Here is a 138663-nt window from a genome sequence, read left to right as displayed (position 1 = left end):
AAAAGAAAATGCATTTCAAGAATGTGTGTGTGTGCACATGAGGGAAGGAGTGTTGGGGGGGGGGGGGGGATCATCTGCATCAGATGTGTCCCCATTCCTGCACGGTGCCTGTTTCCACCCTCCGCAAATCTCGGCGGCGGCGGCGGCGGTGACATTTGGGAGCACATTTTAAGTGCGCCTGCAAAGGTTGTCAAGGGATTAATCTCATCTCACGCTGGGGCGCAGAAAAAAAGAAAAAAAAACCTCTTCCTCCAAGAATTAAACACAATTTACCCATCAAGACAAGTCTTTCAGGATGGGAGACAAGCATAAATAATATCTCCTCGGTCCAGATTCGCTCATTTACAAGCTTAGCATCTCCAAATGTTATTAGTGGGAATGACGAGGTTACCAGAAGGCGCTGTAGGGAATGATTTGTTATCCGGGCGAGCAGCAGCTGCAGCAAAAAAAAAAAAAAAAAAAAAGAAGCTCTTGTTGGACTGCTAGGATAGAAAGACAAACATACCTGACACCCACTGCCCCCCCCCCCTCCCCCCACTGCCACTACAACACCAGGGACTGCACACACCTCAGGCTGGCAGATAGTGAACTTGGCATCTCTCAAGCTAATGTTCTTTTCCACTCCTCTCCTTCTCGTTTTGCTTTCAGTCTATACCCTTTCTCCCTCGCGCTTCCTGCCATTTATTTTCTGTGTTTTCCCCCGGTGTCTCTCCCTCTCCTCCCTCTGTAATCGCTCTTCTTCTCTCCCACTTGCTCTTGAGGCTCGAAACATCAAATGGAGCATTTGGGCAAGCGTTGTCATCTTTGGCAAGTGTTGAAGTCGCTCTCGTCTGCAATTTAAAGGGGGGGGAAAAAAAAGAGATAGAGAAGGAAGTTAGTTTTTTTTTTTTTTTTACATATTCAGCCGCTTCCAAGATATCAGTCAAAGCAAATACAGATGTCTCGTCCAAAAAGATCTATATCGCCATCCTTCCTCGGCCACTGTCAATCACGAGTCGCCCGAGTTTCCATGATTCACTTTGTAAATAACCAGGTGCCTCCTGAATTAGGACGCTGCACCTTTTCTAAGCTGACAAGGAGCGAACACCCTCAATCTGACGTTGGGTGATGGATCACTCGCCGCGCGCGCGCCTTTGTGCATGCGTGTAGGTGTGCATGCATGCGCGCGGTGTGTTAAAGGGAGAGCATTTTGATCTGCGCTGGCTGTTTATCTTCCTGAAACAGGAGTCTCCCGTCACTCCAGCCCCTTTCTGATCCTGACAGATGAGTTCAACCCCAGCCTGCAGCCTCCGAGGGGAAGAGAGGAGAGGAAAGGCAAAGTGTAAGTGTGAGTGTGTGTGTGGGGGGGGAGAAACAGATGGATGCAGGAAACAGAAATAGGGAGAGAAGGTGAGCAGAAGAAAGGAGCACAGAGAGGTGGAGAAAACAGAAGAAGACAGACAGGGAGAGAAGGGAGAGGACTGGAGGAGAGGAGAGAGGGTGCTTAGCTTCACCTGCCAGTCTGTGTTAGCAAGGATGAGCCAGAGTTTCTGCTTCTGGAAGCTTAGTGTCAAAGGTGGGACTGCAGGGCTCTGTCTGACGTGTGTGTGTGTGTGTGTGTTTACTGTATACACGTATGTGTGTGTCTTTCTTTGTGCCCAGTAGGGGTTCCCCTGCACGTTCCCACTTCTCGCCTCTCCTCACATCACTTCTGCCGCTTGCCATCACTTAGAGGTTGGGGGTTGAGAGATGTGTGTGGGTGTGTGTGTGTGTGTGTGTGTGTGTACATGCAGCGGTGTGATGGAAGCATCTCCTCAGACAACCCGAACAGACCCTGATCTCAGCCTGACTAATTAGATCCTACATCGATGGCTTGTTTGTGAAAATATATTATTTAATTTTTAGGCTATATATTTTTATTATATGCCAGGTCAACTTGATTTTAGAAATTATTAATAAGGATGTCCCGATCAGTTTTTTTTTTTTTTTTTCCCGAGTCCCAGTCATTTGATTTTGAACCGATACCGAGTCCCGATCCGTACCTCACTGATAAAGTACCGCAACCTTTCACATTTATTACACCTTCAATTAGCAACACACAATGCGGGCTTCGGAGGCGTTTGCTGCGTGTGTGTTGGTGTGGGGGGGGGGGGGGGGGATTCCAGCCCATCTATTGAACGGGAATAATTGGGAGCGTGAACCCATGTGTAGCGGCTGTAAGGTTGCATGTCAGACCGACTGCTTTTAGCGCCTCACACAAACATGCCCTCTTTCATCACTTACTTTACATTGCCTGTTCTCACCTCTGCGTCCACCCGTGTCTCTCTTGAATAGGACGGAAGCGCCATTCATCCTCTCCGAGATGCCTTAGAGAATGCACCTTGTCTCACCATGGGCACGACCCCTCGCCCCAGCCCAGCCCGCCCCGGAACGATGGAAAGCAGCAAGTCTTTGTGATGGTTTGTAGACGGGGGATTTGGAATCTCTCCCACTCAGAGACCTTGACCCCCCCCCCCCCCCCACACCCGACTGTTGTGGTTAGCTTGGCCTCGCAAAATGGAAGCTGTGAATGCAGAATAGTTTTTAGTGAAAGAAACACCAGACTGAGAGACGGTGAAACCATTCTGACGATCTGTTATTTTATTAGTGAGACTTTTTCTAAGAAAAGTGGTGATAATGCAACCTGTCTGTAAGATAAGACCTTTAGCTGCAGCGCCGCTTACATCTAATCCACTTAGATGCCCTGCGCTCGACTCTTATTCCATTTTTCTTCTGCCCTTCTTTCTTGTTTACCTTGAATTTCCGCTCTCGCTTGCCGCAGCCTTTATATCCTCCTCTCCCTCTGTCCTGTGTCTTTCAGCGTCTTTTCTTCTCAGATCTTGCGACAGACAGAGAAAGAGGACTATCTCGGGGGGGGGGGGGGGGGGGGCACGCAGCGCAGTCTGTGCAAATCTCACCGTACTTTTGATGACTTTTAATGAGATTCATAAAACATGCAGAAACTTACAGAGAAGGGAGAGAGAGAGAGAGAGCAACAGAGGGAGGGGCTGATAACCACCCGCCACCAAGCTGACAGCGAGCAGGCTTGACATTTGGCCTCCTGTAATTAGGAAAGTGCCAGATTCTGTCCCACTAAATCTCAGCTCTAAATCATTATTCTTGACGGTGTTGACGGTGCAATGTCCGACCCTCTTAAGTCCTCTTCTGGGCTTTTTTTTTTTTAGCCTCCCCTTCCTTTATCCCTCGTAAATATTGCAGCCAAAATTACATTACAGTTTTGCGCTTGCCTCCCCCTTAATTGCTTGCCCTCCAAACACAATCTGCTTTGGCAATACATAAGATGGTATGTGAGTTAACAGCGACAGTGAGTTGGCAGCGAGGTAGCTGAGCGGCAGTCTGCAAAAAAAAAAAAAAAAAAGGAGCTCTAAGATGAGGAGATGAAGTGTGGAAAGAGAGCTGTAGAGGAGCTGATCACACACAGACAAGCTGGGGAGCAGGAGACAGATGCCATGAGAGCACGGCTGTCATCGACAACGCCAGGATGGAGGGAGGAGAGACGGAGGGGAAGGAACGAAGAGGAGGCTACTGGAGTCAAAATAATAATAAAAAAGTTAAACGGTGTGAGGTGGGAGGAGGGGATGAAGAGAGGAAGAGAGATTAAGAAAAAGATGATGAAAACCCCTTCAGGTGCCTTATAAGTTTACCGTCTGCCTGAGGATGTGTGTTTGATAAGCTAAAACAAAGGACGCATCCACATCCTGAAAGTGCTGATGCTGGGAAGAGACTCTGGATGGACGTCTGTCCGTGCCGAGTCTGAGTTTTATTTTATTTCTGTGAGCCTTTTATGTCATGTCAAAGTATTTTAATCGTATTTTCAGCAGTACAATAAAGCACCCTGCTGTTGGAACACAAACATTTCATTTAATTGTATTATATATATTTAAATTTATGCCTCAGTATTGTAATTCTAATATTCTAGTACCAGCATTGTTCCCTTTGCATATTTATATTATATCCTTAGAAAAAGAGTATATTGGTTTATAATGGTAAGAATGTGAGGATACATGAAAAAAAAAAAAGCTGTAGAAGGCAAGAAATAAACTGTACCTATAAAAGATTCTATCAATTATTTTATATTGGATCAATAAAAAAAAAAACGTAGGTACCTTCCTGTCAGATTTGGCATCAATAAACACCCAATTTATTGAAATACACACTCCCATTATTTTCTGGATAATCACAGTGTTCCTAAGGAGATCACAGTAACACAATATATTAATTAGACACAGTCCAGCTGCTGTGATGAAAAATCTACAAATTGTCTCCTGTACCTTTGATTTTATTTTCACACAGAGATTCCAGAAATATTATTTTTTGTAATTATAATTTGCAAAAAAAAAAAGAAAACCAGGAAGTTATCAGAGTGATGGGGTGAGAAAAAATAAAAGTATGCAGCCATGAACCTTGCTTTCCCTGGAGCTGCTACTGACACCAACTTTTATTTTGAAATGCCACATGTGAAAAGTATAGTGGACGAGGTTTTCCACACTTGATCCGTCATAGTTCGAATCACTATTTATTAAATCCAGAGCTTCCGGCAGCAGAGTGTCACTCTTTTTAGAAAATAGAAGAAGAAGGAAATAACACCATGATTTGTTTTAAGCCTTTGATATAAATATTAAGATGTGCTGCAACCCATGATCCCCTCACAGACAAAAAAGCAGTGCTGCGAGCTCCTTTTTCACCACTTCAAGAGAAGTTTAGACAAAGTTCCCTCCTTTCCCTTCCACTCGGAGCCCATCACAAAGCGTCAGCTAATCTGGGAGATGGCAAAGAGGGGACATTGGTTTGACAGGGGGGGGCTAGCTTTCTCCCTAAACCTGCCATTAACGCTAATCCCTGTGGGTGACGAGCAGAGGAGGGCCAGGGGCAAGCAGGGGGGCGGGGGGGGGACAAGGCAGCCTGTAAATATCAATAACAAATACGTCCACCGCCACCAAGGCATCATCCCAGCCCAGCATGTCTCTAGTCTCTATCTAGCAGGGATTGGGCTGGAGTTAATCTCTGCAGCTGCAATGACAGTCAATTAACAGAGAACAATGTAGTATGACTGTTTTGGGGGGGGGGGGGGGGGTCATGGGTTGCATTTGTGTGGGTATGCGTCGGTGAGTTTTGTATTGATGGGTGTGTGTGTGTGTGTGTGTGTGTGTAGAGAGATGTTCCACAATGACAACCATCTCTCTGTCCGCCCCCCTGGAGAGCAGATGGGATATGATCCTGCCAATGAGACAAGAAGAAAGGCTGTCTGTGTGTGTGTGTCAATCATGCATATGCACACACACAAGCATAAGGGTGTGTGTGTGTGTGTGTGTGTGCGTGGCTGGGTTTTCTGTGCAACAGTGTCACCGTACTCTTCTACAGAGCACAGAGTTTCCTGCCTATGGCGATGAGTCACCGAGCAAAAAGACATCACAGACTTTAATCACAGACTTTAATCATCACATTTTTCCCTTCGGCTGGATTTTGGTTGTTTTTTTTTACTCATGGAGTTGCTTTTTTTTACATGTTTTAAAAGTTTCGGTCATTGATTGGATCGGAAGATCCATCTATCCATTTTCTTGTCGATGAGATGATGAGGTGGGCGAAACAATCTGTATCTCAGAGATATTTTGTTCACCAGTCTGACTGCTGAAGATGATTTGTGGTTATATTCCATCCATCCATCCATCCTGGATGAAGGAATCCACCCACGGGAAAGAGGAACTTCATTCTCATTGAAAACACGAAGCTGTGAAGTTCACATTAGCTGCACTTTAACTTCAGAGCTGCTGTCATTTCTTCTTTTCCCACGCGTTGCGGTTCTGATCAATAACAGCCGGGTGAATGATCTAACAGCAACAGGTGGGCGGTTTCGATGTCTGTGTTCTTGATATTTAAGGGGCTGTTAATTAATCCTTGTCACTCAACGCCGTCAAGTTCCGTCATATTAATATAACAGTCTGTCCCATAGCGGCGCCTCAGTGAAGAAGAAAAACTTCAAAGAACACGTGAATATTTTTGTTAAATAATTGCATTGTTGGCCAGCAATGCACATAAAAAATGTGCTACCTTGTAAAGTCTTTGTCAGCTAAAACAATTTGTTTCCATGGAAACAAAGATGTTAAAGGGACTACGGTACTACATTTTAGCACAGCTCATTTGTGTGGTTTGGTTATGCAGGACAAAAAAAAACTAAAACAGATAAGTGATAAACGACTGCAGAGAAGAGAGTAATAATTATCTACTAAATTATCAATCGTCATTACCATATAAATAAAACCGGTTCAGAGCGTCTTTGTGAACTTGATGACCTTCTAGGATGCTGGTGAAGCAAAACATTCCACAGTGGAAGCTTGGCTTGGCTCTGGGGGAGGTCAGGGCAGCCGCCCAGGTGCCCTGACCCAGAATGAGAGGCTAAAACTGGGGCGCAGGATGCCCCCAGTCCCTTGAACGCCTCTCCCGGGGGGGCGGAGAGGATCCGGAGTCCATTCCAGCTATTCCAAAACTGAGCCTGTGTCCACCCAGGGGACCAGGACAATGTCCAAGAATGTGTTCATATGGTAGTCCAATCAACATCAAATCTAAGTAGAGCACATTTGGGCTTTTCCGTTTATTTATGATGCTTGTTTTTTTTTTGTTTTTTTTTAAGTTATGAAGGCACACACACACACACACACATAAGCAGACTAACAGCAGCAGCAGCAGCTGCAGAAGTCTTTGGCTGCGAGCACATCTGTTTGACGGGCTTAGAGCGCTCAGGCTGGCTGCTGACAGCAGACGGTTCTCACTGCAGCCCACCCTGAGTTATGGTGCGAGGTGGCTGCTGCTGCTGCGGCGGCGGCGGCGGCGGCGGCGGCGGCGCAGGCAAAAGGACAAGTTCATTTACGCTCCTGTCGCTCTCTGTCATTCTTCTGTCTCTCACGACGACTCTTTCAGCCTCCCTCTGGGTTTCATTTCATCTGCTACAAACTGGTCGCCGACTTAAATCAATTATACTCCTATAGCAGCTGAAATATGTTGTGGCCATTCGAAATAAATGCTTCGCCCAGATATCTCTTTAAAGCCCCCCCCCCCCCCACACACACACACACACACACACACAGGGGGTCAGGCAGCAGGTCGAGGCCACAGCGCCGTTGTTATCTCGGAGCGATAGAAAGTTGTTCTTTGATGTGGCTCAACTATGGAAGGTGTAATTGTATGATTGATTGTGTCGGCAGCGAATGAAAAATACCAGCAAGCAGTGACTGGAATGAAACAATCTGACCCCCCCCCCCCCCCCCTTCTATCTTTAGAAGCAGGTTTTCTTTTCAGAGGCATCTCTCAATGCGCTGTGGTACGTTTACTCCCACGCGGCGTGGTGCGTTCAAGTGCGTGTGGGTGTCGATGGGTAGGTGTGTGTGTGTTCTAATCACCTGTGGGCTGCTGGATGGGGGGCTGTTTGCATCGAGCCCCCCCCCCCCCCCCCCCTCCCCCGAACAGGCCTTTAGAGCGAGGTTGAGTGAGCAGCACTGACACACACACACTTAGAGGAACGCACGCCCACGTGGCAGCCGAGTCCAAGCCAGCGCCGAGCCAAGACTGTGTTTAGAACAAGACAAACACTTTGTTGACGCTTTAGGGCCCTTCACTGCTCCACCAGCAAAAGAGGGAAATCAACTCATCCCTGGTCGCCTCGCCTCGCCGCCGCGGCGTCAACAGATGAAGTCAGCGTCTCACGCGCAACAGACGGGGCGCAGGGAACAGCAGCCTCCTCTCCCTGCCTCCCAACCGATGTTCGCCACGTGCAAGATGGCGCTCCGAGGTTAAGAAGTGTGATTATTTGAGGTGTGCGTCGGAGATGAGGGCGAGAAAAGAAATGAAAGAGCATTTGTTGCTCAAAAGTCGTGTTTTTTTATTTATTGATAATCCCGCAGGAAGCTCATCTGTGACGGGAGGCGTTTAATATCAGATGCTTTTTATTTGAAACGGTCTGGCCTTGGCGAGATCAGAGGACACGCCCACCTAAACGCCCTCCATCAGATGAACAAACGACTCTGGCTCCAGATGGGGGCGGGGGGGGGGGGCGACGACGACGACGACACAATCTATTTATTTATTTTGTGTCATTTATCCTTTAAGTCGTCTGGCGCTTTGTCCGCATAATTCCTTTTATTCTTCGCAGCCAAAATCGAGCGCCTCTGCGCGCCGCAGATAAATAGGAATTCCAAACTCCAACGGTTCATTTGTCATGGTGTGAATTCCAAGAGTGGGAATCTCGAAATAGCTCGAGTGTTCAAGCGCGCTCGTTGCCTGGGGCTCGGTGGCATGTAGGAGGCTTTGGTGATATTTGCTTTTTGCATATTTTCTACTAGAGGGCTTTTTTTGGGGGAAGGAAGATATGCACTTTTCCCATTGCAAACATTGCAAAAATATATATATATAAAAATGTTGCGTGTGTGTTCTGAGCGCCACATTGTAGGAGGCTTTGCCCATTATTTCGGTATGACATTACAGTTTTAATTGAATTGAATGCAATTTATTCTTAAGAAAAACTTTTAATTAAGTGCCATATGGACAGATTGTGGAGTAGTGGCCTCCGTGAGATTCCCTTGGGGACATTTGCTGCATAATTAAGAATATGAACTGTAATGACACAGTGAGTCTTAATGGAAACTTGCAGTCTAAATAGGCAACATTGGAAAAGCCATTATTATCCAGTCAGAGAGGACTTAATAGGGTTCTCAAGGGACTGCGGGCTTCCCAGAGTGGTACCCTGGGAATAGAAAAACCCCAGAGAACAGGACGGGTAGGCGAAAAGGAAGGACGGGAGCAAGTCTTCTCTTCTCCACAGAACGACGAGCTGGAAATTCAGAATTTGATTTTATATCGCAAACAGGTTTATTGGGTAGTTCCAGGATTTCCAAATCCTTGTTTTGGCATGACTTGTGTAGAACTTGGACGAAACTAAGTCATCATATAGTTACTGTTGGAATATTAACTTCCGTTGAGGAGGTTGTGTTTTTTGACGCCGTTTGTTTGTCTGTTTTTCAGCAGGATTACGGAAAAAACTGCTGGCTGGATCTTGATGAAGAAAAATCTGGAGATGGGTCTTGGTCTAACTTAGATACCGTTAAAATGTCGAGAGCAATCCGGGTACCCAGAAACTCACCAACGTGTTTCAGGAGGGGATTACAGACCTGCCCAAACTACAAAGGATTGACTGGATGGTTTATTTTGCTGTTTTGGGGTTGATAAGGACCAAAAATCACCATATTTGTGTAGAAACATGGGAAAAGTGAGTTTTTCCATAATATGTCCCCTTTAATATCACACTTTGACTCCTCAAAGACTAACAAACAAACTTCCAAACTTTCAAGCGGCCTTTGCGTGGGACCTGAAGATGAACAGGTCCTGACCGGCTCCTTCAATTGGCTTATCTTTATATTTTATGTGCTTTTGAACTTTGAAGAGATCGCTGGAGACACCTGGGAGTTGTTTTCTGTTTATGTGCAGCAGAATAAAACCACTAAAAAGAAGGCTTGCATTTGTAAATCAAAAATTCACAATGTGGGGAAAGGATGTTTGAATATGTGCTGGTCGTTCATCAGGGTGCTCCTTGAAACTTTCTCGCCATTTGATTCCGATATAAATAACAACTTCTTCCGTCCACAAAGGCTCGCCGCAGAATCCATCGGTGTTTTGTGAGAATGTTCCATTTCTATGGAGCGCAAGTTAGCGCAGAATGGACTGCAGCCGGATTCATCTGCTGAAGTCAAGGTAAACGAACAACGCACAGCAAAATAGAGAGTTCTGCTGTTGTCACCAAGCGAGCAAATGAAACAAAGAAAGAGAACAGCGAGTAAAGCCAAGATGTAAAAAAAAAAAGAAAAAGAGAGAAAAAGCCACCGCTCCAAAGAATGTGGAACTGAGAAAGAAGAGGGGCAGAAAGATTAAGAGAAAAAGTGAAAGAGAGGACAAGGCAGGAGCCAAGGAGAGGGTAAACACGGAGGCCGGATAACAAGAACACAAAGGCAACGAGAAGGAAATCAAAAAAGTGTGAAAATGAGAGAGAAATGAAAGGAGGGGAAGAGACCGTTCGTTGCCTGCAGAACAAACTCATTTACAGAGCAGTACTCGACTTGAAAACAATTATCTGCCATCTCCGGCGCCTCTGTGGAAAGAGTGGCCCGTTTTTTTTTTTTGTGGGGCTCTTTGTTTTTCTCAAGGACATATTCATTATTTCAGATGAGACCCATTTGAGTCTAAATAAAGACTTTCCCCCCCCCGTCAGATTCGCTGGTGCTGTGATGTCGCATCTGAGAGATGTGAAAACACGTTTGAAAAGGAGTCTGATGAAAGCGCTTCTATGGCACTAATGCATGTTCATTAAGTTCAAATTGTCTTTGAGTTCCACCTCCCTTTTCACACTTTTGTGTTCTTCTGCTTTTTCTGATGTTTGCACCGCAGCACAACTTTCAATCGGTGGCACGTTTTTCCTTTGACTCGCCACCCACGACAATAAGTCTTCTGTCCAAACGGGCGCTTTGTAAAGGGGGGGGGGGTCTCGTGTCTTCTCCTGTGCGTGAGAGGAAGAGTTCAAGGCTGCCGCTGATCACCATTCAGACAAAAGGGGTGCCTGCGACAAACAGTAAACAAGGAGCCAGAAGTCCTTTATGACTCACAGGGTGCATAAAGCATTTATATATTTTTTAAAAAAAGTGTTATTCTGTTGTGTTCAAAGCCTCCTGAGGTCACGATGGCAAACGTGGACGGATTCAAGATGGCCCGGAGACGGCGTGGAAAAATAACCCCACCCGGGAGCCGTGGGTTCGGGTCCCGTCTTACCTGCCTCTGGAGCAGAACCGAACCCACACACGCATGCAAACACTGCACACTTCAAATGGCCTTCAAAGAGATCTGCATTCCACATTTAATTGGAAGCAAAAAAAAAAAGGAAAAAAAGCCAACGTAGAGCAAAGTAAACTTCTCAGAGCAGCAAGCCAACCAATCACATGGGGAGGTCAGGTCCCCGGGGGCCCCGCCCTCCAGAAATAGGCATAGATATCCCCATTGTTGGCGCACAAATAGTGGTCGCACACACACGCGCATGACCTCATGCACAAAAACACGAATTCAGAGTGAGTTTCACTTCTGAAACGAGCGACAAATACGTTTTGTCCAAAAAAAAAGAAGAAGCAGATTTGAGAATTTGCAGCAGTAATGCTGGTGTATGTATGTAGTGAGTGACGTGGGGGGGGGGGGGGGGGCACTGAGGCTGGGGAGAGGGTAAAAAAAAAAAGAAAAATACACGTAACCTTGGTGACAAGTGAGTGCAGCAAATGAAATAAACACATGTTTCCACGCGTATTAATGCGACGTGACATTTAAATGACCTCCAGGTCTGCAGGAAGCTGGTGGCAAAGGGCAGAAGAAATAAAATAAAATATGTGTATAAATGTTACTAATGAATGAACTCCATGAAGCACAATTTAAACTCTCACCGCTCCGAAATAACTCAAATGTGTCTGAATCCAATCTGGATTAAAACATTATAACTGTAAGTATTTATCCCCGAAAATCCACAGCTGAATTTATAAGAGGATGTGAGCACTAGTTTTTATTTAACGCAAACACACACACACGGGGGGGGGGGGGCACACGGACATCTGTGCTGAACGCTGACCAAATCTGCGCCGACTTTCCTCACAATGCAATTTTGTTGGAAGTGTTAGAATCTGCCTCCATTTTGAGTTGACTTTGATATCACAGTGAAATGTCTGGATAAGTGTTGCGTTCAGGTTCAGGCCAGCCATCTGTACCGTCTCCAGCTCCACAGCAGCCCTCCACTCCTCGGTGGGGGGGGGGGGGGGGGGGGGACGTTTTAAATGGTTCACTGCTGGCATCTACTGGACAAACCAGGAGCCTCTTTATGGTGTTATCATCAATCACAGACAGAAACGGCACCAATCATCGACATGGTGCCCAAAACGTTCCTGTTTTTATTTATTTTATTATTATTATTACAGACTGAAGGAAAATGAAGGCGTTAGATCGATCATCAATCCAAACTGCACAACTTTTCTCCTGTAAAGTGAAAAGAAGAGAGCGCTCTAATTTCTGTTTGGGAGGAACGTGTGCATGTGAGGTTCGTGCTTGTTGGTGAAAAAGTGAAACGGTTTATGGACCAGTAGCGTCTGTGAGGATGCAGATCAGGTCGGATCAGGTCGGATCAGATCGGATGCACGGGTGGAAGAAAAGGACATGACATTGAAATTATAAGACAAGTTAAATGAAAATGTATTTGCCTTCATTGAATCCATTAAATGTTTCCACTGGTGCAACGTGGTCTAAAAAAGCATCACCCGGCTGCGTGCAAAGCGGTTATTACAGACGATTGGAGTGTAATAACATTGTTATTGTTGTTTCCCTTTCTTCGTTTTCTACGTGTTTACGGGAAATGTCTCCTGAAGCGTTTTTAGAGGATTGGTGTGACTTATTCTTGTAGTTCCTGTAATTGTTGCCTCATAATGTGACACAGTCACGTGAGCAGATTTCAGCTCAGGGCCCCGGATCGAGTCAGAGAGAGCATCCATTACAGCAAGGAACAAAGCGCCCCCCCCCCACCCCCCCATCGCTTTCAGACGATCCTCTATTTACGATGCCGAGTCTGGCTCTGAGGTTGTCGGAGAATTCAGGGGCAACAATGCGCTGCTTTGAGATATGTGAAGAGCCCCCCCCCACAATAAGATCCTGTGTTGCAGATCATTTAAAAAGGGGGGGGGGCAGACTCCACACAAAAGGGATTGTCTCGATGATTTGTCCGACAGCGGCGTCAGGAGCGCATTATGAACAACGATGGCTTTGAGGATAGCAGGGGCCCGAGATTAGGCCCCGCTGAGGAGGAGGAGGGAAAAAGAGGAGAGGGGGGGGGGTGAAAAGAGAGAGAGGAGAGAGCGAGGAGTGGAGGATAGGGATGTGGGCTCGACTGGAGAAGGAGCTGCCAGCCTGTTTGATCCTGAGGGATGGCGGAGGGATGTAAGGCGTCTGAAGCTGACAATCCCTTTGTGGTGAGAACACACGTTTTCCCAGAATGCACGCTGATCCTCCGCTCCCATTGTGTTCTGGGCAGCAGACAGACGGCTACCTTTAGGCCCATGTGTGGCTAATGTGTGGCTATACCAGCAGCTGGGGAAGTGCTGCTAATCTGCCTTGGTATCTTTAGCCCCCCCCCCCCCCCAATCAACCAACCAACCCTTCTGGGATCTGCAGGATCGCCATGTTTATCTTTCATCGTCAGCAGGAGATCGATCGAAGCGTTTTTTTGTCTGTCCAGTCAGTTAATCTTTGTAAAGCAGGAACTTTTCTACGGGGACAAGCACATTTTATGAAACTTGACCTCAAATGTCTCAAAAATAGAGCTGCTCCTTTTTGCCAGATGAAACGACAGTTTTTTGGGCATGAAGCCGATGATCTTTAAAATACATTTCAATCTTTAAAATTGTTCGGCGTGTCGGTGCAGCGTCCCTGCAGCTCTGTCCTGTCTTGTCAGTTGTTTATGTCTTCTTCTTTTTTTTTTTTTTTTAACACAATTTACTGAAGCCAAAGACAATTTTCCGCAAAACCTGCCAAAGAACCTTAGAACAAACTAACATTCTGACATCGGAGCCCGAATTCTCACTTCCTGTGAGGACTTCTTGGTCAAATACGGCTTTTTAAAAAAAATTATTTTAAGTGAAAGAAAAGCTTCTACTTTCTCAAAAATAAGTTTCAGCCAAAATGTGGGGGAAACTGGCAGGTATTTTTCTCACAACTTGTCACTCGTCTGAAGACGTGTCCAGTATCCTCAAAGACTCTGCGGTCCTGCCAGAACCGTAAATATTCAGCACAGCGCCGACGATTTGATCAGATCTGACTCCATTCCTTCAAATAAAGACGGCAGTCTGAGGTGACACGTTCCCATCGTGTGTTCCTAGATAATCCTCCGTGGCAAGGAGACAAACTTAGTCCAAGCAGAGAGCTGGACATACTATCAAGGATCCACATTCTGCTGTTTCTCTCCTCCCACTTACCCCAAAAAGGGGGCAAAAACAAACAAACCAAAAAAAAAAAAAGGGGGGCGGGGGTGGGATATGGGCTAATCGATTAAGTAGTAGCCTGTAATGAGATGAAGCCGGTGAAGCGGCGGTTTGTCTGGGGGTGCATTGTTGTTGGGGGGGGGGGGGGCAAGCAGCAGCGGATACAAGCGATGGATGCACAATTAACAGGAGCATAAATATCTCTCTGCGCTTAAGGAAGCCATTAATCAGATATAAATAGAGCGAAGGAGCCCTTTGTGATTAACGAGGTGAGACTTGCTGCTAATTACTGTTCCCCCCCCCTCCTCTGGTAATTAGGTTGGTGCACTGAATGAGACCCCACCCCTCCACACACACACACACACCTTTGCTCATCCGTTTGATCCATATGAACAGGGTTTTAAACAGGATGGCCAAGGTGAGACGTGTCCCCCCCCCCCGCAGACGTCAGTCCGTCACGATGCTGGACGAGTCTGGTGTCTGGGCTTGTAAATTAGAAGTCACAGGAGCCCAGGCTGGGCCCCCGTGGGCCCCTCATAGATGTGGCCCTGTTCAGCAACATCAGGGTCATGGAAAGACAACCATTTTTTAAAGGAAGGATTTGGGAAATGTGGGAAAATGAAACTTGTGGAAAAAGTCTGTTCTTTTATCGGCGCAATGCTTGGCCGATCCTCCTTTTGCATCGTCGCCGTGGCGATCAGCCTGCGCCCCTGCTCAGCTGTTCTCAAGAGGAGCACAAAACCAATTGAATATTTTGTACTGATTATGCAAATAGGAAACCTGAAACTGCAGCCGAAGCAAATTTGAGTTGCTATTTCATTTGTATTTTATTTGTATTAATAGTCACGTTTAGATGTTCTCTGGTTGGAAACCACAAACATTAATTTATTTAATGCCTAAATAATGCAGCCATTTACTCGAGTTGAGTCACTGAAGCACAATAATTCCTGTTTCATTATTTGATTTGGTTTCTTATGTAAAGCTATTTGATCACATCTTTGCTGCATATTATAAAATGATTGATTTGGTGGCTGCAGACCTCGAAGCATTAACTCACAGCAGCCAGCCTTTCTTTAAAATGTTTTGATTGATATTACATAAATTACTGATAGAAATGTTCATCAGCGATATTTGCATTCTTATATTTGCATACATGCTGTCTTCTTCTGTCCGCCTGACTGAGCATCTTCTAATCTAACTTGTGCCACATTAATGCAACAAATCAGAAGCGAGACACGTCTTTCACTGGAATAACACCTGAAGAGAAAGGCGGGGAAAGATCTCACCGCTCTGAGGCTGAAACCTCTTCCTGCAGAGAGACCAATAAGACGGCTCCGCCTGATTCGTTGACGAGATTCCACGAAGACTTTATGAGCGTCATGACAACTCTGATGGATGTGCATCACAATGCGTCAGCAATTATCTTCTCCGAGGCCTCTGACTACCAACAGGCTTCATTTCCTATTCACACACACGCACACACACACACACACACTGAGCTGTTGTGGCCTACAAGCATAATCCATTATAGCACCAATTGTCTTCAGTTGGCTGCTTTGACCTTTTAATGGGAATGAAATAAGTGGAGGCGCAGAACAGCCGATATTGGATTCTGCTGTTAATTAATGTGTGTATTATATGGGTGATGAAGCCGGAGGTCGGGGTGGGGGGGGTAATTGAATTACAGCCAAGCACGTTGGATGTAATAGTTCGATTGTCTTAAGACAGTGTTCGCATGAGGGAAACGGAAAGCCCGACTTGATTTGCTTCCGGAGAAAGGCAAGCAAAAACCTTCTTTGGGGTGTGAGACGTGAATGTTTCTAATTGAACTCTTGAGGTGGAAAAAATATGAACTGAGCTGCTGTAATTGTGTCTTGCTGCTCATTTACTAACAGCAGTTTGTTTTTGCAGCACACAGACAAACTACGGAACCACTTTTCTCCTCATAGGAGCGTTTTTCCAGACTAACGGGCCTCACAATGTCTCACCTGACATCAGACTCAGGCCCACCTCGTCATTTCGAATGAAATGATCGTCACTTATTTAAATTAGACACCCAAATGTGTTCATTCCACAAGGAAAACTGTGCCGTGTCGATTCAGCGGCGTATTCATGAGAAATCTGTATCACAAATAAAATGTTCACTGTTCGGCTATTTATTACGTTTTTGTTTACCGTGTGTGAGAAGACAGAACTCCTTTTTTCTTTATCCAACGGGGGTGTACTGCAATCTTCTGGCCACTGTGGTATCACACACAGTAAAAGTACGGGAAGTATCCGCTCCCATTCCAAGACCAGTGGATTCTAATGGGAACAGCAATTTCACAGCAACGTGGTACCAGCAATGATTTGTGTTTTCGTTGCAGCCCAGCAGCGCTGCATCTGATTGGTTCTGAGCTACAGGCTTTATCATCACCACTGTTCTGATGGTGTTTACCACAGATCTGCATTAAGAGCAGCCAGTTTACTTTTTCATCTTCTCTGTGAATGAGCTCAAACCCACATCCTAAAAAAAGCCTGTTGTATTCTGACATAGGGCGGGATGATATGGCCTAAAACCAATACCGCGATAAACGATATATATATATATATATATATATATCTCGGTATTCGGATTCCTCGTCTAAATCACTATGTAAATGTCAAATTCAACACTTTGAAGCATATAATGACACCTGTATAATGATTGAGGCAGTTTGGAAAAAGGGTGGGGGGGGGGGGGGATCACAATCACGTTAAGGTCAGTGAACCTTTTATTTCAAACCGGGCTGCTGCACTCAGAAGCGTTTAAAAAATACAAATAAAAATGGCATGGTCGTCATTTGCTTCGGTGTAGTTTCTGCTTTCTTTGAAGCTTTATGTGTAGGATTTCGGGTCGGGCGGGGGCAGTGTGCCGATTGGCTGCACCAGGAGAGCGTGAGAGAGTCGTTAAAATTTGATGCTGCTTTCATCTGAGATGGATTAAAACCCTCCAGATTCCACTTAAACATCATGATGACATGAGATGAACAGACGACATGGAGCGATTGGAGTGAATATACTTTAATTTTTTTTTTTCACAGTATTGAAATTGTCATCGTTTAATTTTACGCTCTCAGCTTATCCAAGGCAACTATAAACTTTAATGTCATTTCTAGAAAATGAAAGAGCTCACTTTATGTACATTCGTTCAGACACAAAGTTATTACAATTGTTTACTGCACAGAAACTTCTTATTTTTTTTAAACGTTCAGATATGAGGGCAAAGATGTCATAACCGTAGAGGATTGAAATATTAGCAGTGCTGAGATGATATTTTCTGAGAAGTAAATCATGCACGTGTAAACAGTCCGACAAAGCCGACAGATTTGCAGATTTTAACAGCCAATATAAAAAGGCTTCCGTTTCAAATGTGTAATTAACCCTTCAAACCTTAATTCAACAGCATGAAAAATAAAATAAAACGTTGATTTAAAGCTTCAGAATTACGAGTATAAAATAATCTTTCACAGATTCCCCCATCCATCCATTTTCTTGCAGCCGCTTTATCTTGCCGACTACGGGCGAGAGGTGGGGGGGTACACCCCGGACGCGTCGCCAGCGCATCTCAGGGGCTTCACAGATTTCACCATCTTTAACAGTTTCACTACCGAGCCGGAACAGGAACATGCCGGATACTCGGAAACAAGTCCTCTTAGATCACTGCAACGTAATGCAGACCGACACCCACCCCCCCCCTCCCCCCTTTGTTCTACACCTTTCATTGTGAAGCTGCTGGAACATTTTGTGCAGAACTCAGATGCAAAGTCATTTACTCACTCTTGAGAAAGGGCTGTTTGCGAGACATGAAAAGACGCGTTGCAGCTGTTTGGAGGGACTGAGCCGCCGTCTCACTCCCCGTTTAGGGGCTCAATTGGGCCCGTGTGCGTGAGTGAGTTCTGCAGACACCGCCCCGAGCAAAACAACCGCTTGGTCGCATCAAACATGCGACTTAAAACGCTTCGTTTGCTCAGGAGGAAAAGAAAATCCAAGAGCTCTTCCGGCATTTGCTACATTGACCAAAAAGGCACCTTTTTACTGCATCAGCGAAACATCCACACCCCCTCGCAGACCACTTTCAAGAATGTACATTTGAATAAGTATGAAAAGGCATACTTATTCAAATGTAGCTCGTTGTGCTACATGGAAGGTGATGCAGAATGCAGCACTTCGGTCGAGGATGCTTACAACGATGTTTCAAAGACATTACAAACAATGAGCTAAAAGGGAAGACATTCATTTGTTTTCCTCCACAAGATGGCGCCATCGCTCCTCAAATGAATCAGAGTTAACTTTCACCCTCATCTCAACACTAAACGCTTCACAAAGAATGTCAACAAACACGAGCCGCGATCGTTCGCAAGGTCGTGTAACGATTAGCTCGGGGAACCTGGTTGAACGAAACGATCGGTTCATGGGGGGGGGGGGGGGGCGAACGGCAGCGTTACGGAACATTAAAGACCCCGTCTCATCCGGGACGCGACCCCTGGGGACGGTGGACTGAAGTCTCCACGTGAACGACGCTCACGTTTCATCGTCGTTCATTATCAAAGTGGAATGTTTGAATTACAGAGAAATGAAAGCCCATCGAGTTTAAGGATCGAGACAGAAAGACAAACGACAGTCCGAAGCGAGCACGAAGCCCCGGAGCAGCGTTAGTGTCACTCGTCTTACGCAACACGACTCGGCGTTTCTGGCATCAGTCCAGAAAAACCGGAAACACAAAGCAACAGTGAAGCATGACTCTGGCTCACCAGCCACACACTGGTGGAGTAAATAAGGGTGGAAAAAAAGTCACGGGGGGGGGGGGGGGGCCTCGAGAAACTGTTTTGTGCGTTCACGTCACATGACGGTAAAGGGACCACAATGACTTTTACATTTCTTATTCCTCAGCGACCGAAACAGGCTTTGGTGTCGCGTTGGTATCGTCAGAGACTCGGCCGTTTCCTCCAGCCAATCAGAGCAGCGCCGAGGACGCCCGCCACTCGCGCAGGTGGTTACGATTACGACGTGTTCGTAGGGACTGAAGGGGAAGCTAATAAAACATGTGATGCTAACGGCCTGGATAGCAGCAGAACTGAGACGACCCCTCGGGCTCCTCCCTGGTAAACCAGGAGGGGAATCAAGATGTTGGATTTGGTCGGTCTAACCCAATCGACAGAGCTCAGGACATGTAGAGCGGACCCCCTGCCCGACACTGAAAAGGACAAGACTCATTCCTGGCTCCGCCCCCAACAGGAAGCTCTGCCGGCCGTCACGTGAAGCACAGAGTTGGAAGAGAGGAACAGCAGGAAGAAGAGAAGATAAAGATGGTGTCTTTTTATTCCGGCAGGTTCAGGGCAGCCACCTCGGATTTCATCTTGATGTACTGGTTGAACCGCAGGATTGCGTATCTGGTTATGGAACACAAGCAGAAGAGCAGTCAGCAAAAAAAAGATAACTCTGTGGCACGTTAGCTTGAGCTTGGGGGGGGGGGGGGGGGGCTGAGGACTCTTCTTCAGGGTTTCAGTTCCTTTACTGGCTTGTTGTGCAGTCATACATCTCAAACAACAGAGCTTTAATCCCAACATCCGGACTGTTTTCATGTCGCGTTCACCACCACATCCCCGTTTAACCTTCACTTCAACATCTGGATGACCTCGGCCGGCACGCACCCAGAGGAATGTTCTCTCTGAGAATTCCGCTGACTGTTTCATTCTTTTCCTTTCGGAAACATCTTGAGCCAAAAAAAAAGAGTCCGAAGCATAAACGTACGACCTCTAAGCCACATGTTTAGTGTTTTCCAAAGGCTCTGAAATTCAGTTCCTAAAGGTCAAATTTTGTTGCCAGAGCTACAGAAATATATATTTTTTTATTTCAAGCTGGATGTCGTACCCCAAGAAGTCCAAGAAGTCAAAGTCGATGGTGGAGAACCTGGCCTGGATCAGAGCCCAGAGCCCCCAGAAGAAATGAGACGCCTGGAGGAAAAGAAACAAGACAGTAAAAAGGTCATCTCTAATTGGCTGACACAGATCAAACCAGACTCCTCCTACTAGCTGACTTACACCTACCAACGCCCCTCCCCCCCCCTTGTTTCTTCTTGATAACAAACAACCTAAAGCGGGACTCGGGGGAGAGCGCTCAGCCTCACAAGGGTTACCGGTTGTCATTGAGTTGACTCCCATATGGTGGCCTAACCAGCGAGCGCATCACAAACAGCCCCCCCCCCCCCCCCCCCCGTCATCTTTAGCGCAGGTAGGCGCACATTTTCAAACCCCTCCCCCCAATCACTCAATACGCTGTTGAGTCCATAAGGTGTGTTCGCTAATCGGACACGCCCGGAACAGGACACGGCTGCCATCGCTCAACCGAGAGGATTATTGATCGACACTTATCAAAGATAACTTTGTGCGTATCTCCGTCTTCAGATCGCACGCAGCATGTACGTCGCTACCCGGACACGCCACGCCAAAAACGCGCCGCGTTCAAACGCTCACCAGGGCGAACCGGTTGACCTGGACGTAAATGGTCTCCACCTCTCCGTCGGTCACTGCAGCTCGCTGGCCTTTGTGCTGTTTGTAGGCCTCCAGGTAGGAGCGCAGCCACTGCAGCTGAAAGGCGCGGTCCGGGTAGTGGCTGTAATCCACCTCGTTCAGGCCTGCGGCGCAACACACAGCTTTAACACACACACACACACACACACACACAAACACACACACAACCTTTCTATACGCAGCGACCGGTTTCACTCACCAGCGAACTCGTTGAAATGGTTCCCAATGTCGTAGGCTTGGTAATTGTACCCAGCATACTCATAGTCAATGAACTCGACACTCCCTGCGAAGAGAAGCGGCGTCATTTAGACAGAGGGACGGGAGGACGGGAGACAATTATGATGTTGTCTTTTTTTTCCCTTTGAATATTAAGGATTTCTTTTCATACGGTTACTTTGTCTCTGTCTGACTGGACAGGATGGCTGGGTGAGCCGATTGCGGGAGCGAGGAGTAAGGGTTTGCAATTTGAGGAAAGCAAGACTGGAGAGGGAGACGCCAGCACAGAAAACGCAACAAGGAGCGAAATCTGTCGACTAAAGGTCGTTTGAAAGGTCCGACGCATGCACCAAGATGTGAAAAGAATCAAAAGTAAAGATCACTTTATAAAATCTGTTTTATTGTATTAGAACTGAGCCTTCCATAAAAAGCACAAACATCTGGGATACATTAGCTTAAGATGAAATCCCTATTCCGCCAATGGAACGCATTCAAATACCCAGAGAGAGAAAAAAAAACCCAGAGTACATCTGGCTTTGTTTAAGATACATGCACAGAATAGAGTCAAAGATACGATCTATAGACGAAAAACGGAAGAAAGAGAAAAAGAAAACAGATGGAGAAAGAGTGGAAGACGGTAAAACGCCACAAAGTGATCTGTGGAAAAGCAGTGAGCTCCCAAAGGGAGGCGGCAACAGGGGGGCGAACTAAACCGTCAGGACTTCAGGACACGCCCGTTTGAAAAATGTTCATAGCCGTTTGAGAAAGCCAGAGGAATCCGCACGACTTAAACTCATCCGCAACTGAAAAAAAGTGTCTTATTTTTTATTGACATATAAAGACGGTCAAAGCACGGAGAGGAAGGTCAAAAAGTGTTGCATTTCTGGGGCCCACCTGAAAAAACGCAGCATGAAGTATTAACAACGAACAAAGGGAGAAGAATTCAGTCGTGATGTGCTCGAGCTCAAATTACAAACCCGTACTTCCAAGCCCCGAAGAAACGCTAGAATTTTGAATCAGAATAAATGTCCTTCAGAGTCTCTTCTCTTAAATGTCTTGCTTTGATTCAAAGCCTTTGGCTCTAACATGTGGAACACAAATCTCTGAGGTGGTGCTGGACTACAGAGAAAGACACTTGGAGGTGGGTTACCAGCCGGCGGGTGGGTCCTAGCGGGACACAACTGAACACCTCCAGGCAGTGGCTATAGCCCCCCTGTGCAGCAGATGAAAAGGTTGGGGCAAACATCTTCCACACAGTCTCACTCTCTCACCGACATGTCTTTTATCCATCCCCGCTCCAGCGCACAGCGTCGAAACATCGGGCCTTGCAAGCCAAATTCCCCGTTACGTTTCTTTACACGCTCTCTCTCTCGCGTGCAAACCTCGAGTTCACGACTCGCAACACTCCCCTCCGAAGGGCCCTTCCTATTGGTCTGCTGCTAGCCCAATCGTGGCGACGCCTCTGCTGCGGCTGCAAGTGACAGAACCTTTGAGAGGTTTCCCGTTGGCTGCTGACCTGCACATTTTGCGGCTCGTGTGTGTGATAGAACGAGTTTTTTTTTGTGGTCTTTGCCAACATCTGAGGAAAAGTGAGAGGCAAGAGAAACTAGAGAGCTTTTTAAATGCTGCCCCCCCCCCCCCCATACAGGAAGTCTGTTGTTGCATTTGGCAGACCAGCGGTTCCGACAGCAACAACAGGCGAGCAGAGGTGGCATCGCAGCACGATAGGTGTTCAGACTTCACGCCGACGCCGCCTTTTCAACAGAACAAAAAAAGCTGCAGAAGCAGCGGGGAAGGGATTGAACGCAGCTTGAGTGGGCGTGGCAAATAAATAGCCATTACCGGTATGACCTGGAACCAAAGTCCCAGGACTGTTGATGCTTCCTAATCTCCTGTGGATGGCGTAGTAGGCGAGGCCCTGATGAGCTTACTTCGCTAACGCCTTTGCGATTACACATGACATACTGTTCTGGTTTTTATCAGTATTATTCCCCCCCCCCCAAAAAAAAACGTATTCAAGCCTGAAAGATGATTCCGCAAGTCTGCAAATACTTAAATGCGTCATCAACAGATGTTAACGCAGACGCCCAAATGCTGCTCGCTGGAAACACTTCCTTGTTTAGCGTTTGCACAGTTCCGTTTGATAAATGAATATTCAAATCATTGTGTTGCAGATCTTAATGCCTTTAATAAGAAAAACTTTTTTTTTTTTCCAGAAGCATGTTTGGCTGTGAAGGATAAAGCTGCTGATATTCTACATTTCTTCATGCCAACAAATCCCTCGCAGAGATCAAACGCAGCGGCCGCCTCGTCTTTCAGCTTTCTCATGCATTCCTTCTGAGGACAAAGATTCAAATCCAACGGAGCACACGTTTGTCCATTTGGGAGGGGGAAGCGGGGCGGAGCGCGTTTCAGTCGTTAGAGAATTTCGCGCATCGAGACCAGCAGGCAGGCATAGTGACCAAACTACATCGCGTGCATTTCATCGTAACGTATCTGAAAATAGAGAAACGTCCTGGTATTACAGACAGGTTTGATTAAAGGCGGCTCCGACTGACTAAACATCACCAGATTTATCCTTTCACCGATACGAACCGACCGCCGATCAATACCGATGCCGTGAAATCACAGTTGTGAGGGGAAAAAAAAAGGAGCAGTGACGTAGAATGTAAACGACCAGCATCGCAAAGTAGCCTAGTTAATGTCAGAAGGACAGCTGGCGGAGGGAGGGGGGCGAGCGACACTGGAGGGTAATGGGTAGGTACGTGGCTCCTACTGCCGCCATGAACTCATCCCGATTAGCCCGAGCAGTGGGGGGCAGACTACACGACGGGCCCTCAGCGCGTGAGGTCTGTCTCTCCCCTCCAGGGCGGCGCGGGGCAGCCACAGCCTCAGCTGTCATCCTAGGGGAGAAAGGCTAGACACAAGGAGCTGTGAGAAGGGCCCCCGCCCCTCGCCGCAAACCGACGAGGGGGCTAACAGCTCACCCCACCCACCTCCCACATACATAAAAAAAAAAAAAGAACCTGAAGCCCCCCCCACCCACCCCCACGTTGTTATCCCTCCACTTTACAAAGACAGTGAATCTGTAGAAGACTTTTAGTTGCAAATCTCTTTAAACAGTTTCACTGGTACAATCTGATTAAAGCAGGCCAATAGGTCTGCACGAGGACATGATGCTAAAGCCGAGCGCCGTCGGTACAACCGATGGGACGGCTCCGTCTGTTCGGGCCGGGTTACGTTCCAGGTACTCATCACAGAATTAGAACGGCAGATCAGACAGCGTTTCGGAAATAAAGAACCAGAGCCCAATTAGAAACGCCGCCGCCTTGCACCTCCGAACGGGGGAGGGCTCTCTGGGCTTAAATGGAACGAGGAACCTGAAGCCCAGGAAAACTAAAAAATCAGGAACAGACGAGTCGCTTTAACTCATAACGGACAGCAGGAAAGTCACAGGTGCATTTACGGGCGCTGCCAAATTACGTGAAGACAGGTACACATAACTTTGTCCCGCCCTCAGTCCCAACACTTTATTTGTGCTCCTCCAGATAAGAGTGTCTTCTCTGGCCGTTCTAATTCAACACCTGAGAAGCATGTGACTAACCTTGCCCGAGGGCACTTAGTGGGATTCCTACCTGAGCGCAGGCACCAATGCCGTTCACGCTAACAACACAGAGCCACACAGTAATACTCACCTGTCTCCGGGTTAGAGATGATGTTTTTGCAGAGCAAGTCGTTGTGGCACAGAACCACCGGGGAGCCCAACACAGACAAGCTCTGCCGGAGCCACACCAGCTCTTCTCGGAGGCGCGGCGGGTCGGGCACCTCCGTCCTCAACCTGAGGGCGGAGTCAGAGTCACCGATAGAAGGACGGAGGGGGAACTAAATAAGGTGCTTTAATGTTTAATGGTACAAAAACACTCATGCAGTACACAGCTGTACATCTACAAGTCTAGGACAAATCCCTTCTTTAAGAAACCCCCCCCCCCCCCCCACACACACACACACACACACACTCTTTTCCGCAACTGGTTTGCGGCATGTAATTTGTCATTTCAAATTAGCCGTAGGCGTGAGCGTGTTTGTTTGTATTTCTTGTGGCGTCTCATCAGGGATGTGCCCCGCCTTTTGCCCGCAGCCAGCTGGGATAGCCTGAAGCCGATACACGACTATAGACGAGACGATTGTGATCGTCTACAGCGTGTGTCAAACTCAAGGCCCGGGGGCCAAATGTGGCCCCGCCACGTCATCGTCTGTGGCCCACGAGAGCCGAGTGTCTCGTGTTCTGAGCAGCTCACAATCGTTGCTTGTTCTGCTCCTCTCAACTGTGACAAAAGCGTTTCGAACAAAGTTAACTTGCGTTGGACGATATTTTTTTCCGTATTTATCATTTAATATTATTTACTTGAATACTTTTGATTATTGATCGATGGTGTAATGTGGTTTTCTTAACCTGATAAATTGGAAGGATTAACGTTACAACTAGAGAAGCACTCAGAGAGCACAGACCTCCACCAAGCAGCTCATTCCCCTCCCAATTAGATTTCCACACGGCGATCTGCATCATCACCAAAAGGTTAGACGTTGTTCTTGGTAGCTTTTATCTCGGTAAGATAGAGGTCCCCTAGCCTGCATGATTGTGTCAAATAAAAATGCTGAGTTATCTGTCCGTCTATCTCAGACGGACAGACAGACGCCGGCGATTAGAAAACCCGCCGCCTCGCCAGGTAATTAATTTACAGCAATAAGGTATCCATATACTTTTACAACTATGCAATTTGCATGTGTAATGTTTGTAACTTAATTAAGTAATAAATAAAGTTATTTAACAGCATGTTAAGGAGCAGTTACATTTATTTTACATTACATTAAGTAATAGTTACACTGCGTTAGGGCTACAACTGGCCCTTTGATGGCCACCACAAGGCCCTGGGAGAAAAAGAGTTTGACACCACTGGTCTACAGGATAGATGGAACTTGTAGTTTTTGCTTGTACATGTACAAATACTTTCTCATACAATCAGGCTAACGCTTGAGCTACGACCGTTTAATAGCTGCTTTCAACAGAAGCTCAATGAAACATCTGTTTTTAATTAGTGACAATATTCAGTTTGCCTCCATGGAAATCAAAAGTCTACAAAGTCACTGTTTGTTTTAGATTTGCAGGACAGCACAGATAAATACAAGTGTTCCGTTAAAAACAACAATTACTTAATTAATAACTTACTATCTTAATTACACAGACTGAAAGGAGGGCAACATGTTTACAAGACTATAAAACAGTCATGTTAGGAAACAGCTGGGCGCCGTCCAGCTTCTGAAAGCTGGTTATTCTTCCTGCTTTAGTGTTGCTATCTTTCACCGTTTTACGTCATCTCTCGGGAATGCTGTCGGTGTAAACTTAAGAGGTTAGGAATTCCTCGACTTGCTCCACACCCGAGAAACAGGTGATAAATATGTTTCACAGTCCGCCGCACACGTGGCTGCTTTAATCATGTGACTCGTTGATAAAGAGTAACAGGGGGGGGGGGGGGGGGGGGGAGTCATTGTCACATGTGGCAATAGCTGAGAAATATACAATACCGTATACAAACAAGGTACTTTCACAGCGATTGCTCACTCATTATGCTATTCCATCATCAAAGTCTCCAATCCGAGTAAGGAATGAGAGATTTAAAGATCTCAATATGTAACAGCCCTCTACCTGACCTCACCTGGCGTTCTTCTCGGCATCCTCAAAGCTCGTGGGAATGAGTGCAAAGTACTTGCCCATCTTCAGCCACAGGTCAGACTGGGGCACCCAGCCATTGTGGGCATGGATGGCGTGGTATTTGGCCAGCTGCCGGGCAATGAGACTGCGAGAGAAAGGAGACGATGGGAGAATCTGCATTTGAGCGGAACGCCGTCTCATGCAAACTGGACTCCGAATCTACTGCAAAAGTGAATTGCTTCAGTTTTGAATTTAGATGAACATGCAAACAGTTCACGGAAGTTCAGCCGAGCCGTTTTAAACCTTTCGCCGAACCCTTATTTTAAAACTCACGACTGGGAGGCAACGCTCCGTGTGGACAACGTGAAGTTTGTGAAGGACACGGCAGCTGTGGGAGCGGGTGTATTTTGTATAACTAAACCATGAAAGCCAATCCGACTGTCAGCAGCTTCCAGTTTCCACCCCTCAACAGATTAGCGTTTACCTGAAAACAGGCTGGCTGCGAATGTCTTCAGGCTCCAGCGCAGCTCCTTGGAGGAATTCGTAACACAGGCCATTGTTGAAGGTGCAGTAAAGATGCGGTGCACAGCGGTGTGCATGCAGTACTCGGAAACTTTTCACCTCGTTCTCCCGGTCAACTAACAGCTCCGTTTTATTGCCGTAAATACGGACCAGAACCACGTCCTGCATGACCGCGCCCACGTAGCAGCCCAGCAGCTTATTGGTGATTCCATCTGTGAAAAACTGCAGAACGGAAGAAAGACGGGGGGAGGTAAAGAAATATTGTGAATTTGTTGCTTCAATAATCTCGGTTTACACCTACAGTTAAGACAACAATAATCTACACAACAGTGTACAATTTAGGCAATATGCCCGACAACCTATGTTGATTAAAGCCATTATATTTTGGATTGCCTTGTTTTAAATTAAACCGGTCGCCGGGAACACTTTAGTGCTAACAGACTAGCCCCGATTGGGACTGACTGAGAACGAAACGACAGTCAGGAATTTTTATTTTGCATCAGGAAGCAACGCCAAGCATTTGCAGTGGTCACGTGACCAGCTCCCATCCTGTTTACCGATGGGAGCCACACCCCCTTTGTCTCTGCGTGGAAAGTTAGTCACGTTACGTGTATTCTCAACGTACAGACAGGGGAGACAGTGTTCTGCTTGAGAAAGTCAGCCTGAAGAATGGCGCCCTAACCCCCCCCCCCCCCCTTCTTCTTTCAGTACAATCATCTCCAGGCTAAATGACGTCGTCTGGTCGAGTCTTACGTGACATTCCCAACCAGCACGTACGCTCACGTCTTCAACGTAAACTACGGAGCCGCGCTGCATGCTAACGCTAGCCGCTAGGAGAACTCCCAGCGTCGACGCATTTGGGATTAGCGATGCTAAACGTCAATATTAGCGAGGAATTTCTTTTGTAAGAGACAGTATTAATGCAAAAAGATTTCTAAACGTCAATAGGCGTTCGATGGCTTTGACAGAGTAGCATTTTAGCAGCATATTTTCACATTAAAATGCACGCGCTAACCTCGTCCCCTGAATAATTTAATAGCTGAGGACAGCCTAGCTTGCTAACATCAGGTTTAGCCGTTATATTAAGCTGCACAAAGTGAAATTAAAGCTATTTAAGACAATTTTACATTTACATGATTGAAGTAGATCAAACCACACCTTCACTTTGACTTCAGACGGCTTCCAGTTGGGTCTCAGCTCCTTGATCAACTTCAGCGCGCCGGACCTGTAGTCGCTCTCGTCCACTGTCACGTCTATTTTGGGCACCGCGGGAGCCTCGTCGGGAACGTGAATGTAATTCGCCATTTGTCTGAATCCTCTAATTCTCGGAACACTGTAAACTCTGTCGAGCACTGCGCGGTGCGTCGCAGCAGAACGTCGCGGCGCGCTGAAGCGTCTGTAGTCCCTGCGCGGTCCGGTGTCGCAGCGAATCTCCCTCAAACCTCCCCCGATGGAGGAAAACACGTCCACGCGATGCTCCTCGGTGCTTGAATGACTCACACTGGGAGCGCGTGATCCTCACGTCAGGCTGCGCCGGAGGCGGAGCTTAATCGTTCAACGCAGGGTTTTTGACATTAACATGAATTAATTATAGAATGGTGACTGAAGGGCAGAGGTGTAATACATGTTTGAAATCACAAATAACGAGTACAACTTAGAGAAAAGACGCAACATTCTCCGTCGTGATTCAACGTGCAAGCGTACGTTGTTGTTGTTTTTTTTTTCCTCGACAAGAAAATCTTTCCTTAGCCAATCAGAGCGCAGACGGGGGGTGGGGCAAGGCGGAACACATGAAAAGAAATCACGCCACGAAGTCGGACGTCACTTCCGGGATGTAGTTGAATGAGCTCTCTGTGAAATGAGCGTGCGTTGGAAATGTCAGATCAGCAGACGAGCCGACATTTAAAAAACAAAACTATGGCCTATATGGAAACACTGACTTTGAGACATTTTCATTAATCAGCAAGTATAGCGCACATATCTGGTCTGTTGCATCCGGTATATTAAACATAATACACAATACATCGAACTACATTCTAATGATTTTTCAAAGAAACATTTTAAAGGGACACATTTTATCTCGACATATTTGTCTCTACCCACAATTTGTCATCTTTTCAAGGGTCATCTGAGGTAAAAGCAGCTTCTTCATTGCCCATATTTCTTCAGTCTGTTTTGAAGCCTAATGATTCTTTTCATGGGTGTCAATGAGGTCAAGTACATGTCCCCATTTATTACTCACTAATTATTCAGCTTGTTACATACCGTATATTGTTGTCATACATGTTAATATTTAATCATTGTTAAATTAGTACTGGGGTGAATGTATCACACTTTATTAGTGGACAGTGAGCAATAACTCTTAAGTGGAAAGGTTGGATGTGAACTACTGACCCCAACCCCAAAGCCAAACATGCAAGGAAAGTTTTTGAGTGGAACACAGAGTTCATTTGCGAGTCATTTCTATTCTGTCAGCGAACATTATCCCGTACACATCTATGATTTCTTCTTTTGACCAATAGGAATGTGTCAAATCCCCAGCAGCAACAAGCTTGGTAATCTCTATTGTTATAATGTCAGCTGAGGCAGAGCAGGAGCCATATTTCCTGTTTAGGCAGATATCAAGTTTCACAATGACAACAAAAGATGATTTTTTTTTTTATTATTATTATTGTCATGCATATCCCAGTCAGAAGGAAAGTGTGTCAGTGGCTGGTGCTAACCGTATCAGCTTTGTGTAACTGGAGATCATTGATTTTGTGCTACTGGGCAAATTTTTGAAAAACAAAAAAAAGCCTTTTATGAACTTGTATTAAAATGAGCAAACTGGGATGGGACCTAGCTACATTGCACACATACCCTTGTTCAGTATTTAGCATCAAGGACACATAGATCACAGAAACAAGCAAAAACAATATGAGGGCTTTTGTCCTTTTTGGCTCAAATCTACACAGCAGAAACGACCTACACATATCAGAGTACTGAATAGGTTCTCATTTTACCTTGCCTTGTGTACAGTTCCTTATAAAATGTACTATTTTTCGTATTCTATCAAGTTCACACTGATTTTCTATCCTCTTTATGTTGTTTCTATTTCTTTTTTATGTGAAGCACTGAAATGTATGAATGTTCTGTATGAAATATTTACAAACAAATATTTCCGTATCCATTTTAGGGCACTTGGTTTTGATTATAATTTATATTTTATGTAAAATATATTTTTGAAATATACAAATGAATTAATAAGAACCAAGATTTTTTGCCTCTTATCCCAAAATCTGTAAAGAAACCAATTCCTTTAATTGATATTCCTTCATCTGTGTCGCCTGCCCTGCAGTTTGTTTTCTTCAACTTGCCTGCGAGTGACTCCAAATTGCATTTAATCAAAGTAGTCTTCTATATCAATGCTGGGATTGAGTAACTCCTCTCCATATGGGGTGAGATCCATCTGGTTGAGAATCAGGTTCTCAAACGTCTCCTCCAAATCTGTCTCCCCGATCAGCACCGCTCCCACCATGCGCCCTTCCCTGAGGACAACCTGAAGCATCGATACGAGGGTCACGTGTGTGAAAATGACGCGCGAAGAGACAACATCTCCCGAGGCGAATAACCGATGACACACGAGAAACACATTTGGACGCTATCAAATTTTAAGGGTTCACATCGAGAACAAATAATCAAGTGATTTTGTTTTTTTGCCCTCTGGCTCTGAACCAGCATAAAAACAATGGCTCCTTTCACACAGCTGAGATAATTCCAATTTTTATAAATTTAATGCTGATTATAAAATTACATTTGTGTGTGATTAAAAAAAAAACATCTATATAAGTGTATCATTGTTGATAAATGATGAACTCTGAAGAACACTCGATACGACGACACACAGGCATTCTAGTATTACCTTGACAAACTCTCGGCCTTTGGTGCAGCGCACCAGCAGCTCATGGTCGGGCCCCAGCCCCTGCCCATTGTACTTCCCCAGCAGGACCACCTGTAGAATGACCAGGAAGCTGCTCATCGATGCGAGTGAGCCGTGAGGTACAGAGGAGTGCACGCTGAGCTGCGGTAAAATACAACAGACCTTGTAGTTGAAGAATTTAGTAACGTGTGAGAAGAGTTCGAAGCAGAAGTCCAGCTCGATTGGTTCTGACTGGACGTGCGCCGCCATGCAGCGGCCGGCGTACCAACCCATCTGACGGGCCTGCGTCCACAAGCGCATCTGTGCAGAGCAGACGTGAATCACAACACAGTGTCAACAAATGCAACTAAAGTTAGCTCGTGTCTTGTTAGCTCGTTTTTTTGTTTTCTTGTTGTTGTTTTTTAACCATAATCAATAATATGGTTGCTCCGATTTGAGACCATATATAAAAACACACACACTCCAGAAAAGCGAGTCATTGTGTTGGATGTTTTCACGTTTCCATGGCGACGTTCACTGTTTACCCAACACTGTGGCTCACTTCAGCTAGAAAATGAGCATCAGGTGACAGCGATGCCCTCGCAACTGGGAAAGACTCAAGTTTGTCCTGATGTGAACAGACCATAATAATCTCTAGCCTCAGGTCAAAGTTTGAATCTATTTTAAATGTGAATCGACGATGTGGAGAATCTTTGTTCTGATGTGGAACATGACCTCATTTAGTCTGACGGTAAATAATGAGCTAAAATCCTGCTCTAAAATAAATTTAAAAAACACCTTGTCAGTTTACCTGCTGCCACAGTGGACTGAGCTCCCAGCATGCAGTGCAAACGTCTCCTGCAGCATAAACGTCTGGCTCCGATGTCATCATGTGGTCATCGACCCGCAGGCCGCCATCATCGGCCAGGGCGAACTAAACACACAAAACCAAAATCTTTATTACGGTTTAGATTAATTCCCTATGTTAAATAAAAAAGAGAAATATTAAAATGAAGGTAACGTTCTCATTCGACTGAAATGACTGCAGGGAATTTGATCTTAAAACACATTAGAAAAGCGTCTGCGCTTTAGCGACATCTAAAGGCTTTAGTAGCTAACTGCTGCTAGCTTGCTTGTCTTTCTGATAACCAACAGGGGTGATTTTTTATAATTATTGTATTACCTACTTATTGGCAGGAAGATGTTTTATTAATGTGAACATTTTTCCCATGTCTTTAGGGCTGCATGGCCGACACAACGAGCTGATGGCAAGACTCCGGAGCACAGCAGAGCTTACTTACTCAAATGTACTTACCTTGTTGCCATGGAGAAATGGCTCAGTGTTTGGCCCGACGCCGGTGGCACTGACAACAAAGTCGCAGCCGAATGTTTTGCCGTTGGTCAGCCGAATGTAAACTGGCCAAGATCCTCCTGAGAGGACAGAATGGTTTGACGAATTACAAGTTGGAGGGAAAACAAGGGAACGGGAAAACGCTCAGTGAAATCCACGCGGCATGAATAGTTCTCACCGCTTTCAGGGCTGAGTGTTTGCTGTGGGGAAGTGAGCAGCTCCTCGGAGGTGAAGATCTTTTCCACCTCACACTGGTATTCCAATGAAACTCTGCGGGACACCTTCGTCCCAGGAGAGGCGGGCGGAGGCGTAACGCAACAGAATGTCAAGATGCACAGATACTAATAATCCTAAATCTAATATTGAGTAAATGATAAGGGGATGGTGAGATAATTATCCCATCTGTTGAGTGGGCTTTAAAGTTACCGGTACTATTCTTAAATTGTGTATTTCATGCCATATTTGTTTATTACTATAACACATGAATATAATTGCTAATCAATGATATAGAATATAATACCGGTAGTTCAATATCTTTCAACTGGAAATTTGTGCGCATCACTATCTTTCCATGCACATACAAAAAGCCAGCAGCTAAGAGCTAACTCATTTTGTCCAAGGTCACAGTTTTTTGCTTCCAGGTGAACCGACTTTAATCACAAAGTAAGGTGCGAGGCAGATTGGTGCACCGTGATTCAGGAGCCATCATGTAATAACTATTCTATCTCACCTGCTCTGCTCCTCGTAAATCTATATCTGCATGCCAGTCTGGGCCGAGGGCACTGCCAGCCTCTGTAGTACCAGAACCATGGCCCCGTGCATTTCTATCTGGAAATTCACAAACATTCAAAGGCAAAAAAAAAAAAAAGTTTTAATCTGGATTCTAAAGATCTCAGCACAGATTCTCCTGTAGCATAAAGATAATACATTTGAACAAGCTATGGTGAAGACCTGCGGTGAATGTCTGGACCCCCCCAGGTGCCGGGTCCTCCGTTGTGTAGCGAAGTCTCTTACAGGGAACAGGCCGTTCCGGCTTGTCAGCTTCCAACGACGGAATGAGGAATTGTGCCGCTCCAGCATCAAAGAAGGTGTTTCCGATGGCTTTGTCCTTCACGGCCCAGATCACCTCGCAGCCCTCCACCTCATATCTGCAAGGAATATGTCATAAAAGAAATACTGAATGGATGGATGCAGCAGCTAATCAATATGCAAAATGAATCCGTTTGATCAGATCTTTAAATCTGATGGAAAACAATAAGTCAAATGAATAAAACCGGTCGCACAATGTCCTGAGTACTGACGCACTTGTTAACATTTTCATTTTCACTTACACTAATTCCAGGGCGATCCCTCCATTTCCGACGACGACTATTCTCTTCGCACTGGATAACCGCTTCTGAAACTCCTGAGGCACAAAACACATCAAAACATTTTAATCTCAGACTGTAATGCTTTCAGTTCAACCATAACGACTATTTGTAGATTACCAGGATAATTCTAAACAATTCATTTACTTAAAATCAAGAGAGCTATATTCACCCTGCAACTGCTTTCATTTTTAAAGAAATACAAAAATGTATTGCAGCTTCTGCATTAGTTACTGGAGGCTTTATTGCTCACAGGGCCAGGATAGAGCGCGCCGAGACTGTACCTTAGCAGAATCGCTAAAAAGCTCCTGACACTCAGAATGTAAAGGCATAAATAATTCTGCGCTTTAGTTTAGTTTGCCAAGATCCAGGGCTCAGACATCCACAAAGGTGTGTGGAAATTGGTGCAGAGGTTTTTGTGAGATTGATGACATTGTTGAAAAATGCCTCACATCTCACGATGGAAGAAGGAAGGTTTAAGAAATCCTGAAAACATATTTAATTTGCTATATTGTGATTGTAATCTGGTTCTACATCAAATTGAACACATATTTTATTTCTGAACAAAAAAGTCTCAGAAAATATCTCTATCTCTCTTGCAAGTGCAGTAATCCCTCTAAACAAGTAATTAATATTCGTTCAGTATCTTCCTGAATTTTGTACCTGCATGTCTGGAACAATAAGAAGACCAGAGCTATGGGTTCGTACCTGGGCGCTGTCTGTGTCCCGTATCCCCAGGACATGAGGGTTGTCTTGCGTTAGAAGCTTAGGTCTACCACCGCTGCAGATACACAGCTTCTCATAACCGAAAACACGGCCGTCTGCCGTTTCCACGCACTGAGGATGAACATGAACATGGGAAAGTGGCAAATGTTCAAATCACAATTGAGTCTGATGAACAAAGTCTGTTCTTGCTTGCAACCATATTGACCACAAGGTGGCGAAAGTACACAGATTAATAGTCTCCATAAATTCTATAGGAACTCAGCATAGCACAAATACGGCTACTGACATGTGACTGTGTGTGGAGTGATTTGACAGGAGAGTGGATCACAGTCAGATTCGGGTATTTCTCCTCCAAAACACTCGACGGTCGCTCCTCAATGTCGAACTCTTCCAGTATCTTGGACACCTTAGAAAGAGAACAAACCAATACAAGTAGAAAACATGTTTAATATTCGCTATCCCCTTCACTGAGTCGCAGGTATTGATCACTGCCAGTCATTAGTGTACACACGTCATCGTATTTGATCATCGTCCTGACCTGTTTGTAGTTGGTTACCGCTTTGATATGAGGACCTGCTGTAATCAGAGCCACTTCAGCGGAGGGAATCTGCGATGATAGCTGTCAATCACAGTAAATGTTTAGAACACTAGCAGCAGCTAAACGTTAGAAAATGTTTTGGCTCTAAACGTAAATTATACTTTTCATCTTCACCTGCTCAACACAAGTCACGCCGGCGATGCCGCCGCCCACGATCACAAACCTAAACGTCTTCTCTTTCTTTCCTTCCATCTTTTGCGTCTAAAACTGATATGCTAGCAGGAATGTAGCTAGCACGCACACCTGCGCATTCTTGCGACAAATGTATGAGAGATCAAGTCAAACGGTGAATTTTGCGGTTCTTTCTCTTTCTCGGTGTCAACTCGTTGATATTCATTTGAATTGGCGTTGACAGATATTATAACTTTCCTAGAAATGTGTTGTCATCGCCACAGATCAACGCTTCTTCGTCGCAGGGCTCGGGAGCAACGTCACTTCCGTATTTACATTTCAGTACGGCAAGCGACAGGCAAGGACTTTCCTAGCGCGCTTTTCTGCTCTGAAGTTTAAATTCTTACATTTAAACGACTGAATTACAAACACTATTTTAACTTCTCATCTAAATTATATAAATGAGTTTTTTTTTTCAATGCATCCATCTTATTTTAGGCTTTGAATGCCTTTAATGACCATTATTTCCAAACAAGTCTGAGCTCATCCCTCCAATCTCTTATTTTTTTCATACATCATCGGAAGCACAGATACAATTTGGGGTCGCTGTGGCTTAGGTGGTAAATTAACTTTTTGAAAGGTCAATGGTTTGAGGCGAACCCCAGTCTTTCCCGTCTACATGCCTATATCCTTGAAGAAGATACTTACAATTCCAACATAAGGTTTTCCCACTGCTCCTCAGGGAAGGCCTCAAATGCAGAGACGATTTTACCCTGTGGGTGATCGATAAAGTACAAAAATGACCTCAAATCATGCCTGATACACCAGTCAGCTGTGCCTAAATGTTTAACTCTAATGGCCTCTATAACGGTTGCATTTATGTTATGCATTCACCTCCATAGTCCCTCCTGCCGTCATCTTTCCTCCTGATCTTCCATTCAAAGAGCCAGATCATCGTCTTCCTTATTGTCCATCTGCTTTATGTATTCCAGCTAATCGAACAAAATACACAGTTTTGTTTATGGGATTACATTTTTACATATCTCAGTTTACATAACTGTATTCCTAATAATTATGCCGATGATGACTAAGATATTTTTGCAATATGAGCTCATATTTATTTTGTAGGATTGTCACTAATAGTTGAAATAATGAGTAAATCCTTTGCTTTTAGAGCCATAATTTGTATCATCTTTCATCTGGATATGAATCAGATCATTTGAAATAAAGGAATCTGCCGTCACAGTGAATGAAATTGTCTGCAGCTGCTGATGGGCAGCTTAGCGCAGTATAATCAGTATTTCAGAGTAGCATTTTACAATAAAAGTATGGCATTGGCATTGCATCAGAAAATACTAGCTCCTGACTTTTAAAAAAAAGACTCTCTGAATCAGACTATCCTCTGAGGTTAAAGAAAGTCTCTTGTGTTTGGAACATGGTGTTCTCTTTAATGCCACAGATAAATGTGGTCAACAGGCCATGAATCAGATTTGAGATTCCATCAACACATCCATCAACTGTTATTCATGAAGGGACAAACAACTCGCCGCCCAGTAACAGCTGCAGTACAGCAATTTATGATTAAACATGAACTAATCGCCATATCTTGACACGACCCTATTCAATGACTGCAATGCTATTGGATTCACTTTTAAAAGCTGCCACTTTTTCTATTTTTGAAACGGCTTTGATGTAGGCGTCAAACAGACCTGGGTGTATCGCTGTGGCGGTCTGGGATTATCAGGTTAATGCTGTGCGTCATCAGTCCACTCTTAATTTTCACAATGTTACCCTGAATAACCGTGGCCCAGCTATAAAACTGTTCTTCTTGATGTTTTGTTGATGGTTTGATCTTAGCCATTATGTAAAAAATGTCACCAATACATGGAGACTCCCAAATAATAACGCCGTAGCCTCTCATGATTAATGCAGTCAATTTTCATCCTCTCCTACAGAAGTGAATTTATTTATAGTCCTTTGGGCGCTTGTGTGGGACATTCATTTATATACAGTTATGTATATCATATTTCATGGATGCTACAAGAGCTGATATGCAATAAATTGAACATAACGATTTTGATACCTGTAATTTAAAAATGTTATGATCAAAACCGACAAATGACATTTACTTTCTATAAGATTTACATGTTTTCTTTTATTTGTTTATTTTGATGGATTTCATTGCATTAGCAAAACCACAACCTACACGAAGCCTGGACAAAACCACACGCACACACACACACACACACACACACACACACACATCGACTTAGATGGTTTTAAATTAAAGGCACTGTTTCTTAAAGTTATGAGATAAACAATAAAACACATAATCTAATAGTATAACCATTAATAATGTCTTTCTGACAATCATTTTTACATAAGACGTGTATGTGCTGTTATATCATCATACTTCTGGGGGTTGGCACTAGAGAGGCAGGTAGCTGGGCGGCTGCAGTCGGTCCCTCTTGCCGTAGGTGGAAGATCCCACGTTGGTGGGTGCATAGACAGTTCCTAGAGTGTTACTGGAGCGCACCAGGAAGTCTGCTAGCCTCTGAGTGACGCAGGTTGCTGTGTTGCACTTTCTCTTCTCTATATGGTGACTGCAGATGCATAGATAAACGCAAACAGGTAACTGGCAGACAGGATGCTTTTTCACGTGCAGTAATGTGGATTTCATACAGCGGGTGATTTACCCGTTCATTGCAGTTAGCCCTCTCTGAGGCCGCGTGGCAACGAGGCTGAGGAATGGATTGAAGATTAAACCGGGAGCTAACCAGCCTTCACTGTCAGGGAGATCACTTTCCTGCTCGCTGGATGAACTTGGGCTGAAGTACCTGAATTACAGAGGGGGGGGGGGGGGGGAACAACGCCAAAGAGTTTCATACTGATAGCAAAAGTTCCGTTAAGTCTAAGGTCAAGAAGAGGTGTTTCCCTGTTGGCCTCAGGGTTCATCCGTTAATACAAATGTCACTTCTACTGATGTTTGATCTCATATATAATTGGGATTCCAGTGAAGCTGCTCGCTGCTGCTTGCATTCTGTTGAATCTCAAGTATGCAGTGTTGCATCAACGAGCTGATTGACTCTGGCTCTTACCTGTATGTCGGGGCGGTGGTGACGCAGCGCAGCAACCCGAGCAACAGGAGGAGGAGCACAGGCAACCGCAGGTGATTCATAGTGTAGGATGGTAACCTGGATGGAAGAAGTGGTTGCAGCAGAAGTGTGATTCATTGTTACGGAAGGCAAACCAGGCGATGCAGAATTAGTTTTATTTGTCGTAATTACCCTTTATTTATCAACAGCGAGCAGACCAGAGGGCATCGCCTTGGAAACTAGTTTATGTACATTATAATGCAAAAATGTCAAGCACAAAATAGCATAATTAAAACACTGGCGTTAGTAGAACGCTAATATTTTGGATTTCATGAAAGCAATGCAAATTCTTTTTACAACCTACAATGTAATTTAAATGACAAAAATTCAATTCAAGCAGTTCAATTATATAAATACTACACGTAACTATAAATACTCCTTGTTCCTGCCATAGATCATGAAATGTATGAATAATTATCATTTCCAATGTCCTCTTAAACTTATCTTCCTTTATTAATCAATTATCAAAAGCAGATTTGATATCTTACATTTTCTTGTTTTGTATTAACAAAGATTCAATCCTTTGACACTTAATACAAAGAAAACTAGCAAAACCTCAGGAGAAGATCAGACGAGAGAATATTTGATGCTGTTGCTTTAAAATAAATGTTCACTGAGTAATTGTTTCAAACTCAAATAAGTGTTTTATATTTCCTTTTATACTTCATTAACGCTGCTTGCACAGATGTCTTATTAAAACCACTGAATTGCTTTGGTGCCTTTTGGCTCTTAATTACAATATACAGTATTCCTGTTTTAACAAAAGTTTTTAAAAACTGGAAGAAAAAAATCAGACCAAAAAAAAATAAAAATCTTAGAAGACGTGAGGATTTAACAGAATATCTTCTTCAATCCTGCAAGTAAAATGTCTTAAACTGACCATCTCCTTTAGCAGCCCTCATCCAAACCAAGCCCATGAGAGAGTGAGGATACTTACTCGGCGTCGCGTTCACCAGCAGCCAGGAGATCCCAGTCTGTCACTGGAGCAGCCCAGGGTTTGTCAGACTGTCACGCAAAGCGACTCAACAGTTATAGGCTCATCGCTCAAACCACTTGTGACATCAGCTCTCTCCAAATATAGACCTGCATTTTCATTTTATGCCGAATGGGGAAAGGGAGGGAGGGAGTGGGGTGTATGTGTGTGTGTGTGTGTGTGTGTGTGTGTGTGTGTGTGTGTAGGGGGGGTGGGGGGGGGGTAGAAAAGTACAAGAGGGTCTTATATATTTATGTATAGGTTATACACACACACACACACAAAACCGGTGCACATGCCAAAAAATGCTAATTCTTCAGGCACAGATACATACACACATAAAAGCGCGCGCACACACAAACACATTCACATCTTTGCATCTTTGTACGTCACCATCCTCATCATCACCTTCGTCACCATTCTCATCAGCATCCGTGATAGGACTGACCCGCCAAAGACCCACACCAGGGAGAAGGAAGTTGTCTCCCTCTTTACCGTGGGACACGTAATGAAGTTTCAGGTCACCAAACTCTGACCCTTGCTGCCTCCCTCTGGGCCTCTCCAATCATGAATAATATATGTGGAGATGAATTATCATTAATAATGAACAGTGTCTCATTATTTTGATAGGACTTGTCACAAACAACTGAGGAAGCACTAATTAGCCAAGTTAAACTTGAGTTGAACATTTCTGAGACCTGCGGGCGCCGTTTTGAGTCGGAGGAGCAATCGCATAAATACTTAGTATAGTTTCATAGAATCAATCAATCTATTCTGCTGTGTGATTGTCAGTCGATTCATGTATGTATTATTTTTCTCTCTGTTTTGTTCTGTACAGAACTATTGATAGTAAAAGTGATTCATTTTAATTTCTTTAACGTTTGTTTGTTCAGCCTCATTTTCACCCGTGCTCTGCTGCAAGGCCCAGACGATGCATTTTAAATATATTAAATGTTAATTTGACATGAATATTGATTGTTTCTATACTCCTTTACAAATTAATTCATAGAAATTGTTGCATGCCGCTTCAGAGGTGGCCTCTACTCTGTGCAGTTACCGCCTCATTTTATTCCTCACCCTTATATTGTGAGCCTTACTAGAACACCTGCAGAGAGAATGACAGACACTGTTACCTCCTGCTTTTTTTAAAATAAATACAAACAAATGATGCAACTGTTTAATGTTGGCAGTGTCTGAATCTAAAACTTCACTTAGCCATTTCAACAGCATACACAGGCTGATGAGAACGAATAGAATGATTTGAATAATATCAGCTAACCTATCTATGACTAGAACTAGAAAGAAAGGACAGAAAAAAATAGAATAGAAGGGTAAGGAGATAATTAAGGGAGAGGTGGGTAGTCTGGGTGGGATTTTAAGTCTATTTATAAGGTACAGTCTGGGGAAACACGCCTTTAGATTACTGCAGTAATTGTGTGGAGCCAGATGTAGAAACTCTTCTTTAGATGACAGAAAGATGACTGAGTTTCCAAATTCTCACAAGAATAAGGTGTTCTTTTCTCTCTTTTTTTCTTATTTTATACATTGAACATGCTCCCTTAAATAGCGGCTTGCAACCTGCAGTACACAAAATCAGCCCGTATTAGAGTGATCAAAATACACAATGGAATACCTTCTGATAATAGGCTAAATGACAGATAATCACATGTAAATGCAACGACTGGCCCAGCCAGAGGAAGGCAGCTCCATTATTTGACAGGTATATGACTTTGTTAATGCCTCAAGTTTCCTCACCAACACGGTGGTGTGTTAGTATATAGCATTATACACTTATGTTGTGCCAAATAACCCTTTCTGGGTTCGTCAGAGAAAGAAAGTTCACGATCCACTATCCAGTTCACTATCCACCGCTGCATCAAGGAAACCAGGAGCACCACTATTCCCACCAGGGCAGACTGTGCTGATGTAGACGTGCACATATAAAGCACGAAATCAGACGGCGCTCCGGCCTCCCTGCTTTCTGTTTACAAGCAGCAGCGACTGGATTCCAGCAAAAATGACTAGAATGACTTCAGTCGGCCTGCGGTGCATCGCCCATCTCCTTCTTTCTCCAATCCATTCTTTTATCATCTGCCTGATTATCCAGCTTCTCTCCTCCCACCTGTGCGCTGGATTCCTCAGAGCACTCCTCTTTCTCTGCTTCCACCTCCTCCGTCTCTGTCTTCTGTCCATCCAGCCCCCTCTGCCCCTCCTCTCTCGATAGAGGAGAAAACTCAACAGTGATCTCTGTGCGGGATTCCAGCTGCTGCCTCTCCTGTGGGTTATGTGTGGCGATGTCTTGGGGGAGCCCCTGCGCGCCACCAGCCTCCTCTCCCTCCTCGCATTCTGTTGCGGCCCTCCCACAACCTTTTGGGGCGCATGGCTTGAGTTTGGGAGGTTGAGGGGGGGTGCTAGAGAGGTTCTCAAGGGGATTTGATGTGGCCTGACGTTCAATCTTTGGAGTTTTCATCTTCTCCATCTCCATTTGTCGCTGTGGTTTCTGAAACTGCCGTCTGAGGAGGAGGATGACTGCAATCATGAAGAAATAGGAGGAACCGCTGAGACATGTGATCAGACCGAGGAAGATGACCCTGAAAATGGACACAGCAGGTGCACAGAAAGCAAGAAAGGGCAGAGATCTTTGCTGTTATAGTTGTTGTCATATTTCCATCATGCAGTAAAGTGCAAAGTTGTTCTGGGCATCCACATTTCCGCATGTGCAGTCTTCCATGGCATACCTGTACATGGCGGAGTCATAGATGCGGCACGCCCCCCTGCCGCCACACTTCTTGATCGACCACTTCAGGCAAGTTGAATCAATCAAAGCTCCAAAGTACACAGGTGCAGGAATCCCTCCTTCAGACGAAATAGCACCCATATAGATACAATAATAAGGGACTCAATCCTATATCTTATTACATCACTCTATTGCTGCATAGCAAAACTGATGTTATCATGTCAGACAAAATGATGCAGGTGGGCTGTTCTACAGAAACCAATCCAAATCGAAAGTTTAAAAAGCTACCGGGAAATAGAACGGTTACCGAGTGTCCTCGTCACCAAGGCGTGCATTCCCACCGCGAGGGACTTGAGATCTGGTGAGATGCATCTGCAATGATGAAGGAGTCATAAGAAAGCGGGTCAGACGGTGCCTTTGAACATTAGAATATATATATGTCATCATCATTAAGAGCTACAGACCGGATGATGACCATGTAGCCGGGCGTGGTTCCCAGAGCACTGATGAAGGAGCTGAGGACAGAGACAGCCATGTAAGAGGTGAAGCTCCGGCTGCAGTCCTGGCCGTGAGGACACTGGCCCAGCCTCACGGACAGGCCGCCGCCTGCCGGGACGGACGGGGACACACAGCTGCAGTTGAAGAAGACCTGGAAAAGAGTGGAGAAACTGCAAGTCTGTCTCACTCGCGCTGTGTGATTCAGCTTCACGCCTGGTGTTTTCAGGATTCACAGCCGGCGGGCCTACCGTGTTCTTTCCGTGGCCACTGGAGCCGAAGCAGCCGGCCATGCAAGGAGAGGCGTAGGTGATGCCGCCGCTCGAGCACACAGGGTCCCACTCCTCTGCCGAACACGAGCAGCCTCGGTTACACTCTGAGACGAGCGTGTCCTCGTTGTACGACACGCTCGGCGTCCTGCAGAGAGAGAACGGGGTTTACGCTTCAGTGTCGGCGCAAGTTGTGCCTCTAAAATAAGTTCTGATGACTATTTTGAAGCCGCAAAAGAACACATTATTTTGGTTTGTTAAAGAACCCCCCCCCCCAGCACTGACCCATTATAGGAGATGGTTAGCCCAGCCACGGGAATGTTGTCACACTTGGTGCCAAACTGCAGCAGGAGGAGGAGGTACGACATGAAGGATGTGGCAAAGCACAGCTGCGCCCCCGACACCACACTTAATTTATACCTCTTCATCAGCAGCCCCCCGAGGAAGAGCCCCACAGCCACTGCTGGCAAGTTCAACACGCCTACGGGAAAACCACAGCGGTGAGGAGAGTCCCTGACTCAAGGGACCATCGCTCAGCAGCAGAACAGATGATCTATATGAATATAATCAAACAGGCTTGAGTGAAGTACTTTTTCAGTTTGGGAAGCCATTGTGACGCTCCAACTATTCAATGTGCCCAAACATTAATTTGCCTTTTGTGCTGAGTTGATATCTCTGCAGGCAGGAGGCCGTTAGTTTACATTAGCATGAAACTGAGATAGAAAATGGTTTCTTGTCGATGCCCAAAGGGAATTAGATTCTGCAATCCAGCACCTCCAAAGCATTTACACACGGGGCCTATTTATTTAGCATATTCTGCCTGAATATGAAAACAAACAAGCTTTATAAGAACACCCAGAGCTCATTATTCCACTAGAACTCTGCGGTCCCAAAGTACAATTTTGCTTGTGGTTCCAGCAGACTTGGGGGGCGGAGCTTTCAGTTGCCAGCTCCCTGATTTGGGCCGTGACGCAGACACCATCTCTATGTTCAAGAGTAGACTAAAGACTTTCCTTTTTAATAGAGCCGAGCTAATCCTTACAATATGCTGAGACTTCCATGAAAATCTGAGTTCCTCCGTCCATCATGAACCACTGCATAGATTAAGAACTGCATTATGTCCTGTCTGCTCTTGTTGTCTGAATTGACTTGAATTGATCTGATTGTTCGAACCCATGTTGCATGTCCACAAATCCCATGCAAATCCCATCAGGATGAAAGTAACTCAATCTGATTTGATGAGATCAGATTTTTGTTTTCACACAACCCTAAGAAAAATGTGATTTGTGTCACAGTAAGCCGGCAAATACTCTATTTTATTACTCGTTCTCTAATTCATCTGCAGGTGAATGCAGAAAAGACAATGTGGAATTGGAAGTTTATTTGTAGTACACAAATAAACCGAAACACACTAGCAGAAATGTAAATCTAAAGAAGTTACCTTTTTTTATATAAAAAATGATATATACAGTATATTTGTTTCATCCTTTGGAGGCTGTACCAGTAGTGACTCCCCAGAGGATTCATCAGCAGAGAGCTAATCTGCTCAGTGGTTGCTCTCGCTCTATTTTGACGCTGGCTGTTTGCAGACAGATGCACCATCAGTTAAACAAAATTCTGTTTTGGCAGAATATTGTAAAATCAAATTTTGTACATTTTACAATAATCAATCACAGTTTATTTTCCTTGAATCATGAAAATGTAATAAAAAAAAAAAAGTGCTGCCACTTTAAGTGAGGAACCCAGCCATCCTCTCGGGATGCTGCCTGCCACACCCGTCATCAGCTCATCCACATCACCTGTGCTGCTCTGGACACCTGCTGCCCATCTCCTCATCAGCCCCACAGCATATAGAGTCGGCTCAGTCCTCTACCAGATTGTCAGCGACTTGTTCCTACTCTCCGGTGCTGATTCACATGTACCTGCCCTGTTTGCCTGAGCCTGATAATGATGAATATATTTAGTAGATAGAATGTTAGAGTACAGGTACAGTCACACAGTAGCATGTATTACAGTACAAATAAAGTCAAACATCCTGTCTAAGAGGAGCATTTCAAAAAAGCCCTTGTGGTCTTGTTTCCGTTGAAAGTCCTTAGTACATAAATCATCGACATGTAACAATACCAATAAAATAAAATAAATTACTCCATTGACGCAAAATAACAATAAAATAAAAGACACATAATATGTACAACGTAGCTGCTTTAATTATCTGACTACCTGGTTTGTGAACTCTGCCTGTTTCCTGGAACTCGTCTACTGCCTGTCCATCTCTGATTTGTCTGCTGGAATCATTAAAGTTACGTTTCTGGATTCCCTCCTACTGCAGACACTTTATTTGACATGTAGACTATTATTTCACCTCTTTAGCCATTATTAAGATTCTAGCAGTGTAATTTCATGATGATGAGCAATAGCCTTGCTGTATGGGAAGAGCAGAGCTGGATGTTTAGGTTTTACACATAAAGCAGCTTTTTTCTATGCTAGTTAGTGTTATACCTATGAGGAAGTTGGCTCGGGATGCAGACTGTCCGAACTGTTGCTCCATGTATTTGGCCTTGAAGGTGAAAAGCCCGATGAGTGAGTTGAACTTTAGAATGCTCCCACAGAGGAGGAAGAAGTAGGCAGGAGTTTCCAACAGACGCTTCAGTGAGGGAAGAAACCCTGTGCAAGAACAGCCCACAAAACGACAAGCAATGACCATAAACCTGCACAAACACTGTTGGATAATAAAACGCTACATCTATACACGATATGTAAGTTTAGATTGTATTAGTATTCTTTCTTGGGGGGGGGGGGAGAGGATTGTGTGAACCTTTAGCGATGCCACTCAGCTTGAGATTGTGATTGCTGCTGACGGAATCCTCCGTCCCAGCCAGGTTGCCATGCCTGGGCTCCAATCCCTCGATCTTTGGCAAGGAGCGGGGCAGGAACCAGAAGGGAATGCTGGAGACCAGCAGGAGGGCAGAAGACACCAGGAAGCCCAACCACCAGGCGCCCACCCAGCGGGCATCTTGAGAGGTGATGGTCACGCTTTCTGCATAACAGAGGTTTCTGGGTGAGCACAAGGCAGGCGCAGGAAAGCTAAAGATGGGGGAGCCGTCGCAACACTTTAATCCTGTGGACCCACTCTGGCTGTTTGGCAAATGAATTATTGATTTAACCCCACTTATCTGTGAGAGTCAAGACTACTACTGTACTTCCAGCTTGTCCCATGAGGGCTCGCCACAGCAAATTAATGTTCTCCACTTCACCCTGTCCTTCGCGTCGTCCTCCCCAACACCAGCCGCTCTCATGTCCTCCCTCACTACGTCCATGTATCTTCTCCGGGGTCCTCCTCTAGCCCTGTTCCCTGGCAGTTCCATCCTCAGCATCCTTCTACCGATATAGTCCCTGTCTCTCCTCTGGACATGTCCAAACCATCGAAGTCTGGCGTCTCTGACCTTGTCTCCAAAACGTCTAACCTTCACTGTCCCTCTCATTGTCCATCCATCCATCCATCCATTTTCATTCGCTTATCCGGGGCCGGGTCGTGGGGGGTGGGGCAGCAGCCCAAGCAGGGAAGCCCAGACTTCCCTCTCCCCGACCACTTCTTCTTTTTTTTTTTTTATACTTTATTAATCTGTCCCCTGGAGGGCAATTTGGCTTACAGCAGTTTGAGCTGCTGCTGGTCGCGGCGCACGCGCCCGGGCAATGTGGGTGAAGTACCTTGCCTAAGGACACAACAACAGTGTAAACATGCGCCTGAGCTGGGGATCGAACCGCCAACCTCTCGATCATAGGGCGACCCTCTCAACCGCTGCGCCACTGTCGCTTCTAGCTCTTCCGGGGGGATCCCGAGGTGTTCCCAGGCCAGCCGAGAGACATAGTCCCTCTCATTGTCTCATTTCTAATCCTATCCAGTACGCACCCTATCTTTATGTTAGTGTATCATGAGCAGCAGAGATAAAATAAATAAATAAGTCAAAACATTAAATTCCAGCCAAAAAAAAAGACTCTTTGACGGGAACAGATCAGATAAGAGAAGCTGATTTCAGGTTTTTCTTTAAACACTGGTGACCCCCCCCCCCCCCCCCCCCCGCTGAAATCAGGAGCGTCAAAGTTAAGACGATGATACTTCCTAAACAAATGCATCATACTCACCCATGTCAACATGTAAAATGTCGACGTATAGCCTGGCACAATAGGATCCAAGTAGGAAGCCAAACATGGGGCCCAGGAGCGTGATGGTCTGCAGACAAGCTGTAAGTCACGGAATAATGAGGGCAGGCGAAACAGAGATAACCTATTTAACTTGGTACAAGAATGTGTATCTACTAGCCATTATATTGCATTGCATTCTATAAAACAAGCAATAATATCGCACCGATGTAGAAGGGAGAGTTTTCTGCCTTGGCGAAGTCATCGATGTACGAGATGCCCAGAGGCGTGACTGGGGTCTCTCCAATCCCCCGCAGAGCGTTTCCGAGAAACACATAGATCCACATGTTGGACTCGGACTCTTTCACACAGGCTCCACGAAGACACACACAAAAAGGATGCAGCATTTTGATTTTGCCACGGTCTGATTTAACAATGACTTTCACAGACCATGCTTTTATTGCCAGCTCACTTTTAAAATATTAGAATAATTCAACTTTCCTTTAATGAAAACCAAAAAAAACATGAACTATATATATATATATTGTGTATGCTCCCAGCCGCTGTTTCCTACAGTCATCACAGAAACAGAACTTTGAAATGAACCTTCTATCACACATTATTGAGAAAAAGAAAATTAAGTCTGCAAACCTCAGTTGTTGTGGCCGGCCTGAAAACCAAATGCACAAACACAATGTGATGTTCATTCAATTTCAATGGGGATGCTCAGTGTGCCGCCGCACTGTGGCCGTTTCTCAATAAATCCCTCTAGAATAGCTCAACGGGATCAATGCATTGCTCTCTGCGGTAGAGTACAACGTCCCCAAGGAAAAGACAAATTAATTATGTGTTAACAATAGAAAGAGGGGACATAACATTTCAGCTGAAGCCCATCAGAGAGCCGGAACTGGCTGGAACAGGGTCTGCTCTTCCAAGTAGAATGGAAAAGAGAAGAGAACCGGGGAGAGCGAAGTGTCCGAACTGAAGCTACAATAAATATGACCAATATCTGTCTCGGCACTGACGCCAGATCTGACTGTCCCACATATTATTCTTTTGTATTTCTCTCTCTATGTTTCCTGTTGGCTCTCACCGTGCCCGGCAGCCCACGTAGAGAGATTGTTTATTGTGCTGCTAAAATTAGTTTATGGATGTTGTGTTTCTATTCAGCTTCGGTCACAGGCGTGGGGGAGTTTTTGCCCTTTTTTTTTTTTTCTAGAGGACAGTCAGTTCGCAATTACTGAAGTTTTCAGCCATCCAAGAGGTGTAGCTTTGGGGTTAATCATGTCAGCGGCTGTCCGCTTGTAATTGGCCCAGTAGTGGATCTGAAGGTCCGATCAGGATCAGTGCATTCCAGGGATGATTGAAAAACAGCCAGCAAGTTGTGCTGGTGTTGCAGATGAGACGGTGTACCCTCACACATAAGGGTACCTCCTATACTGACTGTTAGCATTAGCTACAGTCGGTATAGGACTGTAGGCTACACCTGTGCTTTGAAAGAACCCAATGACGTAAAGAAAAATTAAAATTAAAAAATCTTTCTTACTGCAGATTTATATGAAAGGACATAACATTTCTGATATATCAGGGAAATAAATTTGTCTTTCGTTCTTACCCGTGCTTCCTTCCACAGTGGGCAGCTTCTGATTTTCCGGGCCATCCTCTGCTTTAAAAGGATCCACACAGGGAAAAATATTCACACTGTCGTTCTGGAATACCTGAGCGACTGTGCCAAACTTGTAGCTGTGAAAACCACGACAGTGCACCGGTGATTCATCCATCATTTAGACGTGCATTTAAAAAAAAAAAACTTTTTAAGCAAAATGGGGCATTTGGGTAGGTATACCGTCCCATGAAGAAGTGCGTCAGGCCAGTGAGAAAGGCCCCTACAGCCATGACGCAACAGCCAACAGCTATGAGTCTGGGCCGATGCAGTTTGGCCCCAAAATGGCTGACCGCAGCAAGAAACAGCAAGTTGCCTGAAAAGAAAGCAAAAGAACCAGAATAAGAAAATGACACATTTCGAGAAGCAGCGTAGAACGTAGGGACACAATCGAATGCACAAAGGATGAGGGCGGTACCCATTTCAAAGCTGCCGTCTATGAGTCCGATGTGTGTGCTGGAGAGATCAAAGCGCCGCTCAATCTGAGTGATGGAGCTCTTCATGTAGGTTCCTGTCAGGGCCTTGGAAAAATAGGCGAAGGACAGCGCCGCAATAAACATCTGGAAAAAAAAAACGACACAGCAAATGTTTTGTAAATGGCAAATTCAATTTTCTTTAAAATGCCAATCACTTCACAGAGAATACTATAAGTACATGATGCTGTCCATACAGTGCTGTGTGTTTTACTCTATTTATTTATGGCATTGCTGTTCTGTGCATGCTAATGTGGTGCTGCAATCAGCTCTTCATTCTTCAGACACTGAAGTAAAGCATACATCCAGATGCAAAATGGCAAGAGATTGATTAAAACAATAATACTAATAATATTCATCTCTTTTTCTTTGCTTTTCTTATTTTTTATAAATGTTCTGTGTATCATAAGAAACTGCAACTGGAGTTTATTTATCCATGATTCAAGTTTGACCTTTCACACACAGGACCACTGCATTTCTTATTTAAACAATTTTGAGCACATGATCTTAAAGCTAAAATTATGTTCTTGAAATTAGCAGATTAATTTAAAATAAAAAGAACTACAAGTGAGCAGAGGAGTCTTGACTACAGATCGCAACAGTACTTTGAGAGTGGAGATGCCGGGACATTTCCTGGTCTTCTGTTCCGGGTAACACAGAGCCTGCTGACTGGCCATCCTTGATCCCTCTTCTGCATCCTCCATCCTAAGGCCACACCTGGTTACTTTCCTGCCCTCCAATCACTACAGCACATGCAGACACACACAATAGATAGACAATAAAGGACAGAAGGGTACGTAACTAATATGAGGTTGAAGTCACTTTTTAATTCTGTAAACCTTTCCACATTAAAAGCAGTTAATATAACCTCTAGCGGTGCAGCGAAGGGTGCGCAGGTCAATCTCACTCTGTGCTATGAATGTTGAATATTGTTGGTATGCATAGCTTTGCATGAATATTGGGAAGAGGCAAACAGCTGAGAGAAGCTGGCATAGTAAAGCATCATTCCTCCTCTGTCTCTGTCCCCTCGTCTCATCTGAGTCTTACTTCCCTGATCTCCTTGTGCAGGGCCGGAACTAGAACCACCAGCCTTTGTTTTCTCTTAGACTCTCTTAGGTCTCTGGTATGCGGGAAGAAGACACCGTGATTTGATGTCTGTTCTTCAACTGTGGTAAACTTCTTCAGACTTTCAGATAAACACTCTGGGGGGTGGGGTGACTTTACAAGGAATAGATGTAAAGGAGGTCGAGGACTTCGGGTGCCTCGGGTCAACAGTGCAGCGTGATGGATAGAATGTGGAAATGAGGTGAAGAATCGTGTGCAGGCAGTCTGGAACGGGTGGAGGAAAGTATCAGGTGTGCTCTGTGATAGGAGAGTGTCTCCTGTTTTCATTTGGACTCACTCTTGGAATCACACAACTCTAGTAATGCTACCCTGTACAGTCTGCGACAAAGTAACACAATCAACCAGGTTTCCAAAAGTCAAGCTTTCCTTAAAGTTGAATTCTTTCTTTGGCAACATTTCTTGATCTCATCAGATGAATTCATGGAAATGTTATAGAACTCCTAGTTGGGCATTTGTGATTTTCCCCTCCCGTCTGGCAGGAGGGTGGCTTCTGCATCGTTTCTTACATCTTACCTACACTCTGCCAACTCAGTGCAGACACTGCCACGCCTCCTGCCATTACATTCCTGCTCCAGCCCAATCTTCCAGGAATCATTCATTCCCATTCACTCCCAATCCATATCACTGTGTGGGAACGCTTCTCGCTTGGAGCCATTTTCTCTTCCCGTGTTTATATGCTTGTTATGTTTGCCCCCCCACTGCTCTGTTGCAGTAGAGTTACATTATTTACATTGAGCATGTTACATAACCAAATTGTACCTAAAAAATGAACTCGGATGCAAAGTTTAAGAGATCACATCTTTTTTTTTCTTCTTTTTTTGTGTGTGATTCCTGTTGCAAACTGGTGGTTGAGGAGTGAATGATTACGCTGCTCAAGGCCAGGCAAATACAAATACAATAGTCCTTTCTGTTTGTCAGGGATCTTCTGCTGCTTTATATGCCACCGACTCCAGAATTCCAGCCGCTAATAGTAGGATGAGATGAGGTTCAAGGAATTTTTTGTCATACTTTTAATTTGACAGTTTAGACTCCTCTATTTCTTTAAACTCATTAGATAATAGATAAGAAATAATTAGATCATTGGTGAGTGGATTGTGCCATTTTCATGCTAACAGCCCTGGCGTTGGTTGGTCTTCCCAAACATACTTAATTGAAAGATGGATTATGCCGTCTCTTTGGGGCCATATAACCCAAACCAGTGTCCTCAAAAATCTAGTCATATCAGATAAACCCAATTTATTTTGTAGTTCACTCACCTCTTTTTCTCTTTGTCCCATAATCCTCACAGTGACTGGTGTTGTGGGACTACAGGTCGCTGCAACAGTTTTTTGTCATTCCTAATTTCTGTGAGGTATTTGTAGACCCTCTCCTGAGCCTCCTAATCTCTCCTACAATATGCAATGTTAGCGCTGCATTTATTAAGGCCAGAAAAACATACGGAGGCCCCTCCCTCCCTCCCTCCGCCAGGATTTACACGAGATAAACCCACGCCGAGGGTCTCGGCTGGGGTACAGTGTGGCTGGAACCTCCTCATCAGTTCCATACATCTGCAACAATGGCATGGACTCTTGATGTTGATGAGTAGCTCTGTTCTCTCTGTATATCTAGAGAGGCTGCTCGGAAACTCACTGCCTCCTAGTAAGTACTGAGAAAGTCTGATACGATACCTGTGCGTCTCCGGATGACTGGAGTCTCCCCTTTCTTCTTCTTCTCGGCTCCTCTTCAGGATGACATGTGCCTCTCTTCCAAATGAGAGGATGTGAAATCTTCTGTAATCAAACTCCGGTGCTCCCAGTCTCAGAGCGGAACCTCGGAACCAGCGGGACAAAAGGCCTTCCACATTCTCATTCCGCTCACATGCCAGCCAGGCCAGGCGGTGCACCTTCCAGCAGGTCACATAATCAGCCTAACAAATTCCAAGGATAATGATTAAGAGCCCTGACATTCCTGTTCACCGTTCTCTCTTACGTTTAACACTATTGTTTTACATTTAGTTACATTTAGACATGAATACATGTCGTCTACAATACATTTGCGTGTTTGTTCAAATTTGAGACTTAGGTAGTCATATCTGAATTAATTTGAAGCATTGTTTCATTACAGGTTATAAATACTCCACGGCTGGCTTTGGTTTGAACAAACAGCCGTGAGACGCCCACGGTGGAAATGCAGTGGATATTCTGTGTCTTGAGTACAGCCTGCTGGGGAAATGAGACATTGCACAGTGCGACAGATTCACGAACACTAAAATGTGAACGTTAAATAAAAGGGATTGGATAGAATTAAGGGTAAAATGCATCATTTCTTTTTCCATAATGACGCCTAACCTTCCACCTGCAACCCACTTAAGCAATGCATATAGTCAACAATAGATAAGTATGTCATATCGTGGGAAGTGATTTCACTAGAAGCTCAAGTCGTTTAATGATTGCCGTTTTGTTGGTGCCAGTGACCTTTCTCCTGGGCTTTACTGTCTGGATTATATCTTGCAATGACATAATCCAGACAATAAAGACATATTAACACACACACACGCCCCCCTCTCCAGTAGATACATAAAATGTTAGAATTCAGACTCTGATACTGATTGATTTTTATTGTCTTGAGGAAAATATTGGGCTATTTAGCTGCTGTACATTCCACTAGTTGGAAACACTCGACGAGGATGAACCAAAAGCAGATAAATCAAAAATAACGAGGGAACAATGCTCAAAAATAAAGCTGCCTAAGTAAGCATAGCTGTGCTGACATGATCACGAGGCCCTGTGAGCTACTGCTAAAAGAGCACAGCAGGTACATACAAGAAAACATGGATGACTTGTGAATTTTGGGACAACAAAAGTGCATTTAATAATATAAACAATCAAAAGAAAAGAAGAAACACTTATGGACACAATGTAAGCATATCAAATTCAATATGCAGGGTTCGTATCAATAATTTTACATTTGGTAAATGTATATTTTTTAGCGACATTCAAAGTAGTACAACCAGGTCTGAGTTTTACCATCTGATTTATAGTTTGGTAAGGAGGGGGGGGGGGGCGCAGAAATAGTCACCTATTTAGGAATTAAAATGCATGACTGTCCCAGTTGAACCCTCCAGAGTCAAACAAAAGGATCCTAGTTTCTTCTTATTTCTGAATTATTCTCCTCATCCATTAAAGTTGGGTCAAAGTTGAAGCTGTGCATTCCTGTTTTTTTGGGTTAGGCCTAACACAATCTAAACTTCAACCTTTGTCACCTGTTTTGTCCACTTTGTGATACTATTTACCAAAAACAACGAGGTAGTCTCATTAACTTTCACCATCACTGAACAAACATGAGCAACAACATTGTCAAAAACATAAAAAAAACTTATGCGCATCAGCTTGTCAACACTAAGCAGCTAACACTATACACTGTGCATATTGAGCAAATACTGTATACCGTTTTCCAAACTGTCCCTACACATACTTACATTACCTAACGCTATTCAAGTATAAATAACGGACAAAATGTGCATCAGATATTTGATGCATTTTGTTCTGAATTTCTGAGACATCATACTGAAATGTCACATAAGTTTTGTCTGCTCAGAAGTTTGCAATATTTTCTTAATTGTTTGGAGGCGGAGCTATAACAATTTACTGTAAAGATGATATCTGCAAATAATTTGATGTAATCCAATAGTTGTTCTTATTGAAAAAAAAGCTTGAGCTGTAGAATAGCAGTTTGAGGTTTTGGTACAATATCTGACGGAAAATGAGTGGACTGCCCAAATAAACAATCCAAAGCGTGCTGACATTACACCATTTACACATGGATTCAATCCAACACAGGGCTATCTGTGTCTTCAACAGACCTCATATGGTGCTCTCTGTGTTTGTGTCATCTTTGTTATTGCCGATATTGATCTTAGCATGTCCGTTGGTTTGGCTGCTCCCCTCTGCTCCATTTTCATTGGCCTGCTTCCTCAGCGCTAACTTCTTCTGTCTCTTTACGATTCTGCAGTAAAGGAATCCCCACATCATGTTGGACACCACGTAGAGTCCAGTAATCAAGCCCATGAATATCATTCTGCAAGTAAAAGTACATTGGAAAAGGGTTACATTTATCATTTTCAATTCTCTCTCTCTCTCTCTCTCTCTCTCTCTCCCTCTCTCTGTCATACCTAAAGGCATTGGCGTCGTACAGCCGACATGCTCCCCTGCCTCCACACTGCTTTGTGCCCCACTTCAAACAGGTTTGGTCAATCAGTGCCCCAAAATATATTGGAGGAGGTATCCCACCTGCAAAACAGACAGTCACACATGTTTAAATATAAAAAAGCCAAATTGTAATTGCACTTATCATTGCTGTCTGTCTAAGCATGGTTCTATGAGCCAATGCCATTACATAACAAATATCACAAAATGTATTTTCAGTACTCACCCAGAGTTCTTACTATCAGTGTTTGCATACCCAACGCCAGAGCTTTGAGGTCTTGTTGTACGGACCTGCAACATTAACCCACATGTACCGGTAATTATATGTTCTCATCAGCAATTCAATGTAAAAAAAATATATACAGGATGCAACAAAAGCAACAGTGTGAAAGACGTTGCACATCGTGTTCTGTGTTAGTGCCAAAACGGTTATCACAAGGTTTCTATTGTGATTCATTGACGGAATGCCATAAAGGCACATGCATGTTGTGAAAGAAGACGCTACAGGGCATTAAAAAACCTGGCAATCAACATTTTAGAGTGTCTGACCTCAGAAATACGATGTATCCTGGCGTTCCCCCGCAGGCTGAAATGAATGACCCCAGCGTAGATAACCCCATGAAAAGTTTGAAGACGCGATCGCAGTCACTCTTCCTCGGGCACTGGCCCAGTACTGCAGACATGTTCGTTCCTGGGGCCAACATCTCACCAGGACAGGTACAATTATGAAACATCTGAAGAAGAAGAATATGGGTAGAAACAATCACACAGCTGTGACAGTGGACTTTGCTTCCTTTTTTTTCCACATACTGCTACCATAAAGCTCTATGACAATTTGATTGGCACCTCTGAAACTTGAATATGTACGTAATGTCTTTAATCCAACGTGTAGATATTTTGAGTCAGCCTGTGACAGTCAAGCTCTTACAAAGCCTGCAGAAAAGTCACCATTGACTTAAATGTATGGATTTAGAGAATTAAAATAACTACGGACAAATCTCTAGCCATCAACATGCTAGAAAGAGCTTTTTCTCAAAAACCTTTTGTTTTGGTACGTTTTGAGCATCCAGGTCTGGCCACTCCACTGAAACAACACTTACTAAAGTGACACATGGTGTTTTACACAATATTGACTCCTACTTTACGTCATGCATCTATTACTTGATATACTTGGTGCCAATTATACCATTTTATAATGGCTTGAAAGCTTACCTGGCATCGGGACACAGCATCATGGCTAAATGAAGCTGAGTTTGCAAGCTAGTTCAGGTAGACAACGCTAGATGCAATATTCAAATGATAGGCCTCATTCGCCTCTTCCGGTGCTACTTGTTTGCCTTTGTTTGTGTACTTTTGTGTTGGATTGTTTCACCGCCTGCTCACCCATCTTATCTATTGCTAAGAGGAAGTATTGGTTGCCTTACTATTTCCCTGCCATTGCCAGTGGAGGTCTGACAGCCAGCCAGGCAGGGGGAGACATAGGTCATTCCATTGTAGGCACATACTGGATCCCAGTGCTTCTTTGAGCAGGAGCAGCCCATATTACACTCTGACAGTAGAGTTTGGTGGTTGTAGGATACTTGAGGAACCCTGATGGACATGAATAGACACCGGCCCAGTAAGATAGGCTTTTATTACGATGGATATCATTCTTAATGAATGGAATAAAGACATGATGTGTTTTAATTTCTGTACCTACCCCTGATATGAGATGGTGATACCGGCCACCTCAGCGTTGTCACAGTGGAGGAAGGACTGAACAAAAAGCAATGCACAGGATACAATGGAGGCGACCATTGCCACCCTGGCTGCGCCAATGACTCCCAGTTTGAAACGCTTTAGTATGAAGCCTCCAGTAATGATGCCCAAAGCGACTGCTGGGAGGTTCAGTGTACCTGAATGAATCAATGATAATATGGGTCAATCGCAAAACTAGATACACCATAAAAGGAAAGTGTTGCACCATCAACTAGTCATTCTTTCGTGTTCCTCTGATGTTAATGATTTTTGATGGTTAGTCTCTTAATATGCAAACGTATACAGTAGTTCACTGGTCAGATGCTACAACAAACACTATGTCAATTTGTTTTCTGAAACAAAACAAAAAAATGATTCTAGTTGGCCTGACAGGGTTAGGGTTAAGGGCATACCGGGACTCATTTTCATTGCCCACCATCGTTCATTTACATTCCTGAATTAATCGACCAAGTAAAGTATTTTAGAACCTCTGTTGTGAGAGGTTTTTTCCCCCCCACAAAGCATTTCTGTTGTTGTGCAACATGTCATAATAATGGTTAAGTGATGAAAAATGACCTTAAAATGTCTACAGTTATACAATTACAGTGCTAACTGTACTGGTACCATTAAAGTCTTATGTATTCTAATCTTAACTCGGGATGTTATCTAATCATAGAGAAAGCCAATAAGAGGGTCGCTTAGGGCTAACAAGTGAACTTTATCTTTCACAATCACACTTCCCTTCAATAACATCATTGTTTTCTATGCACAGGTCTACAAAGCTCAGTAATCAGATCACATTGAGGCCAGTTACTGCTTCATACCTATGAGCAAAATGGCCTTGGAAGCTGACTGTCCAAAGATCTGCTCCAAGAACTTTGGCTTGAAGGTGATCATTCCGATGAAGCCGTTGACGGACACCAAGTAGGTGACGATCATCAGCGAGAAAATGTTGTTTCTGAAGAGCCTCTTCAGAGACGGAATGAAATCTGATCAAACAATGCACAAAGACAGCAACAGGGTTTTAGTGACTCACGTTATTATTCTGGGATGAATATAACAGCAGCTGCACTTGTTGTCTTTTTGAAGGCATCTTTCTGAGGTTAGTTTGTGTCATTCTTTTATTATCTTTTATTATAATGCCTCTTAAATGTGAGGACTTTTAACACTTTCATATTGTCCTTTTGAGGACAATGTTAGTGTTGACATGGTTGACTGGGCCCAACAGTTATTATATCTCTGTCCTAATGTAACATTCATCTCTTGCCCACATTGAGTTATCAGTGTTTGTAGTTTATGGTGTGCATTATTGCACTGCTCATAAATCCTTTCGGAGGTTGAAAGGCTGATTGGATACCAGTTTTTAAATTGTACCTGATTTGAAGTACTTTTTCCACACATTCTCATAATGATCTCTCTTAAGATAGGATGATACCTTTAGCCATATCCTGAAAGGTGACTGGATTCTCTTTCTCCTTGTCCTCGTGAGTCTGGTTTTCTCCTGGTAGGAAATTCTCTTGCTCCGCCACACTGGTGACCTCTGTGCTTTTACTCTGGTTCTCCTCTTGCCCTTGCTTCGGCAAAGACTTGGGCAGGAACCAGAATGGGATGCTGGACAGCAGAATCAAAGTGCCAGACACTATAAAGCCCAGCCACCAGGCTCCCACCCAACGGGAGTCCTTATAGTTGATGGTGATGGTGTCTGGAGAAGCAAGACATACAAAACTAAAAACTTCAGTTGGTGGTCCCTACATCTGCTTTATCATTACAGTCTAGACCTTAGCAGGAGGTGGGGAGCATGCATGGAGGCCTCCTCTTCAGGGACCGTCAACATTTCTGTTCAGTTCTGACTCGGTTGTTAAGCAACAACAATAGATGGTGAGAAGTATTGCACCTTTTGTGCCTTGAGATGTCCCATACCTAAATCCACAGCGCCAATGTCGACGTAGAGCTTGGCCAGGTAGGACCCGAGCATGAAGCCAAAAATAGGTCCAAAGATTCCTACTGTATGGATGCAGGCTGTCGAATAAATAAACAGGGAAATACATGTACTTTAGACAGGACTGGTACACCGAAAAGTAAAAATGCAACAAATAATTACAAAAAAAAGTTATCATTGTACTGAAGAGTGTAAACAAAAACATGGTTCATCTGGAATTCAAGTTCACGTTCATTTTGGCATCTGGGATTGAATCATCATTTTAGGTTTGATTTTGATTACTAACATCTTCTACAGATGTTTAGTAAAACACATGATAAATTCCCATCTTTGAGTGAACTGTTCCTTTAAGAGTGTGTACTGTAATATAAACTGGTACAGACAGGTAGGAAGTACAGAATGACAAACCCAAATAGAATGGCGTGTTCTCCTCTCTGGAGAAGTCATCCAGATAAGACACGCCCAGAGGCACGATGGGGGTCTCTCCAATTCCACGCAGCATGTTTCCAATAAAGACGTAGACCCACATGGACGACCCAGCCACCTTTTCACAATCTGAAAGAGGGAAATCTGGAGTCAACACATCAACTCCTTCCGTGAATGCATGGATTTGGTTTCATATCTAGAATAGAAAAGTGACTGAAAGCTCAGGCCTTATAAGTCTTACATCTGATGCAATGATGAACATGTACCTGCTCTGGCCTTCAAATCAGGCCTGCCATCCGCATCGCTCAGGCTGTGGTTGGAGTGGCAGGGCAGGGCGGTGTCACTGCTGTTGAAAGCCGTGTGGTAAGACACAGTGGTCTCATATTTATACCTGGAAAACATTGAGAATTATTACATGACCTTATAAAAAAAAAAAGAAAAATACAGAGTAAAATACATAGAGTAATATGTACAGAGTCAAAAAATAATAATTGGTAAGATTGTTTTTCATAATTTGATTCAATTTAATCTGTACTAACGGTCCCTGGAGGAAGTGAGGCAGGGCTATGATGAAAGCTCCAACAGCCATGATGATACAGCCAATACCAATCAGCCTGGGACGATGGAGCTTGGCACCAAAGTAGCTAACAAAGGCTACGACCAACAGGTTGCCTGGAAAGGAAAGGAATTCATGTTAAAGAAAGTTTCAGGAATTAATTATACATACAAATGTACTTTGTTGCACAGACTTATATCAGGTTTGTGTGCGTCAGTCGATGTCTTGCATTGCTTGGCATCAAGACTGTAAATAAGGAGGACTCTGTTTTCCTACTGTCACTGAATCTCTGTTCATTTATTCATTTTATACTCCCAGGAAGAGACAGGATGTTGTATTTTCACAAGTCTTGTATAGTTTTGAATTTAATTCAAAACTAGAATGTGTTAATGTACACTAGGGACAAATCAAGACTTGTTTATTTATGCTAAGCTAGTCATAGCTTCCTATTTTCTGTGTAGAAACGGAAATTATTGCAAAATGCTTGCTAACCCAAAACCGGAAGCAGGCAAGAATGGTGCTATTGTGTACCCCATAATTCCAATAGTCCTCTGAACATTTTCACTCATACATTATTTACCATATAAAGTTGTAAACCCATAAATATGAAATAAAAATGAAACATACCGATCTCAAAGCTTCCGTCTATAACCCCGGTGAGGGAGCTGGGGATATCAAAGCGCCTCTCAATCTGTGTTATGGAGCTTTTCATATAGGCTCCTCCAAAGGCTTTGGTAAAAAATACAAAAGCTAGAGAGGCCAGAAAAAGCTGGAAACACACAAACACACACACAATAAGATATCAGATGAAACTGAGAGGGAGGATTAATCTGCTTGTAAGGGGTTCCAGTAATGCAATGAAAGGATTTCCAGTAACGCTTGTTGTGACACAAAGGATAAAGGGATGTAATGTACCTTTTGCAATGAGCGTGAATAACTGTATTATTACATGTATTTATAAGAGCTATAATACTTTGCATGTGTTTCCCCGATTTTTTTATCCACTTGTTCCTTATTGGTTTAAATGCAAATGTTTATATTTTCATTTCCATATCCTGTTGAGCGTGGATAATATTTCATTGGAGCTTTTACTTTTTATATCTTAATAAAATGTATGGAGGTAAATCCCCAAAAAATGAAACAAAGTTAAAAATAATTGTAGATCTCTTGGTCCTGGGAATTAATCTAATATCTGTAACCCAAGTCTTCTTTGGAGTCAGACACCTTTAATCCTACAGCTCATATTATCTTCACCACAAAGACTATTAAACAATGATAAGGAGGGGGAAACAGGGCTGTAGGTCACAGACATCCATGACTGTAATTACTTTCTTTCTGCTCACACCCGGCAGATTCAGAGTACAGCTCAACTAACCCTCTGCACTTTAGTGACCAATACCTTTTACTCAATATTTTAATCAATGCCCCATTTTCTTGTAGGATTAGACTGTTATCAGGAGGAATTTCATAAACTTAAAATAAACCAAATGGAAGCACCTCCTCAGGAAACGCACAGATCTAGCATTGTTTTTTTTGTTTTTTTAAGGATAATGTACAAATGAAATGCACAAGCCTTTTAATGACCCTATACAGCTTTGTTCCTATTTCATGAGCAAGAAGTACAGTTTTCATGGCCGGAGTTGGTGCTAAAGTCTTAAAGGTTTATCTGTCCCAGAGGAAAAAGCAGGATTTATTTTTATTAATTTGATATTTACTGCATTGTGAGGTGTCATGTTTGATGATCAAAGATAAAACTGAGATAAAAGTTAAGGTTAAGATAATTATATGCTGATAAGAGTTGTTGAGATAATGATTATATTTTTTAGCTCGGCACCAACCTTGTTTTATTTGTACTCAAAGCAGTAGCTTAAATAATTTAGATACCGGGAATCAAATAGCAACATTATTCATGCATGATGTATTGAGAGCTGTTCCTCAATATGCTTTGTAATAGAGGTAAAAGGGGAACGTTTCTCCAACCTTGAGCTTGGACCAACGGGCCTCACGTGGTTTTTTGGACTCTACACTCATGATGCTGCAGAGAGATAGCAGAAAACACACCGACGAAGGACCTGCAGAAATCAAGCTACAAACAAAATACAATTCAAGATTATATCCAAAAATATATTCATTTCATCTGATTTATTAAATAGATTTCAAATGCAAAGAAAAGGAAAAATAACCACCACCTAATCAATAAAAGTGGTGTCAAATGTGAAGTAGGAGGTAATAAATGTTGACGTATAAATAGTCATTTTTCAGCCGTTGCTGCTTCGCCACAGCCACATAGTAAAAAAAAAAAGGTTGCTGGCCAGGCTATTGTATGTGATTTAAAACAGGCTGCATAAGTTTATTTCATGTTTTTACGTCACCAAATTCATTCAAATATGTGATCATTCTGTTTGTATACTTAGCTTCAATTGATCTAATCATGCCAGTAGCATGTTAGGCGCCGCAACAACATGGGGAAGTTATGAAATTCATTCCACAGGCAATATTTTTCCTCTAGTCCATAAAAGTATTGCATCATCTACCAGCAGAATCTAGGGACATTTCAGCATGCATGGGGCAAGGCCAAAAATGTAACACAGAGTACCCACGACCTTTGATCTATCAGATAGGACTGCAAAAAGCAACGCGATTTGAAAAGGGACATTACATCACTGGCTCAGGAACACATTTAATTTCATTTACTAATTCAGATTAAGACACATGAACATTTTTGCCTCTAACTTTACTGATCACGCTATTAGTCTGACGGGTCCAAACTTTCAAGTAATTTTTGGAATTCCTGGATGTAATATCCTCTGGACTAAAGAGGAATAGAACCATCCAGATTGTCACCAGCACAGTCTTGTGTTTGTGCCCTCTTTGTAAAAGTGCATGCACTGCATAGGCCGGCCTGGATTCACGTTGTTATGTCCATGTGGGAGGATCTTAATATTTCTCTCCTTTCTGATCAAAATATCAAGCTAGTCAACAGTCAAATGTTAATCTCCTCACTGCATCTGAGAAAAGAACCTTATATGGAATTAGAAACAGTCTAAAAAAAACAAGAAGGGTATTTACCTGAGAGGCAGCAGAGGTCCCACAAATGATGGGAAGGATGATGTGAAGCAGTCGCTGTACTTGGCAGGACTTTGTGTTCAAATCAAGAGTCTTATCAGAGACAATCTATAACAGTAATCAGTAACTCATGTGTACGACTCATGTCAGTGGCCCTCCTTCCCTTCCACACAAACACCAACACACGCTTACACACAAACCCAAGCCCAAACGTGTGTTTGCATTCAGAGGTCCACTGAACGCAAACACACACACGCAGTCTGTTCGCATCAACACATCCTCCTCTGTGAACATCACAAGCTTCGGACTCGCACTCCGTCTGAACACACAACAAACCGCAGCGTGACGCTGGACACGGCTTATTTTACAAGCCTGCCGTTTCTGTCCGTTTGCCGTTTTCAAAGAGAAAAGTGTTTTCTTCTCGTGGAGAAATTCAGCTTTTGTAGAGACGGGCGTTTCCTTGACCTGATCAAAGTCTTCCTGTCCTATTGATGGCCCCTAACAATGGCCCTCTGGCCCTCTCTTTGCAACTCAATGGCTGAATCACACGCGTCACAACACGTGATAACATTATTAAAAGATAATCAAATTATTACACTCATCACTCATCACTCAGCAGTGATATTTTTTATATTTACATTTTCAGCTGAATTCTTCTTCCACAGAAAGTAGGATAAAAAAACACGGCTGGTCACAATCAAGCTTTTATTTTTTCGACTATCAATATTATTGATTCCAAAGTATTTTATAATTTGGAATCCCCCCCCCCCCCACACACACACACAATGGGTTGATGTGAGCTCGACCCCTGGTTTGTCCCGCCGAGGGGGTTGCCACAGCAAATCGACCTTCTAGTCGATTGCATGCTTAATTCTGGCAAAACTATACGCCGGATGACATTCCTGACGCAACCTTCTGCATTTCCCCGGACTTGGGACCGGCTCAAGGGAGACGCTACCTCTGCTACCTATGAGGCTGCACACTCTGGATAACGTTAAGGAACAACATTCATACTACAAAAGCAAGTGATTAGCACACGATTCATTTAATTTGTCTTGTAATTTCTTTAAATACAGAGGATAAACAATGGATTTACATTCTTAGCATAACTGATAATCCAGTTCAATTTGTTTACCCCGTAATTCCATTTGGAAATCTAAAGCATACATTAAAGTCGAATTCTTGGCTCCCGTCTGGGCTGTGAGGGTTTTTCAGCGCAGTATGAAGCAGGCTCTGCACTCACAGCTGGTGATGTGGTTGTAGGTGTATTGTCTGGTAGTGCGGTCTGAGCACTGCAGGGTCATCGGCCTCCTCTCTGAACGCCACTCCTTACAGCACTGGTGCTTCTGCTCCACCTGCAGGTTACCCATTAATACAATCCTGTGGTGGTGAAACACGGGCAAAGAGGAGAGGATTGAGGCTTCCATGCATTGTTTTCATTATGAACACGATTAACTGCTGCTCTTTATACTCGCCTGGGCTCAGACCCACAGTGGCCCTGACAAATGGGGACCCTCACAGTGGCGCTGCAGCTGTCCACAGTCGTGTTGATGCTGGTCACCTTCGCAGCGCAGCCTCCGTTACCTGGAGTCAGAGGAAGAAGGTTCAGCAGAAGACTGGCAAAGTTTGAATACGTGTTCCTCTTGTGAATATTAGTTAATTTGCAATAAACTGTCAAAACTGAAATTTCAGCGTTCAGAAAAAAATTAAATGTCATCCGTAAAATTATCATATCGCTTTTCTAATTTTCATTTTACTTACATGTAAAGCAGCAGTGTTGATCATCCCAAACTCTATCCTCCTGGTATAAAAATAAAGAAATAAATAATATATACATGTATACAGAAGCTTTAATTAATACTGTTCTATGGACTTTTGGTTCCAGTTTATGAAGCTTTCATTGTTTTTACGTTTCCCCGTCATGATGTTTTATAACGGCAGAATAAAGAGCCTTCTTGTCCACATTTATTCATAATAAAAGTCTCAATTTTAACTGCATTGCACCTCTTCACAGTGTTCTGTCGGACAGACTTTAGTATCAGTCTGAACGCCTTCAATGCTGCAACTGAACGACGTGCAGGGATAAGAGGTGTCCCTCCATTTGTCTCCCAGCTAAGGACAAGAAAAGACACAATACAAAGCAATGATTTCCTAAACCATCAGTCAGACCAAAGATCCTCAAGAAAATGAAACTATTGTAGGGAAAATTGGGGGAAATCTCATCTTGGGTTAAGTCGGCCTTATTTTTTCTCATTTCAGTCGTCGTCTGTATTATTTGATATTCAAACCCTGAGCTTTAAACATATTTACGCTTTTAGATCGTATCTCTAAAATGTTGCAGACCGATTCGCAGCAAGGAGTTTCACGTTGCAGCGTTCTATGCAGCATACCTGGAATGTTTTTCCATCGTGACTGCATGTCTTATCAACTGAAAGATAAATCAAGACAAAATCAATGACTGGGCTGAACAGAAAGCATCACTTTATAAAGGGACGAGTGACACGTACCACACATCTGATCACCGCAGCAAGATGTGTTCATTAACACAGCGTTGGGGCTGCAGGTAGGTGTCACTGAAGGTTTTGGAATACACTCCTCTGTACAAGTCTGGTTATTACATGTACATGTGTAACAGTTGGACTCCCACACCTCTCCTGGCTGGAATAAATACAGGTATATTTTAAAATCAAAAATCCCTCCTAGACTCAGAGTTACTGTAAATGCGAAGGTCCTTACTCGTCTTGGCTCCCCGAGTGGCCCCTTGCAATCTGATGGACAATAAAACAAATAAAAAATTATATTTTGAAAAGACGAAATATATATATTGTAAACCAAGATGTTCCTAGTTTCTACTCACAGGAACAATCGGACACGCAGATGTTTGAGTGATTTCCTGCCTTGAACTGGCCACTGGGACAAAAGCAACCTGTGCTATTGTTCTCGAGGGAGGCCCCTGGGTAGCGCACTCTGTACGGGCAAACAAGAGGGGGGGATGTTGAAACTCAAAGAAGAGAGACTAGCGAGTGTGAGGACTGCATTTGGCGAATTTAACAAACCCTCCATGGCAGAAGTCGTCCAGTTTTTCAGGACACTCGTGGAAAACCAATCCCTTTGGACATAACACGCCTGAAGCATGAGCAGGTCGAGTTTTATAGGGAAGAATGTATGATTTTTAACCAAAGCATTATATAAAACACAACAATGGCAAACATGCACACAAGACAATGGACAGGAACAAGATTCAAGGTCCATACCACAGCTTCCATTAGTTAGTTTCCTCCAGTCAATGCAGAAGCCAGCTTTCTTGCACTCATCAGCAGCTTGCTCCAGTGCAGAACAAACTCCATTCCTGCAGGAATCAAATTGACAGTTCTGCCTCTTCTGGATCAGGTTCACATACCGGCTGCAATTTGAAAAGGCTCTGAGGAAACAGTAAAGCAGCAAATTACAGAACAAATCACACACTGCATTACAGTAAAATATTAAATATAATATATTGCATTCTGCCTGTATTTATGGCTACATCTCTACCATCTGTTCCCTGACAGGGTGTGCATGAAGAGCTTACGGGTGGTGCAGCAGCTCACATAGGGAGCTCGCAGGACAGGAAGTGGTGGTAGGGGTCACGCTGGTTGGCGCCGGAGTGATCCGGTTGTGACACGGTACATCTCTAGGTGCAGAATAGCAGGCTGGCTTCGATGGGTCAGCGTAAACCCAGTCATGAGCTGTCTTTTCACAGCAGCTGTCATCCTCCAGCTGCCCTCCTTTACGAACACACGATCCAACACCACACACACCTGGAAAGAAGGGGAACTGCAAGTCATCTGATAATACACATATGCAGTACATTCTAAATGAACTAACTGAAACAGTCAAAGTTAGGAATTAAATGAGCCAAACCCTCAGCTTTGCAGCATTTATATCAGATAACTGCAGCAACCATTTGTCTGTGGTATTGTGGTGTGCAAGATAATTACCTCAGTATAAATAATATAATGACAGGCATAATATCATAATATAATATTATTAATATTATGTTAATAGTAACTTAATATATGAAAATCATCTGCTATAGATGACTTAGCAAACATTTAGGGACCTAAATCTTAATTATGAAATTAAGGTGGCATTAGGAAGACTTATAGAAAAAAGCCGTATTTAACAGATTCTAAAGGTTCCTTTGGCTGGCATGTAAATGCCCGGCCCCTTCCCATAAAAAGCGCAAGCAGAAATTTACAGTATACCCTAAAACTAGATCGAAAGTGAGAGGCGAAAAGAATATGCATGCAGCATGCTAGGTCTTTGTTTGCTCTATAGAGCATGCACAAACATTATAGAGTCTATAATGTTCCAGACGACTATAATATAGAGCATGCACGGCAGCATTACTCACCACATTGACCTTGTGTGTTGTTGTGGAAGTGCTCCATGGCCAAGCTCACCTCCAGGGTCCAAAACGGACTTACAGAAACACGAGAGCGGATCTCCGGGATGGCGACGGTGACGATGTACCCCGTAGTCTCAAAGCGCCACCCATTCTCCTCGTATGGTGGCATTATAATCGTGTTGTTCAGAGTGGCCTTGGTCAGATTAGATCACACATCAAATTAACTCCTTCTCTCAAGAGAGTATGGGAAAATGTATTATACTATGATTACATTGAAGGATATTTATACTACCTGCACTGTAAGCAGTTGTGGGATGATATTGAGTCTAGCTATACTGTCCTGATAAATCAAAATGACGCCTTTAGCACAGGAGCCTTCAAGACCAGGCACACAGTAGTAGTTGTCCACAGCAATGGTCAGATGATGACGTGGTGACTGCTCCTCCACCAAGATGTAGGTGCAATCCTCCATAAAATCAAAGGTTAGACCTTGGAAAGTGATGTAATGCGGATCTCCATATAGCTCACAGAGACCTAGAGACAGTCGGAGAAAGGATTGTTGTTGTGATAAAATCAGTGACTTTTCCTCTAACAGCAAGTATATTGAGAAGAAACGAAGGTAAAAGCAGAGCAATGAATGAAAGCAGCACAGAGACTTGGATGAACGTACAATCACACTTCCATGTTTCACAGCATCCGTCAAAAACGTTTGTGACTTGATTCCTGGGGCAGACTGGAATGGCAGACTCGGGACAAACCACTGGGGTCAGCGCTATGGTCTTATTCGTGCACGCCTTATGGAAGCAGTCCTCCGTCCATGCTTCACCACAGCGCCAGCTTTTCTTCTTCTTCAGATCTTTACACTCACACAGTGCTGGTTTGAAGACAATGAGCACAGAATAAACATAAATGATTGTTTAATTTAAGAAAAGCTTAGACAAGCTGAATGAAACCTACTTTGAGGAATGGAGTGTGCTGTTGATGTGAGTTGTGTCTTTGTTTGAATGGATTCAGTGGTTGCCGGGATGGTGGTCGCTGCGGTGGGGTATGTTTTTTCTGTCGCTCTTGTGACTTTGTCAGTGGTTGTCGGTTCGGTGGTAGATGATGCTATGGTAAATCCTTCATTTGTGGACGTCTCATTGGTATTTGTTATTGCTGGAGGTTGAGACGTCACTGCATGATATGTTGCATGTGAGGAGGAGGCAGTAGGTTGAGTGGTTGAATCCAAAGAGGAGGCAAAAGTCACAGTGGACGCTTCTGTTGCAGGACTTTCAGTCAAACCTGAGATAGTTGCTGGGGGTAATTTTGATGTTGGCTCTGTATATCCTGATGTTGATTGAGTTGTGAAGGTGCCTGTTGATACGGATGTCTCTGTATTCCCTGACTCTGTTGTCCATGTTGTTGAATTGTTGGTGAATAAAGCACTGGGAGTTGTGTAAAGGGAGCTAAGTACACTGCTAGGTGGTTCCGTTGTAAACTCGGATGTGGTTGTCTGTACTTTAGTAGATTCTGCACTTTCAGTTGTCACTGTAGGCCATGTTGGGGATGCAGTGATTGAAGGAGTGTTCTTGATTTCAGTAGTAGATGACGTCGGTGTGATAGTGGTGGTTACTGGACTGTAAGTTACATCTGAAGGGGTAGTTGTCAGTGTAGAGTTGGTTGAATATACAGTTGATTCAGTGGTAGTTGAAGTGGCTGTAGCTGTTGGTGCAGTTGTTTGTTTAGAGGTGGTTGAGGGCAACATTGTTCCAGTAAAAGCTGAAGTAGTTGTTGGTTCAGAGGTGGTTGAAGGTACCATTGTTTCAGTAGTAGTTGAAGTGGTTGTAGTTTTTTGTGTAGTTGTTGGTTGAGAAGTGGTTGAAGGTACCATTGTTTCAGTCGTAATTAAAGCGCTTGTAGTTGTTGGTTCAGAGGTGGTTGAAGGTACAATTGTTTCAGTAGCAGTTGAAGTGGTTGTAGTTATTGGTGTAGTTGTTGGTGTAGAGGTTGTTGAAGGTACCATTGTTCCAGTTGTAGTTAAAGCGCTTGTAGTTGTTGGTTCAGAGGTGGTTGAAGGTACCATTGTTTCAGTAGTAGCTGAAGTAGTTGTTGGTTCAGAGGTGGTTGAAGGTACCATTGTTTCAGTAGTAGTTGAAGTGGTTGTAGTTATTGGTGTAGTTGTTGGTTCAAAGGTGGTTGAAGGTACCATTGTTTCAGTAGTAGTTGAAGTGGTTGTAGTTATTGGTGTAGTTGTTGGTTCAGAGGTGGTTGAAGGTACCATTGTTTCAGTAGTAGTTGAAGTGGTTGTAGTTATTGGTGTAGTTGTTGGTTCAGAGGTGGTTGAAGGTACCATTGTTTCAGTAGTAGCTGAAGTAGTTGTTGGTTCAGAGGTGGTTGAAGGTTCCATTGTTTCAGTAGTAGCTGAAGTAGTTGTTGGTTCAGAGGTGGTTGAAGGTTCCATTGTTTCAGTAGTAGTTGAAGTGGTTGTAGTTTTTTGTGTAGTTGTTGGTTGAGAGGTGGTTGAGGGCAACATTGTTTCAGTAGTAGTTATTGTGCTTGTAGTTGTTGGTTCAGAAGTGGTTGAAGGTACCATTGTTTCAGTAGTAGTTGAAGTGGTTGTAGTTATTGGTGTAGTTGTTGGTTCAGAGGTGGTTGAAGGTACCATTGTTTCAGTAGTAGTTGAAGTGGTTGTAGTTGTTGGTTCAGAGGTGGTTGAAGGTACCATTGTTTCAGTAGTTGAAGTGGTTGTAGTTATTGGTGTAGTTGCTGGTTCAGAGGTGGTTGAAGGTACCATTGTTTCAGTAGTAGTTGAAGTGGTTGTAATTATTGGTGTAGTTGTTGGTTCAGAGGTGGTTGAAGGTACCATTGTTTCAGTAGTAGTTGAAGTGGTTGTAGTTATTGGTGTAGTTGTTGGTTCAGAGGTGGTTGAAGGTACCATTGTTTCAGTAGTTGAAGTGGTTGTAGTTGTTGGTTCAGAGGTGGTTGAAGGTACCATTGTTTCAGTAGTAGTTGAAGTGGTTGTAGTTGTTGGTTCAGAGGTGGTTGAAGGTACCATTGTTTCAGTAGTTGAAGTGGTTGTAGTTATTGGTGTAGTTGTTGGTTCAGAGGTGGTTGAAGGTACCATTGTTTCAGTAGTTGAAGTGGTTGTAGTTGTTGGTTCAGAGGTTGTTGAAAACAACGTTGTCTCAATGGTAGGTGAAGATGCTATAGTTATTACTGTAGAGGTGGATTTATGCACTGTTGTTTCAGTCGTAGTTAAACTTCTCATAGTTGTTGGTGATGTGGTCGTAGTTGGAGTTGTCATTAAGATGGTTGAAGTTGAGACAGTTGATGTGGCAGTGGTGGCAAGCGTTGTGGGTGGAGGTGCTGTTGGAGTAGAAATGGAATTAGAATCTGGCTTTTTGTAAAAAAAAAAAAAAAAAAAAAAGCATTATAAAATGTACTTTATATTTTTGCATTATGTTGAATGGCATGTGAAACAGTAAATGTTGTCATGAATGAATACAATTTGTACTCACGACAGCTGACTTTCCCATTTTCACAGCGGCTGTGAATAACAGACATATGCCGTTTTCAATATTACCGATAAGGAAGAGTAGTTATCATTACATTATAATTATGCTGTGTATACTTTAAATAAATAAATGGTCCAACTTACCATTCAATGGAGTGGATCAGCACCACTGCAGCAGGCTGAACAATTGTGTCATTAAAATAACATGTGCAGTTTTTCAAATTTGTGCATTCACCAGTGTTTTCATCATAGTATGGCGTCTCCTTTGAACATCTGGGGTAGCAACCTTTTCCAAAAATAAAGATCTTTATTGAGCGGTTTACTGCCATAATTAGACACACAAAGTGGCAATAAGACAAGAATGCCACTTTTCAGATTACGCTGAACACTTAGTGTGTGTTAATAAGAATTTGCTTTGGTTGTATATTTGAATCTAATTAAGAACGTCTGAAAGTTACCCTCCAGTTTGTGAGGGAAGTAGTTGCGTTCGCTGCAGGTCAGCATCTCTCCACAGGCGTCATAGTGCCAGGTACACAGTGCCTGCTCATTGTAGTAGTCACAGTAGACCGCTATGGTTCAATAATAACACTCAATTATTCTTAGTGAAATTTCAGCGACAATTAACTCTTTCAGTGCCAATAACGTCTAAAGACATTTTTTTAAATAACCCAAACATTCACTGCCAATCCTGACATTGAAATCTGGATCTCTTCAACGGCCAATAACTCCGGAACGGAAAATGGTAAGAACACACTTTCTTTTCCTGATGAAAGAAGAGATTGATCTTTCGCTTGATATGTTTGGAATATTCTATGGGGATTGGAAAATTGGCCATCATGGGGAAAAACTGGGGCACTCAGCATATGGCTGAGCTGAAAATGGCTGGCACTGAAAGAGTTAACACTCCTTTCATCATAGATCATTACAGTTAGTATCAATCCTTTGCCTAACAACCAAAATTACTGAAATATGGATCAATGTTTATGTAAATCATGTGAAAGACGAAGCATTGAAACGTTTGAAGGTTTATACTGTACTGCATGAGGCATAATATTCTTATGAAAGTATCTTTAAGCAAGATATGATACGGCCAGAATTGCCATAGCATAGAGCAAGTGGGAACAACTTACGACACAAATCAGGAGTTCTCCATTGTACGCAAACATCCTGGTCACTGCAGGCCTCTGCGTAGGCTGCCACAGCCGTGCAGAAGCCCAGGAACTTCCCCTCGAACTCACAAGAGCAGGACTCCTGCACACAGGCATGGTAGTAGGGCTGGGGGTCCACCTGGTAGTGCAGAATATCCAGAAACAAAGATTAATAAAAACATATATATCAATAATTAATACAGCCCTGGCCATGTTGTTAGAAGCATGATAAGTATATAAAATGCGTACTTTTAAGTGGCAGTCTTTGAACGTGTCTCCTGTAAGGATCATGCAGCGCCGCTGGGCCCAAGCGGCGCAGTATGAGTTGCGTTCACATGGAAATATTTCAGCGGTCACATCAGTGCATGGAGGTGTGGGGATTTTCCAGCTGTTTCCAAACGCCAGCGGACTGGACACCACTAAAATGACATTGTAGGGTTGACGATTGAGGCATTGCTGCTGGTGAAACCAGCAGAGAACATACTTGCCTTCTGAGAGACTTATCTGCAGATCATTCATCTCACTGGAGTCAAAGTTTCCACAGAGGCCACAAACCCGGTTCTGAATGATTTAACAGTTAAGATACAGAAAGAATGTTTTTACATTTTGCTAAATTCCAGTCAAATTGTAGAAGCTGTTGACGTATTGGAATATAAAAATATATCAGTGCTGAAATTTGTTTAACCATCTCTTTTTTTTTTATTCTATGAATCACTCGCCCTCCAGTGCGCATGCAGCTCTATGGTGATGCGGGTGTGTTTGTCCCAGACGAGAGTGATCCCTCTGCTCGGCACTGAGACGATGATGTAGAGCCCCACAGTGTGGGTGGAGTAAAGCGGGTCCGCCTGTAAAGTCCACCCGTCATGGCGCCTTTGGGTCACCGTCATGTCGCTCAGTGTCAGGGTGACTGCACCCTTTAAGGACAAAGGAGGTCACAACAATGTAGAAGACAATGTTTGTGTTATTGCTGAAAGGTAATCGCAGGCATGGCATCCACCTGCAGGTCCAGGACGATGGAGCGGGAGCAGGTCAGAGCCTCGTCGCAGCAGGGCACCGTCTCCACTCTGACAGAGAAGCTGCCGTTTCCCGTTCCACAGTCATCCTGGAGTGAAATGAGCAGTTAGCAACACGGTGTTATGAAGATATGACAAAACTACAACCTCTGTTTTACAGATCTAGTTTTGGGTACACTTGGTCATAGTGACAGTTGAGGGGACAGACAGGAAATGAGGCGAGAGAAGGGATGTATCTTCCAGATGGCGCCTCCTACGGTTGCCCTTGTGCTATCGTGCGCTCTGTTTTTTTTTTTTTTCACGTCTTACACCCGTGAAGAGCTAATGAACTTTAGCTCCACTACTCCCACATACCTTTTACCAGTCTATGCATTACTGCCTCTTCGATCAATTTGAATGTATTTCAAAGAGGGACCATGACGCCCGAAACCAAATTCACAGTCGGCCCTTCTTGTGTTTGCTCTCACCTCTACAAGCGTGTACTGGCAGTGTCCATCAAAACGGTACCATTTGGAGTCAAAGCTCTGGTAGTGACCATTTCCATATACTTGGCATGTCCCAGGACACGGCTCGTCTGTGCAGTGCCACTGACCCCGACCGCAGACACTGTCCGACAGAGTGCGAGACTTTTACTATTGTGACTTCATGAGCTTGTGTCATAATTAAACAGGACAGCTGCACTAATGTCACCAGGTTTTGCAGTTTGTCCTGACGCGTTGTCCTGCAGTGAACACGCTGCCGCTGTACACGCAGGTGCAGTTCTCCAGAGGCACGCAGTTTTCACGGTGATCCTCATACTGGTTGTGTGGGCAGTAGCAGCCGCTATCGCAGGTCATGTTGGTCACCTGAAATCACAGTAAATTAAACATCTGTCAGCTGTTAGCCCGCCACAATAACGCAAACCCTCCCACTTTTAGATCTATATATATGTAAATGCAATGACAGATTTATGAAGTAGTTGTTTTCATGTCATCACATCACAATAAATAAATGGTAGATGCAAACATATAATCTATTGGCCTACCATCGGTTTACTGAGACTGTCGCAGGTTTTCTGCGCTGTGTTCATCGGGTATCCTCCACAGTGAACACACACCTTTCCGTTTCTGCAGCCTGCAAGCACGCGCAGGCTTTAGTGAGTCAATTCCAAGTAGACTTTTACAAAAGGGAAAAGCTAAATGTGATGTCACCACGAGTGCTGATATGGAAAGAACGTGTATTTTACCACAATCCTCCGAACATTTCAGCTCTCCATTCTCACAGATGCTGTAAAAACACCGAATATTTGATTTGAGATACAACATGACTGGGAACGTATGAGTGGACAATAGCTAGCAAAACTAGAATCTTAAGATAAATGGTATTTATGTACACATTTTAAATTAATGTAAATTCTCGTAAACCAACTTGCCAAATTCGTCCGTCAACAGCGGATGACCCCGGTGGTATCGTACCACCATAGTAGTGACAAACACACTCTGCCTTTGGGGTACAGGTGTGTCCTTGGTTCAGGTGAGTTCCCTCTGGACAGCCACAGCCCTCTACAGGGGCGTCGCCCAGCCCACAGCGGGGGTCGGGGCCAGATAAAGAGCGGCACGTGCGGTTGCAGGCTTGCACATGGTAAGAGAATACTTGATTCGTCTGACATGTCAGAGCTGCAACACAGCATTGGTTGCTGTTGATTCAACTGTTAATCAGTTCATAGAGCCTTTTAACTTTTCAATTTGAACTCACTGCAGTTGGTAGCTGCCCTCCAGTCGCCCACATCAACAGCCAGACTGGCACAGGCTTTGGCATAACTGCCCAGAGCAACACACAAGCACTGCTGCAGGCCGCCGCCACAGTTACATGCTCTCTGAACGCAGGCCTGGAAAGAGGAATCATATATAGAGTGATCAATGACAGGAAATAAAAATATTTAAATTATGACTTATATAATATATAATTATTCTTACTGTGTGGTAGTAATCAGGTGGAATGTGGACATGGCACGTTGCAAATATCCCGCTTGGGTCATTCAACACAGAGCACATTTCATCGCCAAATATTTCTGCAAAAATATATTAGAATAGTAAATTGTGATTGGAATTGTTCCTTTCTAATTTTACTTGTATCATATCACAGACAATCAAACGTTTTCTAACTTGAAAAGCACTTCAGTCTCCCTACATTGTGATTTACACCAAGAACAAAGGACCTCCATTTATTTTATCTATATTTTTATATTCCTTAACCACGAAAACAAACTTTTAGCAATTGGATTCACGTTAATATCATTATTAGTTTAGACGTTATTCACAAAAAGCATCACTTTCAGTAATGGCGGTATCTTCTGGATCTAAATCCGAATTTTGACAACAAATTTAAAGTGATCCAGAATCCAGGATCTCTTCTGGATCATCACCAAAATGTGATTTCCTCGTAAGGTTCCCGACATTTCCAAATTTAATCGAGATCCGTCCAGGACCTTTTGAGTTATCTTGCTAACAGACAAACAAACAAACCAACGCAGGTGAAGACATGACCATTTATACAGCTCCATTCACTATTTTGACCGATACCGTTGTCTGTGCTGATGCAGGTGCTGGGAATGTTCACTGCACAAACATCCACACTCCAGGACAGAGCGAAAGGCTGAGCCGCGTTCTCAACGATCCCGCTGCTGGTGGTGAAGTCGTCTCTGGTGTCGTTATTGTTGTTTCCACAGAGGCCTGAAAGACAGACCGACTGTAACAACAACGCTCCATCTCGATTTGGCGATGTGCTCCTTACCTGAGATCATCGTGCTGTGGTTTGTGAGTGGGGTGATGCACAGCTGGATTTCAGGGGACATCTGGACCTGGATCTTTATGCCAATGGACGTGTGGACCTGGATGTACGTGGAGGACTGCCAGAAGACCAGAGCATGATCTGAAGTGTGACAGGGGGTGATGAGGTCACACTGGTTACTGTCTTTAATGAATATTCACATCAAACAGATTCCATTCAGGAGAATTCTTCACTTTGTTTTTACCCGACTGATGAAGCTCAGTGATCTCCTCCTCGCCAACTTTTGCCATGTTGTGTGAGAATGTGTACGTTTCCTTCAGATCCAAAAGAAGACGCACAGGTGAACAGTCTTGCTTGTTTAACTTTTAAACTTAAACCATCAGAGACTGTTTCTACCTGATAAAGCTGAAGATTGACCGTTTCTAGGGACGGTGCCTTCTTGGAGAACTGAACCGTTATTGTCCAGTTTGAACCCTTAGAGTTTAAAAACAGCAGTTAGTATCAATAAAAAATAAAAAATACAATTACAGAGGATGGTGTTTAAATGTCGGGATAAAGGGGAAATAGTCACCTGCGATGCAACATATGTACATTTACCGGGTACCACAAACTGTTTGCCATCGAATGATGTCACAAACTGCCCTTCAATGAGGCAGCTGGTGGGGCAGATGCTTTCTGAGCAGTGCCATTTCCCACTCTCACACACACTGTCAGGAGAAATCACGGTGAAATTTAAAGCACATGTAAGTTATTTTCAAAGTAGTTTTTATCGTGTCGAAAAGCTTCTAACAGATAACAGTACCGGTACATTGAATGCTATATATATATATATGGTACGGTAGATGTCAGTATTAAACCATCCGACGGTTCAATGGGACCAGAATGAGATGATTGGCTCAGGCTAATATGTTGCTCGAGATATTAGCAAAAGTAGCTCACCCAGTGGGACAAAGCCCACACCCACTGCAGAAACCGAAATTTGCAGCGTCTCCTGGTGGCAGCTTTGCTTGTGCTTATCTGATTATTTAGGTTTGCATTTATCAGCTTCCTACTTCCGGTCGTAATCTCACATCCGGCCTCCAAGAAGCATCCCAGCAGCCCCTTACCATGACTGACACTTGGTGCTGCGCGTGTCTCCGGTTGAGTAGCTCTTGCCAGCAAACACACAGGGGCAGTTTGACACGTGCACGCAGTGAAATCCATCCACGTGATCATTGAGCACCTTCTCTAAAACGTACAGATCAGTCAGAATGTTCCATATTGGGCTGTTCGGTGCTGATGAGAGACGGTGGCGTGGGGAGCTGGAAGTCACCTTTTGGGCAGACACAGGAGCTGATGAGATCCTCGGTGGACAGTCTGGGGTTTGGGTTGGAGCAGCTGGGAGCGAAAGCTGCTCCCCTCTCGACGTAAACCAGTTCTCCCGGACAACCCGGCTTCTCTGTGTTCGCCCACAGAAACAATCGCAAATCATCCGTCAAGCTGACACCTGAGCTAATTTGAAGAGCTTTGAATGCACTGTTTAAAAGAGCTCTTACCACATTTGGTCACGGCTCTCCATGCGTCCCACACGAAGCTCTTTTCTCCACACGACTCGGCCACTTCTTTGAAGAAAGCGCAGCTGACATACTTGTTTGTTTCGTATTTGTAAATGTTCTCCTGACAGAGTCGGAGGTGATGGCGCACCCCGGCTCGCAGACAATCCAAGGTGTATGAAAAGAAACGGTTGCATATCTAAAAAAAAAAAAAATCCTAATCAGATAATAGCCTGAATCATATTGTGATTCTCGCTCTTTTAATGCCGTTCTGTTTTCCTTTTCAATGGCTGAGGCTTTGACTCGTCATAGCAACAGCGAACTGACCAGATTGGCGGCAGAGGCTGGATCCAGGGTTTGGCATGCCTCGTCAGGAAGCTCGCTGTCCACGATCAGCTGCTGGCCGATGGCTGCGTGCATTAAAAATTACGTTGTTAGAAATGACTGTTTTCCAACAGGAAACATCAAAGTGTAAGAAAATGAGCACCAACATAATGTCATCATCCTTTGCATTAATTTTACAAGGGTTACACTTGACTTTTGTTTGTGAAACAACATTATACCTGGGGTGTTGAGCTTCCCACACAGTCCAGTCATGGCGCCGCTCAGCTCCTGGTCCAGCACCACCTGAGAGCAGAGTGTGAAACGAGCAGTGAATGCTCTAAACGAGGATGTCGCATCTTGCACAATGTGGTGTCTTTGCTTGCGACGCGGGGAGTCAAAGCCGCCGTTGAGCCGTGTGGCTGACTTGACCCGACCGTCGATTGGTGTCCACTCACCCACAGAGTGTCGACCCCCCCGGGGACGTTGTGCCAGGTGACGGACAGCGGGAGCAGAGAGCTCTTCAGCTTGGTGTAGAGGCCATACTGAAAGATGTGCTGGTAGGTGTGGTCGTATGGAAGGGAAACACTGGCAGCCAATAAATATACATTATTGTCACATAAATACAACATCATATAAGCAAACCATAGCCTAAGAAAAGTAATTTTTAGAAGGCAATTAAAACAGCAAAGCTATTTGGTTCTTTAATTTTCTTTTTTCTATATTTCTTTTCCTTGAATTTAAATTCCCACCCCGCTTTTTATGTATTTATTTTTCCGAGTTATTTTGCTAATTTGGAAGTGTTTTACTTATATTTCGTTTTTTTTAGTTTTATTTTGAAACGGGCCCGGCTCACCCAGTCGGCAGCAGATATTCTACATCCATTAAAGACTCCGCCATTACTGAATAACTTCTAAACTAATACTGATATCAAACTGAATCCAATGGCTAAAAGTTTGTTTTCATGGTTAAGGAATCTAAAAAATATAGATAAACAAAATGTAGAGCCATTATTTTTGGTGTAAATCACAATATAGGGAGAGTGAGGTGCTTGGTGGGGGTCGGCGCTCTCTGGGTGCTTTTCTCGTTTCTTTTTGTGACACAGAGTAGATAAGATTTTGTGCCCAAACCTTTTTTTCTCCACCAGGATTCTTCCATCCTGCAGCACAGTCTTGATTTTGTTGATGATTATCTCAACTTGGACCAGGAGCCCGTTGTCACCACGCCGTATGGTGATATCGCATTCCACCCGGTTGTGGGTGAGACGGGTGAGGGTGAACAGGCAGTTGGACCGCAGATAGAAACTGGAACCGTTGAAAGGCTGGACAACCCCACTTCCAAAGGTTCTGCAAGTGTCTGAATGATTGAAACCAGAACTCAACCATTCTGAATTACTTTAGCATTTTTATTATGAAAAATTCATCCAACTTTTTTCCCTCCACTATTGAACATTTTATTGAATAAATCACACGCTCAGTTATTATTTCAACATCATTGAAATGATCCGATCAATACTAGTGGCCATACTCACATGTCTGAGCTTCAGTCGTTGTGAGCGACACTCCTGCCCCTAAAATTAGGAGAGAAATAAAATCAGACAAACAGGATTAAATATAAAAATGATTGTCAATGAACAATAAAGTCGGTAGAAGAATAAATTATTATATTGTGATTTTAAAAAAAGAGGATGAACAAAGACATTAACATTTCTGACTAAACAAAAAGTAAATTTTTCCCACAACTCAATATAAACCGGATTCAGTGACTTTCTTTATTACTCCGGTCTCTCTGAAGTAATCAATATCTCTTTCCTTCATCGAAAGTCTGCAATTAAAGCCTTGCAAAACCCGTGAATAGTTGGAAACAATCAATAAAATAATTTACAGAGAATGTCCCAACTGTAAAAATTATCCCTTAGTCATTTGACTTTAATTTCGATTTTGTGATATTGACACATTTTTGCTTTAGAGCAACAAATGAATAGAATTTAAAATGATTAAATTGAATCTTTAGTTGCTTTTATGTTCGAATTGTGTCCAAATGATGACTTGAGTGATGTCATCGTACCTGATAAGACGGCGAGACAGACGACCAGCAACCATCGCTGTGAGGTCATGCTGTCTGATGAGCAGGGGAGGCCAGGAGGAAGTGCAGAAACAGCCCTCCACATGGCTTATATGTGTGTGTCACCATACGCCTGTATGATTGTGACATGCTCTGGTCACTCCTCTCCATATCAACTCTCACACACACACACACACAAACACACAAACACGGGCTTCCATCAGTTGTAATACCAGGAAGTAGAAAACTCAATCTGATTTAAAGAAATGCAAATGAACCAGAAACGATCGCTGCGCCTCTTCCTCATCGCGCTGCATTGAAGAGTAAAGGAATTAAATTACCATAATCCCTCTGGCATAAACTCCCGTGGGAAATTGTGAGCGTGCAAAACAGACGGATGGATGCATAAACACAGTCTGGAGGAAATCGAAGATTCAAGCCAACGCTAGAGTTTGAAACTCGAGCCTGTTCTTTTTGTCCCCTACAATCACACACGTTCTGACAGACATGGCGACATGCTTGTCTCCATCCGTGTCCCTAAACTCATACATACCTAGTTAAATATTAAGTGCTCTATTATGAACTGTTGCTTGCTCTGGGCAAATGTGGTGATGAATACAAAACGCTGTTGGTAAACCAAGGATAAGAGGAAGAGGAGGAAATGAGTCTCTCGGGTGCATGAACCAGGATGTAGTTGGGTATTTTCAGAGAGCTGTGGGGGGGGGGGGGGGGGGGGGGGAATACCACGATGTTTGAAGATGTGCTCAGTAGCTACTCTGATTTCCTTCCAGGCAGAGATTAAACTTTAGGTGTGACTCAGTGAAATGTAAAAAGGTCAAGAGGCTTTAAAAAAAAAGTCTCCGTTAACAGTTATAGAAAGAAACATGCAAAAAAGCTGCCAATAATCTGAAGCTGGACTCGGAACCGGTTGAAGAGCGGATCTCGTTTTCACTTGTATCCTATCAGCTGACCTGAGTTGATGGCCTTTGCTCCTTGAGCGGCGCCATATGTTGCGAGCTAATCTACTGATTCCTTTGTTCATTTCCTCCCTACGAGGATTGTGTTCTAACAAACCTGCTGTTTTCTTCCGTCATGCAGAACCCAAGCGAGCCCCGTGAGATCATTGTGGCTGGTGTTTATCCTGCTCCGTGTGTTGTGTGTGGAGATTTGTTCGGTAGCACAGTTACATGGATTATTTTATAGTTCATTAGTATCCGTTCTACGTTGTTTCTTTGTTGTGAAGCGCCTTGAACTGCAACTTATTTGAAAAGTGCCAGGATTTTATTAGAATTATTGTGCCCCCCCCCCCCCCCCCCATCAGTCTTTGCCAAATCTATTCAGGATGCTTCTTAAGGTTCATAGAACATGAACACAAAGGAAACTGTTGACTCAGTGCAGATCAATGATGGAAGACCTTACTCAATAGTTCTGGACAGCGTTGCTTTACCACTAATGTCTGCCTCCTTACCTGATACATGCCCCCAAATGTTATGTTGGCTTAGCTGCATCGCAGCAAAGGGAGAGATCGAGGAGAGAGAACATGTCGGGTTTCTTTCAGGTGTGATCCAAATTAAATTTCGGATGATTTTTCAAACCCGGAATGGACTGACGGAATGAGCCCCGTCTAGACTTTACCTCCAACATGCTGAATAAGAAGGAGTCACAGCGGAAATCTTCTGGATCGAGATGTCACAAACAAACGGCCACCCTGTTATACACACTAGAAGCACGTCACATCGCTAATGGACTGGAATCACAGGCCATTATGTGGCTGTGTTCACTCTCCACATGTTGATCTTCTTCAACACATGAATGCATTTACGACCGTGTCGTCTGTCCAGGCTTGCAGCCACACAAGCGTGTCCACGCAGATCCCCGTTCGGTGCTTTCAGCTGGATCGATGCTGGAGACGGCGGTCGATGAGTGTGTAAAGCGAGTTCTGAACACCAAGAGACGAGGTTTGACACAGGGTCAAGTCTTATTGATCGCTCTGGGCATTTTCCGGGAACAAATAAAGAACTTTTCCTTGGTGCATCGTTCCAGATTCTTCTTCGTTGTCGGGCCTTTAGATGGACTTGAATTTTAAAGAGTCATAAAAAATCTGCACAGAAGCTGCGATGGACGTTTTTCTCCACAGTAAAAATGACAGCTTATCAACAGTGAAAGGAGGCTCCCATAATGTCCCAGCTGATATATATTTATCCACTAATGATAATTACAGTTTTAATGCATAGTGATGTTTCCAGAGTTCCAGATTCTTTCACATTTAGTCCACATCAATCAATAAATTAGCACATAAAATGCCCAAAACACTTCCTTTCAGCTCGTCATGCATGATTATTTTTGTTACTTTATGAAATTAAAGTTTGCTGTCCATTTTCACTCGCTTTGACATTTTCTTATCCAAACAATCAATAAAATAATAGATTAAATGAAAATGAAAATACGTATTAACGTGTGTGTGATTGCATTGCAGGCCGCGCTGCCTTTCACTAATGACCAAACAGCAGCTGGCTCGGCAGCAGAAGCTGCAGCTTCCATCAGCGATGCCAGATCAGTGTGTGTGAAATATGCGAGAAGGCAGCTGCAGCGCTGTGACACTAAACCGAACGGTGTTAATCCTCTCTGTTTCTCCGAAACAATGACAATGCTGTAGAAAGTGACACCGTATATTTATTTTTTGACTGCTGACATTCATATTTATAAATTAACTGTATCTGAACTGTATTGGTGTAAAAAAAAAAAAAAACACATGCATTCTGGGGTTGCTGTTCAAACTTATGTCACATTAGCATGAATCAGATTTGCATCTGATTATGCATTCAATCTGCACCCCACAGTTTAAAGGATTAGATTAGATTTGATTTAATTATCCATACTGGGCTGAAAAAAACACAAACGAACCCCCCAAAAAATATATTTGTAGCATTTTTGTCCCTTGAAGTTTTGTTCTGCGTGTAATACATCATTTTGTCCCGCAGGGGGCAGTCGTTTTCCTCTTATGACTGAAGGAAAATGTGTTTACGTTTATTTCAACAGTTGCAAACTCCTATTGATTATATCTCTATATCAGTAAGTACTGATAATATATTATGGAGCTTACTCTGTTATGCACACAGAAAAAAAATATATATTACTACTGTTTCTTGTAATTGCCTGGCACATCATAAATATAAATATAAATACCCACATGACCTAATTGATTATATTTTTATTGATCTTACCAGAGGTGTTTCTTTTTCCAAAATATATATATTTATTTAATGTATTGATTTGTGCCAGATTAAGTCCTCCTTTCACTATTTCTTTGCGTCACGCCGACGCGTCAGTGACGATCTGCTCCTCATCACTCCTCCGATCTTACCTTTCCTCCCCCTCTCATGTCCAGCGTCTCTCATCAGGACCGCGGGGATGTGATGCTCCGACACAACAACAACAACAACAACAACAACAACAACAACAACAACAAGGCTGCAGAGCAACTTCATGCAACGTGGTTTTTGGATCGCTCCAAACTGGGAGGGGCGTGGGGGGGGGGGGGAGTAAATTAGTTAAGTGGGTGTTGGAGTGTGTTTTTCTTTTTCTTTTTCTTTTTTTGGTGTTTCCCATATGTCTCGAAAGCAGGGCGACCATGACTACAACCTCCGGAGTATGAGCAACCTGACGGGCGAGCGCTGGAGGAGAGCGAAGGATGGAGGAGAGCGGAGTCTCATCAAGGCGCCCTCCAGCGCCAGCATCAGCGGCCAGGGCGCGTCCTCCGCGGCGGCGGAGCCCTCCTCTTCCACCGGGGACCTGGAGAGGGCTGCCCGCAAGCAGTTCCAGCAGGACGTCACGCCCGGCTTCGTCTACGTCCTGGCGGCGTTCTCCGCCCTGGGGGGGTTCTTGTTCGGGTACGACACCGGGGTGATCTCCGGGGCGATGCTCCTGCTGAAGAGGCAGCTGCACCTGAGCGCGCTGTGGCAGGAGGTGCTCATCTCGAGCACCGTGGCCACGGCCGCCCTGTCGGCGCTGCTGGGCGGCTTCCTCAACGGGCTCTTCGGGCGCAGGGTGTGCATCCTGCTGGCCAGCTTCTTCTTCGCCGTCGGCGGGATCGTGCTGAGCGCCGCGCCGGGGAAAGAGGCGCTCCTGGCGGGGAGGCTCGTCGTTGGAGTTGGGCTTGGTGAGACGTGTGTTTTCAGTCCGTCTCAAACAAGCTGGCTACATTCATTGGAGTGTTTGTGTGTGTGTGTGTGTGTGTGTGTGTGTGTGTGTGTTTGTGTGTGTGTGTGTGTGTTTGTGTGTTTAGGTGTGTGCGTGTGTGGGTGTGTGTGTGTGTGTGTGTGTGTGTGTTTTCAGTCCGTCTCGAACAAGCTGGTTACATTCATTGGAGTGTGTGTGTGTGTGTGCGTGTGTGCGTGTGTGTGCGTGTGTGTGTGTGTGTGTGTGCGTGTGTGCGTGTGTGTGCGTGGGGGGGGGGGGGGTAGTAGCACAAAACTGGAAAATGATCTCACTCCCCTGGCAGCAATAATAATTATTTATTATGACTTCTTTATTGATTTCTGCTTGAACATTTGCCCTCCATCAGAGAGGTCAGAGGTCACCCTGAGGCTGTTGGCGTGCTGCCGCCTGTCCTCTTCCTGCCTTAAGGCTCCATGTTTGTAATTACTCACAGCTTCTAATTACACAGCCTCGGCCCTCTGTTTCACTTTGCTGTCTTTATTGCTGTGATCACTGTACTGTTATTATCAGGTTCCGTTGGGTACCATTAAGGAAAACAAATTCCAAAGACAAAAGAGAACACCCCCCCCCCCCCCCAAGGGTGAAGGGACTAATCAAACAGCAAACTTGAGAATCGATGGCCTTCCCATACTCCTCCATCAGCCATGAATATTTTCCCCTGCTGCTTTCCCTCCTCTCTTCAATCATCCCTCTATCTTTCTTTTCAGCCCTCTGCATGCTATTACATGTGATGTGCCTTTTGATCAGAATTCAATGTACCCCAAATTATTTATAGCCGCTGCTGCTCCTGATGAATCACCACCTCTGTGGAAAGGGCCGTTAAAATGAGCTTTCCACATACATGACGTCAGTCCACCGTCTTCTTTAAGAGGACTAAGAGCTCCGCCTACAGATAGACGGAGGACTGGAAGACCTCTGTATAGGACAGCAGAGCAGGCTGGACCTTTTACTATAGTTGTGTATAGTGAAGAGTTCTGTAACTCTTTTTTTAGACTAAGGATTCTCCGGGTAATTAATTCTGGTTCCTGTCATGTGATACATCAATCAGTCTTAATCTAATTATGAAAATGATGAAAATCCATTTTTTTCCCCTTAACATAAATGAATCAAACGACTATTCATGGGCTGAGACTGCTCCAGATCCCCTGTGTGCAAACACCAGAGAAAAACTTTATTAGCTATTCCTTTGACTACAAAACACATTTCAGTGGTTCAGACACACATCACTGAGCGCTTCTCTCTCATTGTTCCGAAACGTTCTCCAAACCTATTTCCTCTGCAATCATTTACCGCGAGTCCAAACAATGGCCCGACCGATATTGACTCATGGCAGACTCAGTTAATTACAACAAACTGGTCCCACCTTTTTCTTTTTTTTTGGAACAACATAAAATAGACAGATGGATTGCTATAAATCGAATAATTATTTTTGCAGTTATTAAGAAAACTAATTTTTCTTGCAGCTTCACAATGACCTTTTGTGTTGTTGCACCAGGTGAACAACTTGCTCTAAGTTTGGAGTTAATGCAAAACACAACATTTATATGTTTCAAACTAGAGGGAAGTGGAAATATTGAATTTCTGTGCTATTTTTTCTGAACTTTTTATTAAAGAAAAACACACACATATTTCATGTGAGCTCCTTTTGATAACCAATGTACAGTACTAGTTTTCACCTCCTTTCACTGAGCCTCACCTGAAAGGATACAGGGTCCTTCTGGGGGGAGGCCCACATCCCACTTTGAAAGCTTTGATGATGTCATCATTGTGAAAGTATTTTATAATTATGGATTTAAAAAAAGAAGAAGACAATATTCTCAAAATTCTGAAAATCAATTGTTTAGGGTTAATGTCATTGGTAATTTAATTAAATTATTTTGAACTAAAAAAAATCCTTTTAAATTCATCTACTTGAGTTCTGTGTTAGTTTGATCATTGTTTGTTCCTCAGTTAATTTTTCAGAAAAAAATAATTATGGGAACAATCAACAGATTACAATTCAAATAATTGTACCGTAAATGAAATGTTGCCAATTCAACGCAAATAATTCAATTCAAATCCTTTCATTTTTTACTTCTATTGCACCAGATCAAATCATAATTATCTCAAGGCACTTTACAGGCGTAAATAAGAATTCATTGTCCTCCTTTGAATAAGCTGTGCTTTTTTTAATTTATTTTTTATTGCTTTTGTAAATGTTGAAGTGCAAAGAGTTTCACAACTTCCTCAATAACAACTTTACTATAGAGATGATCAGCACAAATTCAGACAATAATGACTGTTGGTTGTTTATTCAGAGTTATCAAACCGTTTCTAACAAATAGAGAGAAAGGAGTAGAATAGAAACTGCTGCAGCTTCGCAACATTTAAACACAGGAAAAACAGCTTGCTTCAGCTGTTATAGAGCACAGCTCGCCCCCCCCAGAGACGTTAATAAGACATGATGTTTCATTGTATGCAATTATTTCAGTCATGCCTTCAGCCTCACGACTTCAACATGACTGACAGCTGTCAGCCAGTTTCTTCTTGCTTTTGGATTGAAATGGAAGAAGCTGCTTGTTAAAGCAGGAAGGGCCCCTGCACCACTGACACTGCTCTCCTTCTGCTCCTACCCAGAAGCCTCTGGTTTGTCAGCTCCCGGCTGCTTGAGCTGACCTTTGCTTGTTTGCGTGTGATATGAGCCAATGCTAGCCATGTAAAAAAAAACACAATGTTTGAACAAGCAAGGCTTTAAAACGTGTCTTCGTACCACGTGTTTAAATCACATTTATCGGCCATACATACATTTGATGAGCAAGCATCAACCGATATATTGGCCTTTCTGGCATATATACTTGTTCTAATCATTGGTGTGGCGGCACTTGTTTAGCAAACAGTTGTTCTTCTGCTCATCCGGCAGATAAGCAGGAACATTAGCATTCATTTGGAGGCTGTAGTTCTGGCAGCCTGATGAATGTAAGTCCAATATTCACTTTGTTTTTTTGTCTCCACCGGCTCCTGAGGGAAATAACTGGCTGCTAAACTCATGAATGCTCCACCATGTCCTCTAGCTTAGCCACTATCTTGTTGTCTGTCTTCTGTTTAATGCTGAGCATTTCAATGCTGTCCGTTTTTTTTGCGCCGTAACTTTGACTGGAGAAAGTTGGACAAAACAAAAACAAAGTAATGTTTTCTGAAACCAAAACATTGAGCTGAAAGACAATAGAAAGGACATAAAGGTTCTTTGTGTGTTACGTTTGGTGGCAGTTCGATTTCAAGGCCCAAAAAGCAGCATCAGATGCTTTTTTTTTTTGTGAAATCTTCTCTGACACCTTCAGTCTTCATTAGACATGATCCATCGCCTCACACAATCGCACACATTGGAAAAAAAGACATGTTCTTCTAAATTATCCAGTAATCAGGAAATCAGAGTTTTGTCTATATAACCTACAGATGAAGACCCCCCCCCACTGCAACACCATTTCAGTCTTACCTTGAGGCTTGATAATTAATACTTAGTCTGACTCCTCCTGACTATGTGTAACAAGGTGTTTGCTTTAAATGTGAAACCACATCACTATTTTTTAATTTCCAGTCCCAGATTGTTCTTGCTCTTCAATTTGCATTTCAACAAACAAATCTGTTTTTGCAAAATGTGTCATGAAATTAGACACTTTCAGCGAATTGAATTAAGGAAGGCGACAAACTATCCTGCTTTTATTACAGAATTTAATGGCCTCTCACACCACTTATCTATTGAAAATGAACAACAGCTTTCTTTTGCTCTTGCTGCATTTTCAAGGATCTCCCAATAGCCTCTATTTAGCGTCCTCGGTCAGAGAGAGAGAGAGAGAGAGAGAGAGAGAGCATGACTGGGAGCTATCCATGGTGCTGAAAGGAGATCCCAGTCACCAGAGAGGCAGCAAAAGAGTTTGAAAGAGTTCCTTGCTGCAGCAAGAGGAGAATCTTTGCTTGTTTTCAGTCCCTTTCAGATGAAGCCACCCGCAATAAGCTATTGTAGTTATCGTTCATGCTAACTCTCACCACATCTGTTGCACAAATGATAGAAAAAATAGAACTCTGAATATGAAATATGAATCTGCTTTTTCAGGCCTTCCAAATTCCAAATGATTGAAATGCTTTTCTTTGACTTTCAACAGAAGCAGATATTTAGCCTCATGGATAAACTAATATTTGTTAACTTCATGGGGGGGGGGGCTATTCGGGGCTTTTGGGCAGACAGTTGGCTAATCAGGCTAGCTGTTCGGTGAGCCAGCTGGATACCTGCCCACATATATGGCATAATAAATATATGATGTTTTACGGCTTGGTGGTGAAGTGGGTGGCGCTGTCACCTCACAGCAAGAAGGTTACGGGTTCAATTCCTGTTTGTGTGGAGTTTGCACGGTCTGCGTGGGTTTTCTTTTTTTCTCCGGGTGGGGTTCCTCCCACCTCCAAAAACATGCAGCTGAGGTCAATTGATCATTCCAAGCTTGGAGAGGCTGATAAATGTTGAAGATCCACTCTAGAGACTCTTTCTGATGGTGGGTTGTCCTTTTATACTGGTATGTAATGGTATTAGCTTGAATGGGCTCCCACATGGTTTCCACCTGCACCTGCGAGTCAAATGGAAATGATCCAATCGTAATAACAACAATATCAGGTGCAGCATATGGGCTGTCTGGCGTGGCGGTGAGAAGCTGGTGGAGCGAATGGAGTCAGCAGTGCAGGGAGGTCTCAGGCTGCGGGAGGTGAATACTCATTGAGGCATTAGCATGAGGCTCTTTCGGACTTGTCTGCAAGATCTGTGTGTGCAAGCAGGATGCCAACATGCAGTGCAAACACACACACACACACACACACACACACACACAGAAGCTAATGGATAAAAAGGTAGCAAAAACCAATTTCCATGAAATCGGCCTGCTGTGTGGCTGCCAGCTCAAATCTTAAATTCAAACTTTACACTTATTATTTAAGCCTTTTCAAACATGCCGCGTTGAATTCCACAGTATGTTCTATCATATTTTGTTTGACAGTAGAAAGTCCACTCACCAAAAAATTGATGTGCCTTTCATCCCGAGGCCCTCCAGAGCTGCCTAGTTTCCAAGGAGATGATAGAGTTGACCTGAATTTCAGTTGTGTGATTGCGGGTAGTTCTATTTGGGGGGGTGGATCTCTCCTATGTAGAATAGATCAACAAATTAGCCACAGGATATTTTTTTAAAAAGGCCAGATTGTAATTAGAATCCTTCTGATGGTTCCACGGATACCGAATATGATTCCTAACCTACAGATAACCTGCAGTATTTCTGAAATTGCTTATGAAGGGATTCAATTTTCCCGAGCAGACAGCCTTCATGGCCAAGAGCAGCTGATTCAATTTGAGCGGCGATCTGGATCTCATATTTCCATCATTAGATGCTCATCTTTTTTTTTTTTTTTTTTTACTATAATGAAGACAAAGGACTTGCCTCAAAAAGTTCAAGGTATGTTTGCCCGATCAAGGAAAATGCCAGAGACAAGACTTGCTGTCTCCGCCTGAGACTCGAGGGCAGGCCTCTAAACCATGACTGTCGACTTCTTCCATAGACAAGGAGTGCACTCCTTCAAGAACCGCTGATGGCGGTGATCTCCTCACTCACAACACGCCCCGCCCCTTTGTAGACTGAAACTCGACCTTTTCGGTCTAGTTTCTCAATTCCCTTTGCACACAAAGTTTCCACAGTGTGGTGCCTGCCCAGAGACAAGCACGGCTGTTCTCCCAGATAGTGGTTGTCATAGCAACAGGCAGCCACGTCGCCATGGCGGCCGTCGAGGGCAGGGCAGCAGGAAAGGGTGGAGTGGGGATGGTAGAAGGCAGTGGCAGACTATTAATAGAACTTATCAGGAGCCAGCTGCAGAAAGCTCATCAGCGACATCCTGTGTGTGTGTGTGTGTGTGTGTGTGTGTGTGTGTGTGTGTGTGTGTGTGTGTGTGTGTGTATAGGTGTGTGTGTGTGTGTGTGTGTGTGTGTAAATGAATGGTTTCCAGAAATCAGAGTAGTGCAGGCCCATTACTGAGATCAGCTGTATAATTTATGTATCTTTAGTTCTTCCCATACTTACATGATGTCATAGTTGAAGATGATGATGTCCAAAGGTCAAAGGTCAAAGTTATTTGTTTGTGGCAATAAAGATTATTAAACTCATTGTGAAGAGTGGTAAAATTGTAAAACACTGATGGCCAACAGATTGGTGACACTGAATTGCCCGTAGGTGTGAGTGTGTGTGTGGCTGGTTGTCTGTCTCTGTGTTGCCCTGCGATGAACTGGCGGCTTGTCCAGGGTGTCCCCTGCCTCTCGCCCATTGACTGCTGGGATTGGCTCCAGCTTGGCCTGCGACCCGATAGCGGAATAAGCGGTTAGAAGATGGAATGGAATGATGGCCAACATGGTTGGAATTGAGTTATTTTCCAGATCACAACAGAAAGTCATCTCAAGGCACTTTACAGGAGTAGCAGGGAAAGACAGAAACCAACTTAACCCATAAGAGCAAGAACTTTGGCAACGGAGGCAAGGAAAAACTTCCCTTTAACAGGCAGAAACTTTGGACAGAACCTAAGGCTCATGGTGGGCGGCCAGCTGTTGGAGCGGCTGGGTTGAGAGAGAGAGAGAGAGAGAGAGAGAGAGAGAGAGAACGACAACAGTTGTTAAGTGTAACAAAGCATTGATGGTGAAGATGCTAAAATGTTCTGTGGAGCAGAAACTGCAGGTCAGGTCATAATCATAATTATGATTCCAAATTTTTTGCGTGAGAAAATCATTTGGGCCTGATTTTGCTTAAATAGGCCTTGATAAGATAATCTGTAGTGCATTTCTTCACACGCCTGTTTTGCCGGCATCTGTCTGTCTGTTAGCAACAAAATGTAAATGTAAATTCTGGATACATTTTTGGTTAACATTGCAGTAAATGGAGCTTTAAAATTTGTTCCTCAATATCTCGGCTGCTTATTGACCGATGTTTTGTGGAATTTGACTGAGGCGCTTGGTGGAGGTCTGCGCTCTCCGAATGCTTTCCTATTTGAGACTTGTTTAGCCGACGATCTTTTATTAAATGATCCAAATAATATCAGCCGCCTGAACTCCCTGATGGCTTCCAGAGGTTTCCACTAAACATCTCCTCCCCCCCCTTTGCAGGTATCGCCTCTATGACGGTGCCAGTCTACATCGCTGAGGCTTCTCCACCCCACCTCAGGGGGCAGCTGGTAACCGTTAACACCCTCTTCATTGCCGGTGGACAGTTCACTGCCAGCCTCGTCGACGGAGCGTTCAGCTACCTGCAGCACGATGGATGGAGGTCGGACTCAGGCAGAAACACGTCACATGTACAGATTTGTTAAAGCAAAAAATACATTTTTTTTTATATGTCTGTATAAATTTCTACGACTGTAAGGATTTCCATCTCCGGCTCAGACCCTCATTCCAAATGTCAGCACGTGCGCAGGTAGCCGGGACGCACTGAGGCTGAATCCCACCGTGGATTATCTCTCGTCGTTCCCGTCCTCCGCCTGTTCTGCTTCACGCTGACGCACTCAATGCAGCTTGTCAGCGATGTGAGAATCTGTCGATAAGAGCTATGGTTCTGATGAAGATGGGGGGGGGGGGGGGGTTGGTGTGATTCTTTCATGATAATGGCTTTTCCTAGACACAAGTTGTCCGGTTGTCTGAGAAAAAGCCTCAGCAAACCAAAACCTTATCACTGCTAGTCTTCTTTCTCTTCTGTTTGAGCTTTTTATTTTATTTTCTATTCAACACTCATCTCAGAATGACAACCGAGTATATCCACGGTTTTATGTGGGCGAGGTTAAACTGTATGTCAACGCAGCATCTGCTCTGGAGTTCAGAGTTCAGGTTGTTGTTATTTTTATAGATCAAAAGAATGTCTGACCTTTTAAAATGCCTTATTATAGTGTGTCAGCCAAACACACGCACCGTTGCTCTCTCTCGGTTTAATAACTGCTGTAGTACTTCACATGTATAAGCACACTTATTATTGAGCCGTTAGGGTTCTGAAAGGAATACAAATATCACGCATGACAAAACAAAGAAGCACGTATTTTTGTTTCTGTGATCATCATTTGATCCCCCCCCCCCCCCCCTCTCCAGGTACATGCTGGGTCTCTCGGTGCTCCCTGCTGTGCTGCAGTTCATTGGATTCCTTTTCCTGCCGGAGAGTCCTCGCTGGCTGGTCCATCGCGGGCTGACCCAGAAGGCTCGCCGCGTCCTCAGCCAGATCCGGGGCAACCAGAACATAGATGAGGAGTACGACAGCATCAAGAACAGCATCGACGAAGAGGAAAGCGGAGGAGGTAATGGAGGACAAAAGAGGGTGCAACAGCTTTTAGGTGCTGTAGTGTTTAACAATGGGGGGGGGATACTGCAGTTTATGAGGTGGAACAAAACAAAATCATCATTATTATTATTTTTTGAAAGATGATAATGCTTCTGAGACATCTTCCTGTCAAGGCTGTCGGGGAAAAGTCCTACAGGTCAGAGGTCATCTTACCTGCAGTCGATGGCCTTCTCTAAAGGTGGGATGTACAGCACTGTGGGAACTGAGTGGTTCTGGAGGCACGTTCAGGTACTGGATAATGATCAGGCTCACATCAGTAACACCTAACAGCGGAAAGCGATGCAACTCTGAGCCTTAATGGCAGCGACAAGTCATTCAGCTGCTCTGCTGCATTCAGCGAACTCGCACGCCGACGATAACGGCCTGCCAACAAATGATGCATCTTTTTTTTTTCTTGATTGTCTCCTAAATGGTTTCCTCGTAGAGCTATTTTTGCCTTAGTGAAGATTACTCTGCATCCAGAAATACGAAAGCACATCCTGTCTGCACAAGAGCGATGTTTCCTCCTGCAGAAGCGAGATCTGTCAGAGCGTTCATGAGCATGAGGTGCACACAGAATCCTTTGGTGTACGCCATCTCGATAATCTTTACCGCTTCTGATTTAAAAGGCAACACACTGAAGTTTGTGTTTGGGGAAACACAACTTCATCTGAATTCAGGCTGTTGGTAAAAAAAAAAAAATGAAACTAAACAGAGGAGGAGAAGAAGAAGAAGGAAACTGCTCTCTTACTCATCAGTAATTGTGTCAGCTGACCTTTGCTTGACCTCAAGGATGTTGCTACTGGGGTGACTTTATAAGCTAAAACACCACTTGTAAAGTCTCCAGTCTGAGCCTTCGACGCTTAACCTTATATTCTGTCTGAACTTTTTTATATAGGGCAGCTGAGAGGTGTTCTTGGGTCGGTGTATTTAATGTGGCACTAAAAATTCATAGCACAACTCTGTGGTGTTTCCTTCATGCTGCCTTCTCATCATGGAGGATATTTCAATGCCACGCATGAGTATTGCAGCAATTATAAGAGGCAACCTTTTAGGTAGTTGAGGCCTCCTCACAGTCACCACGTTGAAAATGTCAGTCTCTCTCCAATCTATCCAGACTAATTAAACATAGATGACGTACATGAATAAAGTGTGTGAAAATCAAAGTGACACTCGTATTTGGGATGGGGGGTCGAGGTTAAAGGGAAGGAGAGTTACTTAACAAGCAAGAGAGGAAAATAGAGTCAAGAAAACAGAAAGAACAGCAAAATAAAGAGGAGGATGAGGGTCGAAGAGGAAGAGGAAGAGGAGAGGGGAGAAAATTGGATCGTGTGTTCGCTCGGCCTGCAGTGAAGAGAACGCTGTAGTTCACGCACGCATCAACATCACACACCCGGACTCATGTACAAAAACACTAACACAGACGGAGCAGCCTCCGTCTCGTGGGGCGCAGTGTGTGTCCATCAGTGTCCTTTTCATTTCAGCGTCTGTCTTCACAGTAAATCATCAGTTCGTGGGGGAACCGGGCCTCAGAAGGAAATCCCCTGTGGCTGCTGCCTTGTTAGCTCGTAGCCCGTGGGCCGCTCGCTGGTACGCTGTGAAATGTAAGCAATGTTCAGGAGTGCTGTTGTCTCACTTGATGTGGTCTTCAGAGCTTTGCTTTAATTCTGCTTAGCTCGGCAGAAAATCTGTAATCTGTCTGTGAATTGAGGATTTACTGTGTATTGATCAGGGCTATAAACTATCGTTGCTTATGTAAGGCATATTTAATAGTTTTTTAAGTGTCTCTACCTAATGTTTGATTTATTTAACCCAAAGTTTAAAACCATTTGATAATTGTGAGCCAAATGTAATTGTTTTATATTTTTTTTAATCAAAAGTACTAAATTTATGTATTTATTTATTTGAAAGGATAAAACCCCTTGAGATGAAACCATCTCGTTTTCAAGAGGGTTTTCAAGAGGGTCCTCAATCAATGCATTATCTAAGGCATTTGAAAATACACATAGTACATATTACATAGTATTACTTAACTTTAAAAGCATGTTTTCTGACCCATTTATGTAGAAACCAGTATTTTCATGTTTGCATAGATAGCAAGAAAAGAAAAAACACAACACAAAAAACAACAACGACACACTTTGAAGAAACTGACTAAATAAAAAACCCTGGGCCAGGCCTCAGTCTTCCATTAAGATTACATAAAGATGCTATTCTATAATCTGGGATAACTAGTAAAAGAACTTACCAAATGGTTATCGATGACTAATTAAAACTCCTTTGCAGAGATGAAAAGGTTTTTGAAATTTAAATTAAATCTAACCCATCACTCAAAATTATTTGACCCGTTTCATTTTATCTTTCGGCTGCACAGAATCTACGTCCAACCTTTCTAGTTCTGTCGCCCAAATGTACTGAATGTATTTTTTTCATTAGCACACAAGTTCACGCCCTCCATCTAAAGATCCCGTGCAGCGCTGCGTGTTGAAAACCTGCTCGCCATTTGGCGTTCATGAATCTTTGAATGTGTGACCACCATCTGTGATACATCATTTCTTGACTCCACTGCTAGTAAGTTTGCAATTTACATGCTGCCCTACAAGTTGGAGAGCAGCTGCCGCCGAGTAAGCAGACACAGATGGAGGGAGAGAATTAACAAGTGTGTGTGTGTGGGGGGGGGGGTTGTTGCCAAGTCTCCTGATTGGCTGAGTCAATGTCAGGTGAACTCAGATGTGCTCCTGATTGATTGAGGAGCAGGATTCTCTTGTTGATAGCAGAGTTAATTTTGTAACACCTCCTTTCAGGTAAAGATGGAGAAGTTAAATGCATCTTTTTTGGTGACGCTTGCTGTGGCGCTGAAGAGGCGGTTAAATTCGCTTAGAGGTCAGGATGAAGGATGTCAGGTCGGCAATGCCGAAGGGTCAGAGAGTTTATTAGAAGCACTCGGTAGGTCGATTCTTACTTTATTAGATTTAATGGCACCTTCCTTCACTTCACAGATGTTGGGAGGTTTTCTTCTGGGATACATCATGGGGTCCCTGTCATTCTCTCCATGTTGCAGAGCTCCAGCACCAAACGGAAGCAGTATCAGTAGTAGAAGCCGCCGTGCTTCACTGTAGGGAGGATGCTTCATTCATCCCCCTCGGGACATAGGGGGCCTCTGCAAAGATCGGGACCAGGATAGTGAGCTGTCCTTTAACTGGTTAGCCTGTTAGCACCAAAGATAACAAGCTCACTGACTGGCAGCAGGAGAGAAAGCAAGAAAATAAGGACAGAGATAATACACAGTTTTCCTGATTTAATTCATATTTGTGTCAAACATAAAACAGTTAAAGGCAAAGGCTGTGATGTGAGTGAAAAGAATAAAAGGTGTTCCGTTTTGTCTTTGCTGCCCTTTGGAGTACTCATTAAATCTGCTGCAGCTGAGGATGCTCCTCGGAGGGTTCGTCTTCACATCCCATAATTTGCATGTTTCCCTTCAAGATTCTTTGGTTTGAAATGCTGCACTGTGATTGGCCTTACTAATTGGTGGTCAGCAGCTTAAGACTGCTCCAAAGATGAACCTATAGCCGTGCGGTACTGTGTGTGAGTGTGTGTGTGTGTGTGTTCTATTCTCACCTGGATAAAGCAAAGGCACACCGTGCCCTTTTTGCTGACATGTCAGTGTTTCCATGGAAACAACACTTCTCACTTCCCTTTTCCTCACACCTCATCTTTAACAGTGATTATAGTTTGTATAATCATCTTATTCAATCTCTCCCTCTCTCTCCATGTTTGTCTCTCTGTTTCACTCACACACACACACACACACGCACACACACACACACACACACTTCCAAAGGTGTAAAAGGCCCAGCAGTCAAAAAGCTGCTAATGACATATTTTTATAGAATAGAAACCGTAGAACGTGCCAATATCACGAGACAACCGTCTAGTTAATTTTATGTGCCCTGCAGTTTTCACAAGTGTGTCTCAGAATAATCTCCCACCTCGCTGGAATCAAATGCTTTGCTGAATAAAAACAGACTCTTCATTTTGTTTTATAGATTCCACAGTAACACCATTAAAGGCAACTCAGTCATGTTATGACGACTCCATAGCACAGGATGAAGGCAGATCCAAAAGAGTTCATTTCCCAAAAGAATAAAGACTTAGACATGGATTTGTATTTAAACATCTAATATAAACAATATGAAAACCTTGAATACCCTCGTCTTCTTTTTAAACATGATTTAAAGTGTGACGACGACCTGTTGATGACAGCCTCGAGTCAATGAGCTCTGATTACAATCTTTTCTGCTCCAGAGTTGCCGTTGAAGAGAAAGTGAAGGGAAAAGTGCCAATTATGATGGTGACGCGATACTTTCTCAATATAGCAAGGCAATTCTGTCAGCCATTATGTTGCCATTCTTCATCCTGCACCGCATTGATTTCTTTGGAGGGCTTCATAACACACTCAGACATAACCTAGGAAGAGCAAAGGTCATGCCTTGACACGGAGCAGCGGAGACGGTGTGAAGTTACAGGAAATGCTTTTATTCTTTTTAACAGAAATCTGGATTAGAGCAACGCCAACAAAAGCCTGTATTTTATCCAACTTTGGGGCAACAATTTGTTCTATATCATGAAAGGGACCCTTTTAAAGCCCATCCATTACCCGTCTCATCAGCGTGAAACTCTTTAGTGTGTGAAAGCGAGATGTCATCTTCCTCATCACAGTTAGGTTGAGACACAGCTCGTTAAGCAAGGAATCTATCAGAGCTCATGAACCGCAAGAATGAACCAAAACAATGAGCTGAAAGACTCAAAAATGTTTTTGCAAAGCTGAAGGGATTGTTGGAGTCGGACATTGCATCTCCAGGGATCTGTGGCCGAGCTCTTATACCAGGGGTGGGCAAACTTTTTGACTCGCGGGCCACAATAGGTTCTAAAATTTGACAGAGGGGCCGGACCAAGCACAGATGGATGGAGTATTTCTGGGAGCTAATATAAATGACACATGAAAGCTATAGCATTAAAGGATTTGGCCTTTTACAGGCAGCATTACAGGGAAAAGGTCAAATGAATGAGGCTTAATTATAATGCAATTTTATTTAATGATATAATTTGGACAAGTTTGACGGGCCGGATTAAAAAGACCAACGGGCCGCATATGGCCCCCGGGCCTGGGTTTGCCCATGCCTGTCTTATACATAGTTCATGTTCCATAAAAAGCAACTTTTATGTTGCTTATTTAAAGGAAAAGAGATATGAATGAAGTGTCCCAGCGTCAGGCTTCTTTATTTTTTTGCATTCATTTACCAACTAAAATCACTGCACCACTCATTTTTGCCAGACTAACAGGCGCAGCAAGCAATCAAGATGAGTCGCTATGATGTTATGAATAATTACAGTTTCATTTGGAAACTCTGAAGTTGCAGTTCAGACACGCTTAAAGTGCGGCGACTTGGCAACCGTAACATCAGTCAAGGTGCATGGAAATAAATTAGACTTTTATTTATGTACTCGTGTATCAGTTAAAAAAAAAAAAGATTTCCCCCTGCAACTATGTATGGCACAATCCAATCTCCACTTTAACATTTGCATTTGGCTCGTGATTGTTTTCAACCAGGGCGGCTCGGTGGCGCAGTGGTAAGCACTGTTGCCTCACAGCGAGATGGTTGCAGGTTCGTCTCCGGCTTGTGGCCATTCTGTGAGGAGTTTGCATGTTCTCCCCGTGTCTGCGTGGGTTCTCTCCGGGTTCTCCGGCTTCCTCCCACCCCCAAAAACATGCAGCCTAGGCTGATTGGTGACACTAAATTGTCCGTAGGTGTGAGTGTGTGTGTGGCTGGTTGTCTGTCTCTGTGTTGCCCTGCGATGAACTGGCGGCTTGTCCGGGGTGTACCCTGCCTCTCGCCCATTGACTGCTGGGATTGGCTCCAGCTTGGCCCGCGACCCGATAGCGGAATAAGCGGTGAGAAAATGAAAAATGAAAAAAATGATTGTTTTCAACCATCTGCTTTGCAGGTCATTGAACGCGACACCGGGTGAGCTCTCCACAAAGGCGCGTTGCATTTGGGGTCCTGCGGTGCTTCTCTAAATTATTAATTTTATGGCACTATAATTGCTACTTATTCAAACGAGCACACAGGCATAGACACACCTGAGACATTTTATGAGGGAGTTTGAGAATCCACCGCCATTGCAGTCCTGATTCCTAATTCTCCTGCTGATCATTGATAATTCAGGATATTTGAACACTTTATGAAACTGCACTGCTGCTTTTGGGTCTGTTTGACTCCACAAAGAAATCCCAGTGAAACCAGGGCTTCATACTTAAGAGAAAAGGTGTGTGAAGTCACGAAAGGGCGCCATCTTCATTATTCTGAATTATAGATAATGATCTGTAAAATCTTTTTTTTTTTTTTCGAGGTTTCCTTATCAGTTTAAATGAATGAATGTCACAAAAGGTCGGCAGAACAAAAGGTTGAGACTCCTTAAGCTGGCTTTGCTGCTCTGCGCTCAATAAAAAAAAAAATCACGACAGCTTTCTGCTCAACTGCTTTTCACTCCAACATTTTCCTCCACCCCTTATGCAACCCAAAAAAATTGACTCAATGACAAATTTGTCCTGAAGGGTAGTGCAAGTGTGAACAAATATTTTCAATGCAAGAAAATTGGAGATAAGCTGTTCGCACCCTTGTTGTCATTACTTTGAAAAACATTACGAAGAGGGTAAGAAAGTGAAACCAAATTCCCAACTGGGAATTTTTCTCTGAAGGCAGAAACAGCAGAGGATCCAGAGCAAGTCGTGCTATGTCTGATGAAAGCAAAGAGAGGAGGTTTGGGAATTATCTATCCCTTTATTCTGGTAATGAACTTCTGTCGTCCTCCCTAATCCAAAAACAAAGGCACGAACTCTTGCCTCATGTTATCCAATAATCTCATTATTTTCCATGTCAGTCCTCTGCTGCATCATTTTTAAATGTTGGTGATAATCCAGAAGAGATCATGAATTCTGGATCACTTTGAAACTTTCATTAACATTGCAGTCAACGAAGCTTTAAGATGTGTTCCTCAATATCTCAGTTGATTATTGACCGATGTTTATGGAATTTGACACAGTCATGTAGGGTGGGGGCCTCGATCCTACCACCAAATTTCATCCGGATGGGATCGGGAATGCGAATACTGTCGTGATCCGACTTTTCCCATTTACTTATAAATGGGTGGATTCAATGCATATAATCTTGTAAAATATCCATTGAATCCACTCACCAAGCATCACAGTCATGAAGGGGTCCGATTAGAAATATCATGCAATGAATGAGGTGAGGAAAATATATGACATTTTAACATTAAACCCCCTTGTGAGGGTTGCTATGGTGACGTTTGCTGCCGGTTGATTTCTGCCCCTGCACAGCTGCGGAGGCATCGTTGAACTGAACGAGACGCACTTGTTGCACGTCTCACCTGATCAGCTCCTGCCTCTCTGTTCTATCATTACTTTCAGGTTCTCTTGTTCATGTGTCGTCCTGTATCCCCTAGTTCTATCTTTAATACCTGAGGAAACAGATCCGGTTGAAATCGGGGTAAGTTTTCACAATAATACAATTTTCTTTTTAGATGCTTTCAATAATATCTCTCTGATTGCATCCACAGAGCAGGTTCTCTTTTTGCTGGCCTACCAAGATGCTGTGGAATTAAATAATAATTATATCAACGTGAAACCAATTGCTAAAGGTTTGTTTTCATTAAGGAATCTAAAAATCTAGATAACATAAAGGACAACATTATAGGTTTTGTGTAAATCACATTATAAGGAGACTGAGATGACTGGAGTGATTTTCTAGTTTTAAGATGGAGAATATGGTAAACCAACCTATCCCTGTCTGCTAATTCAATAAATGTAAGAAATAAATTTGAGACTAGAATAATGTGAAGTCTATTGTTTTAGCCTTTTAATGTATTAATCTTCATCTCTTGGTCACTCTGACGTGCTGCAGCTTTCTTCTGAAGATGCAGTTCTAGGGGATCCTGTTTCCACATTTAATGTCCGCAGTGCACATCTGACTCACCTGGAGGAAACGTAATGCAATTAAAATTGGCTCGTGGAATTGCTTTGCTTTGGGTACGGAGGCCACAGTGTTCCTGGGGTGAAATTAACAAGCACAATAGTTGTTGCGACTCAGACGCTCCATAATAGGGACCATCTGTTGTCGTTTGCGTGCGTATAATCCAAAGAGGTTTCAAACAGAGGAATGAGAAATTATAATCATTCGGATAAGTGTGTTTACGTTTGCTGATTGCCTCTTTAACCTACTATTATTTTTGTATATGCCTCTTTGTGTGGGTGGGGGTGTGTGTGTGTGTGTGTGAGGCCCTTGTCATTTGCATGAGGAAAGGTGTGCAGCTGTGAAATCATAAATCTCAATAACTCAGAAGACGGATTACCAGCAGACTTCAAAATGGCACTAGAGATTTTATTACACTATTACACACAGATGGGGATGAATAGATGGATGATGTTAGTGTTTGTGTGTCTCACACGTTTGTGAAGGCACCAATGATCAATGATCATTACCTTGAATTCCCCCCCCCCCCCCCCCCCCATGAGGCCTGCACAGTTGCAGTGTTTGGCAAAGTCTCCTTGGACTCTGAAGCCTTTACGCATTTAGAGGCGTTCATTTCCTGAGCTTAGACGAAACGTAATTAAGCCAAGGCAGCAGCAAAGATCCCCTCCTCGTTTTGTGCGAGCTGGGTGCTGCAAAATAGCAAATAATTAGGGTTTAATCACAAGCGTGCCGCGAGAATGCTCCATCTATACTGATGCAAGTGCAGGAAACGGACAGTGTGCAAATCAGCAAAAGGGGAAATCGGCAATGCTCCAGGATTGGAGATAGAATTTATTTTTAATTGCCCTGATTAAATGGTAAAAGGTGCTTTCCCACCTTTGCGGTGCTCAAAGTGCTTAACAATTAGGCCTCGCATTCACCCATTCACACACACACACACACATTCACACTGCAGTGGGCGACTGCTGCCGTGCAAGGTGCTGCCAGACCCACTGCCAGCAATGTGGGGTTCAGTGTCTTGCCCAAGGACACTTTTACATGCGGACAGTCAGAGCTGGGATTTGAACCACTGACTTACCGATTGACTTACTGATTTATTACCTAACTTAAGTGTTTCTTAATGAGTTTTTGTTCTCAGCTGCTTGATTTAAGTCTCCTTAAAAACAGCAATGATGTTTTTTTTCTAACTATGCTTCCGAGTGGGTTATAATGGATGCATGCCATGTTTCTGCTTCGGAATGTAATTGTTATTCTCTGAATATGACATAATGTGGAGTGTAAAATAAGCTGGCATCGATCATTAAATCTAGTAGAATGAGCTATGGCTGCGCAGTCAAAATGGGGAAATGAGCAAAATGTTTCTGCACAATTCTGCTCATAGTGAGCCCAGCAGAGAACTTCCATTCAAAAGGTGATATTTTTAGGATTAATGACTTTAGCTGGAAAAAAAATCCAAGTAGGAAAGGAAAATTAAACTGAATCTAACTTGTTCAGTAGATTCAGATTGTCCTTTAAGAAAATGTGCAATGAAACAGATAATGAACAATCTATAGGCTACTGGAGTTTCTAACTCTCCAAAACGTGTGTCAGCAGTCTTAAAAGTGAGGAGCCTCAGTGACCGAGTTGCAGAATAAACGGGGAGGAAAAGCAACAGTGACAAAAACGGAACAAAAGGGCATCTTTCCACTCCTCTCTTCCCATTCAAGCAGCTTAACTATTAATAATTGAAGGAGGAGAGTGCGATGACGGATCTATCGTGAATCTCCCCCTGTGCCTGCATGGAGAGATGGATAGTGAAAGCCCTCCTTTCACTTTCTCCAGAACAACCTTTACTTTGGAGGAACAGGCAGGCGAGTTCCCCATTTAAAAATGCAAGGATGAGTTTGTCTCTCTTAAGATGTTGGCTCAGGTTGCAGATTGTCTTTTGTCACACCTTTTCCCTGCTTTGCTACCTGTAAAAGGCCAAATCCTTTCATGTGATGGCTTTTACATGTCATTTATATTGGCTCAGAAAACTCTCCATCCATCTGTTCCCAGTCCGGCTCCGCTGTCAAATTTTAGAACCAATTATGGCCCTTGAGTCAAAACGTTGTGTGAACTAATATAAATTACATGTAAAAGTTATTACATGAAAGGATTTGGCCTTTTTAAAGGTAGCGTTACAGGGAAAAAGTAAAAGCATTTGTAATAAAGCCCTTTCGATTTATTTATTTACTTGTCTATTGGTTTTGCATGTCAACATAACCCTACGAGCAGAATGCATGCTGGCATTGTACGTTTCAATCTTTATCAAAAGACTTTGAAAATGTATGATGTCATTAATATATGTTAGTACTGGCTGGGATAGCTTCACATTTGACGCAAGTACCTGGCTTTCACAATCACAAGCACACAGATATCAGATTCTAACTACACGAGCATGTAGAAACTCCTGACATCTCATGAAAAAAAACTTTATTCTGCCCTGTCTTGTCGTTAAAAGATGTCCAATTGGCGGACAGAGCACACAGGAAAAAGTAGTACGAAGCCTTTTGTGTCTCTGGAGGGAAGTGCTTGTTTTATTTATTACTTTTTCCTTTATTGTTCTGCAGCACTGGCACTAAAAGAGGAAGAGGGGGGGGTAGCATGTTGTGTGTTTTGGAATTACACGCTGGAATACAGGGCTGGCATGAAGGACAAATGAGAAGAGCCTGATGACTAGAGATCTGGTGAGCTGTGATTTGAAGCAGACAGGTGATGAGATGGTCAGTCACAGGTGTGAAAAAAGGAAATAACAGGAACACAAATGATCAAAATAACTTGACCTAAATACCAACCCCAAACACCAGTCCAGACGAGCTAACTAATGGAACAAACTGTTATTTCACATCAATGCGGCTAACAATAGTTTATATGTGCCATGTTAGTGCTGTTTAAATACACTGTTAGAGACTAAGCAGTGCCCTACGAAGCTAAATGGGAAACTACTATTACTACTTTACAAACAACTTCCAAATTTCTTGATTTAAAATGATAACATTTGTAATTATCTTTTGAATTTATAATGATTGTATGTATCCATGGTTCCTAAGCAATTTCTTTGCAATTGAGTGAATTGTGCAGAGCTAATTTTTGTTCTCTTTACCAGTAATCCCGACCTTCTGTTCCTTACCATTTAGGTACCATTAGGAAGTGAAGGAGAGGAAAGTGCAGAAGAGAAAGGGATAATTAGAGATGGGAAAAGGGACTGGAGGAGGGTGGCAGGTTGTCTGTTCAGAATTCAGTCCTTGATTGCAGCCACTTACCGATAACTGGATGAACAGAAAGCTATTCTTGACTTCATAGGCTTCTATCTTTATAATTCCTTCTGTGTTTCCATCGGTAACCTGATTTGTTTTTTCTGTTTCCTTGATTGGCCAGCTTTCTGTACGCTTGTTCCCGGTTGATACTGTAAATTCTGCTTTAACTCTAACTCTAACTCAGCCCATCAGACCAAATTGATCAAAAACATAATTTACAATAGAAGATATAATGGAATGTGTATCAGTGGAAATTAACGTTGAGAAATCCAAAAAATAGAATTGTAAGCTGTGTGTACAGAACCCCGGGAACAAATATTGATATATTCAAGGACAAATTACTAGAAATGTACAACTCAATCAGTAATAAAATTGAGTTTGTCTGTGGAGATTTAAACATAGATCTTTTGAATATGTTCATGTAAAATAAAGCAAGTACCGGTACCCTTTAATATAAGATTAAAATTCTGTCAGAATTGAAAACTGAAACAAAATTAAAAAATTAAAAAAATGTATTGATCCTTTCAAAATATGGGGAACAGTAATCCTAAATCCTTGCCAGATTCCATCTGATTCTTTGCTCCTCCTGTCCTGCTTTCATACGAGGGTTGCAGGTTGAAATGTAAAAGAACCATCTGGCGAGACTTGCTATCCTAATAGCTACTCTAATTGGCTGTGTGGGTTGTCACAAATGGAGGCTGGGGTATTTCCCGAAAGCAAGTAGCTGAGGAGTGGCAGTAATTGGAGAGACCTTCAGTTTAATATCAAAGAGATGAAAGGAAGAGGAAGGGAGACCTTGCTCTCATTAAAAAAAAACATATATCCTCGTCTTTCTGTGCTCTCTATCCAGACAAACGTATCATGATCTCAAGGAATGCTGTGGTATGAATGCTAATAAGCAGCGAAATCCATGGGAATCCGTAGGGATGACGATCGAGGATGATCACAGGCTGCACGATCGGCTTTATGGAGGAAACGAGTCACGGATTTGCATCGATGCCGTTGCATATGGCTTCGTGTGGTTTGCCTGTCATTCTTCCTCAACGATAACTGATAGGCCGTTTTAGCGTTTGTTCATTTGTGCATTTTTGGAATATTGACACGTAATGGTTGCTCGTTCTGTTCGAGTGCATCCCTGTGTTTGTTGCTCGGCGGCTTGTTTTTCACTGCCTTTCTTATTTTTCACTTTATCGGATTAAATCACAGCTGCGTCGTGTTCAACTGAGGAAACGAGGATTGAGTCAAACGTTTGTGCACATAGATGAGGCCGCACGTGCAAGAAAAATTGGCAAATGCCTCTATTGTTAACCCAGAGAAAATACGTTGTGCCTCTATGATGTGTGTTTCCATGCTTTTGTGTGTGTGGTATATTTGACTTCATGCAGCCACAAGATCTCCCCTCCTGTTGATGGCTAACTCTCATGAATCCTGATTTCTCTGCCGGCTAATGAGATAACAAACCCGTGCTCTGCTCTCCAGGGATCAGACAATCGCATTGGACCCGGTGCCGCCATGGCAATGGCTCAGACGATAATCCATTTTGCTCTTCACTATGAGGTTCAAATTAAAGCTCGACTTTGAGACATACAGTACTGGTATCTTATATTTAGGACCCATTTCTAGCAGGCTCCTATATGTGTTTGTGATTATTTTTTTTTCACCCTGGACAAGCCACCAGTTCATCACAAGGGCCCCAGAAGCATTCTGGAGTTTGAATAAAAAGTTTTCATTTCTGATCATTGATCACAATAAAACGGAGGAATTTTCCACACATACACAGATATGAAGATGTGAATGCATATCTTGATAACGGGCCAACTAGAATTTTGTCTTCATAGCATGTTGTGTGTGTGGGGGGGGGGATTACATGTGCTCACGCACCCTTGTGTTAAGGTATGTTTGTATATTCTTGTTTGGATCCATCGGCTTGCTATTTTTATATGTGTATTTGTTGCACGTGTGTGTGTGTGTGTGTGCCTATTTATCTGATCTTTCGACTGTGTGTGTTTCCCTCGTCTTCCCACAGCTTCATGCCTGTCTAGTCGCTCTCTCATCCCAATAACTCTTCCCTTCCCGAAGGATCTGCTTTTGTCTGCGTATGTTCGAGATCACAGTCTGTTGCTGAGCCAAGAGGGACTCCACAAGCGTCCAAAACATGGCTGTCGAAAAATATTGTTTTCATCACAAACTGAGATTCCCCACCATTGGAGAAAGAGCAGAAAGGCAGTGACTGTGATAATTGGATGGATAACTTTCTCTTTCAAGACTTAAGGGGGGGAATGATAGGGAGGTCAAAGTGACGCGGTAAAATCCCCGGCGCTGCCTGGAGTGTCTCGTGTGCAGAAATGTCAGGGGGACGTTGCTGTCACAGAGATGTGAACGTATTCTCGGTCGTATCGGTTCCATCTTCCATCCCATGCAGAAGCGGGTCAAGCTGTTGGTTCCAACGCCAATCAGGTGTCGCGTCACACAGGGTGTGTTTTTATTGGGGGGGGGGGGGGTATGCTTTTGTGGAATTGAACTCTTTTATTGCCTTTCACAGTAAAAGTCATGATGAGTTTGAAATTAACTTCCGCTGTGCCTCTGCTGGTGTCTCCAGATGGCCCCGTTATCTGGCGGATGCTCGCCTACCCCCCAACCCGGCGAGCCCTCCTCGTGGGCTGTGGTCTCCAGATGTTCCAGCAGCTCTCAGGAATTAACACGGTCATGTGAGTGAAAGCATCCACCATGATGACTTTACCTCAGTCACTCTGCACACACACACACCTGCATTCTCCTCCTCAGTGTGGCCATGGCAACAGATGTTTTTTTTTGAAGCCTGTGTAGAATCTGTCATTCACACCATTTGTATTTATCATTAAACGGACAAATAAGCTGCACAAAACCCACTCCTGAAGTTAATATGCTTTCATTTGATGTAATCCCTAAGCTACTCCTCATTAAAAAAAAGTACTTTTTCCCCAAGCTACTCCTCATAAAAAAAAAAGTACTTTTTTTTTATGAGTAGATTGGGGACACTCCAGCAAAACTCATGCAATAAGTACAAAGGTTAAAAAAACAATGCAAGTGAATAAGAGATGAGCTAAAGTATAGGACTACAACAGGCTACAAATAAAACGTAATCAAACTGGAGTCTCCTCAGATTAGATGATGATCCATGAGATGAAAAGTTAAAGTGTCGGGCGGGGGTTATATTTCTTTCTTTCACGGGGGGGGGGGTTCAAATCATTGATGATGATGACTGATGTATTAAATCACAGAACACGCCGTCACGCTTCATGATGCGTCACACGGCGTGGATCAGCAGCGTCATCGCATCACTGCCCACTCGCAGGTGTGGCGACGCCCACCTCTCCTCTTTCACTCGTTTTATCTCTCCATCCGAGGAGGTCGTGTCGTATGTCTCCGTCTCACCTCTCCTTCGAGATGAACTACATTGCGGCCCCTGTAAACAATCTGAGGATATGTGTTGTTGCTTAGCAACTGTCTAAGGCGAGAGCTAATAGGATAAGCGTGCGGCTTTGTTTGTATCCGAGTCCGCACACAGGCGGGGTTAATGACTGAAATGGGTGCGTGTGTGTGTGTGTGTGTGTGTGTGTGTGTGAGTGTGTGTGTGTGTGTGTGAGAGTGTGTGCTTATGTCAATAGGTGCTTGTGTTTGGAGTATGAACATTTGCATTTGTGTGTTTGCTCCTTGAGATCTGATTGGACAGACAGGTGAGGAGAGTGTCGTGGTTGCATCTGGTCTTTCTGGTTTTATTGTGCGTTTTTTTTTTCCCCCTCTTTAGTAGCTAAATTATCAACACGTACCCTGCATTAGCATCTTATTAGCCCCTACCCTTGTTTCTTTTGTTCCCACCAGCCAATTATCTCTTTGACCTCATCCCCCGTCATCTTAGCTCATGTGTCGGCACCGTTTCCCGTTCAGTCTCTGAGCTGTCAGCTCAGTTTGCCTGCAGCTCTACCAAAGTTAATTTTATATTCAGTAAACAGCTTTTAATGTTGTATCTTGCACGCCGCCTGCTCCCATCTCTTTTGGACAGGAAGAGGCTGGGAGCTGTGGTTGGCACAGGTGGTCACAAATCTAATCTGCATCTGCATTCATCTTCATCTCACGCAAACAGTCTGAACAGCAGAGAGGATAAAGTACATCCAACACTGCTCTGCTCTCCCTGACCTGTCTCTATAGCATTTATAAAAAGGGTCTGTTAGTTTATCTCAAATATGTTGTCAGCAGTGGCAGAGCATTTAAATGTGTGTCTGGACTACAAATTGAAATCTGATTGTCCTTTAATTACCAAAAATACTCACTGTGGTTTCATGTGGTGGCGATTAAATCCATCACAGCTGGCAATAGCGACCGTATCCTGTTGGTGATCACTATTTGACCGATATTTTATTCCTTCTGTATTGTAGCATTTCTCTTCCCCTCATATAAATCTACACCAGATGTCGCAGTGATGTCAGAGCCGACACACCTAACACGGTGTCTGCAGTGATTTCTTTTGGGGACAAAGATATCCAGTCACCTTGAAGGTGAACTTGGGATGTTTCATAAAGTTTTGCATCGTTAAAGCGCTTTACCGTATTTGTTTTAAAGCTCACAGGACCAACTCAGTCAAGATAACAGGCAAATGCAATTTGATTATAATTGCACTCTCGAGAGCAGGGATCTCAAACTCGTGGCCCCAAGGATGATAATTTGTGGCCGCAGGACAATATGAAAGTTTATGGTTTTATGACTTCTTCTTTTTTTTATTATTATTCAATGAATGAATATCAAGAATTTGTTTTTTTAGTTTTTGGTTGTTATAAATGCTGGAAAGAGGGTAATAATTATTTGGGGGAAGTAAGATATGCTTGTTATGGGCGAGAGGTTAAGTCTGGATTCATCTTTCTTTATTTGTGGAAGACCTGATATGGCCCGACCTCACACAGACTTTGACTCCACTTGCATAACAAATGTACGGTTGACAAATGATCAAATATATACATATTTTGTGTCCACAGAACACAAACTGAAGAATAATATACCGGTCACACACTTAATACTGTTTTGTTGTTGCTGTTGTTTTACAGCAGATTGATTTTAAGTCAGATCTCAACACATTTGTCTGGCGATGTGAAAACCACCACAGACACACACACACACAGAAAAATACAAATCTCGATTGTCAGAGATTTCTGCTTGATGAGAAATACTTTTGTCAATACTACATCCCTCAGGAACCAGACACATCTGGTTTTTTGTTTGCTCAATTTGTCTTTCTGCACACATGACTTTGTGTCCCTGACCGTACGTCTACTGATTACAAAGATGGATTGGAACATTCTGGGATGGCACTTCTCCATTTTTCTACTTCACTAGCCGTCTAGCCGTCTCGCTTGTTCAGCCATGACAGCAGGAAATAGAGAAACAACAGAGGGTCAAATTAGATACATTAGCCATTGGATCATTTTGACTTAATTAGCAACATAATCTAGCATGTAAATGTCACTGCAACCTGGTGTGTGTGTCAGAGGGATGTGTTGACATAGCATCGGAGGAAATAAAATGGAGAGATTAAATGAGCAGGAGAGGAAAGAGGGAAAAGGTAGAAAGGAAGATGAGGGCAAAAGGAGCGATGACATTGATGATGAGGAGGAGGAGGAAGGTGTAGCAGGTGAGTCGACCCAGACATGATCAGAGTGTACTGGTCCAGATGGAACAGTCACTAATTAGAAAAAAGAAAAACCCAAAGACGAATGAGACCAAAGCATATGTCAGTAAACGATAGCAGAAAATTCCAGGTTGTATTTTCCATGCTAACTACTGCAATTTAAATTCTTACTGATGTTGCATGCAAATTCCTGACGAGTGTAAATTTAGATTTTTCAGAGGTTAGCCACTTGTTTGTTTCATATCACCTTATCATAGCTAACATCGTTAACCAAATGACATTAGTAAATGTCTGCTTTTCCAGGTTCAGTGGCTTTATAAGAATATCAAGCCAATCAGAAACAAGGTAGAGGGTGTTGGAAATGAAATCCTAATCCCACCACAGCCCCTCCTCACACAGTGCGTTCACTCCTTTGTCTATATCCTAATAAAGTCACATATAATCTAGAGTGACGCGGTAAAATCCCCGGCGCTGCCTGTGTGCAAAAATTTCAGGGGGGCATTGCTGTCACAGAGGTGTGAACGTATTCTAGGTCGTACCAGTTCCATCTTTCAACTACTAAAGGCAGAATACGGGAATGGAACGTGGCTTGGAGCGTTTTATGTATCGCATCCTCCCTTTTTATATTGAGAACAAAGTTTTTCACACAAGTACGTTGCATGCTGTGTAATGTCTTGTCAGTGGGCAGTTGGATGTTTTGTCGTTGACACAGCAGTTGGCCCTCACAGATGGTCCCGCAGACAAATGTCATGTTGGAAATATCACAAACACCATCTTACGTGGTGTGTGTGTGTGTGTGTGTGTGTGTGTGTGTGTGTGTGTGTGTGGTCCACATGGTGAGCAAAATGCCCGAATTAGACATGTTTTTGCTTGTATGTCAGCTTAGTCATGTAAGCCTCCTCCGCTGTCTCCAAGCCATCGATATCCCCTTCCTGAGAAACATTATTTTGGGGCCGCAGGGGTCGAGTTGGGCAATATGGCATAATCAGCTCTGTAAGGTAAGGAGGGGCCTGACTGTTGAGGGCTTTAAAGGTGAGCGTAAAGATTTTATATTCAATTCGTGATCTAACAGGAAGCCAATGCAGAGACACCAGAACAGGGGAAATGTGTTCTCTGTCTTGGTTCCTGTCAAAACACGAGCTGCTGCGTTCTGGATCAGCTCAAGATGTTTAATAGACCTTTTGGGGCAGCCGGACAGTAATGGATTGCAGTAATCCAGTCTGGAAGACAAAATAATGGACAACTTTTTCTGCATCTTTTGGGGTTAATATCTGCCTGATATGCCTTGAAATGTGTTTGTGGGGCTTGGGTAGGATTAGAAGTGAGACAATAAGAGGGACATTGAAGGTTAGAGGTTTTGGAGATAAGATCAGAGAGGACAGACTTTGATGGTTTGGACATGTCCAGAGGAGAGACAGGGACTATATCGGTAGAAGGATGCTGAGGATGGAACTGCCAGGGAACAGGGCTAGAGGTCGACCCAGGAGAAGAGACATGGACGTAGTGAGGGAGGACATGAGAGTGGCTGGTGTTGGGGAGGACGTTGCAAAGGACAGGGTGAAGTGGAGAGCGTTGATTTGCTGTGGCGACCCCTCAGGAGACAAGAAGAAAATACAGTAGTAGTTCATGGACAAATCATGACGCTCCACCAATGTATGAAACCGGAAGCACGTCTGATCATCAGATGTGGAAGGGGAAAATATATATGATATGATGAGTTTTATTTTGGTTGTCAGATTAAAACAAAAAAAAAATACAACTTAAACAAAACTAAATATACATTACAACCAAAATATATAAAAGTGAAGAGGGGTAAATGTATCAGACCATAGCAATAAACGCTGATTTGTAGCATTCTAGAGGATTTCATGTATCTCTGAAAGGTAAAAAACTAAAGTCGTCATCCCAAATCCTCCTGCTCTAGACTAGACTAGCTCTGTATTTGTACGCATTCATTTGAAAAACAGGCCAGGTCCCGTGAGAATCCCATCTCTCCCCTTCTCTCCCTCTCTCTGCAGCCAAGTTGTTCCCTGTCTGTCAATTTGTCCTCATTTTCACACCTGCGCTTGCATCCGTCCTTTCTCCGAACCATACTTTCTTTTTCTCACCTTTCAAGCCTCTTCCCACTCACTTTCTTAGTCTCTCTGCTTCTGTCACCATCGCCTTAAGACATATTGGGGATTAATTGCCTCAGCAGGATTTGAAACGCCTCGCCCAAGGCGTTCGTCTTCATTTCAACTGACTGCTGCAACGGCGTGTCCGTACATCGTTTCAAGCGATCGATCAGACCCGCTGCAGCCCATTCAGAACGCCGCAGCCAAAATGCCTCGTGAACAGCAGGAGAATGGATCGCATCAGTCTCAGAACGTCGCGCCGACTCCCTGTCTGTCAAAAAACAACCGCTGCTCCATGTAGCACATTTCTGAACTGTCCAGGACTCAGTTATCTGGGACAGGTCTGCTTTCTTTCCCCAGAGCCAAAACTGAACACGCAAAATACATTTCATACCTCACATATCTGGAACAAACCAAACTGCAGTTCTGCCACAACTCTCTCTCTCTCTCTCCTTTTAAACAAAGGCTTTTGTTAAATCAGTTAATTATTCAGCTCTTAGTCTGCACCGTAGGATTTACTGCTACATGTGTTATTTCCTTTATTTTGTCTCTTTTTTTTTTTATCTAAATAGTTACTTGTCATCTTAATTCTATGCATATTTAATCCATTGGCAACCCACCCACCCACTACAACACCCATACGTTTCACTCTGTTATTATCATTAGATCAGGATGCCATCAATAAGTAGCACTGTGTCTTCTAGAGGAGAGAAGCCTTCCCTCTATTTCTCCTTCACGCCCTCACACTCGTATAGAGGGCTGTCATCCTTCATCAGCGTCCGCTCCAGCAGGGTCACGACTTTCGCCGTCAGTCGGGAAGCTCCGTTTGGTTCTGTGTTAGCATATCAACTACAAAACATGTTGCATAAAGATTTGAATATCAGATGTATTGTTTTATCTTCCATCTTTGGCTGTCTGGAAAGAGACGCAAAAATAATTCATTTTAACATTTGTCATTTGTTACCGAGGCTAAAGCAAAAACTGCAGCTTCAGGTCACCGTGGTCTTATGGGTCACCCTTAAACAAAAAATCCACGCATTAACATGCGTGGATCAGAGAGCAATGTTTCAAAGTGTATATTCTGCTTTGATTTATACCCACGTTATTTTTACAGCAAGGGAATGTTTGTAAAAAATGAATGTAAATACCAGAAAAATATATCGACTCGTGTTGAATCCATCCAGAGCTAATATGGATTGTATCTGTCAGTTCATCTGTTAGCAATCAAATTCCCGTCCAAAGTTAGATCATATTTTTACACTATCAGGGAAAACTACCTGAAAATACTTAATATTATGTACTTGTGATTAATGGATACTATTGATGGCACTAGTTCTCCAGAATTGCAGGAGAGCAGGTAATGAGATATAATAAAGAGCACCAGTCTGACCTCATTGTGGCAAAGCATTTTAAAAATATGATGGAAACTTTGGGGGTGGCGCAGTGCTTCACAGCAAGAAGGTGCCGGGTTCAAATCCATGCGGTTTGTATGTTCTCCCCATGCCTGCGTGGGTTTTCTCTGGGTTCACCTCTTCCTCCCGCCTCCAAAAACATGTGACACGGGCGAATTTATCCCCAAAAATTGTCCGTAGGTGTGAGTATTTGTTTGACTCTGTGTGGCCCCACGAAGTTCTACTGGCTTTATTTCAATTCATTGCTTTTGATATATTTTTACATGGCATGAGGTAAAAAAAAATAAAAAAAAAAGAATGACCTGCTCTCTTCGGGGTTCGATGATTTGAATGACTCATGAGAGAAACGGCTGAAAGCAGCTTCTCTCTAAAAGGTCACAAAGCAGTGAGATACTTGGGTGGTAGTTTTCAGAAATGCTACGTTTGTGGTTCACGGCTAATGGGCTAAAACGCACACACACACGCACACACAAACCTGGTGCTGTGAACTCCTCAGAGACGACCCAGTAATGTCTCAGTAAATGTCGGCCATGAATCATCTTTTCGCCACCACCCCTGTGATCGAGGCTCAACGGCGCAGAGCGATCACACGCAAGGAGGAGTCGAGAAAAAAACACGTCTATAATCTATAAAAGAGAACCGCAGGTTTTAGCAGCTGAGTTTGTAAATGACTCGGCCGAGTCGACAACTCTGTGACCTCTGCAAGAAATGTGTTATATTCTCTCTCAGCCCATCTTCTCCCTGCAGCTACCCCCCCCCCCCCCCCCCCCCCCCCCTTCCCCCGCTGCATCTCGCTGTCTCCCTGCTGATGTAAGTGTCGCTGCTCTCCGTTAACGTGTTGACTGAGGGCTTTGGGATCGAGGACTGACAGGCGTGCGGATCCATGTTTCCATTTTTAGCCTGGGGTTGAGGCCAGATCACACCTTCTCTAGTTTGCTTTGCTGCAGCACTTGGCGGGGTCTCTCGTGTGATTCACAGTGGGGGCGGGGGGCATCAAAGAGGGAAAAGGTTGATTCCTATTTGGGGGTTATTTCATACATGTAAGTGGAAATAACATTATTTCTAAGGACATTTGTGCAGCTGTTCTTTGGTCCAATCCCAACTCAATCCCAGCAGCACCATAACCAGAAGTAAAGTTGGGGTTAACACAGGCATGGGCAAACTACGGCCCGGGGGCCATATGTGGCCCCTTGGGCTTTTTAATCCGGCCCGCTGAACCTTTCCAAATGATATCATAAAATGTTATTATAATTAAACCTCATTCATTTTACCTTTTTAAGATTAGCTTTTTATTGTCATTATATGTTTTACATTTTTTACACTGCAAACACACAACTAAATTATTTTTTTTCCCTGTAATGTTACCTGTAAAAGGCCGAATTCTTTCTTGTTCATGCAAATTTTAGAACCCATTGTGGCCCGCGAGTCAAAAGGTTTGACATGATGTTCAGACACTTCTGCCGTTTGGCAGCAGATTTATCTTAACAAGTGTTGGGGCTATTGGGATCGGAGCTTTACGGATCACGAGCTGCTAGCTTGTTTGTCCCACATTGGATGGTGTGGAGCCCAATAGGCCTGAACAATATGCAAAAACATATTCAACAGGAATACAGTCGCACTGAAATATCAGTCTAAGAAGATCCCAAAACTAGACCCACAGAAGTGTGTTTCTTTCTGATCTAGCTTGGCTTCTTCTCACTTTGTGATGCGTACTGGTCGTTAAGTGTTTCAGTCTGAGGTATCACTTCCTGTAAGGCGTGACACGTTACTATTTTCCATCTATCGCCTTCTATTCTCTAGCTGTTTGGTAAATATCACCTTTTTTCACGGGAGGCTTTACAGGGGTGCATAATGACACTTGCCAGCGTTCAAGGTCTCGGAGTCTGTTTTTGAGATGCTTGAAAGAAACGTCTTTGCTCAGCGGTAAGGAAAACAATGTCCTCATTTCTGGAGGCTGGAGATGGAACCCTGCCCGCTGCACTGCTGACAACAGAAACAGTGATTTTACTCATTTTTGTGTGTTAGTGCTTCACAGTTAGTCGTTAGTTGTCATTTTCACATTGTCAGTAAATTTGAGATTCATTATCTGCCATCAGCTGAGCATAAACAGTTAAATCACAGCATAGTGACCCTCAACTTATTACTTATTTAAATAAATTGATAAATTGTCTGAAACAGTGACGTTAGATTCAGCTCTAACAGAGTAAAGTTCACCTTTACCATTGGACTCTTTAACTTTCTTTCTTCTCTCGATGCACGCTGCAGGTACTACAGCGCCACCATCCTGCAGATGTCAGGAGTGCGGGATGACAGGCTGGCTATCTGGCTTGCTGGACTCACCACCCTCACCAACTTCCTGTTCACCCTGTTGGGGGTGTGGCTGGTGGAGAGAGTCGGGCGCAGGAAGCTCACCTTGGGGAGCATCGTGGGTAAGTCACTCAAAACGTCCTCGCCAGGCAGCCGTGTCTAAACGGCTGTTTTTCTTTCATGCTGTGCGGATCATTTTCAACAGGCACCTGCTTGAGTTTGAGTCTGCTGGCCATCGGCTTTCTGACGTCTGCGCAGCACAGTCCTCCCGTCACCTTCCGCCCAACAGACCCATCTGTGGCCAACGCGACCTGCTCCAAATACCAGTGAGTATACAGTTTAGTTTGCTTCAAGGCTCCAGTGGATCGGACTGCTGTAAAGCACTTTACCATAAAAATAGTTTTGCTATATTTAAATATAGAATAGCTCGCCGTTCAGATGCCTTCTGGGGATTGAGCTGCATGCATTGGACATGTGGATTTAGGTGCTATTTAGGCAGAAGCATATAAAGAGCACTCCTCCAGCTCTGCGCAAGGATTGATATTAAGTGTCGTTTGGTCTCATTGTGCAGAGAGAATTATAGCAAGGCCACTCAGTGCTGTTTGTAAAAGCATCCACCATTTTTCAGAATATCAATCCAGCGTGGGTGGAGAACCTTAGACCCTAAAAACCTCCTTAACTTATTTGTTTTCAAATTATTGTAGGTTTTTGTGCATGCATTAATAAACGCTCTACATTTTTAAGATGTCGGATTTTTGACTTTTGAATCTGTCAGATTTGAGCTCTTTGCCTTCCGTGAATATCGTCGGTGTGTTCACCACGTCTACTAAATGAAGACTTGTAGAATAGAAACAACGTAGCACAGATGTTTTGTTTCAGCCTAAAATGGAATTCATCCGTTGTCTACGTTGCCATTAAAAAGAAACGGAGAGAAGCTGCGTGTTTGTGAGTCAGAGATCGAGATGCCTCTGTGTTCCAATTTACTTTCACTTTAAACTGACGAAAGATGAAACTTGTGTAACGACAGTCTTTCATCATCACAGTCAAACAGCGCCAAATGGACTCGTAATAGCCCAGGATCCCCACACTGAAACACACACCACCATGAACACACACACACGCACACACACACACACACCCAGACACGGAGGTGATCTGAAGAGCTGAGTGCTTTTACCACACCACCGCGGCTTCATTGAGTTCACTTTCAGTGACCGCGACGGCGTCATAAGAGCCCCCCACAGAGCCACCGCAGGCGTCCCACGATCATTGTGGATGGGACGTCCCATTTAGGGGTGGATCCATACGGCGTCTCCAGTGGGATTCGACGGGAAGTCATTTGTCTGGGAAGCGACACCACCTTAAAAGGCCAATTTCGAGTTTCAATTTATAGTGATGTTGTTAGCTGATAAAATCTAACATTTTGGGGGGGGGGGGGGGTTAGGGTGCCTGGTTCAGACAGATTTACACACAGGCAGGGTCTTGATTTCTAGCAGCGATGATTGACTTTACAAGATAAAATGTCTGTTCTCTCCATGTCTGCTTGGGTTTCCTCACAGATGCATGATGTAGAGGAGGCAATAAAGACAAATGAAATGGAATGGTTGTTTGTCTCTCTCCGTTTTGGCCTGTCAACTTGTCCACAGGCTTAAAAGTTGTAGAAAATGAATGAATGAAAATCTTTGCTGCTAGTAGATGTTACGAGTCAAGTGAATGAAACGAAAATGTCTTAATTTCAACTAGAGTTAAAAAAAAAAAAAAATAGAAAAGGCCAAGATAGAGTATTTAAATTGGGTAACTGTCAAAATGTGATGACGTCATATAAATGTAATCATAAAAAATAAGAGAAAAATAAAGGTCCCGCCCTCCTCCCCCGTACGTCCGTGACGTGGCAATGGAATTATAGCGACTGACTGTTGTGGCTGACCTTTGGCTTGCAGGCTGTGTGAGCCGTGCATGCTCGACCCTGGATGTGGTTTCTGCTACCGTGAAAATGCCTCGGCGCTCCTCACCTCCTCCTGTGTTCCAGTCAATAAGGTCTCCACTGAGAAAGCAGCATGGGGCAGGTGAGTCACAGGATGATGCATGTGTGTGTGTGTGTGTGTGAGTGTCTTCCGGATGCAAGGAGGAGGTATTAGAATACAAGCGTTTAGTGTTGGTGTTTAGTGAATGTGTCTTTTTTCCATTCCAGATGCTCCAACTCCAGCCTGATGAGAGATCAGACCTACTGGGCCTACAACTACTGCCCAACCTCCTACTCCTGGCTGGTTTTACTGGGTCTGGTGCTTTACCTGGCTGCTTTCGCCCCAGGTAGGAAACCTGAACTGAACTGAAGAAGCCTCTTGAAGGAGAGACGAAACATTTTCAAGCTTTTCCTACAAATCTCAGTCCATAAGGACTTGGCTTAGGAGCCAGAGGGTATAGCCGGTTAAAGACCAGCATGGACCAAGATGTGTGGACTGGAGAGGTCCCCAGTTTGCCTCCTGAGCCCTGCTGAGGTGCCATTGAGCAAGGCACCGAACCCACGGAGTTACTCCCTGGGCACTTGCTACTTGGCATGTCCTCCACTCGACCAGCTCTCCATCAATTTGTATGTTAAAAAAAAAAAAGTGTATGTCGAATGGAAAAATAATTTTAATGAATTCAATTTTATTTATATAGCACCAGAGATCACAATGGAAAGTTATCTCAAGGCACTTTACAGGTGTAGCAGGGAAAGACAGAACCCAGAGAGAGAGAGAGAGACCTTGGATTTGATTTGTTCTCTTCTATTAGAGATGACTAATATGCTGCTCTAGCTTTGTGTTAGCCTAGCTACGGTGTCAAAGAGAAACCTTGGATCAGATTTGTTCTCTTCTATTAGAGGTGAGTAATATGCTGCAAATTGTTTCTTATGCAAGCAACTCTCATAACTCTCTGGTTTGCCTCATTTGCAGTTTTGGGTTGTTACACACCAGATATCCAGATTGATCTAGTTTTCTTATAATTACAACAGGCTCCTCTATCTCTCCACTGAAGCTCCTCTCTGACCCAGATACACCTCATAAAGCGAGTCCATGTCTGTTTCTTCAGGGATGGGTCCCATGCCATGGACCATCAACTCAGAGATCTACCCCCTGTGGGCAAGGAGCACAGGCAACGCCTGCGCCGCTGGAGTCAACTGGACCTTCAACGTCCTGGTGTCCCTCACCTTCCTTCACCTGGCGCAGTACTTCACCTACTATGGTCAGTTTTTAGAAAGCTGAATTTTGAGCAAGTCAGTTACCACTGTAAAACCTGAACCATGAATTGCAAGGAATATATATATATATTTTTTTTTTTAACTGGAGTGTTTATTGACCCTTTTGACAAATAAAAAAATATCAATTTGCATATATTAGAATTTAATTGCTATAATTTTTTGCTACATCCAGCATTTTTGTATGTGCAAATTGCAAATGTCTAATTGTGAATATCAGGTTATTACCCCAACCTCTTCATCATTTTGCAAGCCCCTCCACGCAGCTTATGTAACATGACTTTTTTAGCTTAAAATCAAGACCAACAAGGAGGGGAAAACCCGATTGACACCCTGAGATGACCTCATCGGTTTACAGCAGGTTCCTCCTTAGACAGGAAGGAACTTGACCTTTTGTGTGAGCAGCGATCGATCCATCTGGGATGACATGCAAGTGGGTTGATGATCGATCTAACGTCTCCATCCGGTTCATAAGAGTAATTTATAAATAATGGAAGGCACAATAATGGTAATGGTTTTCAAACGTGATGCACGCTTGGTTACGGCCTCTAAATGTTCGTTGCTTTGACAAGTGGCTGAAAATGAAACACCCATTTGAGCCAGCGTCGCCGTTTCTACACGAATGCGTGTTCCTGGGTGTCTCCTGTTATGTCACGTCTAAGTCCAGCTACGCATCAGAACCGCTTAGTGGAGCCCAGTTTTATTTTCGTACTTCATTAACAGCAACGCGACTCTCAACGGTGTGTCTGTGGGTGTTCACACTTCTTTTGTTCCCTCTCTCCAGGAGCGTTTTTCCTCTACTCCAGCCTGGCGTTGCTGGGCTTCTTCTTCATCTACGGCTGCCTGCCTGAGACCAAAGGCCGGCGCCTGGAGGAGATTGAAGCGCTGTTCCAAAACCAGCTTTGTTCCTGCGGAGCCTCCGATTCTGACGAGGGGCGGCAGGTCGAGTACATCCGAGTGAAAGGTTCAAACTACCACCTATCGGACAATGACGCGTCTGACGTCGACTAAGGCCGAGCCTGGGTGTAAAGCAAATGTGCTCTAGGTGTTCCTTTCACCTCTGCGTGACATCACAGGTGGAGAGGTTAGGTCTGTCGTGTTTCTCTTTTCTGTTCCTGAGCTGACGCTTCACTTGTTGTCCCCGTTATGAGACTGTTAGACAGTTTAAAAAGCATTTTTGCTTTAATGAGTCAGTCAATGTTGACTCAAACATTGAAACAGGATGATGCCAATTCCGGAGTAAAATCCGCTTTAGTGGATGCAGAATGAAAACCTTACAGTTGGTTCGTATAATCCAGTTGCTTACCCGCCTCTGAAATCTGCAGCATTTAACATATTTCTATGGAGACCACAGCGTCATGATCCGTTGCTGATTATTCGTGATGGATATTAATCATGATATGACATGATATACGTATGTTTTATTTTTGTACATATTTGCATTTCACCTGTGACAACTATGTTTTTATTTATAGTAATTTATTTTGATTTCTGTCTTCCTCCAAAGCCTTATGTACAATTTTCAAAAATGTCAAGAGTATTTATTATTCATTTGTGTATTCCTATTGGTAAAACGTGTAAACCGGTCTGAGGTGACACCTTGCTGAATACACTTAAGTATCTGAGGAGTAAAACCTGTTTGGCAGTACAGCGCAGAGTAATGTTGTGTAACAGACGTAAGCTATGATCGTTTCTCACAGCAGTGAAAGAACGTCCTTTTGACACGTGGGGTTACGTCATGAAATGATACTACATGATACTTCTTTCTTAATAACCTTTTCAAATGAGAAGCTGTTCATCAAATGTACTGACATTTACGTCACCCACCAACGTTGAAGTATTTGCATCTAGTATTGTGATATTTGGTATTGTCTAGGTGTCACATCTACATACAGATGACAATAGAAATCAGTATATTAGTATAACTAGTACCATATTACTCTTATAAATGATACAGCAATGTAAAGACCAACATGAGGACAAACTAGAACCGTCCTTTTGTGTAGACTTTTATGACGTAAATGTGGATTTCCCCAACAGCTCGTGAAGGATATTGCTTTACAACTTCCAATTTACTTTTGGTTCAGGATGTCTTTGTATCACATGAACTGCTTTGTCTTGAGTTTCAGACACACGTGGTGTTGAGCTGTCTACTAAAACACTGGGGGACATTTGTTGTGCATTTGTAGTGATATTATTTTTCAATGTAAACTGCCTGTGTTTCTAAAATTTATGAATAAATAAATACAGAAATTGTATTAAAAACAGTGCTGCATATTTGACTGTTGGAGATAAATGTTTTTGCTAGAGTTTATATTCAATAAAAAGAGAAATATCTTCATAAGATCTTAACACCTGAACTTGCATATGACGAGAAACAAACTTGTGAGTCAGCGCAGCGGTTTGAGGCTTTATTTGACTCTTGAACTGAGAACAGACGGTACATTTAATATGTATATGGTTAAAACAAACTAGTCGGTAATACTTTGAATTAAATAAATAACATACACAGAACAGGCATGCTTTGTATCATGCAGTATAGATGCATCCATTCTACTCCTGTATCCTACTTTGTCGGTTATTTCTTGAACTCTTTTTCGCTTTCTTTGGTCGTCTGCTCGGATGACAGACCCTCTTCCCTCACTTAATCGAACAGGCCGTTCGTCAGACGGACATTTTCTTGCCGTCCTCGCTCGTCCCTGTATCGTCACAAATGAGAGCAGAAAGCATTTTATTCACCAACATGCCTGCGTTTATCCCGTCATTTCAGATGAAACAAATCCGAATGTTCAGTTTCACTTTGCTATCTTACGTCTGACATTACTCGGCTCCGAGCTTCGAGAAGTGGGTTTGTGGGTCTCTGCTCTCATCTGGAGAAGGCGTGCGAGTGCAGCGGTGTCGGGCTGCCTCCCTGTGGCCGGATGCTGTGCCGACACAGCAGGTGGGGCGAACGAGTCGGACCCGGTGGCTTCGGCTGCAGCGCCTCCGACGAAGCAGCACTCGGTCGAGGCGTCGCACGTCTGAGCCGTGGGCTCCGCGGTTTGAGTTCCTGCATCTCGAGTGTGGCTGGACGTCTCCCTGCACGCGCACGGCGCCGATCGCTGCGCGTCAGTGGACTCAGACCGAGCTGTGCGGCTTCTCTCCTGTTGGCTGTTACTTCCGATGGCGTTGTGTGGGAGTGCCGTGTTCTCCGCGAGTTTCTGTTCATCTCTGAAGCTCATCTTGTGTTTTAGGGGCGGGGGGGGAGGCCTCTGCTGAGTTTGCCTTTCCGTTGGGTTCCATCGTGAGCCGAGGTTTGGGCTAAGGGTGTCTGAACAACAGGCCTGGATGCTTGGCTGGGAGCGATCTTCTTCCTAAAAACGGAGAGAAATGAATTGAATTACAGATTTAATCCAGGGTCATTTATGAGTAGCACTCATTATGCTAATTATTGCTGACAAGTAAGTTTAGTGGGGTCAAAAGAGATGCTTATCTCACGCTCTAAGGTTCATTACATCCTAAAGTTGACTTACATTGCTCGAGTCTGAACTGAGGTAACCGGTTCTACTGGAGCAACTTGGCGAGCAGTCGCAGCAGTACGGGGGGGCATCGTTGGGTTCGAGACGCGCTGCGGGAATTAAAAGACTCAATAAATAAAACGCCTCTTTTCAATTCGCTGTCTGTCCACCAGCATTAACTGGAGGTGCTTAAGACACTTACAGAAGTTCACGTCGGTGCTGTTGGACAACTGTGTGGGGAAAAAAAAAATGTCAGAGTGAAGCTGCTGCAGCGTCCCATCCCACAAACCCACTAGCAGGATGAATCCAATATCGTAAGAAGCTCTTTACGACGACGTCGCACAGATATCTCCGTTGCAGTTTCAAAGTCCACTACTTGATGACAATAAAATGCTAAATTAACACACTAACATTTGTAATTGCTTGCCTACCTTCACTCCCAGGCAACGCGAGTCGGGGACCGTTCTGATCATAAATAAAAATACAACTCAGCATGAAAAGTAAGCATTTTACAAACCAAAGATTTGACTGACTGACACGTACTGTGGTGCTGAAGGTTTCACTGGTCTTTTATCTTTCAGATATATCTTTAGTTTTCTTCTCCCGAAGTTTGAAGCTAAAAATGAAACAATGTTAATCTGAGAAGAAGAAAAGAAGTCACCTCGGTGGTGTGCAGATGTTTGCAGCAGGATGCACCTTCTCTTTCACATTCGTCAGCGCTGAAGCCCATGAAAACATCTTCCTCATTCACGTGGACGGCTTCTGGCCGGTTGCCTTCCGGCCGGATGAAGGAGAAGTCGTCCTCGTGTGTTGCACGGTCCCTTGCCATGCGATAACACACGTGTTGCTTTGAATGCTTCATAAATAGAGAATGCTGTAACTCACTCTGATTCTGGACTTCCAAACAGGGCTCCGGCTGCTGCGGGCGTCTCTGGTGGTTGAAGGTTGAAGATCGGGCCACGGGACCAGGACATACAGTCTGTCGCGTCTCTTGGCTCAGAGAAAGGCTGGAACTAAGCAGCACGCATTCGGCTTGGTTGACTGTTTATCTCCACACATGCAGCAGTACATTTATCCCCATAACTGGTATTGTTTCCTAAATAATGCTGTAATATATTCATCAGCGATGTAAAAATGTCTTCTGATCTTAAAATCCTGCAGATATAAAATTTGATTTTTGATTATATTACGCTGTAAACTCGCAACGTCTGAATTGCTGGCATTGTTGACTCTGTTGAGGTGTACAATTCTTAAATACATAAATAAATACTGTTAAATAAAACATTTAACCAAAAACAACATCGTTTAAAGGCAAAAAAATGTAAAGTGAGACTCTCGTAGGCCGAATTTTCTTTTTTAAGAAATGCAACAACGCAACAACATAACAAGGCAATTCCTAGCTTAAACAACAACAAATGACGTACCTGCGGCCCAGTGTTCCATGCTGGAGGGGAACGCTGGGGATGCAGGTGTGTCTGACTGATCTGCTGCAGATTCAGCTGCAGGGCGAACGTGCCTGAGGACAACGATTTCATTTCGTCTTCCAACATAAAGGACACGCAGGATGAAATTGTACTTGGATATTTGCGACAACACCTTGTCCCGATGGCGTCGCCGAGGTGGAGGAGAAGGGGCTGCGAGGGTCAGGTATGGATGGCAGGTAGTCAGACGCGCTGTTGTCTGAGAACGCTGACTCCAGCACCGGTGACAGCTGAGGAACAGAGGCATGGCGGCTTCCAGCCAGAAGGTCCCGAGATAGAAATGTGCAAAATGAATAGCCGGGTGTGACTAACCTGCCGATACTGAAACCCCTGCGGACCAACATGCTTCCTCTTTCTGGCCTCTTGTTCGCTAGATTAAATGGACATAAGGATGAGACAAATTAACATGCGATCAATATTCCGGTTGTGACTCCGGGTGTCTTGCCAAAGCAGCTCTACCTCCTGCACAGAACCGGACTCTCAACAAAGCTCAGCTGTGATGGGGAGCAGGGGCTCATGGGGAGGACCAGAGGCCCGGTTCTCTTTCGATTTGATCCTCCTTTGGAGATGCCAAGAACGGCCACTTTAGGGGGATCTGATCTAGTTTCTTTCTTGGCAGCGATCTGGTTGACGATGAATAAAGTCACCAGGTCCATGCTGCCAGAGCTGCTGCTTTGGGGGGATGTTGGCGGAGCGGTTCCGAAATGGTTCAGTCTTTGTTGCATTTTTTTCTTTTCAAAGAATTCCTGGGGAGAAAGAGTAACAGCAAGCCATTTTAACCACAGTACATGTAAATGTGACTATAGGTACTATTTGCCTTGTAGAAATGGAGGATATTGTATTAAATGCCTCACCCTCTGCTTTTTTGTATCGTTCTTCATCACAAACCTGTTCCTGCAACGAATTAGTTGTTATGATATCGACTTTAGCGAACGCTTATGCTAATGCTAATGCTACTATTAGCACGTCAGGATATTATCCTAAACATTGTCTATTATTCTCTTACCTTGAACCCCCGACCCAATTCATTTTCAACCGCGTTAGGAAAGCGCTTCAGACTTTTGCAAAATTGATGTGAAAACATCAATAATCTATATATATATATATATATATATTAAGTTATCATTAACTATTTAGCATGAAGTAAACATGTTCCTTTAAATATGTAGAGGCGCGCGGGGAACAAAAACTATCGTCACGTGTCAGTGATAAAAAACAAATAAAGTTTTACAAGTTTTACGGAAATAAAGTTTTACAAGTTCGTGAAATTGCATTTATTTGTGAATATTGCTCATATTACTCTGGATACAACATTACTGAAATTATATTTTTCGAAAACCCAGAAATAAACGGTGCTATAATTTACACCAAGACTAATAATTGCGCGCGCAACCAATCATTTTTCCGGTGGGGGGCGCGACCAATGAAAAAAGCCATAGCAACGCGTAGTGCGGAAGTAAGTGTCGTTCGGCCGAAAGCGGAAATGCGTGCGCTAAAGTCAGGAGCCAGCGTTAACAAAATAAAAGCGCGCATTGAATGTCGCCGTAGACGCAGTTTTAGTGCAGTATGACGTTTCACAGCCGCAACCGGAAGTCCAACCGATGCGATTCGTCTTTGTTTGACGTCCGGTACAGAAAAGAGAAGGATGTAGTGGCGCGTACAGCTCCAAGCGTCACACCGACACAGCGATCAGAAGCCACCGACGCGGTGAGTGCGGGTTTGAGAAAATGGGGGTTGTAATTATCACCAACGGAGACGACTAACACGCGGAAAAATGTCCAACATCCTCGATGCGGCGTCCAAAGTGAAATGGGACCGCACGACTGCGGCGAAGCAAGCCGTGTTCCTCGCAGCGGCTGCCTACAGCGTGAAGACGCTGTGCCCCATCATCTTCAAGCAGCTCGGCAAGAGGAAGAAGAGAGATCCCGGGAGTGACCGGCGGGTAAACGGGTCCGCGTGTCCGGTGCAGGCGCAGCTAGAAGCGGCGGGTTCTAAGAAGCCGTCCCCGGCGGTGAACGCGGAGTTCTTCAGGCAGATCCTGGATCTGGGTAAGATCCTCTTCCCCAAGCTGCTGTCCAGGGAGCTCTGCCTGCTCTGCCTGCACTCCGTGGCCCTGGTGTCGCGCACCTTCCTCTCGATCTACGTCGCCGGCTTGGACGGAAAGATCGTCAAATCGATCGTGGAGAAGAAGCCCGAGCGCTTCGCCATCCAGCTGATGAAATGGCTCCTCGTCGCCATCCCGGCCACGTTCGTGAACAGCGCCATCCGGTACCTGGAGTGCAAGCTGGCCCTGGCCTTCCGCACCCGGCTGGTGAGCCACGCCTACCGGACCTACTTCACCGAGCAGACCTACTACCGGGTCAGCAACATGGACGGGAGGCTCAGCAACCCGGACCAGTCGCTCACCGAGGACGTGATGATGTTCTCCCAGTCCGTGGCCCACCTGTACTCCAACCTGACCAAGCCCATCCTGGACGTGGTGCTCACCGCCTACACGCTCATACACACCGCCAGGTCCAGGGGCGCCAGCGCCTCGGGCCCCACCGTGCTGGCCGGGCTGGTGGTCTTCGCCACGGCCAAGGTCCTGCGGGCGTGCTCGCCGAAATTTGGGAAGCTGGTGGCCGAGGAGGCTCACCGGAAAGGCTACCTGCGCTACGTGCACTCCAGGATCATCGCCAACGCGGAGGAGATCGCCTTCTACCGGGGACACAAGGTGCGTGGGTCCGGTTCCAAACGTCATGTGTGCAGATGTTTCAGTCATGTGACACCCCCCCAACGCCCCCTGCAGGTGGAGATGCGTCAGCTCCAGAAGTGCTACCGGGCCCTGGCGGCCCAGATGAACCTGATCCTGTCCAAACGTCTCTGGTACATCATGATCGAGCAGTTCCTCATGAAGTACGTGTGGAGCGGCTGCGGCCTGGTCATGGTGGCCGTGCCCATCGTCACGGCGACCGGCTACGCGGACAGCGGTAAGGAGGGCGGCGGCACATTAGTTTCTTCTTCAAATCCTTAGTTGCTGCTCTCTCTTCGAGCAGTGGCGAGTTAGCATGTGTGAAACTATCACACACGCACACACACACGCACACACACACACACACACACGCACACACACACACACACGCACACGTCCGCTGTTTTCCCCTCTGCGCTAATTTTTCCCAATGCAAATAGGTATTCCCACGCTGTAGCGATGCTCACAGGAAGAGTTTGTCGCCACAGCAGGCCCACGGGGGCCGCTTTTTGTTTACGAACAGGGGGGGGGGGGCTCGGTCACCTGGGGGGAGGGGGGGGCTGCTCCTCCACATCGAGAGGAGTCGGCCGAGGTGGCTGGGAGCATCTATGTCGGAAGCCTCCCTGGGGAGGTGTTCTGTGCATGACCCACTGGGAGGAGGCCCCCGGGGGAAGCCATGTCTCTCAGCTCCCCCCCCCCGGAAGAGCTGGAGGAGGAGTCTGAGGACAGGGAAGTCTGGAAGTCCCTGCTGCGACTGTTGCCTCCGCGACCCGGCCCCGGATAAGCGGTGGAAGATGGATGGATGGACGGATGGATGGACGGATGGAAGTCTAAAAGAAGGTGTTTGTTGTTGCCTCCTCCCACATCTGTCGTGTTTCTCCCCCAGAAACGGCAGACGGACACACGCAGGTGATGGTGAGCGAGCGGACGGAGGCCTTCACCACCGCCAGGAACCTCCTGGCCTCAGGAGCCGACGCCATCGAGAGGATCATGTGCTCCTACAAAGAGGTGAGGGTGCCGTCGCCTGAACTCTGAACTCTTTCCGTTGGCTTCCTTGCTTCATCGCGTTTTAAGCATAACCCTCCTCTGGGGGGGGGGGGGGGGATTGTGAAAACGGCGTCGGCATCAGGTTTGTTTGGGAATGTCTTCCAGCCGGCGGGTGAGAGGGAAGCCCTAACCCTAACCCAATTACACAGAACATTCAGTGTGTGTGTGTGTGTGTGCGTGTGTGTGTGTGTGTGACTGTAACAAGTCCCAGCTTGTTTTGTAGTTTGTTACTCATCTGTTTTTATTCTGTTATTCATCAAAGGCACGTTCGGTCTCCGTCAGTGATCAAGCACTTCCTGTTAGTTTTTTTTTCTGTGTTTTCTTTTTTTCTGTAGCTTTGAAACAGAAAAGTTGAAAAAGAAAAAATACAGTATTTACATGGTAAATGTGTCGCTTCGCTACAGGATCAATAGTCAGACCCGGAGTTGAATCCGGATCACTCATTCATCGGTTTTTACGATGACGGCTGCGTGAAGTTTGCCCTCCGGTAACTTAAAGCCTGTTCAAAAACAACTTTTATAGGCGGCGTTAAAATCTGCTGCGGGGCGGCCATCGCTGAGCGCCGCTGTCCAGACCTCCTCCTCCTCCTCCCTGGGAATAACCCTCCCTCTGCTGATCTCTCTCGCTCTCTCGCTCTCTCTCTTTGACTTTTACAGGGAACGCTTTCGGTACCAGTCTGAAGTTTTGCTCATTTTTTTAATCACTTTATTCAGTATTTGGACACGATCCAAGCGAGGTAGAGCAGGGGTGTGCTGAAAATAGAGACGCTGGCGAGTCATCAGTTTTATTTATCATGGATTCTGCCGATGGGGAAGGGAGATTACCGGGTAGACGATGATCGGCTGAGCGGTCGTGGTCGCGCGTCTTGAATATGAACTTTTCCTTCATCATCTCGACGTCCAGTCCGCCTGTTGGTGAAACGCTTCAGCTCATTTCAGCGTTCCCGTCCGTGACCTTTGGCCTCGTGAAGCCGCGCACGATAGTCCACGAATCCCCTGAACTGCTGTTTAATCTAATCCAGCTGTGTCAATAGTCTGCATGGCCTCACCGCGGGGCGCAGAGCAACAGGATTATTTCATCCTCATCTCTCCTTGAGTCCCGCACATTTAATGCAAAACACTGTCCAGCTGCTTCGGAAGATAGCGCTTCCTTTTCCTGAGTCCCTGAATGCATCACTTTATTCGTTCATCATTAATCCAAAGATAGCTACTTCCTCCTCGCCCCCCCCCCCCCCCCTTTATTCATTGCTTTACACCTCAGCAGCATCTGAGACGAGCTTCCACGCGCTCCATGACTCTGACCTTTGACCCCTGTGTGTTTGCTGTGGCAGGTCACCGAGCTGGCGGGCTACACCGCCCGGGTCCACAACATGTTTGCGGTGTTTGAGGACGTCCAGAGGGGCGTTTACAAGCGCTCCTCTCTATCGACGACAGCGACGGCAGAGAAGAAGATCAAGCCTGAGATGCACATCGATGGACCGCTGGAGATAAAGGGTGGGCCTCGTCTGTCTGTCTGTCTGCACCAAAATAAAGTCCACGATCTCCAGCAGAGTTATTAAAAATATCCTGGTCTGCAACCTCCTGCATGAGTCTCCTGAGATCTGTCTTGCATTAAAGCCTTAAAGAGGGATTTTTTAAATGACATTTTGACTTTGAATCCTAGAATTCCAGCCGTATAAGTACAATCCACATCCACATGATCCGCGTCGACGGCCCAAACATCATCTTCAGCTCTGCGCCCGCACGCTGCCTTCTTTCGCTGATTCTTTCTCTCTTGCAGGTGAAGTGATCGACGTGGAAAATGGTATCGTGTGCGAAAACGTCCCGATTATTACTCCGAACGGGGATGTGGTTGTTTCCTGTCTGAACTTTAAGGTGAGGCGGTCTCTGTTCATTTTTTTGGATATCAGCTAATCTTGCCTTCTTGTTTTTATTGAGCAGCCCTTATTTTGTAGTCAGAATGGACTAACGTAGGAAAAGCACCAGACAGTTATTTAATCTCTGCTGATCTGGCTTGCATTGCATCGAGCACGGATATCGTCGTTGCTGCATTCTGCTCTGTTGCTATGGTTTCCTTTCAGCTCTGCCAAACTGGGCACAAGATGTCTGATGTAAAACACATCACTAGCGCTGCAACCACCATATTTCAAAACGCAGTTAGAGCGACTCCCCGGGTTCCACCGAGCTTCCAGCCGTCTCTCGGAGCGCCTCGGCTTCATCGGCACGCGCCCGAAGCACGGCAGGAAGCTCTCACAGCAGGAATGCACTTTTCAAGATCTCCTTGTGTGTCACCGTATATCTCCTTACCGTCTCTAGCCTCTCCTGAACGGTGATGAGGATTATCGTGCAGCTAAAGGGGATGAATACGTTCTCCGTGTCTTGCAGGTGGAGGAGAACATGCATCTGTTGATCACGGGGCCGAACGGCTGTGGGAAAAGCTCTCTGTTCAGGATCCTCAGCGGCCTGTGGCCCGTCTACGGGGGCCGTCTGCACAAACCGTCTCCTCGGCATATGTTCTACATCCCTCAGAGGTGCACACACACCGACATACGTTGTTCTAAAACATTGTGAATCCCACCAGTAATCTAATCCATCTAATTCATTGTAACCGGAGCTGGGGGGTGGGGGGGGGGGGGGGTGGACTAGAGCGCCGGCCGTGGTGAAATATTTACATATTTACCACCCAGACGAGGTTTGAAATGCTTACAATTGAGCATCTTCAGGAAGTGTCTCCTCCAATCAGATGCTGTCAGTTGCTCCGGATGTCTAAAGATAATAATATTGATTTTATTCGGACTTTAAAGGACAAAAGAAACGCACCACATAAACTCTGATAGGAGTTCATAACAGTTGGTTACGATGACCCTGACACAAAGAAGCTATTTTTGTCTCAGGGGCCGGAACCCGAAACAGAACCCTCCTTAAAGATTGTTCGGAACCTTTTCAGAAATCTTCGTCTGTTGCTTGAAGTCTTTTGCCACTAAAGCGTTTTTCCTTTCCGTCAACTTTCCCGTGCGCCTAAAGTGTCATCGTTTCTTTTCTTCTTTTTTGTAGAAATTTATCCTAATCGTGAAAATATGACACGTTAATGAAGTTATTTCATGAATCGGTCTAATGCTATCTTGACTCCGTCTGATTCGATCCTATCGGTTGAATAGGATTAGATTACCTTTGTCTTTCGGAGGGAAGACTCCCTGCTGAAGACACACGGCTGCTTGGACGTACTGCCAAACGTAATCGTGCCCCAGAGCCTCAGTCTGGACCGGCGCCCCCCTGCAGGGCGGTGAATATTTTATACCGATGATGAGACAGCCATCTGGCAGCGGTAACAGAATCCCACACGTTAGGAAGAAACGGCACGGAGACAATGAATGTCTTTCTCCTTCAGGACTGAAGTATGTCTAAGATGTTTGTCTTTGTACGCACTGACCTCAGACCTGGTTCGTGTGTGTGTGTGTGTGTGTCTCCGCAGGCCATACATGTCCATGGGTTCGCTGCGGGATCAGGTGATCTACCCAGACTCTGTGGAGGACATGGCTGCCAGAGGCCTCACTGACAAGGACCTGGACGCCATCTTGGACATAGTCAACCTTTACCACATTGTCACCAGAGAAGGAGGTGGGACAGGGATAAGGACGTTAACGCGTGTGTAAATGGTAATAGTGACATCATCACCAGAAACGTGCCCAGAGTAACCCCATCTGTCAGGGGCCCGGATCGCCGGCTGTCCGGTCGACCTGGAGCCTCCCACGATGAAAAGATGGCGAGGATTAACGTAAACGTCGAGATTAAATCTGATTCTGATTTTGAATTATTCAGCAAAAAACAACCATCAACCTCACAAAACTAATAATAATAATAATAATAATTAGTTCAGTAAACAAATAAACCTAATTTAGAATAAGACAAAGTCAAACATGTGATTGGATGGACGCAAAACGGTGAACATGTTGACAAGATGAGTAAAATAACAGTGAAATTGCTCAAATAAACCAGACAAAGCGCCTATAATATGCATACAGAATGGATAAATTCACCTTTAGAGAACTACAAATACCATATAAACACTAGCCACCAAGTCTGACAATGAAATCATGGACAGCGAGTTTCATTCCGTCAGATTACAATTATTTTATTGTGAAAGGTTTCTAAAAAAAATGTAGATTTTTCAAATGATTTTAAACATCTGCAATATTTGCACTGCAAATTTCAACTGACTGTTCAGCTGGTTTCCGAGGTCGGTCAGACAAACGCTTGATCCTGTCGCTGCCGTTGTTACCTGAACCGGGATCTGTGGTTCGTTGACGGCAGCTCCACACACACACACACACACACACACACACTCATTAACTCGGGGTTCCACAGCTACACACAGCTAAATGTCGCCCCGGCGAAACGCCCGTCTGTCTTTCTTTATCTTTGTCCTGCCGAGCGCTGACCTGGAAGTCGGTTCTTCTTTCAGGCTGGGCTGCCGAGCTGGACTGGAAGGACGTGCTGTCGGGCGGCGAGAAGCAGAGGATGGGCATGGCGCGCATGTTCTATCACAAGTAGGGAGAAGCAGCGTTGTCGTTGTTGTCGTTGTCGTTGTTGTTGTCGTCTGCTACTGCACCGAGGAGAGTGAGGCGGGGGTTAGCTGCCTGGGGAAACGCTTTGGTGCTGCGTGACTCTTCACGGCTGTTCGTCCGACGCCTGTTACTGTTATCACTATAATAATGGGAACCATTCTGGAATGCAGGAGACACACACATACGCTGAAGTTGTCTTCTGCACCTGGTTAATTTTACATCACGTCGGCTGACGTGCGCTGAACTTCCTGTGTGCTGTTCGTACCCCCCGCCTCTTTTCCAACAAGCGGAAGAAAGCGGACAGAGGGATGAGAAATCAGCGTTTACTGCGCACGACGTTCATAAACAGGAGTGATGTTGTTATTTTTTAATTCTAGAGGCAGTAAAAGCGTCTGTTCTCTCCGGGTTATTAATCAGGGATTTTCCTCGACGACTATAATCTCGTTTGTGACCCCCCCCCCGGCGGATCGATCTGAAAACACTTTTCCTCGTGACTCCCCCAGGCCTAAATACGCCCTGCTGGACGAATGCACCAGCGCCGTGAGCATCGACGTGGAGGGGAAGATATTCCAGGCTGCGAAGGACGCCGGCATCTCTCTGCTGTCCATCACCCACAGACCCTCCCTGTGGTGAGGCGCCGGAGATGGGGCGGGGGCGGGGGGGGGGGGGAATACTCCTCCTAGTTTTCCAGCCGCCCTTGATATATGAGTCTCCTCCTCTTCAGGAAGTACCACACCCACCTGCTGCAGTTCGACGGGGAGGGGGGCTGGCGCTTCGAGCAGCTGGACACGGCGACCCGGCTCTCCCTCACCGAGGAGAAGCAGCGGCTGGAGTCCCAGCTGGCCGGCATTCACGAGATGCAGCATCGGCTCAACGAGCTCTGCAAGATCCTGGGAGACGACTCGGTCCTGAAAACGGCCGAGGTGTGATGGGAGGAGAAAAGGGAGGCGATGGAAATGAGAGGAGGAGGAGGAGAGGGGGGGGGGGTGCTAGTGTTATTTTTAAACCTAGATTTTTTTTATTTTTTTATTTGTGTAAACAGCTGATCCTCCTCCTCCTCCTCCCCTCTTCGTCTTCCTCTTACACACATAGATTTGAATCTCTTTTATTTTGTTTGTTCGTTGGCCCGTCACTCTGCTTGTCACGAGACCATCGCTAACACAGCTAACGTAAAACCACTCATTCATGCCCAGAGTCAGTATTCCACACCCACTGGGTTTTTATTTTGTTGCAAAGTCATGATTTAACAGAAGATTTCACGTTTTTGCAGCACGAACCTCTTAGTTTTAAGATTACTTTTGAAGATGTCACGTTTTTTCTTTTTTGTATCTCGCCACGGTGCAATCCGTTTCTTTGACCTTGTCTAAGACCCTTGAACCGTTGATGTCAGTTGAGTGGCAGATTTTCTTATCTTTTTCATGGTTAACAAAGAAAAAGAGCCAATCTGGGGGGTCTGATATTGGTTTGAACAAACTCCACGAGCTGCAGAAACAGAAATGGGAGGAATCTGACCCCGGGGACACGGTGAACGAGGGTTAGCGGACGAGGTGCTAACGCACAATGCGCTTTTCGGTCAAAGGGGAATCTGTAATGTTTGGTAAGGTGTAAGAAATAGTTTGCTCAAAGCTTTTATTTCTCATCTTCTGAAGTGGATAATAATTATCTCGCGATACCGTGAGGTCTGAGTACGTTTTTAATTATTTTAATTAAATGTGACATTTTCGTTGTAATTTATAAGGCGTTACTGGGTTCCGTTTCCTCCATTGTGGCGCCGTGTTCATAGATAATAGATGCTGGACGCAGATTTCATTCGGCTCCGCGGTCGCCTCTTGAACTGACGACCGACATGCGTCTTTGCTACATACAGGAATGAAATGAGCGAGACTGCTTTACCTCACATAAGGTGTGGATGCACTTTACAAACAGGCTCAAACATGGAGCGTCTTCGTGTGAATGGTCCGGCAGCCCAGCCCCCTCCCCCCCCCTCCCAATCAGGAGAGTCATCCCACACACATGCAGGTCGTCTGAGTGGAACGACATCATGTAGTTCTTCTTCTGCGTGTCTGCAGAGAATGGATAGTCACATCCGCTGCAAGATGTTTTTACACGCTTAGCCTATCGTGTGCAAAGTAAGTGCATATTGATTTTAGGTATATATAACTGCATCGCCATTACTCAATTTGCTATGGAAGCTACCACGTAAAACATGCTGAGTGTACTTTTCAATGTTGAACTCCCCCAGGCTTTGTAAGCCGGGTAGACATCCAAAAAGTGTAAAAAAAAAAGCTTTGCTTTCCATTGTGACTTTTAAAAATCTCCTCTTTGGATTTTAGCGTACATTTGATATAATTAGACGTAGCCCCGCCCTCCTCAGGATGACGGCTGCTGGCTCACTGAAAGACAGAATGTGACTCCAGAAAGCCTTTTAAACATTTAAATGCACTGCCTCGAAAAGGAATAATGGATGTATTTGTAATCTGGGTCGTGCAGAGATCCTGATTCATCGTTTCTGTTCCGTCAGTCAGACTCTGTCGACAAGAGGCCAGAGAGCCGCTGAATGACACAGAGTCTGGCGACTGGAACATGAGGTCAGCCGAAGGTCAGGCGGCGCCTGAAATGAAATGGCACGACTTCATCTCAACTAAGTACTGATAGTTTATCAATGATGGTGGCGTCAGTTCCATAGTAGTGAACCCTGCTGGACGCACACTTAGACAGCCTGACGGTAAACTCGACTGTGTGTGACGCTTCACCCTGTCGGTGTTGCTTTCAGTGGGGATAAGGATCCTCTGTCAGGTTTAATTAGTCTAATTAGATGCCACGTGCAGAGAGCAAGCCAAAGGAAGTTAACCCTCACTTCCTAAAGCTAGCCGAATGCGTTAATCACCTGCGGTGACGGTCTTTAAACGGGGAAAGTTTGCAGCTAATTTGAATTTGATTTGAATTTGAATTTCACTCACCAATGAGTGCATATGGGGAACATTAAATGCTAGCCAGAGTGATGATTGAGGTCAATATTGGATTCAAACAACAGCAAATTAATCAGTAAATGCTATTATAGACCATCAGCTTGTTTCTGCTGCCCCCCGTGTGGTCGAATTGTTACTGCAGGGTTAACAGTAATTTCCTCTGCCTCTTTAATTGTTTTTTTTAATATGATGGTAATCAAGGATAACCTCATGTTATTTACCTTCCTTTATTAGTTAATTTATTTTTTAAACAGCGCCTCATCATTTAATTCTTACCCCGGTCGGATTGCTTAGTTTGACCTTGAGCTGCCCACCGACCTCTATGATCCTGCCACTGTAACGACATCTTCACTAACGCAACTCTGAAACGGCAAGTTTCCATTTCCCTCACCACTTTGTAAGTTAGAGATTGAATGTAATTGTTGAGTATGAAGTATGTGTTATGAAGACAATAAATACATGCGGTCGGGTCAAATATGTCTCCTTTTCGTTTGATAATCGATCGCTTTATTCTTCTGTTAATACTCCGTGTAAGATTGTTTTAGCGAAGCCACATTGCGCTTTTTAAAATTTGAATTTGCTTTAAGTGTGTGTGAACTGGGATTATGGGAAATATTTTGGAATGAAGCTTGAATCGTGTTGTTCAAGTGGTCTCGGGCAGTTAATTTACAATTTATGACAGCGGCATCGATGACAGTATGACATACAAGAGATGAGTGGGCATAAAGACGTTTTTGAGATGTTCTGGACCTCAGAAGCAACATGTAAATAATTATCCCTTAAAACCAGGGATTGCTACAATTTATAGTACCCGAACAAATATCCTTATAAGAGCTGTATTTTTAGTTGCAACACCAAACCATTTATTGGGATTTTGTTTGCATGTGTAGGAATCTGTATTTTTTTAAACAGAATAAATAGAAGTGCATTTAGAGACAGGTTATTTGATCAAAAGGCATGTGCTAATCTCATTTTATGTTGAAAGATGAAGAGATACATTTTGCAACCTCATAAAATGGGCCATTGCGTTTATTCTTCACCATCTTTTCCATGGATTTACAGTTTGAGTTTTGAAAACGTTCAAATATTTTTTTTAACTGCCTAAACTTCAGGTTTTGGTTACAAATGTATTTCTTATCATTGAGAAATTAATGCCATGGTGTGTGATTATTAAAAATAAACCTATTAAATGTCATTCCATCTCTTTACTGTGGTGTTCAAAGTGCAATGACACACGTTGACCACTAGATGGAAGCACAGCGGAATAGCAATACACCTTGCACGTCATCGTGTTATATACTTGCAGGACGAGTTTGTCTGGTTTTAGCTTGTGTTCTTCGAAGACATTTTATTGATGCCCGAATTCATCTGTTGAAGCAAAACAGAAATAAACAGGGATTAATATAGGGGCAGTATTTAAAGTCATAAATAGAATAGCAACAATAACATTGAAGGAAGGGGGGACTGGCTTGCCTGCTTCACCGTGGCGACGGTGGGAGATGAGGAAAGACCTGACTTCCTCATTCTGCTAAAAGAAAATCAGCGCAATTTATTCTCCATTTTGGTTTTGTAGGTTAAAGTGTTTCATATGTTGTGCTCCTGAGTTAATGTTGCTGATCAATTTTAATGTATTATTATTTATTAATGTTATTTTATTTAATTTATTATTTCATTGTAAAAAAAAATGTCAGGCAAATGATGCACAAAAAAAATGGTAATAAAGTTTATTCTGTTGTAAGTTGATTTTTATTTCTTTCTTTTACATATTTCTTTCGGGGGGGGGGGGTTGAGAAATGTTTTACGGAGGAAGCTAATTTCAAAGGCAATCTTGTTCTTTCGGTCACTACCCAAAGTGACCATAGGTGAGGGTAGGAGGACGAAGATCAACCGGAAAATCGAGAGCTTCACCTTTCGGCTCAGCTCTCTCTTCACCATGACCGATCTGTGCAGAGTCCGCATCACCTTCAGACGCTGCACCGATCCCGTCTGTCGATCTCCCGCTCCATCCTTCCTTCACTCGTGAACAAGACCCCGAGGTACTTGAACTCCTCCACTTGGGGAAGGATCTCCTCCCCAACCTGGAGGGTGCACTCCCACCCTCTCCGGCTGAGAACCATGGCCCAGTCCCTTTGAATTGGAAGACCGAGTTGGTGCCCCCCCCCCCTTTCAAGAAGGGGGTTTGGAGGGTGTGCTCCAACTACAGGTGGATCCCACTTCACAGACTCTGGGAGATAGCCCCCCTATCTGGTGTGTGTTCTTCAGCTTGTACTTCAGAAGGTACTGAGGGATTTTCCCATAACCTTTTGCCTGACTGTATTTGAACTCCGTAAGTGTCGGCTTTGCTGTTCCAAAGACCTGTTTTTTGGCTGCCTTCACAAAGGTTTTCTCTTCGTGAATTATCACAGGCTTGATGTCCGTATGTTTTGGAACAGGTGGTTTCCTGATAACAGGAAGGTGAGAGACTCTTGGAGACAATGGCACCGTAGGTAACTTGAACTCCTTTGAGTGCTTCTTCAAGTAGTTCACTAGAGAGGGCTTCCCTGACTTTATTGGTCCCAGCGTCCTCATTCCATGCTTCTTGAACTTCTCAATAGGAGGGAGACGCACATTGGTGCGTGGTACGTATTTGACGCTGTCAAAACCAATCTCCCTCAGTTCTTCTCTGGTGGTGATTTGGGGGCAGTTCAACATTTTGTGGACTGGCTGATCTGCATTCTTCAGCTGGCCATTGTCCTTCTCCACCCGGCATTGCTTTTCTTTGCGCTTTACCAGGTACTGAGGGACTTCCCCATAACCCTTTGTCTTCATGTCTTTGGCCTCCGTCATTCCAGGTGTCTGCTTTGCTGTTACAAAGACCTGTTTTTTGGCTGCCTTCACAAAGGTTTTCTCTTCGTGAATTATCACAAGTGTGATGTCCGTATGTTTTGGAACAGGTGGTTTCCTGATAACAGGAAGGTGAGAGACTCTTGGAGACAATGGCACCTTGGGTAAGAACTCCTTTGAGTGCTTCTTCAAGTAGTTTGCAAAGACTGGCTGGTCCCTGTTCATCAGCTTCTCTTGCTCCTTCTCCCTACACTCTTCATCCTGGTGCTTCAAAAGGCTCTGAGGAACAGCCGCATTATCTTCACCATCAGTAAAGATAATGGGGAGGTTCTGAGGAACTTCCCCATTATAATCGATGATGAATGATTTTGAGCGAATTATGCGTTTGATCTGAACTGGCTGTTCTGCGATCATCAGCTTCTCGTCCTCCTTCTCCCGACAATGCTTTTCCAATGTTTCATTGGTGGCAGGAAACATTGGAAAAGCGTCTACTGAATGGGATGTAAACCTTTCCATATTTTATATGTAAATATGCAATTGTCAACACACACTGATATACCAAATGGTGGCCTGCAAAGATGAAAGAATTAAAGGGTCTTTGATCACAATGCGTTTGATCACACTTTGCCAGTTATTGAAAACCCCATTTATGGATTCAAAAATCTGTTACAAACAAAGAACAAAGCCACAGGTGTGTAAGATGTGTATCAAAGCCAACTTTACCTGTAATTCATAATTTTTATCCCTTTATCTTGAAAATAACTATTGTGCTACAGTTTCACGCACAGTCTCATCATGCATCCCTAATGGAAACTAAGAATATTATATGAAACTAGCCCCGGATAAATGCAGAGGGTTGCGGTAGGAATGGCATCTAGAGGGAGCTCAAACAACAACCTGATTACCCCCTCCTATAGGACTAAATCATCTTTTTACAATACGGCCACCCAAGGGTGGAACGGTTTGACTCCCGCCCTCAAAACATGCACCTCTTTGGCCTCCTTCAAAACGGCCCTAAAAATACACCTTTTAGGGGGACAGAAACGGAGATAGTCATCACGACTCTCTCCGGATCAACCCCCCCCCCCCCCACCCTTTTTTTTTGTCCACCTACGTTGCACATATTAATTGCCTTAGTAATTTATTGTAATTTAAGTAATCTATTGTCATTCATTGTCACTTTGCATCAGTAGTGTAATTTATTTTAGATTAATTGTTAGTTTGCATCGGCGGTGTAAAATTGTTTTATTTTTATTTTTCTAATGTTACGTTGCATCAATTGAGTTATTGAATATTGATTTTATTTTTATTTGTATTGTTAAATTTGTATTGTTAATTGTGGATGATTTATGTACGAAGGACTTTCAACGGAAACAAGACCGCAAGGGCTTTTTTGAAATGCTCCTCTTAGACAGGATGTTTGACTTTATTTGTACTGTAATACATGCTACTGTGTGACTGTACTTGTACTCTAACATTCTATCTAATAAATATATTCATTCATTCAATGTGCAGGGCAGACCTCTGTATTCCTCAATATTTGCTCTCAGTGAGAAAGCGACAGTTGTTTCATACGGCCCAAACTAGAAACAAGAATGTTCTTGTGATGAGCACAATGCACACAGATGCATCTCTGAGCACAAGAGAAGACATGAAGCCACAAAGGATCACGGACTACAAACTCCACCAAAGGAGGTGGTGATGACAGTAGAACAAGTACCTGTTGTGTGAAATGCAGTAATTACATCTGCAGAAAGCACACAATTACATTCTGTCCATCATGTGGAGAACATTGAAAATCGAAGGAAATGGGGAACGTCGAATGAAAAAAGAAAAGTTCATGAAGAGGGAAAAACTTTAAATAGTTCTTAAATATAGTGTTGGAATTAAAAATGTATTGTATGTCTCTTTTCTAAATGTTCATATAATCTAAAATAAAGATGTCATTGGTTTAACCTGTTTTTTTACTGTTTTGAGTGGATTTACACAGTGAATACATAATGTATGCCTTAAGCTACAGTAAATAAAATACAATAGTTGACTTTATTAGGTTTTAGAACTATACAGAACTATACAGTAGGTAAAGGTGGGCTACACTATATTAGTTTACTGCGTTATATGCTTTTATGA

The 138663-nt window shown here is 44.0% G+C and overlaps 9 protein-coding genes across 9 annotated transcripts in view; 2 read left to right on the top strand and 7 right to left on the bottom strand.

The window, feature by feature from the left end:
* The window catches only part of sox5 (SRY-box transcription factor 5), a 47888-nt gene extending 47611 nt beyond the window's left edge, over positions 1–277 (bottom strand). Inside the window, exon 1 of the mRNA XM_068755481.1 lies at positions 274–277. Coding sequence (XP_068611582.1) covers positions 274–277 — 4 coding nt within the window. The remainder of the gene's footprint in view (positions 1–273) is intronic.
* Positions 278–17116: 16839 nt separating this feature from the next.
* On the bottom strand, positions 17117–28489 carry etnk1 (ethanolamine kinase 1). Its single transcript, XM_068755040.1, has 8 exons — positions 28233–28489; positions 27037–27296; positions 26557–26697; positions 24538–24680; positions 20826–20909; positions 20570–20730; positions 19968–20050; positions 17117–19486 (listed from the first exon to the last, which is right to left on the bottom strand). Exons 1-8 carry the CDS (start codon positions 28377–28379, stop codon positions 19414–19416), a joined length of 1092 nt encoding a protein of 363 aa, XP_068611141.1. The 5' UTR covers positions 28380–28489; the 3' UTR covers positions 17117–19413.
* A 1142-nt stretch (positions 28490–29631) lies between these two features.
* Positions 29632–35418, bottom strand: pyroxd1 (pyridine nucleotide-disulphide oxidoreductase domain 1). The gene is made up of 13 exons (XM_068755247.1): positions 35129–35418; positions 34955–35035; positions 34703–34822; positions 34399–34527; positions 33655–33728; positions 33275–33471; positions 33054–33151; positions 32502–32604; positions 32288–32403; positions 31784–31906; positions 31156–31293; positions 30976–31065; positions 29632–30612 (listed from the first exon to the last, which is right to left on the bottom strand). Exons 1-13 carry the CDS (start codon positions 35204–35206, stop codon positions 30454–30456), a joined length of 1506 nt encoding a protein of 501 aa, XP_068611348.1. The 5' UTR covers positions 35207–35418; the 3' UTR covers positions 29632–30453.
* A 1875-nt stretch (positions 35419–37293) lies between these two features.
* Positions 37294–38303, bottom strand: LOC137910993 (islet amyloid polypeptide). Its single transcript, XM_068755417.1, has 4 exons — positions 38224–38303; positions 37822–37962; positions 37539–37728; positions 37294–37338 (listed from the first exon to the last, which is right to left on the bottom strand). Exons 1-3 carry the CDS (start codon positions 38301–38303, stop codon positions 37554–37556), a joined length of 396 nt encoding a protein of 131 aa, XP_068611518.1. The 3' UTR covers positions 37294–37338; positions 37539–37553.
* Positions 38304–41285: 2982 nt separating this feature from the next.
* slco1e1 (solute carrier organic anion transporter family, member 1E1) lies at positions 41286–49734 on the bottom strand. Its single transcript, XM_068755480.1, has 14 exons — positions 49636–49734; positions 48976–49117; positions 48741–48873; positions 48510–48637; positions 47121–47267; positions 46898–46996; positions 45570–45791; positions 45254–45418; positions 43040–43235; positions 42737–42902; positions 42455–42639; positions 42298–42362; positions 41992–42109; positions 41286–41844 (listed from the first exon to the last, which is right to left on the bottom strand). Exons 1-14 carry the CDS (start codon positions 49732–49734, stop codon positions 41286–41288), a joined length of 2424 nt encoding a protein of 807 aa, XP_068611581.1.
* A 4263-nt stretch (positions 49735–53997) lies between these two features.
* On the bottom strand, positions 53998–61028 carry LOC137910734 (solute carrier organic anion transporter family member 1C1-like). The gene is made up of 14 exons (XM_068755133.1): positions 60978–61028; positions 59625–59766; positions 58981–59113; positions 58708–58832; positions 58424–58570; positions 57997–58095; positions 57512–57778; positions 56901–57065; positions 56039–56234; positions 55764–55929; positions 54889–55073; positions 54566–54630; positions 54306–54423; positions 53998–54211 (listed from the first exon to the last, which is right to left on the bottom strand). Exons 1-14 carry the CDS (start codon positions 61026–61028, stop codon positions 53998–54000), a joined length of 2073 nt encoding a protein of 690 aa, XP_068611234.1.
* Positions 61029–63274: 2246 nt separating this feature from the next.
* LOC137911057 (mucin-6) lies at positions 63275–78842 on the bottom strand. The gene is made up of 42 exons (XM_068755479.1): positions 78769–78842; positions 78258–78271; positions 77857–78082; positions 77185–77314; positions 76969–77032; positions 76733–76815; positions 76409–76604; positions 76186–76311; positions 75980–76100; positions 75445–75580; positions 75270–75347; positions 75118–75187; positions 74877–75014; positions 74666–74815; positions 74060–74154; positions 73839–73971; positions 73516–73759; positions 73330–73370; positions 73129–73217; positions 72795–72949; positions 72572–72710; positions 72089–72193; positions 71811–72005; positions 71580–71652; positions 71341–71510; positions 71074–71230; positions 70402–70512; positions 70088–70229; positions 69948–69976; positions 67121–67324; positions 66743–66984; positions 66457–66643; positions 65632–65860; positions 65318–65484; positions 65120–65189; positions 64921–65030; positions 64800–64831; positions 64571–64721; positions 64454–64491; positions 64076–64175; positions 63539–63647; positions 63275–63443 (listed from the first exon to the last, which is right to left on the bottom strand). The coding sequence occupies exons 1-42, from the start codon at positions 78840–78842 to the stop codon at positions 63275–63277; spliced, it is 5292 nt and encodes a 1763-aa protein (XP_068611580.1).
* Positions 78843–82399: 3557 nt separating this feature from the next.
* LOC137910855 (proton myo-inositol cotransporter-like) lies at positions 82400–118432 on the top strand. The gene is made up of 10 exons (XM_068755271.1): positions 82400–82949; positions 90165–90324; positions 91134–91336; positions 105291–105399; positions 114142–114305; positions 114389–114509; positions 116124–116249; positions 116375–116493; positions 117256–117408; positions 118206–118432. Exons 1-10 carry the CDS (start codon positions 82400–82402, stop codon positions 118430–118432), a joined length of 1932 nt encoding a protein of 643 aa, XP_068611372.1.
* A 5741-nt stretch (positions 118433–124173) lies between these two features.
* On the top strand, positions 124174–130727 carry LOC137910709 (ATP-binding cassette sub-family D member 2-like). The gene is made up of 8 exons (XM_068755097.1): positions 124174–125112; positions 125188–125368; positions 126017–126138; positions 127508–127670; positions 127957–128051; positions 128562–128707; positions 129649–129794; positions 130639–130727. Exons 1-8 carry the CDS (start codon positions 124174–124176, stop codon positions 130725–130727), a joined length of 1881 nt encoding a protein of 626 aa, XP_068611198.1.
* The last annotated feature ends 7936 nt before the right edge of the window (positions 130728–138663 follow it).

The sequence above is a fragment of the Brachionichthys hirsutus genome, chromosome 22, assembly GCF_040956055.1.
Source record: "Brachionichthys hirsutus isolate HB-005 chromosome 22, CSIRO-AGI_Bhir_v1, whole genome shotgun sequence".
NCBI classification, from domain to species: domain Eukaryota; kingdom Metazoa; phylum Chordata; class Actinopteri; order Lophiiformes; family Brachionichthyidae; genus Brachionichthys; species Brachionichthys hirsutus.
Note: the sequence above shows the minus strand (reverse complement) of the source record. Positions and strands in the feature narration are given on the sequence as shown.

Bases quoted from the DNA above. Each gene is read 5' to 3' on its own strand.
- slco1e1 (XM_068755480.1), bottom strand. From the start codon at position 49,734: ATGGAGGATGCAGAAGAGGGATCAAGGATGGCCAGTCAGCAGGCTCTG. The intron at 45,792-46,897 runs GTGAGTATGATG...TCTGTTATGCAG, and splicing joins CATTTTACATGTTGACATGG to AAAGCGTGACCATCACCTCT. The intron at 41,845-41,991 runs GTATGCCATGGA...GTCCATTTTCAG, and splicing joins TATGACTCCGCCATGTACAG to GGTCATCTTCCTCGGTCTGA.
- LOC137910734 (XM_068755133.1), bottom strand. From the start codon at position 61,028: ATGAGTGTAGAGTCCAAAAAACCACGTGAGGCCCGTTGGTCCAAGCTC. The intron at 59,767-60,977 runs GTTGGAGAAACG...GTGTGTTTCCAG, and splicing joins CCCGTTGGTCCAAGCTCAAG to CTTTTTCTGGCCTCTCTAGC. The intron at 57,066-57,511 runs GTATCATCCTAT...TTGTTTGATCAG, and splicing joins CTTTCAGGATATGGCTAAAG to ATTTCATTCCGTCTCTGAAG.
- pyroxd1 (XM_068755247.1), bottom strand. From the start codon at position 35,206: ATGGAAGGAAAGAAAGAGAAGACGTTTAGGTTTGTGATCGTGGGCGGC. The intron at 33,472-33,654 runs GTAAGTGAAAAT...TATTCCTTGCAG, and splicing joins GGGATCGCCCTGGAATTAGT to ATATGAGGTGGAGGGCTGCG. The intron at 31,907-32,287 runs GTAAGTACATTT...TTGTGTGTTTAG, and splicing joins CATTTCTCCATGGCAACAAG to TTCGCCCTGGCCGATGATGG.
- LOC137910855 (XM_068755271.1), top strand. From the start codon at position 82,400: ATGTCTCGAAAGCAGGGCGACCATGACTACAACCTCCGGAGTATGAGC. The intron at 82,950-90,164 runs GTGAGACGTGTG...CCCCCTTTGCAG, and splicing joins CGTCGTTGGAGTTGGGCTTG to GTATCGCCTCTATGACGGTG. The intron at 117,409-118,205 runs GTCAGTTTTTAG...CCCTCTCTCCAG, and splicing joins GCAGTACTTCACCTACTATG to GAGCGTTTTTCCTCTACTCC.
- LOC137910709 (XM_068755097.1), top strand. From the start codon at position 124,174: ATGTCCAACATCCTCGATGCGGCGTCCAAAGTGAAATGGGACCGCACG. The intron at 125,369-126,016 runs GTAAGGAGGGCG...TTTCTCCCCCAG, and splicing joins GACCGGCTACGCGGACAGCG to AAACGGCAGACGGACACACG. The intron at 127,671-127,956 runs GTGGGCCTCGTC...TCTCTCTTGCAG, and splicing joins TGGACCGCTGGAGATAAAGG to GTGAAGTGATCGACGTGGAA.
- LOC137911057 (XM_068755479.1), bottom strand. From the start codon at position 78,842: ATGACCTCACAGCGATGGTTGCTGGTCGTCTGTCTCGCCGTCTTATCA. The intron at 73,218-73,329 runs GTAAAATACACG...GCGTGCTTGCAG, and splicing joins GAAATGTTCGGAGGATTGTG to GCTGCAGAAACGGAAAGGTG. The intron at 65,190-65,317 runs GTATGGACCTTG...CTCATGCTTCAG, and splicing joins ACTAACTAATGGAAGCTGTG to GCGTGTTATGTCCAAAGGGA.
- etnk1 (XM_068755040.1), bottom strand. From the start codon at position 28,379: ATGGCGAATTACATTCACGTTCCCGACGAGGCTCCCGCGGTGCCCAAA. The intron at 26,698-27,036 runs GTAAACGCTAAT...TTTCTCTCGCAG, and splicing joins CGCAGCCAGCCTGTTTTCAG to TCTCATTGCCCGGCAGCTGG. The intron at 19,487-19,967 runs GTACGACATCCA...TTCCATAACCAG, and splicing joins GACTTCTTGGACTTCTTGGG to ATACGCAATCCTGCGGTTCA.
- LOC137910993 (XM_068755417.1), bottom strand. From the start codon at position 38,303: ATGAATCACCTGCGGTTGCCTGTGCTCCTCCTCCTGTTGCTCGGGTTG. The intron at 37,963-38,223 runs GTAAGAGCCAGA...TCTGTAATTCAG, and splicing joins ACCACCGCCCCGACATACAG to GTACTTCAGCCCAAGTTCAT. The intron at 37,729-37,821 runs GTAAATCACCCG...ATGCATCTGCAG, and splicing joins GGGCTAACTGCAATGAACGG to TCACCATATAGAGAAGAGAA.